Here is a 144,179-nt window from a genome sequence, read left to right as displayed (position 1 = left end):
AGAGGATATGCAGTCATAGAATTAAAGTTTTCATTAACATGCGAATATTTCATGGGGAAGGTATTTATTATAAGAGCAGAATGGCAGAATGTCTATGAGAAAATCAAGGTAAGTAGTAAAATAGAATTCACTTTCACTAATAAAAATGAGTTCTCATGAGCTTCTAGGTAGACTTGACGTGCCCAAGGAAAAACAAAGATTTGGAAGATAATTCAATAAAGACATCAAAAAATGAAATAAAGGGCTGGCAGATATATTTACAATATCACTGAAACAGCATGCAGTAAACTTTGCCTTTTATTTCTAGTACCGTAAACTTATGTGATTAATCAATTAATAGTTCATAAAATACAACGTAGTTAAAATAGCAAGAAAAATTGCACACATATATAATGTTTTAAATATCAAATATAAAGACAGTTATTAAGATCCTTAATCCACTTGAATTGATTATATTATAATCTCTAAAACTTATATAAAATTTAAAAATAAATTAAATAGGCATAGCTTGACTCTCTTGTTCTCAGATCTTCTATTCTACTCCATTTGTCTACATATTTATTTTTATGTCTGTACCATGGCATCTTTATCATCATATCTCTTTAAAATAATTTTAGTTGGATAGTGTAACACCTACAACATTGTTCTTACTCATGAGGACTCTTTTTGTTATTTGTGACCCTCTGTGGTTGCATAAATTAGATATATTCCTAAATACCTATTTGGGGGGGATTTTTTTGAATGGAATAATTTTCTAATTTCTGTCATGGTGAGTAGTGTCTCCTGCAATTTTGTTTGTTTATATTGTATTCTGCAACTTTATTGTAAGTGTTATTTTCAAGAGTTTTCTGGGAGACACTCTTAAAACACTGAAACTTTACAAGGAAACACAGGGAATGCTGTTCAAAATAAGATCATAGAGCCAGTCACAGTGGCTCACACCTGTAATCCCCACTTAGGGAGGCAGAGACAGAGGGTCTCTATGATTTCATGACAGCCTGGTCTACAAAGCGAGTCCAGGACAGCCAAGGCTACAAAGAGAAACCCTGTTCCAGGATATGTAATGAATAAACTGTGAAAAAAATTAAACAAACAAACAAATATAATTATAGGCATGATCCTTGATGCTTGAAAAGATAGAAAAGACCCGGAGTGAGTTGGAAGAAATATGATTAAAATATATCGTTAAAAAGCAAACAAACAAACAAACAAACAAACAAAAACAAACGAGGATCTTATAATAATAAAAAAAGATATTAAGGTAGTCAAGAAATTTTAAATAGGACAGCAATAGCACAAGTGCTAACGTAAGTATCAACAGATGGGACTACATGAAAAGAAAATCTTCTGTACAGCCAAGGAAACAATCAGTAAGTGAATACAGCCCACATAATAGAGAAAATCTTTTCCAGTTCACTTTAGAAAGGAGCTAATATCCTCAAATTACAAATTACAAAGACATTTAGAAATTAAATACCAAGGAAATAAAACTGACAATCAATAAGTGAGTACATCAACTGAATAGACAGTTTAAAAAATATGTGACAAATAATTAGACAAACGGGAAGGACATTGGAAGAAGGAGAAAACAGGACACAGGACAGGAGCCTATCACAAGGGGGCCTCTGAAAGGCTCTAGCAGGATATCAAAGCAGATGTGGAGGCTCATAGCCAAACATTGGGCAGGGTCCAGGGAATCTTATGAAAGAAGGGGGAGATAGAAAGACCTGGAAGAAACAGGAGCTGCATAAGGACAGCAACAGAACCAAGAAATGTGGGCCCAGGGGTCTTTTCTGAGACTTATACTGTAACCAAAGACCATGCATGGAGATGGCCTGGAACCCCTGCACAAAGGTAGCCCATGGCAGTTCAGTGTCCAAGTGGGTATCCTGACAAGGGGAACAGGGACTGTCTCTGAGATGAACTCAGTGGCTGGCTCTTTGCTCACATTCCCCTTAGTGGGGAGCAGCCTTAAGGCCAAAGAGGAAGACAATGCAGCCAGTTCTGATGAGACCTGATAGGCTAGTGTCAGATAGAAGGGTAGGAGGACCTCCCCTATCAGTGGACTTGGAGAGGAGCATGGGAGAGGAGGGGACTAGAGCTGGGATACAAAGTGACTAAACTGCAATTAATGTAAAAATTTAAAAAAATATATGTTTTTTGAATTTTCTACCCATCAAGAAGTGATAATCAAAGCCTTTTAAATTTTTCTAAGTTTTTAATTTTCAGATTATAATATAATTATATATTCCACACTTTTTTCTTATTTTCAAGCACTCCTATCTTTCTCTCTGCTTTCAAATTCCTCTTTTCATTAATTGTTTTTATATGAATATATATACATGTATATTCATATGTATTCCTAAATATACCCTCTTTGGTTGGTATGATGTTTCTTTTATGAATGGTTTTAGGGATGACCATTTGTATCGTTTAACTAACTGATGTGTGCTTACTGACAATGACTTTTTCTGGTTGCCAAAGATACAAACTCACCCCAGTCTTATGGCTATTATCAATCAATATGATGTGGAAAGAATTTGTACCCTCCACTGTTGATAGGGGTAGCAACTAAGATATCCATTTTAGAAATCAGTTTCAGTGGACTAAGGGAGGGGTATAGGGGAATAAGAGGGAGGGAAGGAGGAAAGGTGGGATTGAGAGGAGATGAGGGGGTGGGACACAGATGGGATACAATTTTAATAAATTGTAATAAATGATAATAATAAAACCTTTAATTAATTGTCTACCATATGACCTACCATTTTACTACTAGGCATAAACCTAGAAGATTATATAACTTACCATAGAAATATTTGCACCCTATATTGCTGACTTATTTACCATTACCATAACAAGGAATTGGAATAAACCTAGATTTCCATCTAAAGAAGAGATTTGGAAATTACAGGAAATTGATGATTTTTTTTTCTATCCAGGTATCTTATAATACAATTTCTAAATTTAGAAAAAATGAAAAGGCATTTATTGAAGATGCAAGGGATATGCACTGCCAAAACTGAAAGTGAATTAAACACCCCTCAAAAAAACTTTGGTCAGTTAGTTATGATTTTGAAAATTTCTTCGAGTGATGTGGTTTTCTACCATTTGATGAGAACTTGCTGGCAGATGTTCATATTTATTGCATTAAAATGATCTATTTATTACTGTTTTTTCTATATCCCAGTTTATATATGCATATATATTCAGTCTGATAAGTTTATAAAAAAGGAAATAATTTTAAATAATAGGGAAAACAAAACATAAGTATAAAAACTCTTACTCATGTTGAAATTATAAAAGCCATGTAGTAAGAAATAATTTTAAGGGCAAATATGAGTGTAAAAATTTAGTATATATAGAACAAATATCATAGAACCAATGTGAATGTACAAGGATATTTTTAAAACTGAAAAATAAATAGTTTGATTTTCACCAGTAGTTTAAACATCATAAAATAATATATATAGTGAAATTTGAAATAAGGCAATAATACCAAATTTACAGTGAGAATATAAATCATCATTGTATTGAGAAAGGAATAGAAAAACATTTATTTCTGGGTTTTTGACACACATCTTTGAGCTCAGCACTCAGGAGACAAAGGCAGGCAGAATTATTTGAGTTCAAGGTCACCCTTGGTTACAGACTCTCTTAAGACTCTTAAGAAAAAAAAAAGCTGGAAGAAGAAAAAAGAAAGGAACATATTAAGTAACTCTATCATGAAAATTTTTACATGCATCTAAAGCCACACGCTGATGACTGTGGTTGATATTGTTGGCTGATTTTTTTTTTTCAGTTTTTTCCCAAATTATTGCTAGCATGCAAAATCTAGTATCCTTTGATATTTGTGATTAAGGCTGATTTTAAATTCCACCAGTGAAATACATTTTTGTCGGTTTTGATCTGCCACTGAAATATTCCGAGATAAGAGCATTTAAGAAGGAATTCATTTTCTGGTATTGATTGTAGAGACATCAGCACAGCTCTGATCTCTGTAATGGATGCTTCCTAATTCTGAATTCAAGATTGTAGTGGAGGCAGTTCTTACAGTCCTGGTTTCTATTTCAGAGTGGCTAAGGTGGCTTTTAAATACAAAGTAGATATATGTAAGCCTTCTCAATAATTCTGAGATCTCTCTTTCTCTCTGACACACACACACACACACACATACACACATACACACATCTTTTTCGTTAATGACTGTGTGTAAATAACAACATTGTTATATGTTTGTTTGAATATAATTAAGAACAATGGCTATTGAAATATTTTAAACTTTAAACACTAAACATTTAAAAACAAGATTGGGATTGGGTTCCAGTTTTAGTTATGCAGGCAATGTGGATCCAGTTTAATTATAAGTCCTGTTAAGCCATGACATTTCATACTGAATCAGTGGATACAGATGTAATTAACAATTGTCACAAGAAATTAAGTAGTATTGAGGTATGGTTCACTTATCTGTCACTGGAAAAATGAAAGTATAAAATCAGGACCCTGAAAAACATTATATTGAGATTCTGCTTGTCAGCTTTTATTTATTGGGTGGAAAAGCAATAAGCAATGATTTAAAATACATCTATCATAGACTTATAAGAGATCAAGGAGAAAACCCGACAGCTGATGTTACTGAAATAATAAGCAACTGTAAGTTTGTTATTTAAAGAATTATAACTCAGGTATCACATACAGTTTCACACATCTTTTGCTTGTTGATTTCTGTGTAGCAGATATTTAATTAGGAGAGAACAATCAACCAAGATCCTGTTGATATTTGACAGAAAAGAAACATCCTAGTACCGCAATCTCCAACACCTTGTAAGCTCTGACAATGGGAACTTACCTTACAAGGGAATGCTACTTCCCCTTATGCCAAAAGTCTATTTTGTCCATTTACAAGTAAAACAAAAATTAGATTCAAAAATACTTAAAACAAAACCTTATTAAAATTGTTATTAAAATTGTAGTGTTTTGGGGCTGTTGAGATCTGAGGTGGATTCTCTTTACCAGCAATGGCTGACTCCCAAACACTTGTAATTCCATCTGCAGAACATCCATCGCCTCCTGTTTGTCTTTGCGGACACTGCACTCCCATCTACATTCTTACAGGTAAAAACACACACTAATCTTTTTTAATGCAATACTTTAAGAACTATTTTGGTAAAAAATATTAAACAAATCTGGAATTGATGGTTAAAAATTATCAGAAGAAAAAACCCAATATCCTAAAAAGCTGAAATTATTTACATAGCATTATATTATATTGAACATCTGAGAGTAGTTATAAGAAAAATATTTATTTACTGAATCACTTACTCGTGGAAAAGACCACCTGAATACCAGAAAAATCATGCTATCATACAGATTAAAGATATCAATATTATAGAAATGTAGGCATGGAGTGTTAAAATTGCATTTGTCTATCTATCTAGATATACAAATATATTCCACAAAAATTAATATGTAGAATAAGACATTGAGTTTAGATTAAGGTACTAGTGAATTTTTGAAGTTGTGTAGTGGTTATGAACAACTGTATGCTCACAGATGTTGAAATCAGTGGCCAATGTTGACATAACTGTAAGATGTGAGTCAACAAAAAGCCAACAACTCACCATGATAATAACTGAATCCACACCTTTCACTCATTTATTAGTTATTTTTCGGAACATGTCAAATTCAGACTCTGAGATCCTTTAGACACCTCATATATTCTTGAGCAAAGACCTAATTTTACAATTATAGCATTAAACGTGTTCCCAAACAGACCCAAAGAGACACATGTCCATATGTAAGGATAACATAGTGTACTAAAAAAGATGAATCATAGAATTCATGGATAATTATGATCTGGGTGCTCTCTACCATTAAGCATTGGGCAGCCCAATTGCAATGAGTCAGGTAACTTTGACGGCACTCAGTGCATTATAATATTACTCTGCCTATCCAATAGCTAACTAATGGTTCACTATAAATCCTAAGGTTACTTCATAAGCTTCAGAATTTGTTAACTGGTAGTATCAATGTTAATATTGTATCCTTTTACTAGCACACTCATGCATGGAATATAAAAAACACTCCCAAAAGTTGGGTTTACCTTTATAATTTATTAATAAAAGGTCAAATGAATTATTATAAGATAAAGACTGTATCACCACACAACCCTTGAAAACCTGTAGGACTATTGATTTATGGGCATACTAGATCAACAATTTTTTCAGCCTTTATTGAAAACCTGAAAGTTTTATGGCCCATTGGATGTTTGTTTTAAGATTAATAAAGAGAAATAGAGACATATGTTAGTAACAAATTCACCCTCCATTTTGATAATTTGATATTTTGATATGTATGTAGTTATGATTTTCTTATTAAAAATAAACAAAAAAATCACATAGTACAATTTGCTTTCATATCACATCAATAGTTATTTTCATTAATGCATCATAATTTATGGGTTTCATCAGTTTTGCTTTCTTTAAAAAAACTATCAAATTTACCTATGGTTCTGTGTTATACGCTTTCCTAACCATGAATCAAATGTTTTTCTTGGAGAATAAAAGGAAGGTAAGAACTTTCAGGAAATGTTTCTGAAGTGATTACCTGTTTTCTTTAAATAGAAGAAATGTAATCCGAGGCATGGGAAATATCCATTGACTTTGTAAGCCTTGAACTGACAGGAACTTTAAAAGTAGTTTTTGAGGAACTTTTTACAGGGAATAATTTGATAGAGCTTTTGAAATGTACCTCATATCTGAATGCTTCCTAACACAACCATTCATAACACAGTAAAAATATAAGCTGCTTTGTAATGAGTACATATGTTCTACAGAGCACGCCAGTGGTTCCTGTAGGACTTTCTGAGTGAGGTGTCTGTGGTGGCAAAAATGGAAGCTTTTTATGTTCTTAGATGCTTAATGTTTCACTGACTTGGAATGGAATACTCACAGATCTGGAGATCAAAACTTCCTCTCTATAAGCAGAACATTCAAAGGCAATGGGCTACTAAATCTGTCCTTTCCCTCTTTTTTTTAAATCTGCGATTTGGTCTGTGGTCCTTCTCAGCGGCGTCTAGTTGAAGTAATCTGTTCTCTGTGCATTTACTGCAATAAATAAGAGTAGTAGCAGGTAGAATAAGAGAATTTACCAGGATATATCATTTCCCTGCATGTGAATAATTGTTGATTCTGGGTTTATGAGATGTGATTTAATATTACTAGTTTCCTATTAATAATATCGATAATTAAATGGCAGAAGCATTTCAATATCAATAGTTAATTTAAGTACTTTTTAAAATTACTTTCCTAAAACTATTAAGAGTATTCACAAAACAGTAAAAAAAAAAATAAGGTCCAGTCATAGAGCTTCACCAAATCTTCATTTTGTTATGTCTGCCAAGAACATGACATTTTTAGTGTAGGCAAAAGAAGATCAACATATAGATAGGTAAGCATTTATTTTCTCTTATTTATTCAAAAATTTGGATACCAATGACTTTGAAGACTAAGACTAAACAGTAGAAAACTGTATCTTTTATATTTATTTTGTGATACGTTAAATAATTACATTTGCAAATCTCTTTTTATATTTAATATTTTTATCAGTCTCAATCCATACATTTATTCACAGATTTCAATTGCTAGAGTATGCAATTTATGCAAATAAGATATTATTATATTTAAGTGCATCTATTTGTATATTCATTGCTACATAAATAAAGTTGTTTTCTAATAATTATATATTCAAATATGCAAATGCACACATTTAAAAATTATGCCTACATATATTTATACACTGCGGTTTTGGGAAACATTTACATATCAGATATTTCAACTATTACAATATTCTTTTATAATAATTTTTATTTTTATAATAATTTTATAATAATTTCAATAATAATTTTATAATAATAATTTAAAAAATATTTTATAATTTTTAAAAATAATTTTATTGATATATAATCACAGGTTATTTACTTTGTATCACAGCCGTAGCCCCCTCTTTCATTCCCTCCTAGTCTTACTCTCCCTTCCTCATCTCCTCCCTACCCCTTTCCAAGACCACTGATAGGGGAGGTCCTCCTGCCCTTCCATTTGACCCTAGCTTATCAAGTATCTTTAGGACTGGCTGAAATGTTCTCCTCTGTGGCCTAGCAAGGCTGCTCCTCCCTCAGAGTGGGAGGCAGTCAAAGAGCCTACCATTGAGTTCATATCAGAAATAATCCCTGTTCCCCTTACTAGGATACCCACTTGGATACTGAGCTGCCATGGGCATCTGAGCAGGGGTTCTAGGTTATATCCATACATGGTCCTTGGTTGGAGAAAAAATCTCATAAAAATAACCTCGTGCACTGATATATTTGGTACTTGTGGAGCTCTGTCCTCTCCAGGTCATACTACAAAGTGAAAATGGCCATTCTGCCAAAAGCAATCCACAGATTCCATGCAATTCCCATCAAAATACCAACACAATTCTTTACAGACCTTGAAAGAAAATTTCACAACTTCATATGGAGAAACAAAAAACCCAGAATCTCCAAAACGATCCTGTATAACAATAGAGCATCTGGATGTATCTCTAGCCCTGATCTCAATCTGTATTACAGAGCAATAGTAGTAAACTGCATGGTATTGGCATAAAAGCATAAAGGTGGATCAATGCAACAGAATAGAAGACCCAGAAATAAACCGACAAACCTATGAACACTTGATTTTTGACAAAGAAGCCAAAATCTTTCAGTGGGAAAAAGACAGCATCTTCAACAAATGCTGCTGATCTAACTGGATGTCTACATGCAGAAAAATGAAAACAGATCCATAATTATCATCCTGCATAAAACTAAAGTCCAAGTGGATCAAAGACCTCAACATAAAACCAGATACTCTAAATCGGTTAGAAGAAAAAGTGGTGAAGAGCCTAGAACTCATTGGCACATGAGACAACTTCCTAAACAGAACACCAACAGCACAGGCTCTAAGAGCAACAATCAATAAATGGGACCTCATGAGACTGAAAAGCTTCTGTAAAGCAAAAGACATTGTCATCAGAAGGAAACGACAGCCTACAGACTGGGAAAGGATCTTCATCAACCTTATATCTGACAGAGGGCTGATATCCAAAATATATAAAGAACTAAAGAAGTTAAAAGGCAATAAATCAAGCAATCCAATTTAAAAATGGGGCACAGAGCTAAAGAGAGTATTCTCTGTAGAGGAATATAGAATGGCAGAGAAACACTTAAAGAAATGCTCAATGTCCTTAGCCATCAGAGAAATGCAAATCAAAACGACCTTGAGATTTCACCTTATACCCATGAGAATGGCTGAGATAAAAAACCGAAGTGACAACACATGCTGGAGAGGTTGTAGAGAAAGGGGAATTCTCCTCTATTGCTAGAAGGAATGTAAACTTGTACAGCCACTTTGGAAATCAATCTAGTGCTTTCTTAGACAATTGGGAATAGCGTTCCTTCAAGATCCAGCTATACCACTCCTAGAAATATATCCAAAATATGCTCAAGTATAAAAAGGGCATTTGTTCAACCATGCTTGTAGTAGCTTTATTCTTACTAGTCAAAACCTGGAAACAACTATTATGTCCAACAACGGAGGAATGGATACAGAAATTGTGGAACTTTTACACAGTGGAATACTACTCAGCAATTAAAAACAAGGTAATCATGAAATATGCAGGCAAATGGTGGGATCTAAAAAAGGTCATCCTGAGTGATGCAGGAGCAGAAAGACACACGATATATAAACTCACTTATTAGTGGGTACTAGACCTATAAGATAGGATAAACATACTAAAATCTGTACACCTAAAGAAGATAAACAAGAAAGAGGACCCAGGGCAAGATGATCAATCCTCACTTAGAAAGACAAACGGGATGGGCATCAGACATAGGAGAAAACAAGTAACAGGACAGGAGCCTATCACTGGCAGCCTCTGAAAGACTCTACCTAGCATTGTATCAAATCAGATGCTGAGACTCATAACCAAACCTTTGGCAGAGTGCACGGAATCATGTGAATGAAAGGGGAGTTAGTATTACAATATTCTTGTTGAGAAACATTTTATTCTTCTCTTGATATATGCACATACTATTCAATATTATGTCTTCAAGAATGAAATTGTTAAATCTCAAAATTCACTATGTTACACCATGTATAAACATAGATTTTCAAGTATAGATTGTTAAAGTCATAAAATATAGTTTGTAATGATTTATAAAGGCTAAATATTCTGATAGTCATCCTTCTCCATACTAAATATGTAAACATAGTTCTTATATAATTTTCAGTTTTACTTTTTACTGTAAAATAGCTTTCTTACATTTGATATACATTTGTCAGCTTCTTAAAAGTCAAGATAACCCACAAAATCAATGTCATACTTACATATTCATTATAAACCCAGACAATGATTAACACACTAAATTTAGGATAACCTACATGCTATCTAAAATTAATATATATGCATAGTAGTACTCATACTAATTTCAAAGTTACCATTTATTTAATATTTTATTGTTATCCATTTTTAATATTGGTAAGACTGTTACAATAGTAAGTTACTGATATTTATAGTCAATGTTTTAATTTTTTCCAAACAGTGTTTCTCTGTGCAGCATTGGCTGTTCCAAAACTCACTCTAGACCAGGCTGGCCTTGAACTCAGAGATATCTGCCTGCCTCTGCCTTCTTAATGCTGGGATTAAAGGTGTGTACCACTATAGCCTACTAACTAGACCTACACTAGTTTTGTCATGGAGGAAGTCATGGTCCTAACAGATGCCTAGGCATGGATAATGACACTGACAACAACAATACATGATTTGCTCACTCTATGTTCCTGAGCCGATTGAGACACTTCGCTGGGCTACACATTATTAGATTGGAACTTCCATCAACAAGATGGAACAGACACTCTACTGAGACTTAAAGTAATCCTGTGGATCCTGACAAAAAATTAAAACTAAATCTATACTTGATGCAATGATGAATGAAGAGGAAAATAAAGAAAGGAATATTTTATATTCTAATTTTGGAAGATTGTTAATTTGAAACAAAGATGTTCTTTTTACTTACTATATGTCTATAAAATTATAAATATCATGGTGCACTATGGTGATGATGAGCTGTCCATTATTAAAGGAATCTTGGAATCTAATAGTCATATATGCTTGTCAAAACTACTTTGGTTTTCATCTTCATGAAAATAGTGTACTTGAATCTCTTCACCAAAGACAGAATAATTGATCATATTAACTTAGTATTTTTTAACTTTTTTGATTGTGAACTATACTCCTTTTAATATATAATTATTTGGTCAGTATTGTCTGACCCGTCCTGGAGGCTAGTCCAACTTCGTCCACCTGAAAGAAGGAGTGGAAATGGGGAGACAGAGATGCGAAGAATGGAGACCAAGACAGGCTTTCTGATCAAGGTCTTAGTTTACTGAATGTGAAAACAACACTTATAAAGCAAAGGGTACAAACAAAAAAAAATTTTTTTTTCAGGGTAGCAACGCATCTGTGCCACCTGGCAAGGCATCCAAGAATTCACTCCAGGTTGCACAAAGTTTGCTATCTGGTTCCCAGGCTCAGAACACCTGGCTTGCAGAGACCGCCAAGGACAGTCTCTGAGAAATGGCTTAGATAAGACCTGTATCTGCCAAGGCCAGGAGGCAGAATTCCAATTACCAGACTCCTTCAATTGTCTGATCTAACAGTTGTCCATAACTTCTTTTGTTAGTTGGTATCTCTCTTAAACACTTTTAACATTATATTAAAAATATTTACTACTTTTGTATTTGCGCTTCTGGTGTTAGGGTTTGTGCACATCTATGCAGCTTGACCACAATTTTCTTGTTAAGAGCTGACACATGTGGCTCTACCTAAAGTCAAAAAGTAGAAACCACAACCTGATTTTCCCTCCACTTTGAAAAATTTAGAACATCTACACATAGGTTAAATTATTTTGTAGTCTAGTCTTCCTGAATTGGGAACACAGGTAGAGCATGGCCCTTCCTCTGGGGGAGGGTAAGGTAGCTAACACAAAAACAAGAGGGCTATTCTGAGGGAGACATCTGGAAATTTACATAGTTCCTACAAATTTTTAGGCCCATAGTTCCTCTTCCCTACATTGTACCCTAAAATCTTAGTTTAGTTCTGAGAATATGAACACTAGAGGCTTTCTTTTTTTTTTTTTTAGATCTCCAGAAACTTGAAACATCATTGAAACATCTCATATAAGCCGCTTAATGGATAATAAAAAGAATTGAGCTACTTACATCACAGTGTAAAGTGTAGGAAAGAAATGTGACATAAATCATTACAGATAGAACTTGCATAGAGCTACATTAAAATGAAATGAATATGAGTGTTTTCAACAGGATGCCTATTATCATTACTGTGTGAAACATATCTAAGAAGAAATATTATTTAGAAGGTAAGTTTTATTTCAATTAGCTCAGTAGTTGCTTTATGTCCCAAACAATAAATTCCAATGTTCCATTCAAATCAATCAAAACATCATTTGTGTACTGGTGAAGCCAAACATTTTTGAAACATTTGCTTAATGCAAAGGAGCATGCTATCTATAGAGTAATACAGTATGATCATTTTCGTAGAAATAACTGACATATGCACTATTTAATTAAAATTAAAATAAACAAGAAATAAATAGTTCTAACATGGCAAACATCTACAACTCTGTCTTTTAGATCTCTAGATCAGCCCTTCTTTCAGCACAGGGTTGTGGGGCTCTGTGAAAATTTGGAGGAACATTTAACTAAGTGAATCTCATCAGGAAGCACTTCAAAGAAGTGCTTTTAAATGTTCAAATATAAATGTACTTTGATGACCCTTCTTTTATCTAGCTCACTATTAAAATGGTTCCCTAATACCTCCTTTCCCCCAAGCCAAGTCTGGTTAATCATATGATCTTATTGAATAAACTTTGATCCTTTGTACTGATTAAAACCAGATTTTTAAAAGTATACAATACTTTGAGGCAAAGTTTGACCTTGGGAAAATTGTAAACTGCACAAAGACATAAGTAACTCCTTCTCAAAATTTCATGTTTGTTTTGACATATTGATTTTGATGTTATTTTTTCTTTTCCTCATCTCATGTTTATACAAGGCCTTTGAATGCACTACAAAGGTTGCTGATCTCAGACACTATGAAATATTATAAGACACATTTTTTTTTCACATCAAACAGGTAACTTATTACCTGTTTCTTTTCTAATTATTTGTTTTTTGAGTTTTAATCCATTGATATGAACAGTTTAATGAATATCTAACCTACAACTTTGATGTATTTAGATATTTATCATGTATTTTCCTCTGTGTACAATAGTCTATGCATTGTATATGAGGTTTTATGTAATGACTCTTTTAATGGAATACCTAATGGCTCCTATCAGTAAGGAATTTCTGCTAGCACTTCCCTTTAAATATCTACAAATAATTGTTTGGATAGCATGTAGTCTAAAGAATCTTCTAGTTGTTTTAACTGACTTTCATTACAAAGGGACCATTTAAGAAGCATTTTCTAAAGTAAAAGAACAAATTTAAAATTAAATTAATAACTAAGGCAATATTTTGCCCAGTATTTTTTCCACATTCACTGTATATTCTTAATAGAAAGAATTCTGAAAATAATTATCCTTTCTAATGGAAAGGTAGTTCAGTAAGTAAACTGTCTGTCATGTACATGAGAACCCAAATTTGTATCTGCCAAACATATGCACAAAGTTGAAATTGAGGTTCTGGTAACACCATCGTTGAGGTACCCAGAATCAGGCAGACCAAGAAGCTCACTGATTAGTCAGATAGTGCAGCTGAACCCATGAAATTTCAGTAACTTGGCTTTGTAAGATAAGACCAGCATACAGAATATCAATACCAGCTGACTTTTCCACAGGGATGCCACCCTAGATTAAGACCTAGAGGCAGTTAATAAATCTACTTAGGCAAGGAGAAGTCCATTTTTGTTTCTGTTTTTGTTTTGTTTTTCCGGAGAGAAGCTTATGAGACCTCACCCAATCCCAAGTGAATGTCTACAGACAAATGTGCAGACAAGGAGCACCTGATGCTCAGCAGGTTTATATTCCTACCAATACATGGACAATACATGAATATAATGGCTTCAGGTGAAAGCGTGACTAAGGTGAGAGGGATGGAGTGGAAACAGAAGGACTTGGAGTGAGGAGAGGGAAGAGTTGAAAAGACATCATTTTACAGTAATGATGTAAAAATCCTTAAAATAGTTCAACTAACAACAATATTATTAAAATTTACCATCAATAAAGCAAGAATAGCAGAATTTTTTTGACAGAAAAAATAAAGCAGCTATATAATATAAAGAGAAATATTTATTGAAGGATATTGAACTATTCAGAAAGCTCAAGAATCCTGTATGGCCTGATAGAGAAGACCAAGAAACCAGAAATGGGCTCTGTTGTCACAATTGTTTGGTTATATAATAAGGGTGGGACTATAAACAGTGTGATTGTTTTTTGTCTGGTAATTTCAGGATGAATATGATAGAGTTTATATCCAATAATTATTGTTTATTAAATAGATTATAATATCTGTCAGCAAATCACTAGTATTACTTCAGAATTTTAGTTTCTTGTTACTACAACAATATCCTGAAGGCTGGGGAGTTATATTAAAAAAAAGTAGAGGGTTGTTTGCTAAGCTCATGCTTTGGGAGGCTGGAATTTAAAGCAGCATGGTTCCTGAAGGCTGGTGAAGACAGGAGTGATCACACCACAAAAGAGGCAGCCAGGAAAATGCGAATGCCCTTGGTTCTAATTGCTTCTGTGGACAGAGCTCCTGGTAACGTTATTCTAATCTCTACTAGGAGCTAACTCTAAGGACTAGCATTACCACATCTTTATCAGAATTTGAATGTAAAAACAATAAAGGATAAACCACTCCAATATAGACAATTTTTATTAACCCCTCTCTAATTATTTATTTTTCCTTTTGAGACAGGATTTTGCCTGTATCCTGGGCTGGCTTAGAATTTACTAGGTAGTCATAACTGGTTTGTAACATGCAACAATTCTATAGTGTGCGCCTTTGATGTTTACAGGTGAAAGCTACTGTAACTGATTTTTTTAAACAACCTTTTTTGATCTTGCCATTTATACCACATTATGTTTTCATAAAAAAATGCTTACATATATAAAGTAATTCACTTAAGAGTAATCCAATCCAACTGAAGCATGCTAATCTCTAAGTTTTCTCAAGTAGATAAAAAAAGTGATAAAAAAATACCACATCATTTTATAGTTAGTCAAACGATACTAATTGTTTTGTTTCATGTATCTGTTTGCAAAAGTTTACGTTAAGTTTTATGAATTAGATGAAGACATGCAAAGTATATTTCATTCACTGGATATGAACTACTTCTCTAGAGACATCAAGTAATAATTTATTTCATATATTTTTTGCAACAAATACAAGAAAAATGTTTTCCATATTTGTTTTGCAAATATAACATCTTTTTAATTAGTTTATATTTTTTAAATATTAGTCACAGGTTATTAACTTTGTATCCCAGATGTATCCCCCTCCATCATTCCCTCCCAATCCCACCTCCCTCTCTTATCTCCTCCTTGTCCCTTTCCAAGTCCACTGCTAGCTTATTAGGTATCTATAGGACTGGCTGCAATGTCCTCCTCTGTGGCCAACAAGGCTGTCCCTCTGTCGGGGGGAGGGGAGGAGGTAAAGGAGACAGTGATTGAGTTCATGTCAGAAATAGTCCCTGTTTCCCTTGCTAGGGAACCTACTTGGATACTGAGCTACCATGGGCTACATCTGAGCAGGGGTTCTAGGTTATATCCATACGTGGTCCTTGTTTGGAGAAACAGTCTCATAGAGGACCCCCATGCCCTGATATATTTTGTCATTGTGGAGTTCCTCTCCTCTCCTGGTCATAATAATTCCCCCTTTTATCATATGATTCCCTGCACGCTACCAAAGGTTTGGTTATGAGTCTCAGCATCTGCTTTGATAAGCTGCTAGGTAGAGTCTTTCAGAGGTCCTCTACAGAAGGCTTCTGTCCTGTTTCTTGTTTTCTCCTACTTCCCATGTCCATCCCATTTGTCTTTCTAAGTGAGGATTGATCATCTTACCCCAGTTCCTCTTTTTTGTTTATCCTCTTTAGGTGCACATATTTTAGTATGTTTATCCTATCTTATAGGACTATATAAGTGAGTATATACTATGTGTGTCTTTCTGCTCCTGGGATACACACTCAGGATGATCTTTTTCAGATCCCACTATTTGCGTACAAATTTCATGATTTCCTTGTTTTTAATTGCTGAGTAGTGTTCCATTGTGTAAAAGTACCACAATTTCTGTATCCATTTCTGTGTTGATGGACATCTGGGTTGTTTCCAGGTTCTGAGTATTACAAATAAAGCCGCTACAAACATGGTTGAGCAAATGTCCTTGTTGTGTACTTGAGCATCTTTTGGATATATGCCTAGGAGTGGTATAGCTGGGTCTTGAGGAAGCACTATTCCTAATTGTCTGAGAAAGCATCAGATTGATTTCCAAAGTGGTTGTACATGTTTACATTCCTACCAGCAAAGGAGGAGGTTCCCCTTTCTCCACAACCTCTCCAGCATGTGTTGTCACTTAAGTTTTTAACCATTGCCATTCTGATGGGTGTAAGGTGAAATCTCAGGGTCGTTTTGATTTGCATCTCTCTGATGGCTAAGGACATTGAGCATCTCTTTAAGTGTTTCTCTGCCATTCTATATTCCTCTACAGAGAATTCTCTGTTTAGCTCTGTACCCCATTTTTTAATTGGACTGCTTGATTTGTTGCTTTTTAATTTCCTTAGTTCTTTATATATTCTAGATATCAGCCCTCTGTCAGATATAGGGTTGGTGAAGATCCTTTCCCAGTCTGTAGGCTGTCATTTCGTTCTGATGACAATGTCTTTTGCCTTACAGAAGCTTTTCAGTTTCATGAGGCCCTATTTATCAATTGTTGTTCCACAACATCTTTTTATAGTTAGAAAAAATATAATAATGGTTTTTGTTCTTGTATCTGTTTTTTGCAAAAGATTACCATAAGTTGTACAACTTAGATGTAGACAGGCAAAGCATATTTCATTCATTGGTCATGAATTATTTCTCCAGAGACAACAATAATGATGTCTTTCATATATTTGGAACAAGTACCAGGAAAATATTTTTCATATTTGTTTTGCAAAAGCTATGCTACTTTACTTTAGAAAGCAGTTAAAATATGGAAGAAAAGTAAAAATAAAAACCAGGGCTAAAAATTAATGAAGTAAAAATGAAGAAAATAATACCAAAAATCAAAAAATCAAAATCTTGGTCTTTCAGAAACATTGACAATATGGAGAAAACTTGTTGACAGCATAGAGTAAACCAAGCAAAAGAAATAGAGTGAAAACTCACATTAAATGAATTGGAGATGAACATGGCAACAATACAACAGCTACAGAAAAATATACAAAGAAAAACCAGTAACATTAAATTCTACACTTGCAGATGTACTGATGGCTTGAGATAAAGGTCACTGTTTCTTTTTCCAGAGAAACCAGGTTTAATTAATAGTATATGGAGAAGATGGCTCACAATTGTCTGAAACTCCAGTTACAGGGGATAGAAGCCACATTTTAGTCTCTCTGGCATCAAGCAAGTTCATGATGCATACAAAACACCTAAATGATTTTTTTTATTTTTCTTGAAAATAATTGATCAATTTGACTTTGAAAACTCCATTGACGCCTTCTCTTTTTTAATTTTTAATTTTATTTTTATTAATAACAATTTATTCACTTTGTATCCCAGTTCTATCCTCCTCCCCATCCCTTCCCAACCCCACCCTCTCTCCGTCATCTCCTCCCATGTCCCTCTCCAAGTCCACTGATAGGAGAAGTTCTCCTCCCCTTCCATCTGACCCTAGCTTATCAGGTCTCATCAGGACTGGCTGCATTGTCTTCCTCTGTGGACTGATAAGGCTTCTCCCTCCTTAGGTAGAGGTGATTCAAGAGCCAGCCCACCAGTTCATGTCAGAGACAGTCCCTGTTCCTATTATTGGGGAACCCTCTTGGACACTGAACTGCTATGGGCTATAGAGAAAACTACATTCCACCAAATTAGAAATAATAAAAGAGAAACTGATAAAACAGGAAGGATGTTACCTACAAAAATACAAAGTAAGTAAATAGGTTCATAACAACCAAGGGGATAAAAGCAGTAATTACAAATAAAGCAACTAAAAATCCCAGACCCATATGGATACATCACAGAGTACTGCCAGTCCTCCAAAGAAAAGTTAATTGCAGTGGTCCTCAAATTCTTCCATGGAATAGAAAAGGAAAAAAAATGCTTTCATATTCTTTTATTAATTCAGTATTATCTTCATGCCAAAATCAAGCAACGTTTCAGCAACCAAGGCAAACAAACCACAAAATATATCTGATAAATATCTCTAAAAATATATGGATGTACTCTCATCCTGAGAAGGCCTGCTGAGCACTGGAGGAAGTCTCACCTCAGAGAACTTTCTGCGTGTTCCCTATCAGCCTGGCTGTCCGTGAAACAAAAGAGACAGTGAACACAGTGGAGGTGAGTTCGGCTCAGGCCCAAAGCCTCATTGTCCCTCATCCAGAAGATTCCTGTGGGGCACCCAAGCAGCTCTCAGCTTGGATGTCTATCTGCCTGCTCCCGGATGCCTTGCTCACCTTGGACATAGCCAGTGAACCCAGTGTAGGGATGACCAAGCCAGTGGACACCAGGGCCAACACAAGCAATAAAACGCAGGGCCTTGTGTCACCACCAGAAACCAGCAATCCTACCATGCCAAGCCCTGGAGATGCTAACATACCCAAAGCCCAAGGAAAAGATATTAAATCTGAGTTTATGAAAATGATAGAGGCATTAAAGGAAGACACTAAAGCTGTCAAAGTAACAAAGGAAAATACATTCAAATAGACAAAAAAATTTGAACAAATTTCTTAAAGAAATTAAAGAAATACAGGAAACTACAATCAAACAGGTAAAGGAAATGAATAAAACTATTCAAGACCTAAAAGTGCAGCTAAAAGCAATAAAGAAAACACAATCTGAGAAACTCATGAATATGAAAAACCTAGGGAAGAAGACAAGAACTACAGATACAAGCATCACCAACAGTATACAAGACATGGAAGAGAGAATCTCAGGAGTAGCAGATACAATTGAAGAAATCAATACATTGATCTAAAAAGTTTCTGACACAGAACATCCAAGAAACCCAGGACAATATGGAAAGACCAAACATAAGAATAATAAGAATAGAAGAAGACTCCCAGTTCAAAGGCTCAAAAAATATTTTCAACAAAATCAGAGAAGAAAACTTCCCCAACCTAAAGAAAGAAATGCCTAAAGAACCTAAAGAAAGAAGCTTACAGAATGCCAAATATATTGGATGAAAACAGAAAATCACAATGCCACATCATAATCAAAATATTAAATGTGCAGAACAAAAAGAAAACATTAAAAGCTTCAAGGGAAAAGAGCCAAGTCACATATAAAGGCAAACCTATTAGAATTACATCTGACGTCTCATCAGAAACTCTAAAGGCCTGAAGGGCCTGGATAGATAACTTACAGTCTCTAAAAGATCACAGATGTAAGCCCCTACTACTATACCCAGAAATATGTTTAATCACTGTAGAGGGAGAAAACAAGATAAATTAAACAGTATCTATCCACAAATCCAACTCTACAGAAAATATTAGAAGGAAAACTCCAACCCAAAGAGGCCAACTACACCCAAAAAAAGACAAGAAGTAAATAATTCCACATCAGCACTCCCCCCCTCCCCCCCCAAAAAAAAAGGAAATCACACACTGGGAGTGACAGGAGCTACACAAGAAAAACAACAGAGCCAACTAAAAAGGACACAGAGGAATTTGCAGAGACTGAAACATCAACCAAGAACCATGCATGAATTAGACATAGGATTCCCTACAAAAATGTAGCAGATGGGCAGCTTAGGCCTCAAACAGATACTCTAGTAAGGGAAGTGGGGACTGCACTGGACATGGATTCACTTGGTAACTTTTACATCATTTTCCCCTGGTGGGCCTGCCTTGACAGCCACAGTGGAAGAGGATAAATTCAGTCCTGATGCAACTTGATGAGCTAGGGTGGATGGGAAAGGGAGTTCCCCTTTTCTGAGGAAAAGGCAAGGGAGAAATTTGAGAGGGTGGAACTGGGAGGCAAGGGGCTACAAGGATGCAAAGTGAATAAAATAAATAAATGCGAAAAAATTTAAAATATATAGACATAAAAATTCTTAATAAATTAATTGAGAAACAAATTTAAGAACTGATCAAATTGACTTTCTACTGTGAATAAATGACTTTTATACCAGAGGTGCAGTGATGGCTCAGTACAGTCCATTAAATGTTACACAACACATAAACAGAATTAAGAACCAAAACCACAGGATTGCCTCATTAGATAAAAAAAAAAAGCTTTTGACAAAATAAATGTATTTCCATGAGAAATGACTTCAAGAATCAAGCAGTAATTCCACAGAGGATACCTCAGACACAGAAAGAAAAACAGAAGCGTGTTTTCTTTTATGTGGGCATGTAATCTTTGGGTCTTCAGACGTATGTGTTTTAGAGTATTCATAGACGTTGGGCATTCAGTACAGGCTGCGAGTATTGGGTTCACAAGTATAAAGGTATATAAGGGAGGGGTGATGGAAAAAGATATTTAAATAGGTTGGGAGATGAAAAGCAACATGGGTGAGAGACTCTGTGAGGAAAAATTAATACTAGCAACATAATATTGCAGAAGCTTCCTGAAATATATAACACACATATACAGTGTGACATTGAATGGAGTCACCCTACAACAGTTTATGTCTGAAGGCAATGGAAAACATTCCAGAGAAAAAAAGAAAGGTATCCTGTATAATAATGCATGAACCTCAGAAATAAATCATACATCATATATAATTTTCCAATAATAAAAAAAGTTTAAAAAAGAAAATACAAAAAAAAAAAACCCATAGGGGCATTACAAAATGTCTTATAACTTTCTCTTTTTCTTTAGTTTTTCTTAAGGCTATATTTCAAGCTGCCTTGAAACTCACTATGTATCTCAGGCTGGCTTTAAACTACAATATTCATCCCCTAGACTTCTGGGATTATAGGCATGAAATATTTCTCTACAAAATGTATTTAATGCGTGTGAACCTGCTTGCATATGAGTTAGTGCTTCTAATTACACATATGTATTTGTTAGTACTATTAATTGGAGCAAAGCAACTCTGAGAAATTCATTGAAATACCTGAGAAATTCAGAACGATTTAAGTTTTAAAAACTGGAGGATTGTACATGTAAATTACACAAATTAATGTATTAATAAATGTCTTTATTCATAATATAATAAAAGCTTTTCAGATAAGATATATCAAAGGTATTGATAGAAAATGAATTATATTCAGCATAAATGTCTTATCTTTCAAAAATCAAAATATCTGTACAAGTAAATACATTCTTTTTTAAGTTTATTTTTATTTTTATTAATTACAGTTTATTTACTTTGTGTCCCTCCAGTACCTCCCTCCCATCTCCCCTCCCAAATCTACCCTCCCTCCCTATTCCCCACCTGTGCCCCTCCCCCAGTCCACTAATAGAGGAGGTCCTCCTCCTCTTCCCTCTGATCCTAGTCTATCAGATCTCAAAGGGAGTGGCTGCATTGTCTTCCTCTGTGGCCTGGTAAGGTTGATCAAAGAGCAGGCCAATCAGATAGTGTCAGAGACAGTCACTTTCCCCATTATTATGGAACTCACTTGGATACTAAACTGCCATGGGCTACCTCTGTGCAGTGGTTCCAGGCCATCTCCATGAGTGGTTTTTGGCTAGAGTATCAGTCTCAGAAAATACACCTGTGCCCAGACATTTTGGAACTGTTGCTCTCCTTGTGGAGCTCTTGTCCTCTCTAGGTCTTACTATCTTCACTTCTTCTTTCATAAGATTCCCTGCACTCTGCCCAAAGTTTGGCTCTAAGTCTCAGCATCTGCTAAGATAGCCTAGGGTAAAGGGTCAGAGGCCCTCTGTGGTAGGCTCCTGTCCTGTTCCCTGCTATCTCCCTCCTCCTATGTCCACCCTCTTTGCCTTTCTGAATGGGGATTGAGCATCTTAGCCAGAGTCCTCCTTTTTGATTAACTTCTTTAGGTGTACAGATTTTAGTCTGTTTATCCTACATTATATGTCTAATATCCACTTATGAGTGAGTATATACCCTGTTTGTCTTTCTGCTTCTGGGGTACCTCTCAGGATGATCTTTTCAAGTTCCCATCATTTGCCTGCAAATTTCATGTCCTTAGTCACCAGGGAAATGCAAATCAAAACGACCCTGAGATTTCACCTTACACCCTATCAAAATGCCTAAGATAAAAAACTCAAGTGACAACACATGCTGGAGAGGATGTGGAGAAAGGGGAACCCTCCTCCACTGCTGGTGGGAATGTAAACTTATACAACCACTTTGGAAATCAGTCTGGTGCTTTCTCAATTAAGAATAATGATTCCTCAAGATCCAGCTATACCACTCCTAGGCATATATCCAAAAGACGCTCAAGTATACAGTAAGGACATTTGTTCAAACATGTTTGTAGCAGCTTTACTTGTAATAGCCAGAAGCTGGAAACAACCCAGATGTCCCTCAGTTGAGTAATGGATACAGAAATTGTGGTACATCTACACAATGGAATATTACTCAGCAACAAAAAACAAGTAAATACATTCTTTAAAGGCATTAAAATGTTAAGGCTGCTACACATTATTCTTCTTATGATAATTAAAACTAATGATTTAAACAATAAGTGCTGTCTCAAGGAATTATTTGATTAAACATTTATTCTTTAGTGTTCTTTCTAATTTCTTAAGGTTTCTATTTATTATACAATTTTTACACCTGGATGAATTGCAGCATGCATAACATCGGTATTTGAGGATGCAACAAACGAAGAAATCAGACATAACGTTTTGCTGTTTGGAGTTGTGGCTTACTGCTAGAGAAAATGGCAGGCCTCATAAGTAATGTGATTCACTTTAAAAATATTTCTGTCTTTTTCTGCACAAACTAGGGATAAGTAGAGGCTAGCATGCTATTCATTTGTACAGAGTCAAGTAAAAATTGATCAGAAATATTTATGCAATATATCCCAATACTTTCTTATACCCTGCAAATTTGATTTGAATTATGTCTATATATTTCACTCTATAATTATAGCACAAATTCTCTACTGCTCCTTATGAAGCTTTAGATGGAAATTGAATGTAAACAGTGGATCATTTAATGCTGATTAGCTTCATTTCAAAAATTTAATCCATCTCATGAAAAAGGATATTTTAAAAATAATTAAAATTTCCTTGTTACCCAAGCAGTTCTAATAGAGACAACTTTACAAAAAGTAACATTTATTTCACAATAAAACATTACAACCATAAAGCCTTGAAAAGATATACAATATTCAGAAAATTATGTCCATATGGCAAGTTGGTTGGTGACTCACAGCCCATAATATCACTCATTTTGCATGGCTAAGCAACTAGCCAAATGTGCAAATATAATTAGCTACAAGCTTCATCTGTGAAGGGGTGTCTCTAAAACGAATCTAGTTCATGGAGAATAGCAGGTTCATTAACTCATTGGGACCCTTTGGGTACCATTTAAAAGGCATTTGCTCTCCCTAATATAACTTTCCATCCTACTCTAGTGGCTGCTCTCAGGCACTAATTTACCTACAAGACACCTATGCAGTAGGTGGAAAACAAAGGAAGGATTCTTTCATAACATGCATCTATTCGTCATTCTGAGGCATCTCTCATAAATCATTTTTCTCTTTCTTTTTTGGCTTAGAAACATCTGCACATAGCATGTGGATACATTAATGAATAGCTATTAAATGCATTGGGAATATTTTGTGCATTCTTATAGTTAAGGTAAGACAGATTTGTCTTGTCAGTAAAGATCTAAGGTATCTAAAAAGATTATTTCCTATTTATTATTTGCAAAACAAATACATATGCTTTGGATCTTCACATTTTATTTCAAAACTCTCTTGAACTCAAACAGGAAACATATGCTATTACTAAATAACTATTCTGAATAAATAATACTAAATAAAAAGTATTCTCCAGAAACTACAATGGCAGTATTAGAGCTGCCTTGGCCAGCCTGATTTAAAGTTTTTGCTACTTAAAAAAAAAAAAGAGAGAGAAAGAAAAAGAAGAGATAATATAGAAGCTGTCTAGATGCTTGCCATGGAGTCTATCTTTTTCCTTTAATCTGAAGAAAAAATAATTAATAGAAAAATGATGAGATAAATTGTATTTTAAAATTTTAATTTGTTTCTCAAATATGCAAAAGGAAATTACATTTTATTTGCTGAGCAAATGAAGAAACATCATATATTGTTTACATTTATTTGAACAAGTGGTCACTTGTATTTTACAATTTTTTTTTATTATTATGTGTTTAGGCATGTGCCTGTGAGAACGTGCATGATTGGAAGAGCCAGCACAACCCAGAGAACTGTATCAGAATCCAGGTTGCTGGAGTTACTATTATTTGGAGTCCAACAGCCATGGGTTCTGGGAACCAAAATCAGGTTCCATGTCATGACAGTACAAGTTCTTAACATTTGAGTCATCTTTTTGACCCTTCCACTTGAAATTAAAATTTGTGGTTTGTGATTTCTATGTAATATAATGTTTTTAACTATAATACATGATTAATATTTTTATAGCATTTATTTTGTCTTACATTGGCCTCACCCATGCATGACAAGCACTTTATTGAGATGAATCATGCTATTATATTTTTACATTCTTTAAGTTTCATATGTTTTATTTTATGTGTATGAGTGTTTTGCTTGTGTGTGTGTACTTTGAATGAGTACTGCAGATGTGTGGTGTCTGCAGGGGTCAGAAGAGAGCAAAATAATTATTAGGTACTATGCTTGGAATGTAACTTGAGTCCTCTGGGAGAGAAGCAACTGTTCTTTTTTTTTAATTAATTAATTTTTAATTCATTACCATCATTCACTTTGTATCCCAACTGTAGCTTCCTCTCTCATTCCCTCCCAATCCCACCCTCCCTCTCCATTCTCCTTCCATGCCCCTCCCCCTTTCCATTGATAGAGGAAGTCCTCCTCTGCTTTCCTCTGACCCTAGCCTTTCAGGTGTCATCAGGACTGGCTGCATTGTCTCCTTCTTCGGCCTGGTAAGGCTGCCTCCCACCCCTCCACTCAGGGGGAGGTGATCAAAGAGCCAGCCACTGAGTTCATGTCAGAGACAGTCCCTGTTTTCCTTACTAGGGAACTCACTTGTACACTGAGTTGCCCTGGGCTACACTATGCAGGGGTTCTAGATTATCTCCATGCATGGTCTTTATTTGAAATATCAGTCTCAGAAAAGACTCCATGGCCCATATATTTTTGTTCTGTTGCTTTCCTTGTGGAGCTCCTGTCCCCTCCAAGTCTTTCCATCTCTACCTCTTTTCTTAAGATTCCCTGCACTCTGCCCATAGTTTGGCCGAGTCTCAGCTGGGTAGAGACTTTCAGTGGCCCTCTGTGCTGGGTTCCTGTCCTGTTCCCTGTTTTCTCTCTTGTCTGATATCTGCCTTTCTGAATTAGGAATAAGCATCTTACCTAGGGTCCTCTTTCTGCTTAGCTTCTTTAGCTGTACAGATTTTAGTATGCTTATGCTATATTATATATCTAATATCCACTTATAAGTGAGTATATACCATGTATGTCTTTCTGTTTTTTGGAAATCAATCTGCCACTTTCTCAGACAATTAGGAATAGTACTAACTCAAGACCCAGCTATACCACTCCTGGGCATATATCCAAAATATATTCAAGTACACAACAAAGACATTTGCTCAACCATGTTTGTAGCAGCTTTATTCATAATAACCAGAATCTGGAAACAACAGAGATGTTCCTCAACTGAGGTATGGATACAGAAATTATGATATATTTACACAATGGAATACTACTCAGCTATTAAGAAGAAGGAACTCATGAAACTTGCAGGCAAATGCTGGGAACTAGAAAAGATCATCCTCAATGAGGTATTGCAGCAACTTTTCTTGACTGTGAATACATTTTGTAGCCCTTTAGTTTTCATCACACATGTATTTTCCTACTTTTCTCAGTGTCCTTTTCTCGTAAAGAAAACATGAATTACTGATTTTATATTTTTCAATTCCTTGTTTTTCTTTTCTTTTGTGTTTTAGAAAAACCTCTCCAGCTAAGGATGTCTTTGGAGTTTTATGTACCACAATGAATCAAAGTTGTAAATTTAATTTTACTCTTTTGTGTTAGTGTCTAATCACAAACATCTTATAAATACATTTCAGCTTGTATATGGCTTTGCACGGAATGTCTGAATTACCAAATATTGACAGAAATATTATTGAAAATAAAACAACAGCAGCAATATTAATAAAATAAAGCATGTACCAGAGTCTACTCTTATTCTATTGCTAGTTTGAAACTGAAAATTCAACAACCAAGACCTGATTGGTTAAAATACTTGAACATTGTTAAATTGTAATTACAATATAAGTAGAGAGACCGGCCCTAAATTTCATACCTTTTTTTCTTAAATCTTTCTTATGAATATGCTATTTCTGAAATTCTTCCAATAATACTCCTTTATCAGTTGTGTGTGTGTGTTGGGGGGCGTGTGTACATAAACAAGCATAGGCATATGTTGGAATTTGCACTCAGTTCCCTTAATTATAACACAGTTATTCTCTGGATTCTTGAGGCTAGAGCAAAATGGAAAACTGGTGATTGTGTATTGAAAGATGTACTTACTCGTTGCAGTCCATTGCTTACTCAGCAATCCATTTCTATTTGTCTCTGATACTTGTGTTGTCCTTCTGAGAGACGTGGTTTGTTTACAGCCTTGTAACCATACGGCAGGTTATATGTATTGACTTCATTCGATGTTGATCTGTCAGCAAATATAATCCTGCTCACAGGTCATTTTCTTGATAGTTTCTTTATTTCCTTTCTTCAGAAACTTTTATATTTCCTCCATAGCCTCTTTATGTTTACTGTTATACTAAATTTTTGTTCCATCAGAGTTGAATCTTTGATTCTTTTCTTTTCACTAAAAAATGTAACTGACATGTAAATATAGGTCTAAGGAGAGTATATTTTAGTAACTCTTTAACTATTTTATTTTAAATATAATACTGGCTAAAACACACACACACACACACACACACAATTGATTTCCAGAAAGATGAGTTTATTCTATAAACTGTTTCTTTAAATTATTCTACATTACAGAGAAGTTTTTTGACAGTAATAGAAAATATAAGCTACTTAAAATCAGTTTTATTTAGGGCTGTAGAGATGGCCCAGAAGTTACTATTATTTGCTCTAGTGGACTGCAGTTCAGGTCCCAGCACCCAAGTAAAGTGCAACTGTGTCCTCCACAGAAACACACCAACCTCAGATCCTAGATGAACCCTGCATGGGAATCGCTGACTGCTGGCTTTTCAGCAAGAACACCCCAGTTTCAGGTTCCAGGAGAGAGCTCTACCTCAACATTTTAGACAAAGTGTTAAAGAAGGGAGCCCATGACTCTCCACTTACTTCCAAAATATGGTAAGTTTTGCATAGAAATACACATACATTCACACACAGAGGCACATATACACACAATAAATTAATAAATAATCAAACAAATGAACAAACACATACATAAAACAATATAAAGAGGTAAGCATTGTTATCTTAATTTTATCTAAAATGTAATATGCTAGGAAAATGAAGGAGAAAAAACCTCTTTATTATGACTATTCAAAATAGTTTGGTAAACTTAAATCATGATCTGCAATTTATTCTTCTGTTGATTAATAATATTGCTATATTTAAAAATATTGAGAAGCATAGGATATCCACATGGCAGATTTGGACCACGTTTTATGTGAAATGATGAACTGATCCCAGGATTTCCAGGATTACTGTAAACAGCAGAGACAGCTGTTAGCTTTGGGGAGAGATTTTTTTATTAATAAATAGCAGATAATATTTTAATATTCTACAATGTATGCATTTCTTTCCATTTCATCCTGTGACATCTAGTTAGATAAACCAGCCTTTCCCAATGTTCCTGCCTCTGCTTCCCAATTACTCTGTCCTTCCTGCTTCCCCTTTTCTACCTCCTCTCTCCCTTTTCCTTTTTTCTTTGTTATTTTTTTAACAAATTATTTTATTGTTGTAGTTTCATTAGAGGTCCTGATTTGGACTGTGTTTAAATTGCCATAAATTTTATAATTAAACCACACTCATGTTTATGTGACATTTAGAAATCACCTGATTCTAATGTCATTTTTAAAAACATCAGTTTGTGGTAAGATCTTTTACAAACTTAATAGTAAGATAAAGATTAGAAGTTTTTCTGATAATGCCCATATTTTTAATTCTAAATGTTGTTACACTTTTTTATATTTGGACAGATAAATGATAGAAATATAGATAGATAGATAGATAGATAGATAGATAGATAGATAGATAGAAAGATTTATTGATAGATGATAGATAGGCATGCTATGAACAAATATATTTTATTTCACTTATTAAAAATAATGATCAGTAGAAACATAATCAGAAAAATGCAAATAAAACCCACAATGTGAATCACTTCTGCCCACTTACATTGCCTAAAGATGGAGCTAGTTTTCGCCTTCCACCTTCCCGATGGTGAGTGCTCTCTGTCACAAACAACTCCACATTTGGCTAAGGCTGAGGATCTGGCTTGCTTCCATGTATGTGGACCTATCTGCATTGCCCACGTGGCACGCTGGGGTTGGCTACCCAGAGGCTATTTAAGCTGTGGGCTGGCTTTCCCCAGGGTCCGATGATTGTTCAAGGTTCCTGAATAAACTGCATTGAAAAAAAAAATTATGAACCAAAGAAAGATTTGACAGAAAGAGTCAGAAAGGATATGCCCAGCTCTTACCAAAAGAAACAGGAAAAAGGAACTAGAAGAGCAGTACAGCAGAGTTGAGACAGTAGAGTAGGGTACAATAGACAGAGAGCAGAGAAGACAATGTAGCAGAATACAGGAGGGAGATCAGTAGAGAAAACAGTGCAGCAGAACTGAATTCAGGACAGTGTAGTTCAGGCAGTTTGGTGTATTTCAGCTAAGTGCAGCTGAATTTAGCTGAGTTTCTGTAGTTCCATGCAGTTAGTTTGTGGAGTTCAGAAGAAGAGAAATTAAAAAATCAAGAGAGAAACCAGATGGAATTGGTCAGCTTGGAGAGGAGTTTGAGCCAGTAAAACTGAGTGGAACCAGCCAACCGCCAACCAGAATTTAGAAAGAGATAGAAAGTGTGAGCTTATTCAGCAGTAGGTCTCTGAGATGACAAATATGAATGTTACATTACAGTTTAATGAGATAAAATAAAATTTAAATAAATGTTACATTTATAAAAGAAATACAAACAGAGGGAAGGATTGGGAGGGAATGATAGAGGGGGCTATAGTTGGGAAACAAAATAAATAAACTGAAATTAATATAAAAAATAAAATTATAAAAAATGTAACTAATAGTGAAAAGCCTATAGAGGAAAGGGGAACCACTAAACACCTTAGTGACGATGTAAATGAATGAACCTGTAAGGAAATGCACTCTGTAAGGAAATAAAGAAGTTCTTGAAAAATTAACACCAATATACCATATCATCCAACAATTTACTGATCAGTACATTCTGAAAAGAAATAAAATTAGACTGTCACAAAGACAACTGTAATTGCAAATTTATTGTAGCTTTAATCCTGGTAGCCATACCATAAAACCAAAGTCTTCTTCAATATGTGCATGAATTTCAAGATTTGTTTTAAATAAGCAGAGTGTCCTGGTTATTAGGCATGAATCAGAATCCAGACCCCACCCACTAAGATTTCTAGGTTCTGTGACTCAGAATAATGAATTGGAACAGAGACACACAGTGATAGAAATAGTTTATTGAGACAGGATGTTATTCATTTCAGGGTGGAAGCTTGGAAGACAGATGCTCAAGAGCCCAGGGTCACAAGAGTTCTGGTGTTTTATAGGCTCTTTTCACAGCACCTGCCTTCTGGTTGTGTGTTGGTGGCTTTACTGCTTGATACTCTGTAATTGTATAGTGTAGGAAGAAAGGGTTTCTATGTATGCCAGTTGACTTTTTCATATGTTACTCTCACTACTTCTCTGTCCATATGCCCATTTTCCTGTCATATTGGAAGCATCTTAGCCTGTGTATGAGATAAAGTTTCTCAGAGGAGATCATCTTGCCCCTACTACCTATAGAACTAATATATAGAGTGCTGTTCTCAACTTAGGCTGGTATTAATTTTTTCTCCAATATTTGGAAGGTGCAGGTTATGACTGCCATCTTGTGTTGTGCATGACTTTGTAAAACTTAGGAATCTTGGTCCTAGGGGTGGCTATGGCATCTTAATGTTTATCCATCATGTTTAAAGATATAAATATACAAAAAAGGACACTATGCAGATATAACAATGAAGGGAATTATCTCACCTATTAAGAGAATCAGAGACTGGATCAACTGTTGAAAGCCGCGTGATCGTCTCGCCAGCAAGAATGCACGCAGACACTAGGATCCTTCTGCAACAGGCTTTTTATTACAGTCAAGCGATGAAAGGAGGAGAGTGCCGCGGGACCGGCCCCACGACGCTCCGGGCGGCAGCACGGCCACGGCACGGGCCGGCCACCTCGCGGGCGCGGGCAGCGCTCGCATCAGCTGACGGGCGCCGTGGCATTCTGCGGGCCGTGGCCGGGGCGGGCAATCCCCAGGCGGGAGAGATGGAGGAGAGCGGGAGGGCCCCGTTTATATAAGCCCTGGTCGCACCTAAGTGACGTGTCATACCCTGATTGGCTGCTCACTCTTTACCCCTTCTGACGGCTCGGGCTTGGCGTGCTTAGCGTGCTTATGCAACCCGCACATGCGTTCTGGAGGTTCTTTACAGTTTTGAGGGTGGATGTCAGCACCAGTAGATGGCGTCTGAGTCTCAGCTCTCCACAATCAACGACTTATGAACCCACTCATATATAAAGTCAGAAAACTTGATCTTGTTGAAGTACATGGAACTCTGGTGGGTGGCAAAAATGGGAAGCCAAAGTACAAACTGGTTTTGTTAGTTTTTGTAGAAACCATTAGATATGGAGAATAACTTTTGCTCTTCTATCATACAATATCACAGTGATAATTAACAATAATATACATTAAAAAGAAGAAGAAATTTGAATGTAATGATAATAAAGTGCTTGTCATGCATGGGTGAGGCCAATATAGCAAAAAAAAAATAAATGTTATAAAATATTAATCAGGTATCGTAGTTAAAAACATTAAATCATATAGAAATAAAAAATCATGATTTTTAATTGCTGAGTAGTATTCCATTGTATAAATGTACAATAATTTCTGTATCCGTTTTTTATTTGAAGGACATTTAGGTTATTTCCAGATTCTTGTTGTTATGAATAAATCTGCTATGAACATGTTTGTGCAAATGTTGTTGTTGGGTACTTTAGCATATTTTGGATATACCCCTAAGAGTGGTATAGCTGGATCTTGAGGTATCAGTATTCCTAATTTTATGATAAAGTTCCAGAATTATTTCCAAAGTGGTTGTACAAGTTTGCATTCCCATCAGCAATGTGGAGAAAGGTTCCCCTTTCTCTACAACCACTCCAGCAACATGGTATATACTCACTTATAAGTGGATACTTGACATATAACATAGGACAAAAATACTAAAATTTGTACACCTAAAGAAACTAAACAAGAAGAGGTTCTGGGGTAAGATGATCAATCCTCATTTAGAAAGACAAATGGGATGGACATTGGTAGTAGGAGAAAACAAGAAACAGGACAGGAGCCTACCATAGAGGACCTCTGAAAGACTCTATCTAGCAGCTTATCAAAGCAGATGCTGAGACTCATAACCAAACCTTGGACAGAGTGCAGGGAATCATATGAAAGACGGGGAAGATAGTAAGACCTGGAGAGGATGGGGAAGCCACAAAGACCAGATATATCTGGGCACAGGTGTCTTTTCTGAGACTGATGCTCTAACGAAGGACCATGCATGTATATAAACTAGAACCACTATTTAAACATAAACCATGGCAGCTCAGCATCCAAGTGGGTACCCCAGTAAGGGGAACAGGGACTGTCTCTGACATGAACTCAGTGACTGGCTCTTTGACCTCTCCCCCTTCCCCTCCTGGCAAGGAGCAGCCTTGGTAGGCCACAGAGGAGGACATTGTAGCCAGTCCTTATGAGACCTGATGAACTAGGATCAGATGGAAGGGGAGGAGACTGTCCCTTATCAGGAGACTTAGAGAGGGGCAGAGAGGAGATGAGAGAGGGAGGGATTGGGAGGGAATGAGGGAGGGGCTATAGCTGGGATACAAAGTAAATAAACTATAATTAATATAAAAATAAAATTATAAAAAATATAAATGTAAGTGAGTTATCCCAGAAGCAAAAAGACACACACAGTATATACTCACTCATATAGACATACAACATAGGACAAACCCACTAAAATCTGTGCATCTAAAGAAACTAAGCAAGAGAGAGGACCCTAACTAAAATGTCCAATCCCCATCTTGAAAGGCAAAGAGGATGGACATCAGAAAAAGAAGAAGACAGGAAACAACCTAGGAACCTGCTACAGAGGGCTTCTGAAAGCCAGAAGAAAACAGGAAACAAACTAGAAACCTACCACAGAGGGCCTCTGAAAGCCTCTGCCCTACAGACTATCAAAGCAGATGCTGAGCTGGATGGCCAACTCTCAGGCAGAGTGAATGGAATTTTATGTAAGAAGTGGGAAATAGTAAGAGCTGGAAAGGACAGGGTCTCCACAAGGAGAACAACAGACAAGAAAATTTGAACACAGGGAACTTCCTAGAGACTCATACTCCAACCAAGGACTATTCATGGAGATAACCTAGAACCCCTGCACAGATGTAGCCCATGGCAGATCAGTTTCCAAGTGGGTTACATAGTAATGGGAAGAGGGACTGCCTCTGACATAATCTGATTGGCCTGCTCTTTGATCACCTCCCCCTGGGGAGGAGCAGCCTTACCAGGCCACAGAAGAGATCAATGCAGCCACTTTTGACGAGAACTGATAGACTAAGATCAGAAAGGAGAGGAGAACCTCCCCTATCAGTGGACTTGGGGAGGGGCATGCAAGCAGAGGGAGGAGGGAGGGTAGAATCGGGAGGGGAGAAGGGAGGGGCTTATGGGGGGATACAAAATGAATAAAGTGTAATTAATAAAAAATTTTAAAAAATGTTAAAAATACAAAAATATATAAATGTATAATTGTCTACTGTAGCTAAAATATGTAGTGTTCCTCTCAAAATACTCATGGGTTCCCAAGGAGGGCCTATTGAAAGGTGGTTGGATATTGAAAACCTAATGTGTTATTAGGAGGTTTAGTTGCTGGCATGTCACAATCACACAAAATACATGCCTTTTTAGGGTAAAGCTTGTCCCCTTTTATTGTACAGGATTGTTTTAACTATTCTGGGTTTTTGGTTTTGCTGAATGAAGTTAAAAATTATTCTTTCAAGCTCTGTAAAGGTCTGTGTTGGTATTCTGGCAGAAATGCATTAAATTTGTAGATTGCTTTTGGTAAGGTGGCCGTTTTTACTAAGTTAATCCAACCAGTCCATGAGCATGGGAGCTCCTTCCATCTTCTGATATTTTCTTCAATTTATTTCTTCAGAAACTTGAAGCTCTTGTCACACTTGTTTGGTTAGAGTGACACCAAGATATTTTATTTTATTTTATTTTGTACTATATGATGCTATTGTGTTGCTTCCCTAATTTCTTTTTTTATTTTTTTTATTTTATTATTATTTTTTTTTATCAGTTACATTTTATTAACTCTGTATCCCAGCCGTGTCCCGATCCCTCATTCCCTCCCAGTCCCTCCCTCCCTCCCTCATCTCCACCATGCCCCTTTCCAAGTCCACTGATGGGGGGACCTCCTCCCCATTCATCTGATCCTGTTTTATCAGGTATCTTCAGGACTGGCTGCAAAGCCCTCCTCTGTGGCCTAACAGGACTGCTCCTCCCTTCGGGGGTGGGGAGACCAAAGAGCCAGTCATTCAGTTCCTGTTAGAAATAGTCCTTGTTCCCCTCACTTTGGGAAACCAATTGGTTACTGAGCTACCACAGGCTACATCTGAGTGGAGGTTCTAGGTTATATCCATACATGGTCCTTGGTTGAATGTCAGTCTCAGAAAAGACCCTGTGCCCAGATATATTTGGTCCTTGTGGAGCTCCTATCCTTTCCCCATCAGACTAACTCCCCTTCTTTCTTATGATTCCCTGTACTCTGCCAAAGGTTTGGTCATGAGTCTTTGCTTTGAAAACACTGCTAGTTAGAGTCTTTCAGATGCGCTCAGTAGACTCCTGTCATACGTTCAATGCACATGCCATTTGTCTTTCTAAACGAGGATTGATCATCTTACCCCATGTCCGCTCAATTGATTATCTTTTTTTAGGTGTATAGATTTCATTATGTTTATCATATGTTATAGGTCTATATAAGTGAGTATATACCGTGTTGGTCTTTCTCCTCCTGGGATATTTCACTCAGAATGATCTTTTCTAGATCCCACCATTTGCCTGCAAATTTCATGATTTCCTCCTTTTTGATTGCTGAGTAGTATTCCATTGTGTAAAAATACCACAATTTCTGTACCCATTCCCCCGTTGATGGACATCTTGGTTGTTTCCAGGTTCTGGCTATTACAAATAAAGCTGCTATAAACATGGTTGAGCAAGTATCCCTTTTGTGTACTTGAACGAACTTTGGGTATATACCTAGCAGTGGTATAGCTGGGTCTTGAGCAATCACTATTCTTAATTGTCTTAAAAAGCGCCAGATAGCTTTCCAGAGTGGTTGTACCAGTTGACATTCCCACCAGCAGTGGAGGAGGGTTCCCATTTCTCCACAACCTCTCCAGCATGTGTTATTGCTTGAGTTTTTCATCCTGGCCATTCTGATGGGTGTAAGGTGATATCTCAGGGTCGTTTTGATTTGCATTTCCCTGATGGCTAATGAGGATGAGCATTTCTTTAAGTGTTTTTCTGCCATTCGATATTCCTCTGTCGAGAATTCTCTGTTTAGCTCTGTTCCCCATTTTTTAATTGGATTACTTGGTTTGCTGCTTTTCAGCTTCTTTAGTTCTTTGTATATACTGGATATTAGTCCTCTGTCAGATAAAGGGTTAGTGAAGATTCTTTCCCAATCTGTAGGAAGTCATTTTGTTTTGATGACGGTATCCTTTGCTTTACAGAAACTTTTCAGTTTCATGAGGTCCCATTTATTGATTGTTGCTCTTAGAGCCTGTGCTGTTGGTTTTCTGTTTAGGAAGTTGTCTCCTGTGCCAATGAGTTCTAGACTGTTCCCCACTTTTTTTTCCAATTGATTTAGGGTATCTGGTTTTATGTTGAGGTCCTTGATCCACTTTGACTTTAGTTTTGTGCAGGGTGATAAATATGGATCTATTTTCATTTTTCTGCATGTAGACATCCAGTTGGTCCAGCACCATTTGTTGAAGATGCTGTCTTTTTTCTATTGAATGGATTTGGCTTCTTTGTCAAATATCGAGTATTCATAGGTGTGTGAGTTTATTTCTGGGTCTTCTATGCGGTTCCATTGATCCTCCTTTCTGTTTCTATGCCAGTACCATGCAGTTTTTATTACTGTTGCCCTGTAGTACAGCTTGAGATCAGGGATGGAGATACCTCCAGATGATCTGTTGTTGTACAGGATTGTTTTGGAGATTCTGGGTTTTTTGTTTCTCCATATGAAGCTGAGAATCTTTTTTTCAAGGTCTGTAAAGAATTGAGTTGGTATTTTGATGGGAATTGCATTGAATCTGTAGATTGCTTTTGGCAGGATGGCCATTTTCACAATGTTAATCCTAGCAATCCATGAGCACGGGAGATCTTTCCATTTTCTGATATCTTCTTTGATTTCTTTCTTCAGAGACTTGAAGTTTTTCTCAAACAGGTCTTTCACTTGCTTGGTTAGAGTCACCCCAAGGTACTTTATGTTATTAGTGGCTAATGTGAAGGGTGTTGTTTCCCTAATTTCTTTCTCAGCCTTTTTGTCTTTGGCATATAGGAGGGCTTCTGATTTTTTGAGTTGATTTTGTATCCTGCCACTTTGCTGAAGGTGTTTATCAGCTGAAGGAGTTCTCTGGTTGAATTTTTGGGGTCGCTCATGTATACTATCATATCATCTGCAAATAGTGACACTTTGACCTCTTCCTTTCCGATTTGTACCCCTTGATCTCCTTTAGTTGTCTTATTGCTCTGGCTAGGACTTCAAGTACTATGTTGAAGAGATATGGGGACAATGGACAGCCTTGTCTTGTCCCTGATTTCAGTGGGATTCCCTAATTTCTTTCTCAGCCCATTTTTCATTCGTATACAGGAAAGCTACTGTATTATTATTTTTAGTTAATTTTTTATCCAGCCACTTTGCTGAAGGAGTTTATCAGCTATAGGAGTTCCCTGGTAGAATTTTGGGGATCGTATATGAAGAGGCCTTAGGTCCCCTCCTCAAACATAACTGTTAGGCAGCTCATTCTCCATGTGGGTCTCCTTGTAAGGGGTGCAGAGACTTTCTCTGACATAGACTCTGTGCCTGCTCCTAGAATACTTTTCACTGGTAGGAAAACCTTGCCAGGACACAGAGAAAGAAGATGCAGCCATTTCTGCTGAGACTTGATAGACTGAGGTCAGTTTTAGGGAAGCAGGGTTCTCCCTTTCTGAGAATGAGGAGAAGGGGATAGGGAGGGAAAAGAAAAGGAGGGGGAGACCAGGATGAGACAAGAGAGTGGGCTCTCATCAGAATGTAAGTGTGTAAGTTAAAAAAAATAAATTTAAAATTTGAAGATTTATATTTATTCACACACTAAAAAATCTTGTCCCCTTATTTTTCCCCTCCATTGCTTCCCAGATGATCTGAAGTAAGCTGCATTTTCTAACCTAAAACTTCCTTAGTAAAGAAAAACATTTTATTTTCTAGGAGTAAAAATCATCTTAACTTTGATCTTAAGAGAAAAGACTAATAGTAGGCTTTAGTGTCATATCAATTTGGTCTGCATTTTAATTACACAAAACTGTAATCATTATTTGAGAAATATAAGTCATGATTCATATCTTATTTCAATAAATATGAAAATACTTTTTTATAATTCTGTAAATAAAATTTGTGTAACTGAAATCTAATGAGCATCCTAACAAAATTTGGAATCTATGTAAAGGTAATGCCACATTTTGTTTTTAATATGAGAATTTTTTTAGCGCTCTCCAAAATTGCATGCAACATATAATTTGGCAAGTCAATCATGAGTTTCTTACTAATTAAATAGAAAAATACAAAAGTTGACTCAGAGGAAATTATAGCAGCATACAGAAGTGACTCAGATAAAATTACAAAAGCTTTAGTCAGTGAGAAGTTTATATACGAAAATTTCTTTTTCAAAACCGTTTCTCTCTGACAGTCTTTGAAGTTGCAATTTTTAGTCTTAATGAAACACAGATAATGTTCTGAAGAAGATAAAACAAAGGGAATAAATCTAGTATGACAGAAAGATTATAACTAGAATCAGCCAAAAACTGTAAGAATGAGAAGCAGAGAAGAGAAATTTGTACACATTTAATAAAGCTCAAATGATCTATCTGAATAAGATACTTAATATTAGACATCTCTAATCTTTAGCTCACGGTAAATTCGAGAGAATAAAGCTGTTATTAAACTGCTGTACTGGATTAATTTATTCATACTTCACATATATTATGAACTCAATGTTTATTGTGCCCTCCTCTGTTTATATACTTGGACACTTAAGTAAAATGTAATGGCATTAGAAGGTATTAATTTGGATATAAGTTAGATCAAAAGTTTAGAATGGTTATGGTTTTAATTATTCCTTTTATAAAAGAACACTCAGACAATTACGAATAGTGATTCCGCAAGATCCAACTATACCAGTCCTAGACATATATCCAAAATATGCTAAAGTACACAGCAAGGACATTTGCACAAACATGTTCATAGCAGATTTATTCATAATAACAATAATCTGGAAAGAACCTAAATGTCCCTCAAATGAAAAAATGGATACAGAAATTGTGATACATTTACACAATGGAATACTACTAAGCAATTAAAAACAAGGAAATCACGAAATTTGCAGGCAAATAGTGGAAACTAAAAAAGATCAACCTGAATGAGGTATCCCAGAAGCAGAGAGACACACATGATATATACTCACTTATAAGTGAATATTAAACACATAATTTAGGGTAAACATACTGAAATCTGTACTCCTAAAGAAGCTAAGCAAGAAGGAGGACCCTAGGCAAGATGATCAATCCTCACTAAGAAAGAAAAATGAGGGGCTGGAGAGATGGCTCAGTGGTTAAGAGCACTGTCTGCTCTTCCAATGGTCATGAGTTCAATTCCCAGCAACCACATGGTGGCTCACAACCATCTATAATGTGAACTGATTCCTTCTTCTGGCAGATGTAAATGCAGATAGAACACTCATATACATAAAAAAATAAATAAATCTTTAAAAAAAAAAGGCTTGTTCTTTAAAAAAAAAAAAATGAGACAGACATAGGAAGAGGGAGAAAACAGTGAACAGGACAGGAGCTCACCACAGAAGGCATCTGAAGGACTACCCAGCAGGGTATCAAAGAAGATGCTGAAGCTCATATCCAAACTTTGGGCAGAGTACAAGGAATATTATAAAAGAAGGGGAAGATAAAAAGATCTGGAGGTGACAGAAGCTCCACAAGGAGACCAACAGAGGCAAAAAGATCTGGGCACAGAGGTCTTTTCTGAGACTGATACTCCAACCAAGGACCATGCATGGAAATAACTGAAAATCCCTGCACAGATGCAGCCCATGGCAGCTCAGTATCCAAGTGGGTTCCCTAGTAAGGGGAACAGGGACTGTCTCTGACATGAACTCAGTGGCTAGTTCTTTGATCACCTCCACCTGAAGGGGGAACAGCCTTACCAGGCCACAGAGGAAGAATATGCAGCCTGTCATGATGAGATCTGATAGGCTAGGGTCAGAGGGAAGCGGAGGAGGACCTATCAGTGTACATGGAGAGAGGCATGGGAGGAGATGAGGGAGGCAGTGTGAGATTGGGAGTGGATTAGGGAGAGGGCTACAGCTAGGATATAAAGTAATTAACCTGTAATTAATAAAAAAACTAAATTTTAAAAATGTTTATACACAAGTTAGTAGTTTTAGCAATAACTTAATGACTACATAAATAAAAATAAATTAGCTGGAAAAAAAAAAAGAACACTCAGTAAGTTATTCAGTGAGATAGTATCTGTCTGCAGTATGGAAGAGGGTTCTCCCCAGAGGCTAGCCATGATGGATCTAAGAATTTTGAGAAATAAATATGTATTTAATTAAAAATATCCCATCTACAATGTTTTGTTACAAATCATCCAGTGTTTTAATATAAACCATATTATCTATAGTGTTTTGTTAAGTCATACCATCTGCAATATTTTGATACATACAATTCTATCTATATTGTTTGATATTATGTACCCTCTCTATAGTGTTAGTTAAGAAACTCTATTTACAGTTTTCTTATGAGCAACACCAGCATCGATGTTTTATGATCTGATTTACAGTATTAGTTATAATCCATCCCATGTCTGGTGTTTTCTGATAACCTCTAGAACTATGAAAACCAGTTCATAACAACACCACATTTTATACAACTATTTATACATACATATGCATATATATATATATATATATATACACATATATATATACCACTATGTATAAGAAAACATCAAGAGAGTAAAAAGCACTGTGAAAATTAACAAAGTTATATTTGAGTCTTAGCAGAATTGATGTACATAAGGGGAAAACTCAGTGCAGGAGTATTAATATAAATTCTCTTTATTCCTGGGAGCATATTGTGGCAAAATTTGAAGTAATCTCAGAATTAAAAGTTAATATTTTTGATAAAATTATCACCTGTAATAAGTTAGGTAAGAGATTATAACTTAGAACTTAGGACCAAAAGGTCCAATAGATAAATTTGATAGAGATGTTAATATTTGTTGATTTCATTTTGAAGAGTTTGTCAAGAAATGGATAGATTAAGGAGATAAACAGCATTTGAAGGAACTACTGATGGAGAATACAGCTTAAAAACCCTGCAATATTAACTTATAAATCATTATCCATTTGAAGTCTTAAGGAGTATCATGCTGAAACTTGATAAGTTAAAGGAGGCTGATTAAAATATTTAAAGAATGTATCCAGTATTCTTATGTCAAGTTTTTTTAAATTATAATTTTCAGTATACTCAACATTGGTTGGAATATACTTTCAAGTCTGCTAAAGGTGGCAAAGAGGAGAAAATAAAATTACGCTCCTCTTTGCTCCTCTTTGAGGCTTGTTTTGAGCATGAATATAAAGACCGTGGCATGAAAACCAGAATAACGTGTTATTTCTAATTTACTAGAAATTAACATGGTAAGAGGGATGATGAGATGAACGTGGGTGTACTTACTAGCATGTAGAGATAAAAAGTAGCATATTGAGCTTGAGGTAGGGCACTTAACACAAGTTTAAGTGTGAGAGCCTGCATTCAAATTCTCAACATCCACATAAAAACCAGAATCATAGCAGGAACCAGTAAGAGTGGAGATGTGAAAGTGTGACAAAAAGATCCTGTGAGCTAGGAAGCCAGACTTAAACAGAGCGTTTCTAGTTCAGTAAGCGACTCCTGAATAATGCATGGAGTGATATAAATGTCCACCTGATGTCCTCTTTTAGGAACCACGTGCATGGACTGGCATGTGTACACCACAGTCTCACCTCCACTTTCAACACCAACAAATATATAAGAAATTATGCTACAGAAAGTGCAGTCAAAATGCGTAATTTGATATATTAACAAAATATTAGAATTATAGAACAGCAGAGATTTTAATAATCAGTACAAACAAGTGTATTTTGGGCACATGTATTTTAATGGAATAGAGGAGATTCTAAATAATGTTCATGACCTCAGATATAGTGAATTAACTGAAAGATACTTCAACCATACATAAAAGGTCATGAGATAAGAGCATGGTAGTACAAACTGAATGTTAGTTTTATGTCATATACTAGAGTAATCAACAAAAACTCTATAGCAAATAGAGCTATGTATATGCTACAGAACAAAGGCTGTTATGCCAGGGATCATTCTGTCCACTCTTCCCATAGATGGGCAGCATTGGTGAATAGATAAAAAAAATAGTTCCACAAGATTTTTATATCAAAACTCTACATTTAAATATGATGTAATATGTTGTAAAAACTTCATCCTACAACATGGTATAGCTATAAAGATTAAAAATTGTATCAAAAAGCATTAAAAAATGTAGTCTTTTGGCTTGAGATGAGAATGGTACACTTTGTACTTATACTGATGTCATGATTCAAGTCTCTGAAAGGAAATTCTGTCTGTTTTAAGAGCAATAAAGGGATGAGGTAGGTTTTAATGGTCAATAGTATGTAACCAAGTGGTGCATGCTATTATTCCCAGCACTCAGAAGGCAGAAGCATGTAGATCTTTTTGAGTGTGTGTGTGTGTGTGTGAGTGTGTCTGTGTGTTTGTGCATGTGTGCATGTGTGTTCGTTCAGGTGCCATAGGAGACCACAAGTCTCTGATAGCATAGAACTAGAATTGCAGAGGGATGTGGGCCATCCAATTTTAACACTGGAAACCAAATTTAACTATTCTGGAGGAGTAGCAAATGCTCTTAATCACTTATTCAACACTCCAGGCCTGCTTGTAGTAATTTTATTATCCCATTTGTTCTCTTTGTATGGAATCCAGATGGGCATTATTTGTTTAAGACAATGAAATACAGAAAAAATATCTCACATTAAGAAATATATGAAGTAAAGATTGATTTGCCTGGTTTTCTTAAGTTCTCCATGATGTAGTTCAGCCGAAATGGATTTTGAACATTATCGTTGTGAGAATGTGAAATATTTATATATGGTATATATTTTGATATCTGAAGTTTGAATTTTTCCCCAGTGTCATGGATCTGTGGTGTGATTCACCCATAATACAGTGCAAAGCTAATAAGTTTCAGACCCCAGTTAGCTATGTGATCACCAATAGGAACTGATAATGCTCCACATGTCCTGTGATAAAAGAAATGATCTTTCATTTCATTAAATAGGTTAAATAAATTTTCCACTAATGATTGATTTTTCATGATGGAATCATGTCTTAAGATCAGTGATACCTTTAGATATCATGTTTCGGAATACGTGTTTCCCCTTGTCTTTAGGAAGTAGTTAGGAAATACCTTGTAGAATATGCAACAACTACATAATAACCCAACCCACTAGAAACATATAATTTTTCATTTTGATATGTGCCACAGTGCATGGGTGGAGGTGAGAGCATGGCTTGTGGATGTTGCTCCTTTGCTGTTAGTATGTTGGAGCAGTAGCTGAACTCAGGAGTTTGGCCTGCAAGTGCACTCACCCACTGTGCATTTCTCTGTTCCACCTAGCCATCTCCTTGCCCAAGTTTCCTGTAAGTCTGTAAATGAGCCAATGCTCAAGACAAATTTGACTCTGTGGTAGTCAATTTATTTTATATATGTGGAGAGTGTAGAATGGATGCCAAGTAAAGTCTTACAAATGTTGCCGAATTTGTAGTAGATGTTGTTGAGTCTTGAAAATGATTCCTTATTTTTTCAATTTTGTTCTAATAATCTCCTAAGCAGCAGCAGCAGCAGCAGCAGCAGAGAAACTATTCTAGGACTTTCTTATAAGTACTCTGCCTTGTGCCTCATGAATTATTAAGTTATCTTTTTAGTTAGTGACAACAGGCAGCACTTGTGACTCCTTGTAAGTTCCAGTTTGTTCATAAAAGTCTGGAGTTATTTCTAAAATCCTGAATATATTTTGCTCATGCATACACTAATCAATATTTAATTGAATCTTTGATAGAATTATAAGACGAAATCTATGGTTCCCTACCGGAGCAGTGGTATTTCATCTAATCTCTCTCTCTGCAAATTCTGATCACTTTATTCTGCCTGGATTTTTATCTCTGTGTTCTCATGTAAGGAATACTTTCTCGCTCTACTTGAGTACCTGTTGACTGAATTCCAAGTCATACCCCAGAAATACATCATGCATTAGACTGGATAAATAATAGGATTTAATTTCGTTGCCATTTCTCAGTGCCACTATCTTTCAAGGCTGACGTACATTGCCCTAAGATCAATTCATTCATATATTTTCATTAGTGCTTAGGTCCTTCAGACAAGAAAATAAATCTTTCCCCTGATAATAAATATTAGCCAGCATTAAAAGTCATGCCTGGGTTGTTCTTTTTGTTTTAGATCTCTTTGTTTTATAGGATTGTTTACTTTTATAGTTTTAGAGACAAGAACTTATACATGGATCCCATGCTGCCCTGGTACTTTCCATGCAGCCAGATTGGCCTTAAACTAAGGACCAATGACATTTTTTCCTTCAGTATCATAAAATCATTTAAATATAAATATATTTATATATTCATATATAACAGCACACACACACACACACACACATATATCACATACTATTTACAACATTATTTAATTTTCTTAACTGCTAAAGGACATTTTATAAAGACATAGATAGTACTCACAGTGTTTGCTGGTTTTGCTGAAGACCTAAGTTTGGTCCCAAAAATGATGTCTGGATTCTCACAACCAACTACAAGGCCAGCTCTAGAAGTGCCAACCTCCCCTCTGTAGCCTCTACAGTCAACCCCACACAGGTACAGACACAGACATGACCGATAAGAATATACAACATTGTATAAATAAATTTTTCAACTTAATGAATGTGCTAAAAATTTGGTTCACTTAGTTCCTCTAGGGAACTCTCAAAAATATATTTATATAATTGTATGTCTATGTTTGAGTATTACGAACATATGCATACATGTTAAGTAACAGCAGAAAAACAACAATAACCAAAAATAAATTGATATACTTCTAAGAAAGAAATACTAAATAGATGTTAAAACAATTTCTGGTACCTAGTGAGCTTAAACTCATGTGCCTGACACAGAGATTTTATTTTAACCTAGTGTTCTCACAGCTATGAACAAAAAAACCAGTCAATACTCCACTCATCAGAGTTTAGTTACTGCCTTTTTAACAGTGCATAGAAGGTTACAATTCTCATGAAACCTAAGGCTATATATATATATATATATATATATATATATATATTCATATATTCAATATATATTGTGGAATTCAATTTCTACAAATTCTAAGTTTTGTCATAACTTCTTTATCTATCTATAGCACAGTACTTCAAAAATCTGAGATTTCCTTGGTTATAAATGTGGCACTGATTTTCATGGAGAAATCAAACTTTAAGCATAACTGCACAGAATATGTTTAGTGGAGTCATACAAATATAAGATAAAAGAAAGGCTGCTTGCATTATTACACATTACTATCTTGCTATCACTTCAGCAATAATCTTACACTATATTAATTCTCTCCATTTTTGGTTCAAATTCTACAACAAAATGCTATCAATAGGAAATTATCATAAAGAACATCATGATAGATTTTTCTTTTCCTATATGGCAATGTGAGAAGTAGCCATAATATAACATTGGGAAATAATCATGGAGAATAAAACAATAGATAAGAATACAGATGTATTTAAAAAGAAGGGTGAGTATACTATGCCTTAGTAATTCCTATTTGCATGGCTGTGGCTGATGTTTATAATATTTGCAGGCTAAGTCTTCCATGCCACCTTCTTACTCAGCCACCAGTTTAGAAGCTTTGTTACTTAGGATCCTGAGTCATTTGTGATGTCTGAATTTTCTTCTACTATGTCTGTAAGACCCACATGTTGTAAAATCACTCAGTTTCCTACTTTTTAAATTATATTTACTAACATTCAAGAATTAAGTAACATCTACATGTTAGAAAGGAAATGCTGAAGCATCTTGAACATTTCTGTGAGAATATGCATTGATGAAACCTTCATTTTCATTGTCAGCATTGGTAAACTATCCTTGATATGTCCATGGACATGGGTGTCTTTGATCCACTGAATGATAAAATGAAGTCAAAAGGGAAAAGAAAGGTGACTGTTTTCTGCTCTTGAGCCAAATATCCATTTTCTTGTGCTTTTACTGTTACTCTCCTTATCATGGGGACTTTAGGGTTTGTTAGAATTATACCATCAATATTGCTGTTTTTTCCTGCTCATAATAGAAATGTCATAGCTTATATGACCATGGAAACTGTGAGCCAATAATAACATGAAAGTATTGTTTCTGTTTCTGTGCAGACAAATGTTCTTTTTTAATTTTTATTTTTATATTAATTACATTTTATTCACATTGTATCCCAGCTATAGCCTCCTCCTTCCTCCCTTTCCAATCCCACCCTCCCTCCATCTTATTCTCCTATGCCCTTCTCCAAGTCCATGGATAGGTGAGGTCCTCCACCCCTCTCATCTGACCCTAGTTTATCCTGTCTCATCAGGACTGGCTGCATTGTCCTCCTCTGTGGTCTAGCAAAGCTGCTCTCCCATCCAGGGGAGGCAGTCAAAGAGTTAGCCACTGAGGCATGTCACAAATAATTAATAATCTCAATAATAAAGATTAGGTATATCACAAAGTACAGTAAACACCATATACTTTTGGTTGGTAGTATAAAGATCCAAAATGCCACTGTTGTTATATAAAGTCAGTGATTGTTCTCAGACTGAAGTATATCTCTATATATAATACAACCAAATGATATTTACTAGAAAACAAAATATTCTACATAAATCATGAGCATAAGAATTTTTTATTTTTTAATCCCTGTATATGTTGTAGGCAGGGTAAATTTTGGGTCAAGTTTTTGTGAGTGGGTTTGTGTACCCCTCTGTCTATTAGGAAACTTGTCTAGTTAGAGGGTTTCCGCTTCAGTCTCTATGGTCTCTGTTACTAAGAGTCTCTTCTTGAGTTCCCTCATATCCTCCCAGGAACCTACCATGACTTTATATGTACACAAAACTTATTTTGAAATAAATACAATTTTCTTATTTACTGACAGATTACTAAACTCTGTGGTCTTATAGTGACCTAACCACTGCCAAAATGCTACTGAAAAATCAGAGTTGCAAAAAGAAAAAGTCATATATTGAAACTTACAAAATTCAGTTTATTGTTAAGGCAGGAGTTGAAATTCTGACAAGAGGAAGAATATAATCTCTTTTGGAATGTATGCACAGGTAGCCTTCCAAATTTCTTAATTACTTCTGAAAATTTTCACTACTAGCACTTAAAAGTTGAATTTAAACATGCATATTATACAGTTGAAACTTAAGCTAGAGTGATTAAGATTTGAATTTAGAGGTTAAATAATCAAAAGATTACAAATGTCAAAGCAAGAAATTGCTATGAAAACCCACAAAATCATTGTAAAGTCAAAGTTTCACAAATTGTGGTATAATAGTGAAAACACTCATAAAGGTTATTAACAAAAGCTAAAGAATGATTAATATATATTTTGAAAAGAACTGTTAAAATTAATGATGTTAACAGAGCAAACAAGTATAAATGAGGAAATGAAAATAGTCAAGAAATGTGTTTTAGACTCTTTATGAATACCCTATAGTAGTCAGGGTGATATGAAAGTCTGTCAATATCAACATTTAGACATATGGGAAGCTCATATATTTGCTACTTGTGTTAAATTACAGAGCTAAATTAGTTAATTAATTTGTTTATTTTGAACACAAGTTGGTAACTTGAGCTAAATTTATTCACATACTATAAAACAACCTAGAAATCTATTCCTCCCAGTTGTAAATCTTCCAAAAGAGATGAGAGAGGTGCACGTAGATGCAAGAATTATGCAAATATCATACCTTAGTGTTGCCAATAATTAGACTATCCTATATATCTATAAAACTAGAATGAATGGAGTGGGACATAATAAAAACAGAATACTGATGGTGCTAAATTCTGATGAAACCTAATCCAAGAAACATAAGCAGAGAAGAATGAGAGAGGGAAAAAAGAGAGGAAGCAAATACAAGCAATAAGAATGAAGTTTGAAAGCTGAGATGTTAACAAATAAATATAAAACTTCCTTTTAACTCCTAGGGAATCTTTCTTTGTTATTTCCTTTCTATCACTCTACTGAAAACAGTAATTCTCAAATACTGTATTAGGTTATGAATATGACGTACTCGTTGTTATGAAATTCTGTGAGCAAGCCTATTTGGGCCATATTTAAGTTTTACAAAAGTAGGTCATGAAAGGTTGTGTTAAGCCAATTATTTGGTAAATTGCTTAACTAGGATAAGGAGGAAATACAGATCTTAATATCCTGGTGAGTAGATGCTTACCTCTAATAATGCTGCTAAGAAGGGAATGATTAAAATCAAATGCTTTACCTTCCTTCTCATATTTTTTCTTTCAAATCAAAGTGAGAAAAGTCATTTACAAGATGAACTCCTAAACGATAAGGCTTTGTGAGGTTATTACAAATGTTAATAGGATGCCTTCCTTCATCCCATTTCCAAGAGAATAAATCCACATGAAGCTGTTGCAGAGGCAGAAGTTGATATGTTTTAACTCATTAGCCTACATTATGTGTCTGTGGTGCATACAATCAGGACTGAGAAAGTAGCCTTTGGCTCACAGGCTGCACTTCAGTTTATGGGGAGGCCTACTGAGAGGAGGCGTTCCTGCGGGAATATCCGAGGCAGGGAGAACGCAATGTACTGTGAGGAAATAAGTGGGGGAGTGGAAGCCATTACGCTAATGTAGACTGTAATCTTTCTGACTTTATCTTTTCCTGACAGTGCCTCTTCTGTTATCCATGTCCCATTTCATGTACATGAACCCATCTCATGTATCTGGTGAGAAGGATGTTTTTAGGGTCTTGGTTTTGCCTTTCTAGTTTTTGGACACACTTTCTTTTTGTTTTCAAAACAATTACTTGAAAGTTCTATACTTCCTGGGCTTATCAACTCTCAGTTTCATCTTCAACCTTTTTCATAAAATACTGTTTATGGTTAATACATGACATACTTCTGCTTCTGCGGACTCTGATAAATGTGGCCACTGACTGATTTTTCGGGATTGAGACTCACAGGCCATATAAAGTATAAACATAGTTGGTTTTGCTTCACCCTTCTTCTCCTTTCTCCACCAATTCTGTATATTCCCGGCCACATAGAGTATTACCCCTTCAATGCTTATATTGCATGTATTTTATTATCTTCTACAGCTTTATCTCACCCCTTCTCTCATGTGCCCATTTCTCACTTCCTAGCCACCACTGATGCTCACTTGCACCAAAATACCAATATATAAAAATCAAAAGCTAGTATTCACATGTTAACAGAGAAGATGGTATGTTCTGCGATAACAAGGTTGATTCAGTTTTCCTAGTATTTCGAATATCACTGACCTGAAGATGTTATCTTTATGTTTCTCTGAAGTAGCATTCAGAATGTTATGGGTGTCTTATGTGAGTGCTACAGTTTGCTCTCATGTCATCTCCATTTTTACCTCTCTTCAGAAGCATGTTTGTACTGCGCTATAGAGAGGCAGCACACACAAGTTGTTTGTCTTCTTAGCGATTGTAACTATAAATAGGATAAGATGAAAGTGAAGAATTTTACACAAATTTAGACATTTGGATATTAGGTAAAGACAGTGGAGAATTGAAACACGGTAAAAGAAACATAAAATAACATGAGGTATAAAGGCTAGTGGTGAGTCCAGCTCAGATATATTGAATCACTAAAAAGGCTTCATTGCTAAATACCATGGGGGTTTTCATAACATCTTGTTAAGGCACCACACCAAACTAAGAGGAGGGAAAATGGGGTGTATGAATATGGGGAAAGAATGTAGGTACCCAAATAATCAACAAAGAGACTATATTAAATTTATTCAACAACTTTAAGCTCTATAACTGAGGAGATATTCATCAATTTTAAGAGAATTACACTAGTCTGGCTGCTACCAGCCTCATGCCCTTTTGCTTTCAATCTCAGTCCTGCATTGGCCTTCTGTTGTAACTCTCTGTCCCCATGGCAGTTCCTGCTGGTTCTCCTCATGGTGACTTCTTCCTCTCTCCTAACCTTCCTTCTCTATATCTATCCCTTCCTTTTTCCTCACTTTTTTAAAATTTGTTTTGTTTTAAATTATTTTATTTTATTTTTATTAATTACAGTTTATTCACTTTGTATCCCAGCTGTAGCCCCCTCCCCCAATCCCTCCTAATCGCACCCTTCTTCCCTCTTTCCCTCTATGTCCTTACCCAAGTCCATTGATAGGGGAGGTCCTCCTCCTCCTCTTCTCTCTGACCCTAGGCTATCAGGTCTCCTCAAGACTGGCTGCATTGTCTTCCTCTGTGGCCTGACAAGATTGCTCCCCGGCTGGGGAGGTGGTGATCAGAGAGCCTGCCACTGAATTCATGCTATAAACAACCTCTGCTCCTCTTACTAGGGAACCCACTGGGAGACTGAGTCTATGGGCTACATTTGTGAAGTAATTTTAGGTCCTCTCCGTGTACAGTCCTTGGTTGGGGTATCAGTCTCTGCAGAACTCCCGGGGTCTAGCTTTTTTGACTTTGTTGGTCTCCCTTTGAAGCTCCTGTCTCCTCCAGGTCTTTATATCTCCCATTCTTTCATAAAATTTTATGCCCTCTGCCCAAGGTTTGGCTATTTTTCTCAGCCTCTGCTTTGATACCTGGATCAGTAGAGTCTTTCAGAGGCCCTCTGTGGTAGGCTCCTGACCTGTTCCCTGTCTAGTACTACATCAATATTCAGCTACACAACTCCTAGGAATATATCTGAAATGTGCTCAACTATACAACAAAAACATTTGCTCAACCATGTTCATAGTAGTTCTATTCATAATACCCAGAATCTGGAAACAACCCAGATGTCCATCAATGGAGGAATGGATACAGAAATTGTAGTACATTTACACAATGGAATACAGCTCAGCAATTAAAACAAGGAAATTGTGAAATTTGCAGACAAATGGTGGGAACAAGAAAAGATCATCTTGAGTAGGTAACCCAGAAGCAGAAAGACACACATGGTATATATTCACTCATAAGTGGTTATTAGACATATAATACAGGACAAGCATAGTAAAATCTATATTTCTAAAGAAGCTAAACAACAAGGAAGACCCTAGGGAATATGCTCAATCCTCATTCAGAAGGGCAAATGTAGTAGATCGGAAGCAGAAGAAGACAGGGAACAGGACAGCTTATTTTATTAATGAATATTTAAAAATCTTGTATAATGTATATAAATTCCCCTAAAGAACTTCCATGGTACTCCAGGTTTTTGTTGTTGGTTCTTTTTGCTTTAAAAAAAAAAAAAAACACTTTAATTCAGTCATAAGGAACCTGAATAACTAATTAATTGACTTTTAATCAATGCATTTAAAAAGGGTACAAATAATGAAAAACAAAATCCTATACCGAAGAAAATCCCATTAGGTCACTAACTGGCCAGAATTAGCCAAGTATCTGTATCTCCAAAGAGACTATTTTAAATTTAGGCTAAAATGTATGACAGATATTTCTACAGCAAATAGTTTTACTTTGTTGAACAACTTGAATCTATTCTCAAACACATCTAAACCAAGCTGCATCAATATACCATTTTGTGAGTCCTCTGTGTAACTGATAAGTCTCTCCAGGAACATGAACCCAGATTTTGATGATTGTAAATATTCCCATGCAACACGGTTAGCAATCAGCACTAATACGTACACTAATTGTAAAGCCAGTGGGAGGTACCTCTAGAAGCAGAAGTTACAAAACAGTAGGACGAAATAGCAGAGACAACTGAAGATTTTCGTTTTTTAAAAAGCATTTTTATTATTATTTGCTATTATTTATTACATTTTGTATCCCAGCTGTAGCCCCCTCCCTATCTCCTCCAAGTCCCACTCTCTCTCCATCTTCCCCCTGTATGCCCTTCCCTAGTCCACTGAGACAGGTGAGATCTTCCTCCCCTATTATCTCATCCTAGTCAATCAGGTCCATTAGAACTTTCTGGAACCTCTTTCCCTGTGGCCTAGTGTGGCCTCTCGCCAAGGGGAGCTGATCGAAGAGCAGGCAACCAAGTTCATGGCAGTAACCGCCACTGCTCCTTTTAAGAGAGATCTTACACGTTGACTGAGCTGCCCATGGGCTACATCTAAACAAGTCCTCTCCTTGAATGTTGCTTCGTTGATTCATCCATCTCAGTAAAACCCTCCGAGCCCCTGAGTCTGTTCGTCTACTTGTGGAGCTGCTTTCCCCTCCAGGTCTTTCTATCTCCCCTTCTTCCATAAGATTCCCTGCACTCTGCTCAAAGAATGGTTATCAGTCTTAGCATTTGCTTCGATACAACTGAAGATTTGAATGTATTAATTATTTTGGGGAGGAAAGAGGATGCTGATAAATTATCTAAAGTCAGTTATGCACATGCTAGAGTCCCTTTGCATACCAAAGTGTAATACTGTTCAGCAACAGAAATAGGAGCATTTTTCATAGAAATATATTAATTAATTATGTTAGTCACAGACATGTACATGCTTATGTGATTTAACTTTGCAATTTTACTATCTTGTTAAAAGAAATAAGAGAATAAAGTTCCTCATGATGCAAATGTTTGCAGTTGCATCATTATTGAAGTCAGTCATGCTGGCAACCGCATATAATTGTTTAGTTGAACTCAGAATGGCTTATATTAATGTATACAAGCAGGTGTTCTACACCAAGCTGAGCAAGACAAAATGATAGAGAGAAAAAGTAAAATAGGGTCCAGGAAATGAAACTCCAAGTTAAAAATTTTGACTTGTATTGTGTCCAATGGCATTTCTAATTTTAATAATTTGGTAGCTCAGAAGTACTGTCTGTCCGTGGGTCTTGTATTCTAAACCTGATAACATGGGTGGAATAACAGCTCATGTACTTACGATACTGATGATGATTATGCAGCCTAAGATAAGAGAATCTAGAAATATTTGTTTTTCTATTTCGATTTTAAAATTGCATATTTAGTTTGTTTATTGCTCTGATATCAGTACCTAAAACAAGTTTCCTTTTCAAAAGCTCTCCTTAGCTATATCTAAGATTTTCTTTTCTACATACAGGTTTTCTATAAGTTCTGTAAATTTTTCTTATGAATTTTTCTATTGACACCAGAGTTTTATGTCATTAATACATTTTTTCACTTGTATTTCCTGAGGGAAAAATATCTCATTATCTTCTCTTTCCACACAAATTCACCTTCATACTGGTTCCCTTTCTTCTACTATGAAACAAAAATATAGATGATAATATCTATAACTTTATATTTAAATTTTTTTCCTTCTAGCTTATTACATGACAACTTTTAAAGACATATCCACAATTCTCCCCTTTGGTAGTACTGGCAGTTTCACCTAAGGTCATACCTATATTAGGCAAGCAATTTGCCAGTGAGCTGATGTCTATCCTCTTCCACTGCTAACTAGAAAACTGTTAACACAGATATCTGGAAGATATGTTAGTATTTTAAAGTCATTCTATATTAAATTAATATTCTCTGGCTAAATTTTATCTTCTTGTATTTCAATACTAGAGTGTGTTTGTATTAGCAATCTTTTTTTCTTCTCCCATTCTAAAGAAATATTCTCTTAGAGTTGTGAGTTTAATTTTGATGCAATATGATGTGAGATTTATTTAGTATATATGTGTCTAAATCACATTAATAATTACTTACGTAAATATATTTGGTTAAACTGTCATAATTTTAATGTTGTATTAACGATGTTTTAATAAGTATCTACTAACAGTAGCTTCTTTTCTCCTATGTGTGACAGAATATCTGACAAACACAACCTATGAATGACAGGTTAATGCTTGAAGATATAATTCATCATGGAAGAGGAAGTATGATCGATGGTTATAACGTAACTGACACCATTGCACTTACAGCCAGGAAGTCAAAACAGAGGAAAGCTCATACCTGACTAGATCATTGTTTTATATTCAGTCTTTGACTATATGATGCAGCCCACAATCAAGTCTGGTTTTCCCACACGAGCTGAAATTCTTTATCTTAATAGCCCTCACTGATATAGCCATGTGTGTATTTCCTGGGTGCTTTAAAACCTAGTTATGTTGGTAAGGATAATTAAGCATCACAAATACATCCCTGGTTAACAAAACAGATCATTTACAAATATTTTATCTCTGGTTCCTCTAGGCAACTGACCAAACACATCACAGTGCCAAATGCATTCATTTCAGTTCTCCATGGAATGATCTCTCCCCACTTTTCTCTCTCTCCCTCTCACTCTGTCCCAAGAATATATTAATTCTTTAGCACTGTTTGTTTTGTTTAATTGTGTTTTAGTAACAAGGTCTTACTATGCACTCAAGCTATCTTGATTCTAGAGCCTCTTGTTTCAGCTCGTATGTGCTGGGTATGTAACTTTGCACTATCACGGCCTACTAGTATTATCTTAGCATGGAACTGCCTGATATTACTTATAATGCTGTAATCTTTCCCTCCTTTCTTAATATGTTTTAAGATACATTCATTGTTAGAATTTTACCAGACAAGAAAAAAAATACTGTGTTCAGAGATGAGCATACTTTTAAAGAATTAGTCATTCTATCACAGACAGTATACATAAGTGTGTACACAACTTTATGGAACTTATTTAAGGTGTATAACATGACAATTTGTTACATAGAGCACAGTAAAAATGTGCATGTGATGAAGTTAAATCTTAAGATATTGAAGTTACTAAAAATGATCTGGTTAGGCTTAATATAACCATAAACATTATTATAAAAGTAAACAAGGCAATCTGATGAACAAAAGAGTAATTGGTGTCCTACTGTCTCAAGAAAAATACCATTATAATACAGTAATAACAATAAATGGCTTATTTTCTGGAGTACCCTATCATGAAATCAGTCCTGCTAAAAATTTAATTCTCCCCAGAGAAACTGGTTTTAAATATTTTCTATCTAGAACTGGTAGAGATTGAACCTACCATGTCTTATAGCAATGTTAGAGAAGTAATGTATCACCTTTAATGGAATACAAATTCCAGCAGATTGTTTTGGTAGATTTATGAACTAAGAATCACAAGTATGATGCAATTATAATATAGTTCATTGAGTATTGAAATTACCAATTTCTTTTTTATATTTAATAATTTCTGTTATTAGAACTTTCACTTACATTCTTGATTAAGCCTAGATATTGTTACTATACATCTTGCCAGTAAGTTCTTGATAGCTGGATTATTATTATGATGATGCAAAACTCCTATCCATAATAAAGAATAACATTTGTGCAGAGAAAAGTTGAGCCTCCATATGAATTACAAGTACATAAAAGTACATTTGAAGACATCAAAGAACAATGAGCAATGTACCTGGGCCCCTAGGGACATGGTTACAGTAGATATTGAGAGTCACCAAAACATATGGAAAGGTGTTTTTCCAGATATAATATTGAAGACTTAGGAAAGCTAGACTGGAGACAAGCTATTAGAATTTTCTTAAACATCTCTTCTTAACAGGCAGACCAATAAATGTGGCACGACAAAAACAAAACAAAACAAAAAAAACATAGAAAGGTTTTGTTCAACAGATCTCTAACCCTTTCCTGCCAGTTATTTAAAGATGTGTACGTTAAAGTCCTTCAATGTTAAGGTTGGGTGCCATATTTCAGAGAGGCCTTTAATATTCATCACAACTCTCCTCAAACAAAGAGTGAAAAATGGGATAGTGTTTCTGTGCATTGTTTAACTTCCCATTGTTCCTAGATTAAAATGATGAATTATTTCTTAACTACCACTTTTAGTAATTGTGGATAATCACGCCATATATATGTTAAGAACCATGAGGGCTGGACTAGACTGCATTTAGAGTGGACGAGATGAGAAAGTCTGAGCAAGCTCTACATGCATTTTTTTTCTTCTCACTCAGTGCACTGATTTTATTACAAACAGCAATATACTTTAGGTGGGCATGTAGCTCAGTTGGTAGAGCGCTTTTCAAACATGCCCAGAACTGCTTCTTCCTTCCCAGCCCTGCCTAAATTAGGTACGGTGGTCTGTAATCTCAGCACTCAGAGGTTGAACCAGGGAGATTGCAAATTCAAAGCCATCCTCACTGCGTAATGACTTTGAATTCAGCATGAGATATATGAAGTTGAGTTTCAAAATGAGTAAAGATAAGAAAGAATAAATACATAAATGTGTTAAATCTACATACTACGTTTGGTGAGTAAATTAAATCAAAATGCTTTTCTTTTTAAATACCCATTTATTTTACTGAAATGCAGCATATGGTGTGTTAAATATGAGGTTTTATTTTAGCAGCCCTGCTTTAACTTTTCTAACATGTGGTGATGCATTTTAATTTTTACGTGCCAGTTTACAACTCTGTCAGCATCTGCTTTGTGTAAACACTGAGATCAGCATTAGGTAAGCGTGTTTCCCGAAAGGAAATGGGAGGGTGCGCTGCTGCTTCATAGAAAAGGTGTATGGCTATTTTCGTTTCCGTTATTTCCAATCTGAGCTATCAGCAATTCTAAAACATGATGCCAGAGGGATAAAATATTTTATTTCAACAGAAAAGAGAAACAAAACCAATTAAATTAGAATCTAACATTTCTTAATACAAAACAATGAATGTAGAGAACATCAGCAATTGTAGCGATTTTTTTATTCAATGGATTTGGCTGTTTGTGATATGTCTGTTTCCTTGGGACTTTAGGAATTAAAGGGATTTCCTGAGGTCATCATATCCATTTTGGTGACTTTGATAAGGTCTGAGGTAACAAAAACAAACCAATTAATCACACAGCTAGACTCTCCTCTCACAATACAGGTGAATTAGCCTTGGAAGTGATTGCTACAAAGCCTCTCAAGAAAAGCATCCTGCTGGACAGAATACCTAGGAGGCCTGCATTTCTTTTGCCAACATTACAACTGCTTGCCAGCTCTGACATCTTTTCACACTCTGTTTGTTAGTATTTCATTTTAATGGTATCACTCACAAGTTTGAGAACTAGTGCTATCATGCACATGCTTGTAGGTAGTGTTGTAATCACTGAGCACTGAAAAACAAAAACAAAAACAAACAAACAAAAAACCTCCATGCTTGTGCTGCTGGAAGGGAAAGCTAGTGGTTTTGATGGCAGTGGGCCAAAGACTGTGCATGGTGATGTGTGGAACCTACTTTCTTGCCAGTAAATAAATAAAGGAAGGAAGGAAGAAGAAAAGAAACAAAGGAAGGAAGGGGAGAAAGAAAGAAAGAAAGAAAGAAAGAAAGAAAGAAAGAAAGAAAGAAAGAAAGAAGAAAGAAAGAAAGAAAGAAAGAAAGAAAGAAAGAAAGAAAGAAAGAAAGAAAGAAAGAAACAAGGTAGTTGTCAAACTCTGGACAAATAGCAAAACTGCCTATTGCACATATCAAAGTAGAGCAAGGAAAATGAAAAAAACAAATAAATAAAAGGAAAAGACATGACCACTCTTAGGTATGGAGAAGCAGAATGCTTATTGTAGCAGGTACATCTGGAATAATTCAGAATGAGCATGACCCTGAACTGGGCATTGTAGGAGCAGGGAGGACAGAGGGGAGAGCCAGACCAAGAGGCCAGGAGGGAAAAGAAAGGGTAAACCAAACAGTTACAAGGCATGATAACCAAAATATGCTGATTATATATGGAAAGGAAGGTGGAGGAAGAGCAGCCCAGTCCTTACTTAAAGAAGGGTAGTAGACAGGGTATGCCAGCCATAGCCCGATAGGACTAGGGGGTGCTGGAAGAACCTGGTGTCCAGGTCCACTTTGGTATACTTTAGGTGGGGATGTAGCTCAGTTGGTATGCACCTCAGTTAGCCATTTGTCCTAAATTTAAGACCTAACAGTAATAAAGTGATAAGAAAATATGATCTTATACTCTACTGCAATTAAATTGAATTAAATGTGCTTTCACACCAAAAGTTAAAGGTTAAAGAATGATAAATTTTGAATAGTTTAAAATATTAGGATTTCTGTCCCCTGAAAACGTGCAGTTGAACTTGATGACCTGGCATTTATACCCCAACAAGAAGAGACTCCACAAGCATTCTACTTTTCTGAAATTCAGTCACTCTGGAATTCAAGTATCTCCACAGCTTAATGTTCAAAGACAATGAAGAAGAAACAGTATGGAGAACTGGGGATTTTCTTACAGATAACAATAATCTTTCCTTCCATTCCTTGTCAGCTAGTGCCTGGGGCAAGCCTGAAGTTAAAATAGCCCATATTTTATATTCAATCCAAAGATTTTTTTTTCTCCATGTTTTGTCCTATCAGTAATTAACTTTTCCTCATCTTCCTCAAATATTTTCTTCTTTTGGTTTAAACATCTTTGCATATTTCTAGCCAATTTTCTACAATTTCTGCAAAATAAATAAGATCAAGCAAGTAAAACACTTCAGATGAAAGCTAATAATATTATGACAATAAGATTCTTTTAAATGGTAAAATCTGACCTTCATAAAACACACTGTACATGTGTCTCAAATACAAGAGTTATTAAAACAATGCTCAGAAGAACTAAGTAGGAGCTAATTTCTTGGGGGTATCTGAGTAAGAAATTCATCACAAAGAAAGTTGACATTCGTTGACCTCTATTCTCATCAGCCCTTTCTCATTTCTCCTGAATAAAATCTTTGAATTTTAAGCAGAGACAAGGTTCCCTAGGTAATGGACACTAACAAACACACCAGAATAATCATGTGATTCCCATCCTGATATAGTAGGAGTCATTATTTTCACAGCTACAAAACTGTTTCTTGCTTCTCATTTAAACCACTGTAACAGAGTAACTTCATTAACACACACACACAAAAAATGACAGCATGAGAAAAGGCTATCTTTTCATAAAATGTTTCATTGTTGCCCTTTTAGTTTCTATTAGAGAAACATAAGCATCTATGTTTGTATATCTGTGCGTTTATGTTTAAATATGTCTATATACTGTATTTACATGTGGAACACAATACGCAATGACCATGAATTAAATAATGTAGAAGAAAGCAGTAGCACTAACATAAAAGTGTTGTAAGCTATATTCATTTTTGACAGTTAGAGCTTGATGAGAGTGAAAAATTATAAACACACACAACTGCATAAATAAAATCTGCGCGTTAAAGTCAAAACATTTGCATAAATTGAAAACAGTTCCTAAGATTGAAAAAAAAAATACTTGAAATTGTATGTGACTTCTATCAGGAAAATGCATTGCACATTGAGGATTTATCATATTCTCTAAGTTCATGTGTTAAAATCTTACATTTTAGCAAATACAAATATTTTGAGTTAAGAAGCTAAAGAAGAATTGGGTATTGGTTTAATGAAGCCATTGTTGAAGCTCCTAATCCGCTGGAGACCTTATACTAAACAGCACAGAAGCAGCCAAAGAGACTATGGTAAGACATGTGAACATGGCAGCATTCTTTGGGCAATGTTAGGGGTACGGAGAAGACTGCAGGTCTGCCTGCATTTTGATCTCAGAGTTAGAAACATACGGAAATAAATGTTTAATGCTTAATCCATCCATCCTGTAGAACTTTATTATGGTGAATATAACAAATTCTATCTGAGATAGTAAGTGAAAAGGGATTGCCATTATGCTCTAGAATGGAGAACATTTCATGTTAGCATTCACAAAGGAAATGGCTTAAACTTTCCTCTGGTAATACTAATCTATTCTGAAGAGTCATTTGATTCTCATGTCCTAAATTTAGGGGAATAATAATAGTAGTTACAAGGCCTAGCCCTGGGGCCCATGACCTTGGGATAAGATTGATCAAAATATATTATAAAATATCTATAATATAAATAAATGAAAAAATAACTTTTTCTAAAATATTAAGCATATGAATATCAAGTTGCATTTAAACACCCATTTTGACTTAACTTTAATCTTTTTTTATTAATTTTTTACATTAATTACATTTTATTTGCTTTGTAGCCCAGCTGTAACCCCTTCCCTCATTCTTTTACATCTCACCCTTCCACCCTCTTCTTTTCCCATGATCCAAATCCATTGATAGGGGAGGTCCTCCTCCCCTTCCATCTGACCCTAGCCTATCAGGTCTCATCAGGACTGGCTGCATTGTCCTCCTCTGTGGCCTGGCAAGGCTGCTCCTTTCTCTGGGGAAGGTAGTTTAAGAGCCAGCCACTGAGTTCATGTCAGAGACAGTCCCTGTTCCCTTAACTAGGGTACCCACTTGGATACTGAGCTACCATGGGCTACATCTGAGCAGGAGTTCTAGATTATATCCATGATTGGACCTTGGTCCTTGGTTGGATTATCAGTCTCAGAAAATAACCCTGTGCCCAGATATTTTGGTTCTGTTGCTCTCTTTGTGGAGGTCCTGTCCTCTCCTGGTCTTACTAACTTTCCCTTTTTTCATATGATTGCCCAAAGTTTGGTTATGAGTCTCAGCACCTGCTTTGATACACTGACGGGTATAGTCTTTCAGAAGCCCTCTGTTTACTTTTAATTCTTAAAAAATTCATAAAGCAACACATTATGATTGTGTTGTTTGTTTTCTACTTTGAAAGAAAAGTAATTATATCTGTAGCATTATTATTGGTATTAAGTCTCAGAAGAGTAAACCAAAGTTCAGAGTAAAGGAAGTATGTATACAGTCTGTCTAAATGGCTCTTCATTATTTTAATTATTTTGCTCATACAAACCACCCTCTCTTAGGCATTCTCATCAGAGTTTTCATGGGCTGCCTTTATTTACCCTCATTTTTTTTCTATAAGTTTAAGTTACCAGAAAGACAAATAGATCACACTTTGGCAACTATTCATGCATGTATATTTTCCAAACAACATATGTATGTAAGTATGTATGTATTTATTTAGTATGATTTATTTAGTATGCATACACATATACACCCATAACCAAAGAGACAGACTTGTCTTATTACCTTGTTTGATCAGTAGTAGAAGCTCACTGGGTGCTGTTGTTGCTTGCTTTATTGAGCTAAAAGGATTTATCAGTCAAACTCTGTTTGTACTATGGTGAAATAAGTATCAAAATTCTTGCCTCCTACAAATACATTTAGATCGAGAAACTTTCTACTGTATTCCCTTGTAGTCCTGAAAACTCTGAGTCATGGGAATTTGTTTTTTGAGAATGCAAGCTTGCCTGCTGTGTGAGAACATCTGTTCACTCCAGATAAGTTACCAACAACAGATCAAAGAAATGACTCCATCCAGAATACCTTGGTGAACCAGTGAGCACTGCAAAAGGCACCCTTGAACACTTACATGTGTGGATGTGCTTGGAGGCAGCTGCCTCACTGGTAAGCTCACCTCAGCATAGACTGTGACTCACACATTGCACCCCTAAGCTCTCTGTCCAACTGGCATCACTGGGAGTCCTTGCTCCCAGTAATTTTTTCTTTACTGCTTTTGTATCTTTGGAATGACTTTGTGTGGGGAGGGGAGAAGAGTTGTATTGTTATTGTTGTTCTTATTATTATTATCATCAATTTTGATTTTTTTCTACTTCTGAGCTTAGTAAATTTCATGATTTCCTTAAGCTTCTGAAAATTTTTCTTTCCACATAGAGATGCTTTAATTCAGTAGAAGAAACTATATACCACTACCTATCTTCACTATTGCCTGTAAAAAAACTGTTGTATGTCTCCTACAAAATTGGAGAAAGTAAACCAAATATAAGGATGTGCCAAAAATGCCATTAACTCATAAATAGTGAACACTGTTCAATTTAATTAAAATTATAAACTGAAATCACAATTAAAAGCAAATTGTTCGAAAATAACTATTAACATAATAACAGTTAGCGTACTATTATCATCTAATTCATGTATTATAGTGAAACATGGTATTAATATATTCTGATTTCCAGTACACAAAGAATCATTTTCCTAAAAATCATTTCTATTCATTTATTTTCCAGGACTTCCCATTGGTTACATTTGCAATATACCTTAGAAAAGTCAGTCTAGCAACTGCGTACTTAAAAATTTATGCTGAGTCCTAACTCCATGCTTCAATTTGCACTGGAAAAGTTACTTTCCTCATACCTGGACCTTCCAAATGCTTATAATAGGGCAGAAAAACCTCCCATTTCAACAGATGAAACAATATACTCAAGTAGAGGCTGTGGGGGAAAGGGAATAAATCAAAGTTTCTCAAAGCTCCATGCTGTTTGCTGAACAAATTTCAGCAGAATAATTATATATACCCACACATCATTGCCTGGGGCCATACTCTGCATGGCATTTTTCAGTGAGAGGGTTCAAATGTTTCAAAGACACCTAATACTTCTAAAATAAGGGTGACAAATGCATGCAATTGTTCTCCAGACATTTTGTGCACAGAAGTGTAACATTTGGGGTAATCAAATCAGGAAACACAGCCTTAAAGCAATTTCCTCAATTTTATGGTCATAGTGAAAACAATATATTCTCAAATTCATGTGTTTGTGTGTGCATGTGTGCACATATGGTTGTGTGTGTATGTAAACCTGTATTTTTTGCAGGCTTCTGCAGATTTGGCTGAATTTTGCTTATTATCTTGTGCTCAGAGAGCGAAGAAAAGACTGGCATTTCCCTGCAAAGAAGCATTCTGAACAATGGAAACTGAAACTGTAAAATATATCACAAAAGATAAATTTTTTTCCTAAATCACAATGTCAGAATATATATAAAACTAAGTCTCGGTCTTCTCACCAACTGTATTTGAAGTGTTTCTAAATAGACAAGATGTAAAAAGAAAACATTTTATTTACATTTTATGCATGACGTGTGCAGTACATGTAGTTACAAAAGAAATGTTTTAGAAAGACCTCATTTTGCAGGTGTTTAGGCTGTTCACCGGGGTTGGCTAAAGAATCAGAATGGGGAGTTAAAAAACAGTTTTTCAATGATGTCAGTATAATGGAACCCCAGATGCAGCACTTTCGGCAGATAAGTTCCCTCACGAAGCCGCTACCTTGTTTTCTTGCCAAACCAAAGGTGTTTATGCTCTGAATAACTCCAAATGTGCCTGGAATTCAGAAGTGTATGGTTTTCTGCACTGCATTCAAAGAGACTGATACAGCAGAATTTCAATTCTATTTTCACAGCATTCAGATTTGCCTTGAATTATAAAATTTAACCAGTAGACTGTATTGAAAAAATCTGTTCACATTTGCGTTTTTCTAAATTTGTATTTCTAACTCCATGTCTTTATTTAAACAAATGAAAGGCAAGACTTAAGAAAAAGAAAAAGGGTGGATTATTTTAAAGTTAGTTAGGAGATCTCAATGTTTTAGATCAAAGGATTATGGGCCACATCTAACCCGAGCAGTTATCTCTGAATTGTTTTATTTGGATTCAAGTTAGCTAGACAATCTAATTCCTTGCACAGTTTCAATTCAGTCTCTCTGAAAATTGAAATGTTTGCCATGCTTCTGTTTACCCAGAGCTGGTGTTATTCTCTCTCTATACACACTCTTACATGGTGCTGTACCTGTAACCATTGCAGCACAATTAAACAAGTTGCTTTTCTATTTCCACAATCTCACTTCAGGGAACCCTATTGTCTTCCTTATGTGATATTTCTACTGTTACTCAATCAGATCTGAAAGGAGTATAGCGTCACCTGCAACACAGGACAATGTAACCCAGGTCGGGTTTACCAAAAATTGGAGTAGAAAGTGCATATATGGCGCGCGCTCTCTCTCTCTTTTTAAAACATTTATTTATTTATTTATTTATTTATTTATTTATTTATTTATTATTACAATTTATTCACTTTATAACCTGGGTGCAGTCCCTCCTCTCTCCTCCCAGTCCCACCCACCATCCCACTCTCCCTCCCTTTCCTCCCCGCCCTTTCCCCAGTCCCCTGATAGGGGAGATCCTCTTTCCCTTCTCTCTGACCCTAGCCTACCAGGTCTCATCAGGGTTAGCTACATCATCTTCTTCTGTGGCCTGACAAGGCTGTATCCCCTAGGGGGAGATGATCAAAGAGCCTGCCATTGAGTTCATGGCAGAGACAGCCCCTGCTCCTCTTACTAGGAAACCCACTTGGAGACTGAGTTGCCTATGGGCTACATCTGAGCAAGGGGTCCAGGTCCTCTCCATGCATGGTCCTTGGTTGAAATGTCTGTCTCTGTAAGACACCCTGGTCCCAAAATTTTTGACTCTGTTGCTCTCCTTGTGGAGCTCCAGGTCTTGCTATATTCTCCCAACTTCCATACCCACTATTTGGCTATGAGCCTTAGCATCTGCTTTGATACCCTGCTTAGTAGAGTCTTTCAGAGGCCCTCTGTGGTAGGCTCCTGTCCTGTTCCATGTCTTTTCCTACTTCGAATGTCTATCCCTTTTGCCCTTCTCAGTGAGGATTCAGCATCTTCTCTAGGTTACTCTTTGTTCTTTAGCTTCTTGAGGTGTACAGATTTTAGTATGTTTATCCTATATTATATGGCTAATAACCACTTATAAGTGAGTATATTTCAGGTGTGTGAATTTATAAACATTATATAAGATTTTTAAATATTCATTAATAAAATAAACAGTCCTGTTCCCTGTCTTCTCCTGCTTCTGACGTCTACCACTTTTGCCCTTCTGAATGAGGATTGAGCATCTTCCCTGGGGTCTTCCTTGTTTAGCTTCTTTAGAAATATAGATTTTACTATGCTTATCCTGTATTATATGTCTAATAACCACTTATGAGTGAGTATATACCATGTGTGTCTTTCTGCTTCTGGGTTACCTCACTCAGCATGATCTTTCTAGCTCCATCCATTTGCCTGCAAATTTCATGATTTTCTTGTTTTTAATTGTTGAGTAGTATTCCATTCTGTAAATGTACCACAATTTCTATTTCCTTTCCATGGTTAAAGGATATCAAGGTTGTTTCCCGATTCTGGCTATTACGAATAAAGCTGCTGTGAACATAGTTGAGCAAATGGCCTTGTCTAGTTGAGCATTTTTCAAATATGTGTCCAATAGTGGTATAGCTGGATCTTGAGGTAGCACGATTCCTAATTTTCTTAGAAAGTGCCAGATTGCTTTCCAAAGTGGTTGTAATGGAGGAGGGTTCCCCTTTCTCCACAACCTCTCCAGTATGTCTCATCCCTTGAGTTTTTGATCTCAGCCATTCTGATGGGTGTGAGGTGGAATCTCGGGGTCATTTTGATTTGCGTTTCCAGGATGACTAAGGACTTTCAGCATTTCTTTAAGTGTTTCTCTTCCATTCTACATAAAATTCTTGTTCCCCCCCTTAAGTTCTCCCTTTCAAAGATTCCTTCAGTTTGTGCTTTTTTTATATTTCTATATTCATCTTCATGTCTTGAACCATTTTGTGATTTCCCTCACCTGTTTCTATTTGTGTGTGTGTGTTTCAGTATATGATTTGTCCAATTCCTTCATTTTCTGTTGAACTTTCCTGTATTTCCTTCAGGAATGTAATTATTTCTTCTCTAAAGGATTCAACCTGTTTGAGTATTTTTGTATTTCTTCACACATTAGTTCATTTCCTCTGTTATCTTCATAAGCATAGATTTAAGGTCCTTTTCTTGTGTTTCAGTTGTGTTAAGGAATTCAGGGATGCTTACCTTCAGATAACGGGGTTCTGGGAATGTCATATTACTTTGGCTTTTGTTGATTGTGTTTTTATGCTGACCTTTAGCCGTCTGGTTGTCTCTGGCATTAGATGTTAGATCCTGTTGTCTATAGGAGTTCTCAGGGATGTGGTAAAAGCCCTGGGCATGAAGCTGGAAGTTTCTGTAGTTGTTCTTTTCAGACTGGGAATTAACTCAGTGTGGCAGGTGGCTCTTAGGGAATTGTCTGTGGGTCTCCTCAGGTGTTTAATCCTGGGGAAAACATGGATTCCTTAGGAGCTCAGGGATCCTTTCACAGAGGGAAGTCCTGGAGTCAGATGCCTTGCCACAGGTTTTCTTGGTCTGAGGTTAGTGAGCCCAGGCACAAGGCTCAAGCACTATGTTTTCTGAGTGCAGACTTCTTAGAGAACCTGTCAGCTCAGATGTCCCGTTGGTCTCTTTAGGGAGACAGATCGAGCCTTGGAGCAGGGTCTGGGGGTTGCTTCCTTGGGTCCCAAGAGTCAGGGTCCTGTGGTGGAGCCTGCTTGCCCACCCAAAATAGTGAGAGTGGGTGGCACCTTTCTGTAACCTAGAGCCACTGGCATCGGAAGGTGTCTGCAAGACATAAGACAAACTATGTATTGATGACTTAGGTAAATGTGAAAATCCTGTTTAAATCATACCCACTTGTTGGGATAAAACTAAAAGTGTTACTAGGAAAAAAAAAGACTCAAACCAATTGACATTTTAGGACAAAATATTTATAAGAGAAAACTACTGCTACTGAATTTCATTTCCATTAAGCTTCAGCAACTTGTTTTTTGTTTAAAAATTATCTTATATGTCTATATGAGTGAGTATATACCGTGTCTGTAAGAAAAGAAAAAAAAGAGAGAAAATAATTATGGTTTTTTTTTATGTTTTGTTTTTAAAGATCTTAACATGAAAAAATGTAAATGATCTGCTTATAACGCTAACCATTGCTAAATACTTGTTCTCCATTACAAAGTTGTAGTCTGAGAAGAGTTGTGTTATGTCAGCATGCTTGTGGATGCAGACATTTAGACCAAGGAAAAACTGAATTTTGTTTATGGAGAAATGAAGGAATAATAAAAACAATCACCTCTTAAATTAAAATAGAAAACAGAGAGAAAATTGATTTGACTCAGTATTCAGTCTTTCTTTGTTGACAATTAAAACCTATTATTATTCAGTAGATTTATAAGACCATTTTCTTTTTTTAATTAAAAAATTTAAAATATTTGTTACAGTTTATTAACTTTGTATCCCACTCCCACATCCCCTCCCAATCCCACCCTTCCTTCCTCATCTTCTCCCAATCCTACCCTTCCTCCCTCATCTTCTCCCTGCCTCTTTCCAAGTCCACTGATAGGGAAGACATCCTCCCCTTTCATCTGACCCTGTTTTATCAGGTATCTTCAGGCCTGGCTGCAAAGTTCTCCTCCATGGCCTAGCAGGGCTGCTCCTCCCTCAGGTGTGGGGGGGGGAGGAGAGGTCAAAGAGCCAGCCATTGAGTTTATGTCAGAAATAGTCCCTGTTCCCCTTGATAATAATGTATAGGAAGATTTTCAAGAGAGAAAAAATACATGCAAAACAAATGTGGTATAATAAAGGTCATGTATTTTATAAGCCACTCTGGTTGTTTCCATGGTAATTTTGCAGAGAGAAAAAAGATGTGCAATTTAGTATACCTTGTTACATATAATGACACAATCCTTTAATAAATCTATTTAAAGGAGTTCATACTTACATTGTGTTTTGTTTCATTTATATTGAGTGTTATTTTTATAGCAGATTCACAACTAACATATTTTTGAATGGCTCTAAAATACTATTCTTTGGCTTTTCATAATTTATGAATTCCTCAGTGGTTTTAAAAGTACAAAAATTATATTTATTGTATCCATGCCACTGACACTGTATTTGAGATTCCTTTTGACTAGAATAATATCTAAATTGTAGATGTTTAACAAATATGTGCACACTGTTTTAAATCTGTTTGCATTTATCTAATTATTATTTAATGGATTTTCCATACTTAAAGCAGAAGTATACCTGAAGTAAGATATATTTTGGGTGACCACAAGGCTGCATTTTTTTTACACCCTTCCCATTTTTTTTTCTTAGAAGTTCTTTGAGAATTTTTAAAAATTAATTTATTTATTCACTTTACATCTCAACCATAGGTCCCACCTCCCTCTCCTCTTGGTCCCACCCTCTCTCCCTCTTCCCACCTTCTCCTCCTGTGTTTTGATCATATTTGCCATTCATCTCCCAAAGTCTCTTAAACCAATTACTTTCCCTACCCACCAACTTGTTTCTTTCTCTTTTTAAATCCATCAAGTCAAATTTGTAATAGTAATGTAATCTTAAATCTATTGATATCCATTAGAGCATCATTTACTTACTAGGAGTTACACTTTTTAATTTTTTTTATATTGCAATTTATTCACTTTGTATCCCAGCTGTAGCCTCCTCCCTTGTCCCCTCCCTCATTTCTTCCATGCCCCTCTCCAAATCCACTGATAGGGGAGGTCCTCTTCCCCTTCCATCTGTCTCTAGCCTATCAGGTCTCATCAGTAGAGTCTGCATTGTCTTCCTCTGTGGCCTGGCAAGGCTGTACCCGCCTCAGGGGGAGGTGATCAAAGAGCCAGCCATTGAGTTCATGTCAGAGGCAGTCCCTGTTCCCCTTACTAGGAAGCCCATTTGGAGACTGAGCTGCCATAGGCTACATCTGTGCAGGGGAAAAGTGAGCTAACAATTGCTTCTTAGCTAGTGCTGGGATTTTATGGTCTATCCAGTTCTCTTTAACTGGAATTTTGTCTAGAGTAAGAGTGCTCAGATTTGGTGCATATTGTTGTAACCACTGTGAATTAATATGTGCCGCTTCCCTGCTGTGTCACAAAGACAGTGATTCCTTGTAAGCTTCACCACCTCTAAATGCCCTTTAATAATGATCCTTAAGACTTTGGAGGAGTGAGTTATGATGTAGATTTCCCATTTAAGGCTGAGCATTCAGAAGTCTCCAGTTTTCTGCTCCTTGGCCTCTTGTGAGTGTCTGTATTAATCACCTTCTACTGAAACTAGAAAGTTTAGTGATGAGGGTTGAGAACTGCATTAATCATGAGTAGTCAGTTTAATATTATGACCATTTATAGTTTTAGGCTCTACCCTAAGGGTCAGGTCCTACTGAGCCGTAGTATCTTGGCCTGATGATGGTACTAGGAATGAGTTTTATATTGTGGAATAGGACTGAAGCCCAACCTGTTGGTTACTTTCATGGTATTCATGTATGATTATACCAGGGAACCTACATTCTCATACTAGACATTATTCTAGCTTGCATGGATTATAGATGAATAATATTGTTCCTTTCATCCTTTGTTAGTACATTTAGTGATTTTAGCATTGTAAAAACTACCCAATATAAATAAAACATCCATGTCAACATAAGATTGATTTCTCTGCTCTCTATAAATCAAGTATGTAGTATCTTCAGCAATAGAGTTTTATCATTAAAGTTATTCTGGATAGTAAACAAGAACCATGCTAATAGTCCGTATTGTTTGTGGGTCTTTAGGACCTCACTGTCCAATAATGTCAAATGGGGCAACAGATTCCTGTCACTAAGCTTTAATTTGTTAACCTGTAGTGTCTGGTAGGGACATTGCTGTGTTGTCCCATTATAGAGTAATTCCATTTTAAACTCTTTATTTATACACATACATACACACACATGGACTTTTCTATTGTAGTATGTTTTTATGTGACACTTTTAAAGAGTCTTTAGTAGAACTTATCCCTATCAGTATTCCCTCTTTTACCCTACCCTCCCATCCCTCACTCAAATTAAATCCTTCATATTTCAGCATTTTCATTAATTATTTCAGCACTGCATTTTCTCTACCCTTAATTGAAATTTCCTTCCCAGAGTCCTTTACTAATTTCCTAATCTCTAAAAGCATTCAGAATTAAACATACATATCTGCTATTCAAAGCTAACACTCCGTGAGAGAAGACCTGTGATTTTTTTCTATTCTAGGTCTGGATTGCCCCACTCTGAATGAATTTTTCCAGTTCCATCTGTTTGCAAATTTTCATATTTGTTTCTGAATGGGTGGACTGTATTCATTGGGGGAATAGTTCACATCTTTTCTTATACATTCATTAGTTAATGAGTGTCTAGGCTGTATTTAGTAGCTGTTAGCACATCCACAATCCAAACATTATATTTTGAAGAAAAGATAAATCCTCTTATTATATTCACTGCAACTGTTATTCAGGCTCTGTGTAACATCTATTAAGAGGTTAAAATAGAAGGTATAATAATTATTGCTACTTATTCACATATTATGGATTTACTTTTATGTTTTTATTTTAAATTACACAACCCTGAAAGGTAATTATGATTAGTGGTAAACAGACTCACAGTGAAGAATGTAATCTATTTCTTATATCAATCAGTTTATAGTGATTAAGGTATAGATGTGGATACTATAATATATAGAGCAACTGATATTTATCAGTTCAGTTAATGGATCCCATGTATCCTAGATAATACAAATCAAAGAGCAATTGAAGTACAGTGAATAACTAATGGCACTGAGGAGAGAAAGATGTGATGTGTTACAGAACATCTGGTACAATTTTATGAAATGAATGAGGGAACATGGAGGTAAGAAGGAGTGACAGAGACACAGAGTGGCATCATGAAAGTTTGTGTGGGTAACCAAAAAAGTAGGACCATTTCATTTCATTAATGATGAGTTTTCTTCTGTTGTTTTAATTGTGATGCATATAGAAAGGAATAAAGACAGCAAAACCCAAACAAAATAGATCCAAAATTGAAAGAGTCTATAATGGTGGAAATAGTTAGAACATTATACATATGATGTGCTAATGTCTCAACATTCTTTAGGTGATAAATGAGCAGCTTCATAACAGACAGAATACAATAAACAAAAAAGAAATTACTCACTTCTTTTTCTTCACTGGCACAAACTCTTGAAGAATAAGTGTCATTTATATCCCACAATGTGTTAATGTCTCAGAAAGTCTGTACAGGTACAGTTGCTTGCCCACTCTTTTAGACATCCCTGTGGCTAAACTTTTAGTGCATATCTATCCCACCAATAACTAGTATAAGTCTTGTGAGCAAAAGATTTTAAGAGTAATGAGTAGCAAATCTTCAATAACAATTTTAAAATGTGAAGTCAAGAGCTGCCTCAGTGGTTAAGAGCACTGGTTACTCCTTCAGAGGCCTGGGATTTAATTTCCATCACACATACAGTAGCTTGGAACCATCTGTGACCCCAGTTCCATTAGCTGCAATGTGCATGTTGCAAGCATGTGATACACAGATACACATGTGGGAAAATGCCTATGTATATAAAATAAATTTTAAAATAAGTATTTAAAAATTTAGAAGCCTTATAGAAACAATATTCACAAATTAGCATTCACAGAAATCAAGAACAAATGCTATTAAACATCTAAAAATGAACTGTAAAAATGAAAACATTGATTGCTTTGGTTATTATTCCCCATTTATAAATAATGATTACATTAAATCAAAGCAGTGATTGAAATTCTCAATGGATTCTTTCTTTTAATTTTCTTTATTGTACTCTTGACTTGTGTGCCAAAGCAGTAAACATTAGTCTATACTAACCAGGTCATTTGGAAATGAGTGATATGCCTGATAGCTACACTGTAAAATTGTGCATATTTCAATCAATCTTGCATCCATAATTGAAAGAGTCATCTACTTATGAAGGCTTTATTTAATCACTGCAAACTTATTTTAAGTAAAATCACAGTGCAGAACTCATTACTATTCCAAATAACACAAGGTGCCTATAATCAAACAACTGTCTAAGAATTTTATAGATGTATTCATGAGTTTTTACCTATTTTCAAAATGATTGTGTGTGCATGTTTTGTATGAATGTACTGTATGCATGTATGAACAAGTTATGCCACTTGTAATTAGGCATGTGAATGTCAGAATAAAATTTTGGATGTATTTCTTAGTTATTTTCTGCCTCATTTTCTTGAGAGCAATGAACCTGAATCTCAATAATTTTATACTTTAGCTTCTAGAATAAGCCTATCTTTGCTGTCTAACACTGGGATTACAAGAATGGATAGCTCTTGTAGAAAATAAAATTGTTGACAATGTTTATTATTAAAAGCCTATGATTACTACAAAGATTATTATTAACCTCTTATGATATCAATAAATAACACTGACATCTGTTGCATTTAAATAAGCCTTGTTCTTGCTAGGCCACAGATAAGGACATTGCAGCCAGTCTTAAAGATACCTGATAGGTTAGGGTCAGATGGAAGGGGAGGAGGTCCCCCCCTATCAGTGGACTTGGAAAGGGGCAGGAAGAAGATGAGGGAGGGGGGGTGGGATTGGGAGAAGACAAGAGAGGAAGGTGGGATCAGGGGAGGAAGGTGGGATCAGGAGGGAAAGAAGGAGGGGGCTACAGCTGGGATACAAGTGAATGACCTGTATATATATATATATATATATATATATATATATATATATATATATATGCAGCAGAAGAAAAGAGGAAACAACCTAGGAACCTGCCACAGATGGCCTCTGAAAGGCTCTGCCCTGCAGACTATCAAAACAGATGCTGAGACTTATGATCAATTGTTGGACAGAGTGCATGGAATCTTATGTAAGAAGTGGGAAATAGTAAGATCTGGAGAGGACAGGAATCCCACAAGGAGAGCAACAGATCCAGAAAATTTGAACACAGGGGTCTTTCCAGAGACTCATACTCCAACCAAGTACCAGGCATGGAGATAACCTAGAACCCCTGCACAGATGTAGCCCATGGCAGTTTAATGTCCAAGTGGGTTACATAGTAATGGGAAGAGGGACTGCCTCTGACATAATCTGATTGGCCTACTCTTTGATCACCTCCCCCTGAGGGGGGAGCAGCCTTACCAGGCTGCAGAAGATGACAATGAAGATACTCCTGACGTGATCTGATAGACTAAGGTCAGAAGGAAGGAGAGGAGGACTTCCCCTATCAGTGGACTTGGGGAGGGGCATGCGTGAAGAAGGGGGAGAGGGAATGAAGTGTAATTAATAAAATTAAATTAAAAAAAAAAGATAGGGACGCACAAGGGAAGGCCGCACGTGGCAGGCAGGCCAGGGAGTGAGGTGGGGGGAGGTAGGGGACTGGAGAAGGTTGGGACCGGGAACCCACCGCCACCCTTCCGGAGTTTCAAAGGTCTAGTCCATTATCATCATGGCAGAAAGCATGGCAGCACACAGGCAAACATGGTGCTGGGGATGTAGCTGAGAGTACTGCTTCAGGATCCACAAACATCTGGAAGAGAGAGGGAGCCTCTGGGCCAGGGTTGGGCTTTTAAAATCTCAAAGCCCAGCCTGCAGTGACACAGTTGCTCCAACAGGGCCATACCTCTTAATCCTGTCAAATATTGCCACTCCCTATTGGCCAAGCATTCAAATCTAAGAGCCTAGGGGGACCATTCTCTTTGAAACCACCACACTGTTCTTCCAGAGCAGTGGAGCTTAGGTCCCAACACCCATGATGGAGTTGCACATAATCCTAGCTGCAGAGGATCCCACACCATCTTCTGACCTCTGTGGGCACCCATTTACATGTGCATGTATACTCATCAATTAAAAATCTTCAATATTTAAGATAGATAGATAGATAGATAGATAGATAGATAGATAGATAGATAGATAGATAGATAGGTAAGCCTTGTTTCACCTGGGGCTGGGCAGATATTAACCCTTAATGTGTCTCTTTGCTTCTTAGACCAACATTCCATGCCTCTTGTTTAATCATTCCTATCTGAGCTACATCTGTCCTACATCCCCATAAAAGCACATGCTTTCCACCCGTGCTGCTTCTTCCCATGCCGTTTCTCCTGCCGGCCCACTAGGTCCTTCGCTATCGCATGGCGACTCTTCCTTCTTTCTCCTCTCCCTGTCTCTCTCCTCCCATGATCCTTCCCTCCTCAAAGCCTGTGAACTTTGACCATCGTATCTATCTAATATTTTTGCACTGTCCAGATGTGAAGGCATCTATTCAACCAACAAAGAATAATTTTTAGGAAAGTATTACAAACGTCATTTTGTGGTGAGTGAGTGTCTGCTCATAAGAGGCAGCAACAAACCTCAGGGAGCAAAATAATTAGCACTCAAAAACAAAGCACTAGACCATGCTGCTGTGTATAGCTACGGAAGACTTTTGCTTTGGTTGTAATAATGAATTACAGAAACTAAAAATTACATGCACTATGCTAACTAGTTAATTTGAAATATTTAACTTTTTTTTTTCCCAAGAAAGTGTTCTTACTGTCAATAATTCACCATTCCTCCTCTCTGGTGTCTGATTAGCAGCTTGTAGGAGGTCATCCTGAGTGTTGGCATGGTGAGTTATTACCAGTTATTACCATTTCATCTCTTCTGTTTTAGATTTAGACTTAAAATAAAACATAAATATTGATAATACAGATGAAATTGCACTGTGTTCTGTGCTGTGTTTATCTAGCTGTAGATACGAATTTTGACAAAAAAATGTATTGAAATTTTAACTTTTAACTGAGCCAGCAGAGGAGGTAAGAAATGATGAATGAAAAAAAAATAGCATACACCTTAGTTGTCTAAATGTTTTCATGCTTGTTAATATTTGCAAAAATATTAATCAAATTTCATTCTAGAATTTTATTTAACTTATGTTTAAACACATGTAGCTTTTAACATCCCAATGCCTGCAAATGTCTTTTTGTACACAAGGATGATAGTTTCCCAAACAAAAGGAACTGGAAATTTTATTATCTCCAATCACTCTCCTAAGTGGTTGCAGTAGTACAAATTTTATTAACATGGCACATTAGTCATCCTTCTTTATACACACTCATATTCTATTCTTCTCATATATACTAACTTGCTAGTGCAGCGTGTTAAATAAAATGCACTGTTTAATCATCTTATTGTGCTCCTATTACTCAGCTAAATTCTGACAATTCATGTTTTACATATATATTTATGTCTATCTCTTTCTTTTAATTGTATCAAGTGTATACACTGTGCTTATGTTTAGCTTAAATTTATATGCTATATAAATTATCCATTGAAATACTTTTCTCTAACCACACATAATATTTTAACCTGTGTCCTAGTAATGCTTCCTGTATTTCTTATATTTTATATTGCTGTTGAATAAAAATTCCTTGAGAGTCTATTTCTGTTTACTCAGATAATAATAATTAGAGGATAATGATAGAAAAAGAAAGTGGTTTCACTGAAGTTTACTCTATTAATGAGTTTAATGAGGCTTTCTTAAAGGAACATGGGCAAAGCATTGTTTACAAGCATATAGGTAACAACTGGGGAACTACAGAAGCAAAGAGTCTCCTTCTCTGCATCCCCAGTATAATTTTGCCATACATATATTTTAAGGAAGGTTGGGTTGGTATACCTCCCAAGCCTTTCACACTTATACAGGGGAATGTTCATGATTCTAATCTTGTAATGTTTGAGAGGGATAATCACAGCTGCTCTGTTGTTGAGACAGGGATGATGGTCTGGAGGACAAAGTTCAACAACTGATATTGTCTTCTTTATTCTATGAAATAAAAATTAAATTTCTTTTATTTTGAGTTATTATGATATATATGTGAGCTAAGGAAAATAGGGATTTTTAGGTGTCTTAAATAGAAATACGATTGCTGAGATGAAACAGTGTGACCAAAAGCAAACTGGGAGGAAATGCTTTATTTAGTTATCACTTCCACGGTGCGGTCCGCCAAACTGGGAGGAAATGCTTTATTTAGTCATCACTTCCACAGTGCAGTCCACCACTGAAGGGAGTCAGAGTGAGAATTCAGACAGGAGGCAATAAATAAATTAGTTAATTTTAAAAGAAGAAAAAAACCCATGATTTCCTGGTTTTTAATTGCTGAATAGTATTCCATTGTGTAAATGTACCACAGTTTCTATATTCATTCCTCAGTTGAGGGACATCTGGGTTGTTTCTAGATTCTGGCTATTGTGAGTAAAGCTGCTATGAACGTGGTTGAGCAAATAACCTTGTTGTGTACTTGAGCATATTCTGGATATATGCCTAGGAGTGCTATAGCTGGATCTTGAGGAAGCACTATTCCTAATTGTCTGAGAAAGCACCAGATTGATTTCCAGAGTGGTTTTACAAGTTTGATGTAGAGATGGGAAACTGTTCTAAGTATTGGCAAGGAGAGACTATGAGTGCTCGTTCATAAGTGGGCTACCTGTATTAACCTGACCACACCACAAGAATCATTGAACATTGCAGAAGAACTGACAAAAGAACATAAATGCCAGAGGACTGAAAGAAATCAATATAAACCCACAGAACCTCTGGCTGGCTGAACAAGACCTGAAAAAGATGAAAACAGTAAAAATTTGCAGCATAAGCAGGGGAGAGCCTAATGAGTCCATAATCTTAGCTGAGAAACTACTGGTAATTGATGGCTACCGAGGAAGGAACCTGAACTTCAGTGGATGATCCCATATCTATGAATTTATGGGAACTATAGACTGGACACGGTGGCTTAATTTTTTAACAAACTTAAAAAATATATGGCATGAAGTTGAGAAGGATATATATCATGGCTTCCTGAGTATAATTTGGAAAATGGAGTAAGGGCTAGATATTATCAAGATATACTGTATTCATAAATGCAATTTTCAAATTTTATAAAAACAGTATAAATATAAACATCAATGAAATGTGTATTAAAGGAAATGCTAAAACAGACACAATGTGAGTTATTGATATGTGTGTGTGTTATGTTTGCAGACTGCTATTTTTCAGAAAGCTGTCTTCTGTGTTCTGTTGTTGTTCATGTGGAAATAGAAATATTTTGCTGTCAGTAAAAGTTAGTTCAAAAAATTTAAAGCCAGTTTCAAATACAGAAAAATATATAGCAGTGATTGTCATGTATGTCTATTTTCAATATTTTGGGTTTCATTGATAACCCTTCTGAATTATTTAACTTGTACCATTATCATTATATCATTACAAAAGTTCCTATACTTAATCAAATTCATTGTACTGAATCATTTAGTGTGGTAATTATAGACTAAATAACTTTTAATGATCTTTACTACTTAATGTTCAAGGTGTATTTGATTAATGCAACTTTTTGATTTAGTGATTAATCAAATACAGCAATTTTAGAATATGCAAATATATCTGTTAAGTATTAAATGACAAATTGCAATACTTACTGCATTTAATTAATTTACTAAATGAGGTTTATTTAATCAACAATATTTCTAAAAGAAAAATAGAATGTTTATTCCTAACTAAATTTATTGTGATACCTTGTGATGTTTGGTGCTTGTATCCATTGTTTAGTATGTGAATTAATATATTTGTATTGTATATTTTTCACTTCTCTATGCTGAGACTCTTCAACAACATTCTAGGGTTTTGAGATAAACATTAAATTATTTTTAAACACACTTTCTCTACTGTGCAATCAAGTGTAACTTTTTAATCATTAAATAAATCTTGCTATTTTTACCAACTTTTAACCATAGGTGAACCCTGGTCATCACTCAACTCTGCTCTACTGAAACCAAACTTTTTAGGTTTTATTTATGGATGAAATCCTTTTTTATTCATAAAATTGCTTTGTAGTAATCATTAACAAACCTACATAAAATGAAATACAAGAATAAAGTTAAAATTCACTTAGAATTATCACTTTATATAAAGCACTCAGGCATGTTTATTTTATTCACAATGTTCCACACAATGTTTATCAAGTTTTAAGATATTTTACATAGGTATCTATTTACCTGAAACAAACAGCATTTTTATAATAATATTTCAGAAATACATTAACAAAATTAAAAGTTTTATACATAATTCTGAATCAACATATTCAAAATTAATAATGGCTCTCTATTGATTAGCATAGCATTTTGATTAATATGATAATTTATTTAAACTTCAATGAGGAAACTAATTATAGAAAATCAGTCTAAGGATTCATGTTTCATTATTTTTATTTTTTTTTTTTACATTTTTTTTACGTTTCATTATTAATACAACTTATACATGACGTAAAATAATACTTAGAATTCAGTGTTAGCTAAAAGTAATAACAATGTTCAAATATTAATTTATTACATCAAATCCTAATTACTTTGATCTCCAATAGTAAAGGATTTTTATATTAAGGTCTTTTATAATCCTTGGGATAACAACATATAGTGTATCTATATTGAAGGCTTGTGAATGTGTATCTGTGTGTGCATGCATGCATGTGCATGTATTTGAAGAATGGAGACAACCTACAAGAACATGTGGGTCTAGAGGATCCAATTGTCATCAAGTTTTGCAGTATTACATGCTAAGTCATTTTGCTGCCATCTCTGTATTTTCAAGGCTACTGCGATGAGGAGCTGCTTTTCTTATAAATATTTATTTCTGTGTTTTGGTTTAAATTTTATGAAAGAGAAACTTAAAGTTTAAAATTTAAAATACAGAACAAACATTTGAGGACTGAGAGATAATGATTTTTTTGTAGCTAGAACAAAGAAGAAATAGAAATCATGTTGGCAAATAAGGTTTGATTGCTCATAAATTTCCTTGAGTTATTTTATTTTATGTTTAGTATTGAGGATAAAGTCATACTAAACCTTTGCTATTTTATATGGTTGTTTTCTTTTGTCATTGTTATATTTGTTTTGATAGAAAGGAGATGGAAAAGAGAAAAAAACTATCCCAGGCTCATATTGTTAAGACATGAGCTCACTGTGGAGAGTAAAAGTTAATGAACTCAAGGCCACTAGCACCCATGCAGACTTGATCTCAAGAGGCACTCTGGGGTTGGCTACCCAGAGGCTATTTTAAGCTGTGGGCTGCCTTTCCCCAGGGTCAGAAGATTGTTCAAGGTTCCTGAATAAACTGCATTGAGAAGAAGAAAAAAAAAAGATCAGAAAGAAGGAGAGGAGGACCTCCCCTATCAGTGGACTTGGGGAGAGGCATGCATGCAGAAAGGGGGGGGGAGAGTGGGACCGGGAGGAAAGGAGGGAGGGGCTTATGGGGGGATACAAAAGGAATAAAGTATAATTAATAAAAGTTAAATAAAAAATTAAAAAAAGAAACACACACACACACAAAAAAAAGAATTGAAGACTGGAGAAATGGTTTAGAAGTTAAGAGCAAGTATTGAGTTTTCAGATGACTCTAGTATGTGTTGGAGGTTGGTCTAATTTTAATTACTGGCACTCAAGATCTGGTTACTGCATGCTGGATACACCCATACTTGTTTTTGCAAACCTGCCTAAAACATTATACCTGATTGGTTCATTAAATGGCCTATTACTGGGCAGGGTAGAATGGGTTAGGTGTGACTAGGTACCCCGGGTTTTGAGGACAGAAGAATCAGGAGAATCAGGGAACAGATAGACTGGAAGACAGGAGGAAGGTGGATACTATGATGGGTTAGGTGGAGAACCACGAGGGTAAGGAGAAAAGACTCCAACAACGGTGTAAAAAAGTCCCAGATGAAGAAAATAAACAAATATTATGGGATTATGGATAGAGGATAGTTTAGATGAGGATGGTTAAGGATGATGGCATTGGATGGGGCCTGGAAGATGGATGGTGAGGATATTGAGACAGTATAAGTGAAATATCTATATGGCCCAAGATAAATAAGACAATTATAAATCTAACAGGTGTCTGTGTCTTATTATTTGTGATAGCAGGTTAAGTAATACCACCCCAATAATCTTAGGGCTAATAATAAACACTATATAGCCCAACACTCTTTTTTTATTTACAAGTTTAGTTCCCAGTACCCACACAGGAGGTTACCAATGTCTATAACTTTGTTTGGAGGGGATCTGATGTTACTGGTTTCTACAGATACCTTTGCTCAAACGCATGTACAAAATTAATCCACACACAGATACACATAATTGAAAATTAAAACTTTGGGCTGGAGAGGTAACTGGTTGCTCTTGAAGAGGACCCATGTTTGGATATTGTTGCCAACATATCTCATAACTCTCTGTCATTCCAGTAACAGGGGATCTGACACACTTTTCTAGCACCCATAGACACAATGCATACACACAGCAAATATACATATATGCAAAATGAAGCCCATACACAAAAATAAAAGTAATCAAATCCTGTTTATATATTGGAATTGAAATTCTAAACAACGCATGCAATTCAAAGATGAACTGAATTAGAAGCCTACTTGTGCAGGGCATAAAGGTCTGTGGTAGTTGAGTTAGACTGTCACTCATAGGGTCATATATATGAATGATTGATTCCTGGTGATGGACTATTTAGGAATATTAGTAGATTTGGCCTTGTCGGGCAAAGTATGACACTGAGAGTGGAGTTTGAGGTTACAAAAGCCTGAGCAAACCCAATCTCAATCTCTTCTGCTACATACACAGGGCTGTGGATCAGATGTGAGCTCTGAGCTACTTCCTAGCACTACATTGACTGCCCATTGCCTCACTCCAAATACGATGATCATGGACCAATTTCTGAAATTGTGACCAAGGTCCCAACTAAATGCTTTCTTTTATAATCTGCCATGATCATGGTGTCCCCTTACAGAAATGGAAGAGTAACTAAAATAAATTTTTACTAGATCATCACCTGGGTTTTAAAATTATTAAAATTTCAGGAACCTGAAACTGCATGTCACATAACATTGTTTTGCTTGTGGAGCAAATATGAGGATGAACAAAATTAAAGGTAACTCTAGAAAAGTTTTATGTAAATAGTTGAAAATATCTAGGAATCTGAAATGTTAATTAGTAGATAATAAATACATGAATAATTAATCTATATTTACACATATTACATCTCCCAGGAATATTAATGGTGCATATTGCATTAGTCAAAAAAACTGAAGAAGTTTTTGATTTATTATAACAAACCAAGTGCCTTTTAGGTAAAGCTATGCAACTGTTGATTCATTTTTCATCAATAGGCAATCAAGCAAAAAATAAAACTTATTTGACCGAATATATTTTGTTCAGGCAAACTTGCTTCATATCACAACAAAATTCATCTTCACTAACACAGAAAAACCTATTTGTCCAATTAGTAAGCTAAATGACTCAAATTCCTTGATACTCAATTTTTATGGTGGCCAGAGTTCCTATGACTTAAAAAAGTTTAAATGTCAATTGACTCGTCATTATTAATAAATTAACATTGTTTTATTTGTTGTGGTAGTACAAATAAAATTATGAAATAATGGTATGTCTCTTTTAGAAAATGTTTTTATCATTTAATAACATGACTCAATTTTCAAAGAAGATTCATATAAATTTTCTTTCTTTAAGAACTAATTACAATCACAATATGCTATGCTAAAAATCCATGTTTTAGTTTTGGCGTTTCTATAAGCATTTGAAAACCAAAATTAAAAAAAGGAGAGAAAATATCATATTCCCCAAGAAAGATATTGGCACCATGCATTTTGCTTGCACCATTGCTGAAACAAAATCTGACTCTCTAAGAGGTGACTTTAAGAAGAAAGATTTATTCTTGTTGACACTTTTAGAAGATGTATTCTACAATATTGGGAAGTCATGTTGGCAAGAGTGGGAAAGGTCACATTGCATCTAATGTTAGTGACAAAGTGTCAAAGAATGATGAGTAACTATTCTCAGTTTGTTCTCTTTCTCTCTCTTCCTTTTACTCCTTCTCTCTCCCTGTCTTTTCAATGTAAGACCTATTGAACAATGGTTCTGGACAAATCATATCTTTCCATCTCACTCAACCTTATCTACCTAATCCTTCACAGGCTACCTCAGAGATTTATTTCAAAGACAATTCTAAATATCATCAAGTTGGCAAGTAGTTTAAATATCACATCAGGTAATACTTTTCCATTCAGAAATATGTAAACAAAAAGATGTCATAAAAAGGGAAACAAGAGAAAATTTTTGATAAAAGGCATATTAAGAACAAAACCCATGAAAAGATGACAAGTAATTGACAAACACACTTTTCAAAAAACACAGGAAGATTTTTCCACTTCTTGCTCTTTAAATACATAACAATGTTCTTATTAATATAATTCTATGAAAAGAGGTTTTTTTCTACTTTTTGAGATATGTTACACATTTTTACATACCTAACAAAAATTCATTTCCTTGTTAATTCTACTTATTTTATGTTTGTATGAAATAGGTACAGATTTCCATCTCTTCAGAAATCTCTAGACAGAAATAACATATCACAGCCTTATAGGTATTGCTGATTGCCTGAAAATTAACACCTAAAATATAACAACTACAAAAAGCAGATAAAGAAAAGATATTCCATACCATACGACATCAGAGAAACCAAAATGGCAGTGAGTTACTATTGCATGCCTGTTAGAAGTAGCAAATCTACAACACTGGCATTCAAAAGTGCAAGAAGAACTCAAGTTCTGGCAGTCATGTTAAATGCTGCAGCTACCTGGAACAGTTTGGTAGCTCTCAAGAAAACTGAACAAATTTTTATCTTGTAATCTCTAAAGTAAACTATATTAGTGTATCCAAAAAGTTTTTGTTTGTTCACAAGAAAACTTGAATACATAAATTAATAGTAAATTCATTTATAATGTTTGAAGTTTATAAGTAACCAGTATAGCTTTTATTACAGGACTAGGTATATAAATTGAGATTCAACAAAACAGCTATATTTGTCGCTAAAGAAAATAAGCTAGCAGTGTGTGACAAAACTCATGAATTTTAATATTCTTAAGAGTTAAAACTGTTAATTTTATTAAACATAAAATCCTGTTTTGTACACATTTTAATAATTAGAATATTAATAATTTTATGGCAAAATATTGTCACAGTTTGTAAATTATTTATTTTATGTGTATGTTTTTAAGCATGTATATATCTGATTTGCATTTGTACCGGGAGTATCACCATTTTAGGGATAAATTGTCTTTATATGATTATTATTTGTATACATTTAATCTTCTATGTAGTGATAAATGAGACTTCTATTAATATTACTCCTATTACAAATAGCTTCTTGGTGAATGGTGGGATCCCATGTCCATTTATCACTCTCATCAGAATTTAATATGCCTTGGTCTCTGCAGGTCTAATGCTTGCAGACACAATCTCTGTGAGCACTTATGTGCATCAGTCCTCTTGTGACTAAAGGACACAGCAATCTTGGAGTCATTCATCACCTCTGGCTCTTGATCTTCTTTCTCTCCCTCATTAATCACTGAATGTTGAGGAGAGTGGTTGGTTCAAAACATCCAAATAGGACTGAGTGCTCCACAGTCTCTTGTTCTTTAAACATTGTCCAACTGTGGTTCTCTTTGTTACATACCATCTACTACAGGCAGAAACTTCTCCAATGAAAGTTGAGATATGTACTGATCTATGACTATGTCATTAGGAGTCAACTCATTCTACTGCTACATTTTTATTAATATTGAATTATAGACATGAACTCAGTGGCTGACTCTTTGATCACCTCCTCCTGGGATGGGGGTAGCCTTACTGGGCCACAGAGGAAGAAAATGTAAACAGTCTTGATGAGACCTGATAGGCTATGATCAGATGAAAAGGAAGGAGGATCTCCTCTATCAGTGGACTGGGGAAGAGACATGGAGGAGAAGTGGGAGGGAGGATGATTTTGAAAAGGGAAGAGGGAGGGGCCTACAGCTGGGATACAAAGTGAATAAATTGTAATAAATTTAAAAAAATTAAATAAAAAATAGTGTATTATAGTACATTTTTTGTAGATTCACAGTAGAATGTCTCCTGCTTTACTCTATTTTTCTAAAATAATTTTGAATGTTCTCTCTCTCTCTCCCTCTTTCTCTGTGTGTGTGTGTGTGTGTGCGTTTGAGATTCTGCACAAACCTTTCAGTTGTTTTTTGTTGTTGCTTTTTGTGGTTTTTCTTGATAATTGTAAAAATGTTGTTGGTATATTGATAAGGGTGCAATCAATCTTTTAGATCACTCTGAATAATTTGGTATGTTTCACTATTTTTTCCAACCTGTAAAAACATCTACAATTTAATCTAGCACAATAGTATAACTATTTATGTAACTTTATTTATTGTTTTATAAATTACACTTTATTCACTTTGTATCCCAGCTGTAGCTCTTCCTCATTCCCTCCCTCCCTCATCTCCTCCCATGCCCCTCCCCAAGTCCACTGATAGGGGAGATCCTTCTCTCCTTCCATATGACTTTAGCCTATCAGGTCTCATCAGGACTGCTTGCAATGTCCTTCTCTGTTCCCTGGCAAGGCTGATCCTCTCTCTGGGGAAGGTGGTCAAAGAGCCAGCCACTGAGTTCATGTCAGAGACAGTCTCTGTTCCCCTTACTAAGGTACCCACTTGGATACTGAGCTACCATGGCTACATCTGAGCAGGGGTTCTAGATTATATACATGAATGGACCTTGGTCCTTGGTTGGAGTATGAATCTCAGAAAACACCCCTGTGCCCAGATATTTTGGTTCTGTTGCTCTCCTTGTGAAGCTCCTGTCCCCTCCATGTCTTTGTATCTCTCCCTTCTTTCATAAGATTCCCTGAACTCTGCCCAAAGTTTGGCTATGAGTCTCAACATGTGCTTTGATACCCTGCTGGGAAGAGTCTTTCAAGGACCTCTGTGGTAGGCGCCTGTCCTATTTCCTATTCCCTGTTTTCTTCCTCTTCCGATGTCTGTACTGTTTGCCTTTCTGAGTGAGGATTGATCATATTACCCAGGATCCTCCTTCTTGCTCAGCTTCTTTAGGTGTACAGATTTTAGTATGTTTATTCTATATTATATGTCTAATATCTACTTTTAAGTGAGTGAGGTATCCCGGAAGCAGAAAGACTCACATGGTGTATACTCACTTATGAATGTAACTTTTAAAGATTGTTCTGGTATATCCCATCTCACACATCCAGGAATGTCATGAGGTGACAGATCTGGCAATGCACTCCTTTAAAGTTTATTTACTCAGGTGTTAGCTGAGGTTTGCAGATGTGGGCATGAAGTTAATACACAGCATCTAGTCTTTGCTGTGATATGAGCAGCTGAACAAGCAAAGAGGTATTAAAACATAGAAACTGAGAAATGCTTTATAGGTTAAAAAGCAATTGTACAAAAATGTACCTGCCTTCAGAAGAAAATCATGTATTTGGTTAGCAGATTTTCTGGAACTCACCATGACTTTTAGAAATGAGTAGCAAATCCCTATTAATTGTTCCATTATAAAGTCAATAAGTAAGATTACTATCAAGACAAAGTAGAACTCTCCACTCTTCACCTTATAATCTCAGTGTAGTATGATTGGCTCAGTGGAAGAATAAGTGAAATACGCCTCAAAATATAAGGAATGATAGTGACTTTGGATTATACTTGGAGAATTCAGTATAAAACGTTTGTTTAAGGACCCCAGGATGTAGTTTAAAAACAAAGTTGGAGGTAAATGCAGGCTTTTTTTTAGGAAAAGTGATCATGGCAAATGATGAAGTTAAACTGGAGGTGGCCATTTTAGAGTACACAAATTAACCTGAATATTCAGGATTTTTTTTTTTTTTTACAGTAGAGCCCATAAGAAAGTATCCTTATGTGAGGGTGGACACCATCACAGTGGCCTATGTCAGTGGTGTCCTTCCACTGTGACTACACTAAAATCAGAGGATGCTCACAGCTAGCTCATGAGCCAAGGTAGCACCAAGCAGGGTATTAGGTTAGTATTGCTACAGTTTAAATCTGGAATGTAGCCTGTCAACTTCAGTACTAAAGCACTGTCCCTCAAAAATGAACTCTTGGGGGTGAAACTCTCAAGAGGTAGGGGTTCAAGTGAGCATTGTGGGAAGCCTCTTTTTTATCCTGTCTTGAGCCTTGAGCCTACCTATCTGTAGTGACCATTGTGTTCCACTGTGGTGGTTTAACTTGCCTTATGCACAATAGTATGGTACCACTTAACTAACTGCCATGTAACTGAAACTTAGGAAATCACAAGCCAAAACTGGTTTCTTTACAAGTTATGAACCTTAGGTATTTTGTCATGGCAATCAAAAGCTTAACAAAGTAAAAAATGTAGTATAAATGATAATAAAATCTTTATGCATGTCCTCATGAAAAAATTCAGGTTTTTCCATCTTCTAATCCTAAAGCCTAAATTAGTTAAAAAGCATAACTATTAGAAAGATGATTCTGTGTCTATGTTTGTGTTCATGTGACTGTGCATGTGTGCACATTAATGCATGTGCCTCTCTCTCTCTCTCTCTACCTCACTTAAGAGGATTGATGGCTGAACATTGACAAAAAGCTAACTTCCCAAGTGAAGTCTGAAAGCTAGAGAGATGGCTCCAGATTAAAAGCTAATTTTCCAGAGGATTACAAGTTGTTTCTCAGCAACCACTTACTGAGTTTCGCTACCACCTGCACCTTCAGCATCAGGAGATCCCATGTCCTCTTCTGCCCTCTGCAGGCACCCACACACATACGGCTAAACACAATGACACATACTTTTACGCTTAAATAAAACCTAATAAAAAATTTAAACCTTTACTATTTTTAATAAAGTATATTTGATAATAAACATTTATTATGATTAAAATAATGTAAATCCACAGAAAGAATAAACCGTAGCCAAATAGCATATTTGAGGCAAAGTGAAATGCAGATATTTCTATTAAGGAGACAATCTATCAAGCATATTGTTGTTGTATTTATCAAGAAAAAAAGTGAGGAATCTCTCAATAATTTGCAAAAAAAAAAAAAAAAAAGAGAAGCTTCATATGTGCTAGTAAGGATCTGTGGAGAAGAATGAGTTGTAGCATATTTGACCACCAAGAGAGATTTGTAATAACCGCCATAAATCCAAGGTGAATGATGTATTTAAAAGCAAAATCTATTCAAACTTCCACACTTGATTAATGAAAATAAAATGTTCGTAATGTTATATATTTACTTTATTGTCCTTTTCAGTTCATTGTGCAGCATGCATAAATATCTGATGATTATTTTCTCTTGGATAATACTCCTTAAGTTGCTTGGTTTAAATTGTCCTCCTTTCTGTATCTGCTGACTACACTTTGAAATGTTATGTTTCTAAATAGCTTTCACTACAAACTAGATCATATTTATACTTTTGTTTACATCCATATGAAGGGCATCATCAATTATGTTGCTTGTAGATATTATTAAAATTGTAATAAATAAACATTTACAGTGTACATATATAATCACTTCATGCTAACATTCAATTTTTTTTATATATTATGTTTTAAAAAAGTATGTCCAAAGTAAAGGACATTATGAATGACAACTCATACCAGAGTTTTCAGAGTTTTCATTGGCCCATGTAATTGTTGTCTACATCTTAAGACATTGGCCAAATTTATCTTTATTCTGCTTAGTATATATCTGTTACAAATTGTTCTTCCTTTAAAGAATTTTTCTTAAGTTTAGCTACTAAATCATCACTTGTTTCTACAACAATAAAGTGTCCTTTCACTGAATATTTATTATAGCAAATTAAAAAAAAAAGGCAGAAAGGACGTCAGTAAGAATATAAAGTGTTTTTTTTTTTTTTTTAAAAATTGTTCTTGTATTCGGTTTTTTGTTGAGTATTTTTGCATCAATGTTCATAAGGGAGATTGGCCTGAAGTTCTCTTTTTTTGTTGGGTCTTGGTGAGGTTTAGGTACCAAGGTGACTGTGGCTTCATAGAATGTGTTTGATAATATTCCTATTGTTTCAATTTTGTGGAATAGTTTGAAGAGAAATGGAGTTAGCTCTTTTTTGAATGTCTGGTAGAATTCTGCGCTGAAACCATCAGGTCCTGTGCTTTTTTTTTTTGATGGGAGACTTTCGATGATTGCTTCTATTTCCTTCGGGGATATAGGACTATTTAATTGATTTACCTGGTCCTGATTTAGCTTTGGTAAGTGGAATCGATCAAGAAAATCGCTGAAGCTGAAAAGCAGCAAACCAAATAATCCACTTAAAAAAAGGGAACAGAGCTAAACAGAGAATTCTCTGGAGAGGAATATCGAATGGCAGAGAAGCACTTAAAGAAATGCTCAACTTCATTAGCCATTAGGGAAATGCAAATCAAAACAACCCTGAGATTTTACCTTACACCCATCAGAATGGCCAAGATCAAAAACACAAGTGAAAACAAATGCTGGAGAGGTTGTGGAGAAAGAGGAACCCTTCTCCACTGCTGGTGGGAATGTAAACTTGTACAACCTCTCTGGAAATCAATCTGGTGCTTTCTCAGACAACTAGGAATTGCGCTTCCCCAAGATCCAGCCATACCATTCCTGGGCATATATACAAAAGAGGCTCAAGTACACAGAAAGAACATCTGCTCAACCATGTTTGTAGCAGCTTTATTTGTAATAGCCAGAAGCTGGAAACAGCCCAGATGCCCCTCAACTGAAGAATGGATGCAGAAACTGTGGTACATCTATGCAATGGAGTATTACTCAGCAATGAAAAATAAGGAAATCATGAAATTTGCAGGTAAATGGTGGTTCCTGGAAAGAATCATCCTGAGTGAGTTGTCCCAGAAGCAAAAAGACACACATGGTATATACTCACTCATACAGACATACAACATAGGATAAACCCAGTAAAATCTGTGCATCTAAAGAAACTAAGCAAGCTAGAGGACCCTAACTAAAACGGTCAATCCCCATCCTTAAAGGCAAAGAGGATGGACATCAGAAGAAGAAGAAAACAGAAAACAACCTAGGAACCTTCTACAGAGGGCTTCTGAAAGCCAGAAGAAGAAAACAGGAAACAAACTAGGAACCTACCACAGAGGGCCTCTGAAAGCCTCTGCCCTACAGACTATCAAAGCAGATGCTGAGCCTGATGGGCAACTGTTGGGCAGAGTGAATGGAATTTTATGTAAGAAGTGGGAAATAGTAAGAGCTGGAGAGAACAGGAACTCCACAAGGAGAGCAACAGAACAAGAAAATTTGAGCACAGGGAACTTCCCAGAGACTCATACTCCAACCAAGGACTATTCATGGAGAAAACCTAGAAGCCCTGCACAGATGTAGCCCATGGAAGTTCAGTGTCCAAGTGGGTTACATAGTAATGGGAAGAGGGACTGCCTCTGACATAATCTGATTGGCCTGCTCTTTGATCACCTCCCCCGAGGGGGGAGCAGCCTTACCAGGCCACAGTGGAGGACAATGCAGCCACTTCTGATGAGAACTGATAGTATAAGATCAGAAAGGAGAGGAGAACCTCCCCTATCAGCGGACTTGGGGAGTGGCATGCATGCAGAAAGGGGAGGGAGGGTGGGATTGGGAGGGGAGGAGGGAGGGGCTTATGGGGGGATACAAATTGAATAAAGTGTAATTAATAAAATAAAAAAATTAAAAAAATAAAAAAATAAAAAAAACAAATTGTATAAGACTTTTTATTTCATTAAAATAAATATTTTTCTCTGGAGTTGTTTTAAATATCTGACAAATTAATGTTAGAATCTATTTGATGTTTTTTGTGACAGTGTTTTTAATTGAAACCTTAAAGATTGATGGAATAAAAGCAACAGATAAAATTGTACTATTAATCAAATCATGCAATACATTAATCTATGAAAAATGTCAAGACAACATATTATTTTAGCTATTTTAAAGTTTTTATTTTATTTTATTTTATTAATTACACTTTATTCACTTTGTATCTCCCCATAAAACCCTCCCTCCTGCCTTCCAGGCTCATCCTCCCTCCTCCTTCACACATGCCCCTCCCCAAGTCCACTGATAAGGGAGGTCCTCCTCTCCTTCCTTCTGATCTTAGTCAATCAGATCACATAAGGAGTGGCTGCATTGTCATCTTCTGTGGCCTTCTGCTCCCACCTCAGGGAAAGGTGATCAAACAGCAGGCCATTCAGATTATATCAGAGGCAGTCCCTCTCCCCATTACTATGTAACCCACTTGGACACTGAACTGCCATGGGCTATATCTATGCAGGGGTTCTAGGTTATCTCCATGCCTGGTATTTGGTTGGAGTATGAGTCTTTGGGAAGACCCCTGTGTTCAAATTGTCTAGTTATGTTGCTCTGCTTGTGAAGTTTCTGTCCTCTCCAGAAATTATTATTTCCCACTTCTTACATAATATTCCATGCACTCTGTCCAACAGTTGGTCATAAGTCTCAGCATCTGCTTTGATAGTCTGCAGGGCAGATCTTTCAGAGGCTCTATGTGGCAGGTTTCTAGGCTGTTTCCTGTTTTCTTCTTCTGATTTCCATCCTCTTTGCCTTTTGGGATGGGGACTGAGCATTTTAGTCAGGGTCTTCTCTCTTAATTAGTTTCTTTAGATGTACAGATTTTAGTAGGTTTATATTATGTTATATGTCTATATGAGTGAGAATACACCATGTGTCTTTCTGCTTCTGGGTCATCTCACTCAGGATGATTCTTTCCAGGTCCCACCATTTACCTGCAAATTTTATGATTTCCTTATTTTTTCATTGCAGAGTAATACTCCATCATATAGATGTACCACAATTTCTGCATCCATTGTTCAGTTGAGGGGCATTTGGGCTGTTTCCAGCTTCTGGCTATTACAAATGAAGGTCCTACAAACATGGATGAGCAAATGTCCTTATTGTGTACTTGAGCCTCTTTTGGATATATGCCTAGAAGTGGTAGGGCTTGCATCTTGCGGAAGCGCTATTCCTAGTTGTCTGAGAAAGTGCCAGATTGCTTTCCAGAGTGGTTGCACAAGTTACTTTCCCACCAGCAGTGGAGGAGGGTTCCCCTTTCTCCACAACCTTTCCAGAATGTGTTGTCACTTGAGTTTTTCATCTTGGCCATTCTGATGGGTGTAAGGTGAAATATCAGGGTCGTTTTGCATTTCCCTAATGGCTAAGGACATTGAGCATTTCTTTAAGTGTTTCTCTGCCATTAGATATTCCTCTACAGAGAGTTCAATGTTTACATCTGTTCCCCATTTTTAAGTGGATTACTTGGTTTCCTGATTTCCAGCTTCTTCAATTCTTTATATATATACTGGATATTAGGTCTCTGTTAGATAAAGGATTGGTGAAGATTCTTTCCCAATCTGTAGGCAGTCGATTTGTTTTGATGATGGTGTCCTTTGCTTTACAGAAGCTTTTCAGTTTCATGAGCTCCCATTTATTGATTGTTGTTCTTAGAGCCTGTGCTGTTTGTGTTCTGTTCAGGAAGTTGTCTCCTATACCTATGAGTTCTAGGGTTTTCCCCACTTTTTCTTCTAACCGGTTTAATGTGTTTTATGTTGAGGTCTTTGATCCAATTGGACTTTAGTTTTGTGCAGGGTGAGAAGTGTAGATTTATTTGCATTTTTCTACATGTAGACATCCAGTTAGATCAGCACCATTTGTTGAAGATGCTGTCCTTTTTTCATTGTATGGTTTTAGCATCTTTGTCAAAGATCAGGTGTCCATAAGTGTATGGGTTTATTTCTGGGTCTTCTGCTCAGTTTCATTGATCCACCATTCTGTTTCTATGCCAGTACCATGCAGTTTTTATAACTGTTGCTCTATATTACAGCTTAAGATCAGGTATGTAGATACCTCCTGAAGATCTTTTATTGTTGAGGATTGTTTTGGCAATTCTGGGTTTTTTGTTATTCCATATGAAGTTGAGAATTTTTCTTTCCAGATCTGTAAAGAATTGTGTTGTTAATTTTATGGGAATTGCATTGAATCTGTAGATTGCTTTTGGTAAGATGGCCATTTTTACTATGTTAATCTTGCCAAGCCATGAGCATGGGAGATCTTTCCATCTTCTCCTATTTTCTAATTCTTTCTTCAGAGACTTGATTTTTTTTTCATACAAGTCTTTGACTTGCTTGGTTAAGGTTACACCAAGGACTTTATGTCATTTGTGGCTATTGTGAAGGGTGTTGTTTCCCTAATTTCTTTCTTAGCCCCTTTATCTCTTGTATACAGGAGGGCTACATAGTGATAATTTGACATCTTCATTTCCAATTTGTATCTCCTTGATGTCCTTCATCTGTCTTATTGCTCTAGCAAGGACTTCCAGAACAATGTTGAAGAGATATGGAGAGAGTGGGCAGCCATGTCTTGTCCCTGATTTCAGTGGGATTGCTTTAAGTTTCTCTCTGTTCAGTTTGATGTTGGCTATAGGCTTGCTGTATATCACCTTTACTATGTTTAGATATGTGCCTTGTATCCCTGATCTCTCCAATATTTTAAACATGAATGGATGTTGGATTTTATCAAATGTTTTTTCAGCATCTAGGGAGATTATCATGTGTTTTTTTTTTCTTTCAGTTTGTTAATATGGTGGATCACATTGATGGATTTCCATATATTGAATCCCTGCATACCTGGGATGAAGCCTACTTGGTCATAGTGGATGATATCTTTGATATGTTCTTGTATTCGGTTTGCAAGTATTTTGTTGTGTATTTTTGCATCAATATTCATAAGGGAGATTGGCCTGAAATTTTCTTTCTTTGTTGGGTCTTTGTGAGTTGTAGGTACCAATGTGAATGTGGCTTCATAGAATGAGTTTGGTAATGTTCCTTCTGTTTCTATTTTGTGGAATAGTTTGAAGTGAATTGGAGTTAGCTCTTCTTTGAAGGTCTGGTAGAATTCTGCACTGAAACCATCTGCTCTTGAGATTTTTTTTGATGGAAGACTTTTGATGACTGCTTCTATTTCCTTGGGGGATATAGGACTATTTCATTGATTTACCTGGCCTTGATTCAGCTTTGGTAAGTCAAATCTATCAAGACAATTGTCCATTTCATTTAGATTTTCAAATTTTGTGGCATACAGACTTTCCATGTAAGTCCTAATGATTGTTTAGATTTTCTTATTGTCTGTAGTTATGTGCTGCTTTTCATTTCTGATTTTGTTGATTTGGATGGTGTCTCTCTGCCTTTTAACTAGCTTGGCCAAGGGTTTGTCGATCTTGTTGATTTTCTCAAAGAATGAGCTCTTGGTTTCTTTGATTCTTTGAATTGTTTTGTTTCTAATTTATTTATTTCAGCCCTGAGTTTAATTATTTCTAGCTGTCTACTCCTTTTTGGTGTGTCTGCTTCTTTTTTTTCTAGTGTTTTTAAGTGAGGCATTAAGTTGTTTGAATGAGCTGTCTCAAATTTCTTCTTGAAGGCACTTAGTGCAATGAACTTTCCTCTTAGCACTGCTTTCATCATGTCCCACAAGTTTGGGTATGTTGTGCCTTCATTTTCATTGAATTCTGGGAAGACTTTAATTTCTTTCTTTATTTCTTCCCTGACCCAGCTGTCATTTAGTATCCAGTTGTTCAGTTTCCATGTGTGTGTAGGCATTTTGCTATTTTTGTCACTGAGGTCCAGCTTTAGTCCATGGTGATCAGATAGGATAGAAGGGATTATTTCAGTCTTCTTGTATCTGTTGGAAAGGTTCCATGAGGTGCTGAGCAGAAGGTAAATTCTTTTGTGTTTGGGTGTAAAGTTCTGAAAATGTCTGTTAGGTCCATTTGATTCATGACCTCTGTTAGAAACATTGTTTCTTTGTTTAATTTCTGTTTTGTTGACCTTTCCTTTGTTGAGAGTTGGGGGTTGAAGTCTCCCACTATTAATGTGTGGGAATCTATGTGGGGTGTGGTTTATTTTTTTTCAATATTTCTTTTACAAATGTGGGTGCCCTTATATATAGGGCATAGGTGTTCAGGATTGTGATGCCTTCCTGGTAGAATTTTCCCTTGATGTGTATGAAGTGTCCTTCCCCATCTCTTTTTATTAATTTTAGTTGAAAGTCTATTTTATCAGATATTAGAATGGCTACTCCAGCTTTCTTACTGGGTCCATTTGCTTGGAAAGCCGTCTTCCAACCTTTTACCCTCAGGTAATGTCTATCTTTATGGCTTAAGTGTGTTTCTTGTATGCAACAGATTGCTGGGTTTAGTTTATGTATCCATTCTGTTAATCTGTGTCTTTTTATTAGAGAGTTGAGACCATTGATGTTGAGAGAGATTAATGACCAGTGGCTGTTAGAGCCTTTGATTTTGATGTTGGGTGTGGTCATCAGGTTGTGTTCTTGGTTGTTTTTTGTTTTACTGTAGTGAGTTTAATTATTTCCTGTGTTTTCTTGAAAGTAGCTAGTTTTCTTGGGTTGTATTTTCCCTTCTAGTGCCTTCTGTAATGCTGTTTTTGTGTGTAGGTATTGTTGAAATTTGTTTTTGTCATTGAATATCTTGTTTTCTCCATTTATGAGGACTGAGAGTTTTGCTGGTTATAGTAGGCTGGGCTGACATCTGTGTTCTCTTAGGGTCTGCCTGATAACCATCCAGGCCCTTCTGGCTTTCATAGTCTCTGTTGAAAAGTCAAGTAGGATTCTAATGGGCTTGCCATTATATGTTACTTGGCCTTTTTCCCTTGCAGCTTTTAGTTATTTTTTTTCTTTGTTCTGTATACTTACTGTTTTGATTATGTGGCGGGAGTATTTTCTTTTCTGGTCTAATTTATTAGGTGTTCTGTATGCCTCTTCTATTCTTATTGACCTCTCCATTAAGTTGGGGAAATTTTCTTCAATGAGTTTGTTGAAGATATTTTCTGGGCCTTGGAGGAGGGAATCTTCTTTTTCCTCTACTCCTATTATTCTTAGGTTTTGTCTTGAATTTCTTGGACGGTCTGTGGCAGGAATTGTTTAGATTTAACATTTTCTTTGACAGATACATCTATTTCTTCCATTGTATCTTCCACACCTGAGATTCTTTCTTCCATCTCTTGTAGTCTATTGGTTATGCTAACCTCTGTAGTTCCTGTTTTCTTCCCTAAATTCTTTCTCTCCACCATTTCCTCCATTTGTGTTTTCTTTAAGTTTTCCAATACTATCTTCAGATCTTGAGCCGTTTTGTTGATTTCCTTCACCTGTCTGAATGTATTTTCTTGTTTTTCCTTCAATTTCTTCAGCTGTTTGTTTGAACAATCCTCTGTTTCTTTTATTTCTTTTAGTGATTTAAGCATTTCTTCTCTAAAGGCCACAAACTGTTTGGCTGCATCTTCCTCTATTTCTTTAAGGATGACCATAATCTGTTTGAGTTTATCTTCCTCTAGTTCTTTATGCATTTTGTTTCCTCTGTTATTCTCTTCAAGAACATAGATGTTAGGTCATCTTCTCGAATTTCAATTATGCTGGGATGTCCAGGGCTACTTGTCCCTCGATAACTGGGTTCTGGAGATGCCACATTGCTCTGTCTTTTGTTGGTTGAGCTTTTACACTGGCCTCTACCCATTGGACTATCTTAGGTGTTTGGAGTTAGTATCTGGTGGTTCCTGGGATCTTGTGGTAGAGAGAATCCCCTTGGCAGGAAGATGGTTTTTCTGAAGGAAGCCTTCTTACCTTTTTGTGTATAGTCACTGGATGGCTGGTGTTTTTCAGGAGTTGTTGCTGCTCACCTCAGGCATAAAGAGCTGAGTGGTAACTGTGGTCCTTATTAGTCCAGAGGGCTCTCCTCTCACTGGGCGAAGTCCTGAAGACAGCTGCCCTGCTTCTGGGTTTCTTGCTGTAAATTTAGTGAGCTGCTGCTGTAACCAGTATGTCCTGTGGTTTGGTCAGTTTTGTTAGGGGTAACTGGTTGCCCCTTGGAGCAGTATCTGGAGGTTGATCTCGGGGATTCCGGGCTCCTGTAGGTCTGAGGTTGGGGCTCTGTGCCCCAGTACCCAAGCGGTAATCTGTGGTGGGTGGGTACTGTTCTCCTGGTAACAGCAGGTTATCTGGCGCACAGCGGGTCCCTGGTTTGTGCAGGTCTGCAGGCCTTTTTCCAGGGATATCCTGGGTGGCTAAAATCTGTCCCCTTTGCTTACTTCCCTGTGAGGATTTCTCCTGACAGTGACTCCCAGTCTCTGGTGCCCTGGGTTACACAGCTCAGCCTGTGCCAGATAGCTGGCATGTAGTACCTGTCTGTGCTCTTGGCTGGAGCCTAGTTCAGTGATGGTGGCTAGTACCCACTGGTCTGTGAAACTTTTTCCAGGGAAAGACAAGGTGACCCAAGTCAATACCTTCCTTCCTTCCCTGTGGGGATTTCTCCAGACAGGGACTCCCAGTCTCTATTGCCCTGGGGCGCACAGCTCTGACTGTGCTGCAAAGCTGGCAGGCAGCAACTGTTTGGGTCTGCAGGTGGAGCCCAGTTCAGTGATGGCAGCTCATACCTGCTAGTTTGCAAGACTTTTTCCAGGGAAAGACTGGGTGACCCAAGTCTGTACGGTTTCCTTCCTTCCCTGTGGGGTTTTCTTGCAACTGGAACAACCAGTCTCTGGTGTTTTTTGTTTGTTTGTTTGTTTGTTTGTTTTGTTTTGTTTTTTTGTGCCTACCAATTAGCCCGGGAAGGTGATCAGGACACGCAGGCATGTGGCTCTGGTCTGGCGACCTAGTACCTGTGCGACCCGGGATCTCTTTCGGGTTCTGGCTGGGGGACCTGAGAGTGGATCCAGTTGATTTCTATGCTATGGGGGTTTCCTTTCACCTGGGAAACAGGATTGCTGGTTTTTAGGGCCCAGAGTTAAGTCTCTTGGTCGCTCTACAGAAAATGTTGTCCTGTTCCTCAGATGCAGTGTTCTCCTGGCGCTGCCATCTTGTCTCTCCAAGTTTTTTGTTTTTTTTAATAAAATCCCAGTAATTTAAGGTTCTTCATGAATTTTTCTTCTCTTCTTTTTATCTTCATTAATGTCCATCTTGCTTTGCATTCACATTCATTACCTTCTTTAATTTATTTCTTTCCTATATCAAATGGTATAATATTATGGTGTAATTCTGACCATGAGTATGGATGCTTGCAGAGGCTGTGATATTGTTTCCATATTATTGAGAACTTATTTGAGAGACAAGTGCTTACAAGAGAGGGGTATATGCTGCAATTGTTTCTATATGCTTCACGACAGACTCTAGGTAAGAGTGTCATGGAGATGATGTATTTCCTTCTAATCACAGGAACAATTCACAACAATCTGCTGATGACCTAGTTCGTTAGATTTGCCTATTTTTTTTAATACAAAACTGTGGTTTTTATACTGTTAGAGTATTTTTATAAAATTTTCAAGTTTGAGATATTAGAATTTACAAAGGATCTGTCCTTTGTAAATATATAATTTACTACAGTGCAGGTGTAGTCTTATCAAAAGATGTCAAATTTCTGTGATATTTTCTTTTTTATTTAAGCAAATATGATAGGACATAATACAAACCAAAGTAGATAACCTAATAATATATAAATGTACAATAATTTGCATGTCTACATAATTAAGGCTCTGGATATCTTACGATATGCATTATACAATCTTCAAATACCCTTTCATATAAACAAATAAATATAACAAATATGAGAACAATGACAAAAGGGTACACATGAGGACCTTAATAGTCTCCACATATTGATTTTAAACTTTAATTCAAATGGATACTTTAGTTCTCACTGAGACAGTGAGAGTACAGAAGTCTTTCATTAAAAATAATAGTTTTTTAACTTTCAATAGAAATATTCTTTGACCTCAAATAGATAATATTGAAACCATTGGATATCTAGTCACTGGAAATTACCTTCAGATGGAACAAAAAATCATACAAGAAAATATAATGGCAGATTTTGCAGGGGTTAAAAATGTGCAGCTCAAAGCATATTAAAGAAAGAACTCTGTCATTTTTCCTCCATATTCAGTTTAATGCGAAGAGATGCCTTTTGATCAAATAAGAAAGTACTAATATAGTTTAAGACTTATCATGAAAGCCCAGAGGCATGCCTACCACAGTTAACCTCGTTCTGTTTAGATCACCATAAGCACTAACCCTTGTCCAATCATGTTGGCATGAGTCACGGGAGAAATATTACTTAGTCGGGAAAAATATTACCTCAGGCATTTCTCTTACATCTTTAGACAGCAGAGGGCTCAGTCAAAACCTGCACCAGATAAAAGTCTTTCAGCTCAGTGCTATATCTTCAACAGAAGACTAAACACTAAGCAGAGATGAATGAATCCATACCCAAGCTGACTGGATTTTGGCTTCCATAATTATTACCTTTGGAGTGGGCTTTTGATTTCTTACATTCCAGACTGCCCAGGTCCTTACATTTTAAGACTAAGGTCTACTCCCCAAGTCCACTAATAGGGGAGGTTCTCCTCTCCTTTCTGATCTTAGTCTGTCAGTTCACATCAAAAGTGGCTGTATTGTCCTCTACTGTGGCCTGGTAAGGCTGCTCCCCCCCCCCAGAGGGAGGTGATCAAAGAGCAGGCCAATCAGATTATGTCAGAGGCAGTCCCTCTTCACATTACTATGTAACCCAATTGGACTCTGAACTGCCCTGGGCTACATCTGTGCAGGGGTTCTAGGTTTTCTCCATGAATAGTCCTTGGTTGGAGTATGAGTCTCTGGGAAGTTCCCTATGTTCAAATTTTCTTGTTCTGTTGCTCTCCTTGTGGAGACCCTGTCCGCTCCAGCTCTTACTATTTCCCAGTTTTTACCTAAAATTCCGTTCACTCTGCCCAACAGTTGCCCATCAGGCTCAGCGTCTGCTTTGATAGTCTGAAGGGCAGAGGCTTTCAGAGGCCCTCTGTGGTAGGTTCCTAGGTTGTTTCCTGTTTTCTTCTTCTTCTGATGTCCATCCTCTTTGCCTTTCTGGATGGGGATTGGACGTTTTAGTTAGGGTCCTCTCTCTTGCTTAGTTTCTTTAGATGCACAGGTTTTAGTGGGTTTGTCCTATGTTGTATGTCTATATGAGTGAGTATAGAGGGAGGAGGGAGGGTGGGATTGGGATGGGAGGAGGGAGGGGGTTATGGGGGGATGCAGAATGAATAAAGTGTAATTGATGAAAAATTTAAGAAAAAAGGGAAAAAATAATTTAAGAACCTTAAATGACTTTCAAAATTGGAGGAAAACATGGAGTTAGTCAATTGGCATGGAGCACGTCTCGCCCCTGGGGGCAATGGTCTCCTGAACCTACTCAGACCTCGGACACCACCACTGCTAGTTCTAGAACTGACGCAGGATGTTCCAACGAGGGGTTAAGGCTTCTCATAATATTTCCTATAAGCCCACACCTGTTTGTCTATATCCCCCATTTTTATTCATTATTAACCAGATAGAGCCAAGTAATTGTGGTAATGATACTTGCTTTTTTGCCCAATGCTGGAATGCTAGTAAAGTTAGGTATGCCCTGGTTACTTGCATGCCTCACTGGGTGCCTATGCCCATTGATGCCCCTCACGCTATGACTCTCTTCAGACAGAAAAGGGATCTTGGAACTACAGCCACCATTGTTACTACCATCTCATTGACGGCTGTTGGAGCTACCACCAGGGCATTAGCCATGAGTCATACTGGGCAGACTGCTCAGACTCTGAATAATCATTTAGCCAATGTAGCTCATGCCTTAGTTGTACATAAAGGAATTAATGCTCAACTAAAAGGAAGCTTGATGGTGTTCAATCAGAGGATTGACCTCTTGCAGGAGCAAATTGATACCCTATGGCAAATCGCTCAACCTGGCTGTCAATGAAAGTATGCTGGACTTTGTGTCACTAGCATACAACATGAGAATTTTTCCTGTGCTGCAAATCTGTCTAAACAATTGTCGAGCTATATTTTAGGTAATTGGACTGGAGAATTCGATACTACGATGGAGCAGCTGAGAGTGGCCATTGTCACAGTAAATTCTACCGGAGTGGACGCAGGACTAGCCACAGGATTATCAACATGGATTGCTGCAGCCATGAATCATCTGAAGGAATGGGTGGGCATGGGAGTGTTAGCAGGCCTTCTGGTGTTGGTCTCCTTGGTTTGCCTGTGGTATATATGCAAGATTAGAGTCTCACAACAGTGTGATGCAGCCATGATCATTCAGGCCTTTACAGCCATTGAAGCAGGACATTCTCCCCAAGCATGGTTGGATACCATAAAAAGCTAAAATGATACGCTCAGGATGCGAGGCTAAGCACTGCACTCAGGGTCAGCCGCTTTGGACCCAGAGAAGAGCATGTCTGATTGCATGCGGGTTGATGCCCCAGGTCCCGCCTCTGAGAAAAAGGTATCGGACGGTCTGATGCTCTTTGGGTGGATGACACCTAAATGAACATCTGTACAAAGTCCCAATTTATTTCTAATATCAGAGATCAGACCTCTACTCTTGCCTGATGCGTCTAAAACAAAAAGGGGGAACTGTAGAGAGCTGCGGAATGCTATGCCTTAAAGATGGAGCTGGTTTCTGCCTTCCACCTTCCCGATGGTGAGTGCTCTCTGTCACGAACAACTCCACATTTGGCTAAGGCCGAGGATCTGGCTTGCTTCCATGTATGTGGACCTATCTGCATTGCCCCCGTGGCACGCCTGGGTTGGCTACCCAGAGGCTATTTAAGCTGTGGGCTGGCTTTCCCCGGGGTCCGAGGATTGTTCAATGTTCCTGAATAAACTGCATTGGAAAAAAAAAAAAAAAGAAAAAAAAAAAAAAAAGACTAAGGTCTAAATCACCACAGTGTTTTTACCAATAGAATATCTTCTCTATCATTGTCCAACCTTAAGTTGAGTAGCTGTTGTCAGGTCAGTGCTCACAAAGCCTCTCAGCCACTCTGGCACTAGGCAGAATCTTGTACCTCAGATAGATGGATGCATATATTAGTTTGTATTAACTCAAGATACAGAGTCATCTTCAGCCTACAAGTGAGACAAGACTGTCCTCATGTATGTGAAATTCGGGCGTACCACACCCTAATATTACATTTGGTGGCTACAATATAGGTATGAAGACACTTCCAGATAATAGGCTATGTAAAGTGAAAAAAAAAAGTCTATTTTTTGAGGACAACACTGGATAGCTAACAAATATCTTCGCTTTGAAATTCAGGAGTTTCCGGATGAAACCAGGCTTGGATAGATAACACTATCTCTATTTACTCAAGAGAGTATCTGCACACATAATCTCTGAATCCCACATACTAGACAGTCTTACTGAGTGATAGAATTTCATTTGGGTCAGCATCATCTGGTAGTTTTCAAAGTGGTCATGATACCTGAGTTGTCCTCAGCTAAATGTAGGTTTTACTCTTATTTATTCTGCTACTGAATAAATATTCTCCATCTTAAAGGAGTTTGAACTTGGTGTGACCATTTAGTTAAAATGTCAGCACAAAGATTCTTTTGAAACTCATTAAAAAAAATCTTTCTTTTCTTATCAGTCCTTTCTTAACTTCTTTTTATTTTCACAAAAGGGAAAATCATCCTTAGGTTTTTAGGTAACTAGATCCAGAAAAATAAGATCCATTGCAGTACCCTGACAGAGGAGAAAAAAGGAAGGTATACCTCTGGATACAGGACAAAATCATCACTTCCTGCCTGTTGCATTTCTTGAACATTTTTGTTTTCACATAAAATATCACTATGTCCTGACTGATCCTAACAGAGAGAATTGATATACATAACCTTCTCCATAGTCTCAAGGGCCAGCTTTGCGTAAGCCTTACTTATACTAAAAATTGGTCTCTGGTGTTGTATTCTGTAATATGAAGAACACTACTGAACTCAGATTTTGGTAGTCCTATAGCCACATGTATAACATGGAATTATGAAGCTTGATCTTATGTGTTATACTTCCTAGAGCCTCACAAAGCCCACTCATACAGCATGATGTAGCTCTAACTGCTTCAGTGAGGCTCAGGGCATAGACTAGCAATTTTAGGTAGTTTGTACAGATGTCTAACCGACCTGGACTGGGGTCACATTCCAATGCTACAACAGTGACAGCACACAAATGGCAAATTCACAGCAGATCTTTACTTAGGTTATTACCTAGTTCTGAAATAGGAATAACAACAACCACCACATTTCTCATAACTTCTCAAGGACAGAAACAAACAGAACCATGTTCTAAAGCCTTGAATAAATACCTTGCCTTTCATATTTCAGATTAGGATGTATAAAAACACAACAGGAGTAGGGGCTATCTCTGACTCTTTTGCTTGCTGATGAGTTTCTTTCCCCTAGCTTGGTGCCTTGTCACTCCTTGGTGGGAAAGGATGTGCTTAGTCCTGCTGTGACTTGGCATGGAAGAGTGTATTGGTGACACTTGGGGGGCTCCACTTCTCTGGAAGGAGAGAGAGGAGGAATAAAAAAAAGAGGGAGTGTAAGGGTAGGAGTGGGAGAAGAAGAGGGAGGGAGCTTGAGCCAGGCTGTAAAGTGATTAAATAGACAAATAAATGGAAAAACAAACACACACACAAAGAAACCCCAGGAAACTACCAACTCACCAGTTAAAGTGTGATATAAGAAGCATACCAGAGCGTAACCTGTGAGGAAGCTCACAGATGAAGAATTTTAAACAGCTATCCTAAAGAAAGGTAATGAACTTTGAGGAAATACTGATAAATGATTCAATACTCTAACAGAGAAATTTAATGGAAAAGTAGAAGCAATTAAAAAAGCCAAACAGAAGTCTGTGAGCTGTAAAATACACCAAGTGAAATTAAACTGTGATAGATGGGACTGGGAGCACAACGGACGTAGTGAAATGCAGAAAAGGGGAGAACAAATACAGTCGATTTGAAAATGCACAGTTGAGATAGATAAAATAAGCAAGAATGAAACAAAAGGAGGAAAGTATACAGGAGTATTTAATAAGAACAAATATTCAGGTATTAGGATTCATGAGGAAATTATACAACCAAAGGTATAAAAACCCTATTCAAAGAGATAATAACAAAAGGATATGTAAACCTAGAGTGAGATACAATAAACAATTATGAGAAAGTCAGGGATCATTAGGAAAGCTCAACTCAGCTCCATCCATATTAAAATAATCACATTTAACCTTTCCAATAATAATCATAAAAGATTGTCAAGACAGCAAGAGCAAAGAAAGATACAGCAAGGAAGCATGATTCAATTCGTGTGCAGCTGCCTTCTCAGCAGAATGTTTACACACTAAGATAGATTGGCAAAAATTTCCATAGTATGGAATGGGGAGAAGTTTTCCAAAAGAGCATATCATATTAAGATAAATATATTTAATAAGTGAAGGAGAAAAGATGATCACCCAAGAGAAAACAAAGGGGTAGTATATATCCACTAGATCTGTCTTATAAAAACATGCTAAGGAAAGTCATCAAGTTGAGTGAAAAAGATATTTCTAATAAGAGAGAATTGCCTTGGCAAGTTGGTATAAAAAGTAGGGAGTTTGAAACAATAGTACAATGTATAATAAAGATGATAGTGGATCACAGGTAATATGATAGAAGAAGGAAAGAAATTCTGGGAGGTAAAGATAAGCAGAGGTGGGGTGAGAGGTTAAGTTGAAGTAGAGCTAGCATGTGATTAACAAAACTAACGTGTGTATGATAAAGACGCATGAAACCTCACTAGTACATAAGCTATTTGGGAAGCTGAAGTATGCCATTCTGGGGCACATAATAATAACCTAAGTCAGTAAGCATTTCTAGATCTACAACTCATGAACTAGCAAAACAAATAGTAATGTCAAAAACACAAAAAATAAAATATTTATATTTATCTTTCAGTTTTCTTCATAGAGAGAATAAAATTAGGTAGGTAAATGGTGAGGATCTGGGAGGAGCTTAGAGAGGGAAAACATGATCCAAATGAATTGTATGAAAAAGAATTAATTTTAAAAAGGTCATCGGCCCACATACATGGAAGCAAGCCAGATCCTCAGCCAAATGTGGAGTTGTTCGTGACAGAGAGCACTCACCATCAGGAAGGTGGAAGGTGGAAGCCAGCTCCATCTTTAAGGCGCTGGTGTTGGCTACCCAGAGGCTATTTAAGCTGTGGGCTGGCTTTCCCCAGGGTCAGATGATTGTTCAAGGTTCCTGAATAAACTGCATTGAAAAATAAATAAATAAATAAAAAAGGTCATCGTCATCGGCCATATGATAGCTTGACAAACTCTGAATGATCACACTAACTCAATCAAACTTCTAGAAGCAGAGAATAGAATAATGACTGTTAGTTGAACTAGAAATTTGATAAAAGTGCAAAATGTTCCATATTGCAGATATGTTGAATATGTTCTCAAGATCCACCATGCAATTTAAAAGTAAAAACTACTGTGCTTTGTACATTAGAAGTTGGTAAGAGTTTCCACTGTAGTCTAAGTCATATGATTGTAAAAGTGATGAGTTTGGGTAGTAGGAAGAATGTTGGCGCTGGATTTATTTGTTATCTGGTTGGGATATGGTTTCAAGGTTACATGCATAGTCCAAATTACTGGACACATGAACAAGTCACAATGATGAAATATGTGTATGGCTTATGTCAACTATTTCTCAATAGATTGATAAATAAATCATTTTAAAATTAGTAAAAATATTACCGCTATGATTTTAAAGTAACATTAAAATTGTCATCTTTGAGGATAACCTATTGGAAAAATATAAGTAATAAGTACAAAGATACAATACTTAAAAATAATGTGTTGTACTTACTATTTGAACTAGTGTTCAAATAAAAAGGATAATCAAAATAAATGAATAACATTCATAAAGATAACTTAGAGCAACAGAACCAAAAAAATCTGGCCATAAGGGTCTTCTCTAAGGCTGATACTCCAACCATGGACCATGCATGGAGATCACCTAGAACCCTTGCACAGATGTAGCCCATGGCAGCTCAGTCTCGAAGCAGATTCCCTAATAATGGGAACAAGGACTGTCTCTGACATATCAGTGGCTGGCCTTTTGATGACCTCCCCATAAAGGGGGAGAAGCCTTAAGAGACTACAGAGGAAGACAATGCACCCAATCCTCTTGAGACCTGATAGGCTAGGGTCAGATGGAAGGGGAGGAGGACCACTACTATCAGTGGATTTGGGGAGGGGCATGGGAAACGATGAGGAAGGAAGAGGGGGAAGAGATAAGGGAGGGAGCTACAGCTGGCATACAAAGTAAATGAACTGTAATTAATAAAAAATAAATTTAAAAATGACGATTTAGAGATAACTTTTTCTTTGGTGGAAAAAAGTTATTTTTTCAATTTTTATTTTTTATATTAATTACAGGTTATTTATTTTGTATCCCAGCTGGATCCTCTCCCCCATTTCCTTGCAATCCCAAACCCACACTCCCTCCCTCATCTCCCTGCCCCTCTCTAAATCCACTGATAAGGGTGGTCCTCCTCCCCTTCTATCTGACCCTAGCTTATCAGATTTCATCGGGACTGGCTGCAATGTCCTCCTTTGTGGACTAGGAAGGCTGCTTCTCAGTCAGAGGTGGAGAAGGTCAAAGAGCCAGTCACTGAGTTCATGTCAGAGACAGTCCCTGTTCCATAGAAACCACTTGGATACTGAGCTGCCATTCTACATCTGAGCAGGGGTTCTAGGTTATATCCATGCATGGTCCTTGGTTGGAGAATCAGTCTCAGAAAAGACCTCTGTGCTCAGATATATTTTGTCCTTGTGGAGCTCCTGTCCTCTCCAGGTCATACTAACTCCCCCTTCTTTCATGTGATTCCCTGCACTCTGCCCAAGGTTTGGTTATCGGTCTCAGCATCTGCTTTGATACACTGCTAGAGAGAGTCTTTCAGAGGCCCTTTAGCCTTTTCAGATGTTCCTGTCCTGTTTTTATTTTTAATCTAAATTTTATAGGACATTTTAGACTCACAGAAATATTAGGTAAGTGTCATAACTTGTCCACATTCTAATGCATACATGCATAGATTAAGTGTGTACACATTACATGCACGTATTATACATACACCCATATTTTCTGTATATGTATTCTGTATACAATTTCATTATTTCCTGATGATTGATTTTTCTAACAACTTAGTGTGACGTGCACAGATACATCATTGTGTTGATATTCATATATTTTACTCAAAAGATTATTTAATACACTTTGATTTATGTTACTGTGTGTATTTAGTATGGCTTTTTATGAGCTCAAACTGTTTATATAGTGATACATTTATGAAAATACTTTTACAATCAAAGGAACTGAAACTTTTGCTGTAACTAAGAGCTGAGTTAACAGTTTACCTTGAGGTCACTTGACTTGCTGTTACCTCATTGTGTGCCCAGCCTATTTGTTTAACCTGCTTTTAAGACAACAACATATTAACCAACTTTTCTTGCCTTGAATTGACCATATAATCTGCTCTAACAGTCTAAACCAATGCATACCCATAATCTTAAGTCAAGTATTCTTCTCTGTCCCTGACCTAGAAAACAATGCATGTGTGTATGTATATATGTATGATAATATTATTCTGAAATAGAAAATAAGTCAAGGTGAACTTATACTACAAACATCTGAAATAAATAATGGAAACAGCACACTGGTGCTGCCTGACAAGCAGCGTGTTTGCAGTACTCTTTCTTATCTTTGTCAGTTGAGTATAAGTTAGTGAAAGCCTTGAACACCATTAGCAATTTCTGTTAAAATAGCCCTCATTTCTTCACCTTGTGATGCTTTGTGTTCTATTAAATAACTAAGGAGCAAGCCCCTTAGCCAGGGGCAGACAGTTAGATGTTAAAGAAGCATAAATAGATACAACCAGACTATTGAAAATACAGAAACCTTAAGCTAAGCACAGATGAAAATAGAGATGGAGAAGTAGATAATTAAATATTGAGCTCACTCTTGATCAGAACAATCCCAGGAAAATGGTATGTGTTCTTTAATTAACATGGCATTGATACATTTGGTGCCTCTAGAGCTATCATTAATATGTATAAGTGACACATGTATGGTCTTTTGTTGTGTTTGCTTTTATCATTTTACTCATGTAATCAAATTCTTTTGCTTTGAAGGTATTATAAACATTATTATTTTAAAATATTTTAAAATTTGAATATATTTTGATCATATCCCCCAAGTACTTCCAGATCTTTCTTTCATCCATACTCATCCACTTAAGTTCCTCCTTAAAAAACAAATAAACCCAATTCAACAAAAACTCCCCAAGCCAAGAAAAAAAAAATATCCCAAAAGAGGAAACTAAATGAACACCGCACTGTAACTAAATAAAAGTACAAAAGATGGTGGAGTCCATTATATGTTCTGCAACTTCTCCTTATCGTACAGCCTGTCCAGTGTCACTTTAGTGCAGCAAACTGATATTCCCTCTCTCAGTAGGTAAAAGTGACAGTTCTATTGTTAATCTTTACCCTAGTGGCTAGGTATTCATCCATTAATTCATTCATTCATTCAGCAAAATAAAAATGACCACTTCAGATTTTGATAAGAGAAACCAACAGAAGGAAAGTAGCCCAAAGCACAAGAATAAGAGACCCGCTTGTTCATAAGCTCAGAAATCCCACCCAAACACTAAACTGGAAACCATTGTTACGAAAAATGATCATATTCTTGATGCCAGAATATAGATTATTTCAACTAAATGAACTAAGATGAGGCAGCTACTGAGCCCCCTTTTAAATCCATCTTTCACCCTGATTAAAATAAACAAATAATTAACTATAAATTTATTATTTAACTCAGTGAACTGGAAGTTATGAAAGAGTTTTCACAGTATAGTTTAAAACTTAGGTGCGGAATAAACTACTACTAGATTTTACATAATAAACATAAAGGTTATAATAATAAAGAATACAATCTTAAAAAGTTCTAGGTAGTAAATCATATGAATAAACTCAGACAACTAGATGTTAATTTTATACATTTGTTACTTTTGTTTGTTCAGTGTTCAAGTCTGCAGCTTATTTTATTAAAAATGAATTACTTAGTATCTAAAAGTAGAGCCAAGTGTTTCCTCTTAAATATAAAGAATTTGGTTTTAAAATATTTTATTCTAGGTCTCTGAAAATTACTTTGTAGGCATATTTACCAGAGTACATTAAATGGGAGAAAAATCCTTAGGAAAACATATATAGTCTTAAATTGATTATGTGGCAATCTAGGCAGTAATGCTCTCATTAATATTCCACATTAGGAACACAGAACATTCTTCTGTAGAACTTAGAGACAAATTAATTATCCTTTGTGAATGCCTCGGATAAAGGCTCATTATGATCTAAGGTACTGGGAACTGCATTAGCACTACTGCTGAGTAATATAAACAAAGGAGATGTCCAGGACCATGAATTTTGAAGTAGTCTCCAAACCAGGAAACTTTAAAGTAAGAATGAGTGTTCAGATAGCAACTGAAGTCATGTGGGCAGAAAGGAAGAAATTTACTCTAACAGTGATAAAGGAAGCTCTTATCTATTTACGCTCCAAAATGAAGACACCTGACAATCCAGATCAAACTGATTGCTTGATCCTGCTGGTTTGCAAATTGCAATGTCACTTGCACTTTACATCCTGCTAGGTATCCTATGTGAAAATAGGACATCTGTAGGATAAGACTGTAACCTTCCAGAACTGAATTGCTTTAGAGAGATGAACAACTAGATGGAAAGCTATGGAACTGATGATAATGCTTGTCATGGCAGTGTTATGGAAAGAGTTCAGAACATCAGGTGGCATGTGCTTTCACACCTTGTTTGGTATTGTTATAATTTGTTAGTCCTTAAAATATAGATGTAAGATAAGACAAAGTTCACTCATGAGAGCAAAGGAGTCTAGAAGTAATGTAATCTTTTTACATAATAAAACAAAGTACAATATTAAATATTTAAAGACTTTTATTTGATGGTAGTGGATTTTAATTTTTGTATTTATGTATTCAACCACAAATAATATAAAATATCTTGTGTAACTCTAACCAAGTGGGTGATATATCTGATGATAAGAAGTTCAAATCCCTGAAGAAATAAACTGAAGAAGATATCAGAATATGGAAAGATCCCCAATGCTCATGTATCAGTAAGATTAAACTAGTAAAAATAGCCACGTTATCAAAAATAATCTACAGATTCAGTTCAATTCCCATCAAAATACCAACACAGTGTTTTACAGACATTGAAAGAAAAAGTCTCAACTTCCTACTGTGTGTGGGGGGGGACGGACAAAAAAAAACAGAATAGCTAAAACAATCCTGTATAATAAAAGATCATCTGGAGAGATATCCATTGCTGATCTCAAGCTGCACTATAGATCAACAGTAATAACTGCTTGGTACTGGCATACAAACAGACTAGTGGATCAATGGAATTGAATTGAAGACCCAGAAATAAACCCACACACCTATGGACACTTAATTTTTGACAAAGATGCCAAAACCATGCGATGGAAAAGAATGAAAGCATCTTTGACAAATGATGCTAATCCAACTGCATGTCTACAAGTATGAAAATTTAAATAGACCCATATTTATCACCATGCACAAAACTCAAGTTCAAATGGATCAAAGACCTCCACATAAAACCAGATACACCAAATGTATTAGAAGAGAAAGTGGGGATTTAGCCTTGAACTCATTGGCAAAGGAGTCAACTTCCTGAACAAAACACCAACAGCTCAGGCTCTAAGATCAATGATTAATAAATACATCCCATGAAACTGGCAAACTTCTATGGGGTAAAGGACACTGTGAACTGAACAAAACCTCAGCCTACAGACTGAGAAGAGATCTTCACTAACCCTACATCTGACAAAAGGCTAATATCCAAAAAATATAAAGAATTCAACAAAGTAAACACCAACAGGACAAATAATCCAATTAAAAATTGCTTATAGAGCTAACCAGAGAAGGGCAGGGAGGAGACCAGGGAGGGAGGGTGGCATTGGAAGGGTATGAGGGAGGGGCTACAGCTGGGATACAAAGTAAATAAACTGCATTTAATATAAAAAATAAAAATAATAAAAAAATTGGGTACAGAGCTAAACAGATAATTCTGTTCAGAGGAATATTGAACGGTGGAGAAGCACTTAAAGAAATGATAAAGGACCTTAGTCATTGGGGAAATGCAAATTCAATCAACTTTGAGATTCTAGCTTCCACCAGTCAGAATGGCAAAAAAAAAAAAAAAAAAAAAAAAACTCAAGTGAAAGCACATGCTGGAGAAGATGTGGAGAAAGGGGAACTCTCCTCCACTGCTGGTGGGAGTGCAAACTTGTACAAGCACCTTGGAAATCAATATGGCATTTTCTCAGAAAATTAGGAATAGTGCTACCTCAAGATCCAGCTCTACTGCTCTGCTCCTGGGTATATATCCAGAAGATGCTCAATCATACAACAAGGACTTTTGCTCAACTATGTTAATAGCAGCTTTATTTGTAATAGCCAGATGGAGAACTAAAACAGAGAGTGGTAATAGGGAGTGGACAAAGATAGGTAACTGAATAGGAGGGAGTGTGTGGGGAAGTTGGAGGAGAGGGTAAGGTCTTGGGAGATTGGGAGGGCATAGGCTAGGAGAAGGCTTGGAGACAAAAGGGAAACTGAGGGTGGCATCATCTTTGAGACAAGCTGGAGACCTGCAACAGGGTAGACTCTAGAGAAGATATGGCGATGACTCTAGCTAAGCATCCTAGCAGTGGGGAACATGGAGACTGAAGAGAGCACTTTCTAGCCAAGCAGGATTTATTATGTTGGAATGGGAACACCAATCCACCTACAAAACCTTTGACCCAAAATTTACTTTGCCTACAAGATGTGCAAAGATAAAGAGTGAGGTAAAGAAAAACTGAGAAAAGTGAGATAAAGAAAGACTGAGGGAACAGCTAACCAATCCCTGGCCCAACATGAGATCCACCCCATGGGACATACCCAACCCCTGCACCATTAGCAATATTCTGCTATGTTTACGGACAGAAGTCTGGTGTAACCATACACTGAGAGGTCCCACCCAGCAGCATATAGAATCAGAAACTGAGGCTTACAGCCAAGCATTAGACAGAACTGGAGGATTGCTGTGGAAGAGTAGGGGAAAAGGATAGAAGGACCCAGAGGGGACATGAACACCACAAGAAGACCAACAAAGTAGGCCCAAGGGGCCTTACAAAGATGAAAGCATCAACCAAACTACATGCATGTACTGGACTTAGGCCCCCTACACATATGTAACCAATGGGCAGAGTTATCTTCATTGTGTCCCCTGGTAAATTGAATGGGTGCTATCACTGGCATATACACTGTTGGCTGCTTTTCAGTCACTTCCCGCTAACAGGGAGGGCTGCCTTGCCTGGCCTCAGTAGATGAGGATGAGCTCAATCCTGATGCAACCTGATGTGCTGGGGTGGGTCTTGGGGGTGGGGAAGTTTCTTTTTTCTGAGGTGAAAGGAAAGCAAAAAGGAAGAAGAACGTAGAGGGTGGGACTGGGAATCTCAAAAGAGTTATAATTTGCATTTCCATGGTGACTAAGGGTGTTGAACATTTCTTTGTTTCTCTGCCATTTGAAACGCCTCTGTTCAGAATTTTTTCTTTAAATCCATACTTTTTTTTGTAATTGCATTATTTGGTTTGTTGATGTATAGCTTCTTCAGTTATTTATTTATTTATTTAAAATTTTATTTTTCTTTTCAGTTACATTTTATTAAATCTGTATCCCAGCTGTATCCCGCTCTCTCACTCCCTCCCAATCCCACCCTCCCTACCTCATCTCCACCTTGACCATTTCCAAGTACACTGATAGGGGGGACCTCCTCCGCATCAATCTGATCCTGATTTATCAGGTATCTTCAGGACTGGCTGCAAAGCACTCCTCTGTGGCCTAACAGGACTGCTCCTTCCTTGGGGAGTGGGGAAGTCAAAGAGCCATCCATTGAGTTCCTGTTAGAAATAGTCCTTGTTCCCTTTACTATGGGAAATCAATTGGTTACTGAGCTACCACAGGCTACATCCTAGCAGAGGTTCTAGGTTATATCCATACATGGTCCTTGGTTGAATGTTAGTCTCAGAAAAGACCCTGTGCCCAGATATATTTGATCTTTTTGGAGCTCCTATCCCTTCCCCATCAAACTAACTCGACTTCTTTCATATGATTCCCTGTACTCTGCCAAAGGTTTATTCATGAGTCTTTGTATCTGCTTTGAAAACACTGCTAGTTAGAGTCTTTCAGATGCACTCAGTAGACTCGTCATACATTCAAAGCACATCCCATCTGTCTTTCTAAACTAGGATTGATCATCTTACCCCATGTCCGCTCTCTTGATTATCTTTTTTAGGTGTACAGATTTCATTATATTTATCATATCTTATAGGTCTATATAAGTGAGAATATACCATGTTTGTCTTTCTCCTTCTGGGATATTTCACTCAGAATGAGCTTTTCTAGATCCCACCATTTGCCTGCAAATTTCATGATTTCCTCCTTTTTGATTGCTGAGTAGTATTGCATTGTGTAGAAATACCACAATTTCTGTACCCATTCCTCCGTTGATGGACATCTGGGTTGTTTCCAGGTTCTGGCTATTACAAATAAACCTGCTATAAACATGGTTGAGTAAGTATCCCTTTTGTGTACTTGAGCAAACTTTGGGTATATACCTAGCAGTGGTATAGCTGGGTCTTGAAGAAGCACTATTCCTAATTGTCTTAGAAAGTGTTCTTGGATTCAGTTTGCAAGTATTTTATTGAGTATTTTTGCGTCAATGTTCATAAGAGAGATAGGCCTGAAGTTCTCTTTTTTTGTTGGGTCTTTGTGTGGTTTAGGTATTAAGGTGACTGTGGCTTCATAGAATGAGTTTGGTAGTGTTCCTTCTGTTTCTATTTTGTGGAATAGCTTGAGGAGAATTGGAGTTAGCACTTCTTTGAAGGTCTTGTAGAATTCTGCGCTGAAGCCATCTGGTCCAGGGCTTTTTTTGGAGGGGAGACTGTTAATGACTGCTTTGATTTCCTTGGGAGATATAGGGCTATTCAGTCTTTCTACCTGATCTTGACTTAGTTTTGGTAGATGGAATCTTTCAAGAAAATTATCCATTTCATTTAGATTTTCAAATTTTGTGGCATATAGGCTTTTGTGGTATGACCTAATAATTGTTTGGATTTCCTCAGTGTCTGTGGTTATGTCCCCATTTTCATTTCTGATTTTGCTGATCTGGATAGTTTCTCTCTGCTTTTTAGTTAGTTTGGCTAAGGGTTTGTCTATCTTGTTGATTTTCTCAAAGAACCAGCTTTTTGTTTCATTGATTCTTTGGATAGTTTTATTTGTTTCTAGTTGATTGATTTCATCCCTTAGTTTGATTATTTCCAGCCGTCTGCTCCTCTTGGGTGTATCTGCTTCTTTTTTTTTCTAGGGTTTTCAGTTGGGCCATTAAGTTGTTTGTATGTGATGCTACGAATTTCTTCTTGCAGGCACTTAGTGCTATAAATTTTCCTCTGAGCACTGCTTTCAATGTGTCCTATAAATTTGGGTATGTTGTGCCTTCCTTTTCATTGAATTCTAGGAAGTCTTTAATTTCTTTCTTTATTTCTTCCTTAACCCAGCTGTCATTGAGTAGTAAGTTGTTCAGTTTCCATGTGCGTGTCCGCTTTTTGTTGTTTCTGTTGTTGTTGATGTGTAGCTTTAGTCCATGGTGGTCAGATAGTATACAAGGGATTATTTCAATCCTTTTGTATCTGTTGAGGCTTGCTTTGTGGCCCACTATATGGTCTATTTTGGAAAAGGTTCCATGCGGTGCTGAAAAAAAGGTGTACTACTCTTTTGAGTTTGGGTGAAATGATCTGTAGATGTCTATTAGGTCCATTTGATTTAGGGATTCTGTGAGTGCTTTTATTTCCCTATTTGGTGTCTGTCTAGTTGATCTGTCCCTTGGTGAGAGTGGAGTGTTGAAGTCTCTCACTATTAAGGTATTAGGATCAATGTATGATTTAAGCTTTAATATTGTTTCACTTATGAATGTAGGTGCTCTTGTATTTGGGGCATAGATATTCAAAATTGTGATGTGCTCTTGGTGGATTTTTCCATTGATGAGAATATAGTGGCCCTCCTTATCTTTTTTGATTAACTTGGGTTGAAAGTCCATTTTATTAGATATTAGGATGGCTACTTCAGCTTGTTTTCTGGAACCATTTGCTTGAAAAACATTTTCCAGCCCTTTACTCTGAGGTAGTGTTTATCTTTGTTGCATAGGTGTGTTTCTTGGATGCAACAGAATGTTGGATACTGTTTCTGCTACCATTCTGTTAGTCTGTGTCTTTTTATTGGGGAGTTGAGTCGTTGATTTTGATAGATACTAGTGACCAACAATTGTTACTTATTTTTGATGTGGGGTTGGTGGTGTCACTGAGTTTCATTGCTTGTATTTCTTTTTTTTGGGGGGGTTGTTGTGTAGTTATCTATTTCCTCTTTTTCCTTAGATGTAGTTGTTTTCTTTGGTTTGGAGTTTCCCTTCTAGTAACTTCTATAGAGCTGGGTTACTATGTAGATTTTGTTTAAATTTGGTTTTGTCATGAAATATTTTGAATTCTCCGTCTATGTTGATTGAAAGTTTTGCTGGTCATAGTAGTCTGGGTTGGAATCTGTGGTCCCTTAAGGACTGTATGATTTCTGTCCAGGCCCTTCTGTCTTTCATAGTTTCTGTTGAGAAATCTGGTGTGATTCTGATAGGTCTACCTTTATATGTTACTTGGCCTTTTTCCCTTGCTGCTTTTAGAAGTTTTTCTTTGTTCTGTAGGTTCAGTGTTTTGACTATGATGTGACATGAAGAATTTCTTTTTTAGTTTAGTCTACTTGGTGTTCTGTAGGCCTCTTGTATGTTTATGGCCATCTCCTTCTTTAAGTTGGGAAAGTTTTCTTGTATAATTTTCTTGAAAATATTTCCCGGACCTTTGAGCCAGATGTCTTCTTTTTCTTCTACTCCTATTATTCTTAGGTTTTGTCTTTTCATGGTGTCCTTGATTTCTTGGATGTTTTGTGTTTGGAACTTTTCTGATTTTATTTTTTCTTTGGGAAACATGTCAATTTCCTCAAGTGTATCTTCAGCTCCTGAGATTCTTTCTTCCATCTCCTGTATTCTGTTGGTGATGCTTACCTTTGAAGTTCCCGATCTTTTCTCTATGTTCTCCAGCTCCTGGTTTTTCTCTATTTGTGTTTTCTTTATTGATTCTAATTCTGTTTTCATGTCTTGCACCACTTCCTTCATCTGTTTGAATGTGGAGTCCTGCTTTTCTTTTTTTTTTTTCTTTATTTATTTTTTATTTATTTATTTTTTTCAATGCTGTTTATTCAGGAACCTTGAACAATCATCTGACCCTGGGGAAAGCCAGCACACAGCTTAAATAGCCTCTGGGTAGCCAACCCCAGCGTGCCACGTGGGCAATGCAGATAGGTCCACATACATGGAAGCAAGCCAGATCCTCAGCCTTAGCCAAATGTGGAGTTGTTTGTGACAGAGAGTACTCACCATTGGGAAGGTGGAAGGCGGAAACCAGCTCCATCTTTAAGGCGCGGCATTACGCAGCTCTCTACAGTTCCCCCTTTTTGTTTTAGACGCATCAGGCAAGAGTAGAGGTCTGATCTCTGATATTAGAAATAAATTGGGACTTTGTACCGATGTTCATTTAGGTGTCATCCACCCAAAGAGCATCAGACCCGTCTGATACCTTTTTCTCAGAGGCGGGACCTGGGGCATCAACCCGCATGCAATCAGACATGCTCTTCTCTGGGTTGAAAGCGGCTGACCCTGAGTGCAGTGCTTAGCCTCGCATCCTGAGCATCACATTTTAACTCATATAGACATACAACATAGGACAAACCCACTAAAACCTGTGGATCTAAAGAAACTAAGGAAGAGAGAGGACCCTAACTAAAGCGTCCAATCCCCATCCGGAAAGGCAAAGAGGATGGACATCAGAAGAAGAAGAAAACAGGAAACAACCGAGGAACCTACCACAGAGGGCCTCTGAAAGCCTCTGCCCTACAGACTATCAAAGCAGATGCTGAGCCTGATGGGCAACTGTTGGGCAGAGTGAATGGAATTTTAGGTAAGAACTGGGAAATAGTAAGAGCTGGAGAGGACAGGGTCTCCACAAGGAGAGCAACAGAACAAGAAAATTTGAACACAGGGAACTTCCCAGAAACTCATACTCCAACCAAGGACTATTCATGGAGAAAACCTAGAAGCCCTGCACAGATGTAGCCCATGGAAGTTCAGAGTCCAATTGGGTTACATAGTAATGTGAAGAGGGACTGCCTCTGACATAATCTGATTGGCCTGCTCTTTGATCACCTCCCCCTGGGGAGAAGCAACCTTACCAGGCCATAGTAGAGGACAATGCAGCCACTTTTGATGTGAGTCCTGCTTTTCAATGAGAGCTTTTATTTTTTTGTCCGTTTCCTCTATATATATCATTAATTGTGCCTCTACTTCTTTGGCTATATTTGCCTGTATTTTTATGAGAGCTTTGTTTATTTTTTTCTTTGTTTGCCTTCCTTTGTGTGGACATTTCTTTGAGAGCTTTGTTCATTTCTTCTTTGTTTGCCTCAATTTTCGTGGTCATTTCTCTGAGAGCTTGATTTGTTTCCTCTTGGTTTGTCTTGATTTCTTTGGCTATTTCTCTGCGGGCTTTGTTCATTTCATCTTTATGTGCCTCTAATAGCTCAAGAAACATAGTTTTGAGGTCGTTTTCTTGAATATCTAGTGAATTGAAGTGTTCATTGGTTTGTGGGGTTGCTGGTGATGTCATTATGTCCTGATTTTTGTTGGGTGTGTTCTTACGTCTGCCTCTAGCCATCTGGTTATTTATAACCCTCACTGTTCCTCGAGTTTGTAGTTCGGGCTATGATCGTCTCTTTCTGTTTTCTGGAGTGGTTTTTTTTTTTTATTTTTCAGGAAGATGAGAGAGGTTCACTGGTTTGGGAGTGTGCACTGTGGTTTCAGTTTTGCCTAAGTAAGGAATGTGATGCTGGTGCTATTCGCTTGCGCTTTTAGAGGGTGTAGTGTGCATGCACGGATTCTTTGACTATTGCAGTGGCCTGAAGGCCACTGTTATGCAGTTCTGTCTGAGATCCAGGGATTGTTTGCCTGGATTACACTTGTGGACCCACAAGGCAGAGGTTTCAATGTTGGGGTCGCTATCCCAATAATCCCTATGTTGCCCACACTAGGGTTGTGGGTGACAGGGATCTTGTCTGGTTGTTTCTGTGGAGAGGCCCTGGGTCTGGGGCAAACTCTCCCTAGAAGGCTCACTCACTCTATTGCAGGACCAGTTGGAATAAACATGGGTTCCCCTTGCTCTCTACTCTCTGATTTGGTCCTGCTGTGGAAAATGCACAGGTAGGCTAACAGTCAGCTCTGTGACACTGTGGCCGCAGGACTCGGTGTCCACCTTTCCTGTGTGCTGCCTCTCTGTCCTTTCCCTCTGCCAGGTGGGGTTATGTTGACTGGTCCCGGGGTAGTTCGGGAAAGAGTTAGGTTGAGTGTTCTCAATCCCAGATCCCGGGCCCAGATCTCTCTGCCAGAAGCAGCCTGGCAGTAGAACCTATGTTTGCTGATCCGGAGAGAGTACCAGGTATGGTTGAATGTCCTCGGATCCAGAGCTTGGGTTTCTCTGCCAGGGGCCGCTGGGTGAGCTGGAGAGGGGGTGCTGTGTCCTGTGGCAGGCTGCCTCTCTATCCTTCCCCTCTGACCTTCCCCTCCACTAGGGCAAGCTTATGGCGGTGCTCTCAGGGGAGTGCCAGAAGGGGTTGGGACTTCTCAGTCTGATCTTGAGTCGGGGTTTCTCTGCCAGGGGTCGGGGGCCACTGGTGGTAGGACTTGGTGCTAGACCTTATTGCGCTGGCCCCGGGAGAGTCTCAGGACATGTTGAATGACCACAGTCCCAGGTCCTGAGCTGAAGTTTGTTTGCTAGGAGCAGCCTGCAGCCCTGGGGTCCCTGCACTGTGAAGCCGCTGTGCGCCTCTTTATCCTTCCACTCAGCCGTGGCAGGGTTATGCCGGCGTTTGGGTGAGTGCCCGAAAGGATTGGGTTTTCTCAGCCCCGATCTCGGGTTGGGGTACAGACAATGTGGTCTGTGGCAGATTCTGCTGGATGCTTCCTGCCTCCTCCCAAGAGGAAGTAGGGATTTTGAGCCGGGCGTGAGGCCGCTCTCCACGCGTGGCGCAGCTTAGTTGTGATGGCGGCGGGTACCGTGGTCAGCAAGACCTTCCAGGGAAAGACTGGGTGACCCGTGAACAGTCTCGCAACTTTGCTTCCCAGTGAGGTTTTCTTGCGACTGGGACTCCTAGTCTCTGGAACCGTTGTGTCCACCAATCAGCTTGGGAAAGTGCAGGCTTACGGCACCAGCCTGGAGACCCAAAGCCGGCATTAGCCGGGTTCTCTTCTGGGTTCTGGCTGTGTGGCCCGAGAGTGGACCCGATGGATTCCCTCGCCGTGGGAGCCTCCCCTCACCTGGGAAACACGATCGCTGTAGTTTTAGGGCCCAGAGTTCAGTCTCCTGGTCACTGCATGGAGAGTGTTGTCCCGCTTCTCAGACACAGTGTTCTCCCGGTGCTTCCATCTTGGTCCCTGCTGAAGTTTGTTCTCAGTTATTTATATATCATGTATATTAACCCTCTGTAACATGTGGAATTGGTGAAAATCCCTTTCCATTTTGTAGTCTGCCATTTTGTCCTGTTCATAGTCTTAAAGAAGCTCTACAAATTCATTCGATCCCCTTTATTGGATGTTGGTCTTACAGTCTGCACTATTTGAGGTTCTATTCAGGAAAATGTCTCCTGTGCAATGAACTCAAAGCTATTCTCAATTTGCCTTCCATTAGGTTCAGTGCATTTGTTTCTATGTTGAAGTTTTTGATCCATTTGAATTTGAGTTTTGTGCAGAATGATAGAATTTAATCTATTTGTCATTTTCTACATCTTGACACCTAGTTAGACCAACACCATTTGCTGAAGACGTTTTCTTTTTTCCATTGTGTATTTCTGGCTTTTTAAATTTTTTATTTTATTTTTATAATTAAATTTTTATTTTTTTACATTAATTACATGTTATTCACTTTGTATCCCAGCTGTAGCCCCCCTCCTTCATTCCCTCCCAATCCCACCATCCCTCCCTCATCTCTTCCCATGCCCCTTTCAAGTCCACGTATAGGGGAGGTCCATCTCCTCTTCCATTCGACCCTAGCTTATCAGGTCTCATCAGGACTGGCTGCAATGTCCTTCTCTATTGCCTGGCAAGGCTGCTCCTCCCTCGGGGGTGGGGGAGTGGTCAGAGAGCCAGCCATGGAGTTCATGTCAGAGACAGTCTCTCTTCCCCTTACTAAGGAATCCACAGGGATACTGAGCTGCCATGTGCTACATCTGAGCAGGGTTTCTAGGTTATATCCATGAATGTATCTTAGATGGAATATCACTCTCAGAAAATATCCCTGAGCCCAGATATTTTGGTTCTGTTGCTCTCATTGTGGAGCTCCTGTACTCTCCAGGTCTTACTAACTACCTCTTCTTTCATGTGATTCCCTGCACTCTACCAAAAGTTTGGTTATGAGTCTCAGAATCTGCTTTGATACACTGCTGGGTAGAGTATTTCAGAGGCCCTCTACTACAGAGCGCCTCTGGCTTTTTTTTTTTTTAAATCAAAAATCAGTGTACATAGGTGTGTGTACACATACATCTGGCTTTTCAAATCAATTTCATTTATCAATGTGTCTACATTTTGCAATACCATTTAATTTTTATCTATTTATGTATTTATTTATTTACTTTAAACTATAGTTCTGTAGCACATCTTGAAATCAGGACTGCTAACACTATAGGAAATTCTTTCCCAGTCTTCCAGCCCTACTGGATTGTTCCTTGATTTTGTTTTTTGTTTGTTTGTTTGTTTGTTTTTGCTATCCTGGGTTTTTGTTTTCCAATTGAAGTTGAGAATTTTCCTTTGAAGGTATGTGAATAATTGTGAGGGATATTGATTGGGATTGCTTCGAACCTGATTATTGTTTTTGGTAAGATAACCTTTTATTATTTTGTTATTACTGATCCATGACCATGAGAAATCTTTATATTTTCTTAAATTTCTTCTAGTTTGTTCTTCAGAGACCTGATGATCTTGTGATACACTTCTTCCACTTGCTTGGTTAGTTATGTCAAAATATTTTATATTTTTTGTAGCTATTGGGAAGGGTGTTATTTCCCTGATATTTTCCTCAGGCTGTTAGTCATTTGCCCACAGGAGGATTGCTGATTTTATTTTTATTTTTCTTTAGTTTATCTTGTATCCAGCCACTTTGCTGAAGGTGTTTGTCATCCGTAGGAGTTCCCTGGTAGTTTTTTTGAGGTTGTTTATGTATACTATCATATCATCTGCAAATAGAGACACTGACTTCTTTTCTAATTTGTTTCCCCTTGCTCTATTTCAATTATCTTATTGCTCTAGCTAGCACTTCAAGTTCTATAATGGATAGATTTAGAGAGGATAAACAGCCTTTTCTTTTTCCCATTTCAGTGGAATTGTTTTGAGTTTCTCTCCATTTAATTTCATGTTTGCTATTGGCTTGCTGTATTGCCTTTATAATGCTTAGGTGTGTTGTGTACCTTATACGACTCATATGTTCAAGACTTTAATCATGAAGTAGTGTTAGGTTTTTGTAAAAGGCTTTTTATTTAGCATCTAATGTGATGATTTTTTTTTCAGTTAGTTTAAATGATGAATTGCAGTGGCAGATTTACATTATGTTGAACTGTCCTTGTATCTCTGCAATGAAGCCTCCTTGGTCTTGGTGGATGACCTTTTTGATGTGGTCTTGAATTCTGTTTTCAAGTATTTTATTGAACATTTTTGTATTGATGTTCATGAGAGAAATTGGCTTGTATTTTATCTTTCATTGTTGAATCTTTGTGTGGTTGAGGTATCAGGGTGACTGAACTCATAACATGAAATTGGCAATGTTTCTTCTTTTTCTATTTTGCAGAATAATTTGAGGAGTACAAGTATTACCTCTGCTTTGAAAGTCTGGCAGTATTCTGCTCCAAAAACCAGTTGGCCCTGGGCTGCTTTTAGTTGGAAGATTTCTAATGACTGTTTCTATTTCCTAACAGGTTATTGGTCTATTTAAATTGTTTATCTGATTTGAATTAACTTTGATAAGTGTATCTGTCAAGAAAATTGTCCCTTTCTTTTAGATTTTCCAGTTTTGTGAAGTGCAGGTTTTTGAAGTATGACCTAATAAATCTTTGGATTTCCTTGGTATCTGAGGTTATGTCTACTTTTTGTTTCTGATTTGGTTAATTTTGAAGTTCTCTCCATGTGTCTTAGTTTTGATACTGGTTTGTCTGTTTTGTTTATTTTCTAAAAGAACCAACTCTTTGTTTCATTGATTTTTGTATTGTTGTCTTTGTTTTTATTTATTGATTTCAGTTTTTAGTTGTGATTATTTCATGTCCTCTGCTCCCTTGGGTGTGTTTGCTTCTTTTTTGTTCTAGAGATTCCAAGTGTGCTTTTAGGTTACTAGTATGAAATCTCTCCTCTCTATTCTTCCTTCCTTCCTTTCTTCCTTCCTTCCTTCCTTCCTTCCTTCCTTCCTTCCTTCCTTCCTTCCTTTCTTTCTTTCTTCCTTCCTTCCTTTCTCTCTCTCTTTCTCTCTCTCTCTTTCTTCCTTCCTTCCTTTCTTTCTTCCTTTCTCCTTTTCTTCTTTCTCTCTTTGTTTCTTCTTTCTCTCTTTTGTTCTTTTTTTTTCTTTCATATGACAAGAATTCTCTGTGTACTTTTGGCTGATTTGGACTGCTTCTTGAGTCTGGAAGCAAGGCATATTGTGTCCAGGCCTTACATTAGCAATTCTAGGACTCAGGCTTTAAGGCCTGGTCTCCTGCATATGAAGAGACGGCATCTGAAGTCTCCGAAGACAGACGTTGGCAATATGTCTGAGGAGCCTGCAGTGTTACCTTGGGCTGCTGAATCTAGGAGCCATTGGTCCTATACCCGGCCAAGGCGTTCAAAGGCTGCAAATGTCTGTGCCTCTTGTTCTGGTTGAGCCTCCCTGGCTGGGCACAGAAGACAAGCTTGCATGGGAATATTTTGACTTCCAGAGGCCAGTCTGCCAACAAGGAGCCATGGCTCGTTGAGGCAGCTGCAGGACCAGTGTCTCCTTCGGCTACATTTGAAACAGTCACCTGGCAGAATTGACTTTTGACTATACCCCAGGGAGATGGGGCATTGCAGACCACTTTTTTTCTGTGCAGGAATGCCAACAGCCTCAGAGCAGCAATCAAGGTTAGAGCAAGTTTTTCTGTAGATGAGCCTGTCAGAAAGGCTCCACTCTTGTTATTTTTAACAACTCCTTTATGGTGACTCAGGGACCATCCTCAGATGTTTAATTAAGTAAGTAGTGAGGCCATGGTCTGCATCTTTAGGACTATAAATATATTTTTGAGCATGTTAAAGGCCTTGATCATCTATGAGATAACTATTAACTTGCATTCATCAACCATCAAGTAGTAGGACTTTAAATTTTGTCCCTGTTAAGTTTGAGCTGTAAAAGTCATAAACATAGTCCATTAAAGTGAGAGCATAAGTTTCCTGTATTATTTAGTATATAAAAAGTTCATAGCTTATAAAAGCCTAAGGCTATACTATAGATTAATAATATTACCATTTTTAGAAAACAAGACCAAACATATTTTAACCTTTTCATAGTGAAAGTATTGCACAATGACCAAATATTAACATAAATAAATAAATGCCTCTAAAATTAATAGATCTTAATTTAGAGTATTGATAAAAACTTGTACATAGTAACCCCTGAGTTATGAGTTTTAAAACCAACAATATAGTAGAAAAATATAAGACAATTTTAAAATTACATTTGAATTCACTATATCAAACCTATTAGCCAGAAAGCTTAGTGGTGAATCAAGATCATAGGCAGCTCATGGTAGAAGAAACAGCATCTACAAATTTAGGAAACGATAAAGACATAGGAAGTTAGACTTATATTTTACATTAGCTTAATTTGAATAGACCTTTATAACTTTGAAATCTTAGCATTATATAAATTTATTTTAAACCAAGGTTGAATCACATATATTGTAAAGTGTAACATTGAATTTTTATAAAAATCCATACCAATTTAAAATTAGACTTGTTGCTGTCCTAGTCTAAAAGGAGATAAAATAAACATAAAATTAATTATGATTAAAATTGTTCATACCTCATGGTCACCTTAAGGTTTACAGTTTAATTTTAAGATTTTTTTGAGAGTATGAAAAGAAATCAGAGAGTATAGAGAAACAGACAAGACTTTGAGAAAAGAAACATGGGGATTGTTTTGTACTTCAGGGATCACTCTTAGTGTTACTGGATATTACTGGTTGTTAGACATTTGAGTAGGGCAAATATAGGTGTAGAAGCCAGAGGCTTCTCTAAGAGGACAGAATATTAAGAATCTGTTCCTAAAAATGAGAAAGGGGAAATGGAAATGGACCGTGCAGCTAGTGGTCCCTCAACCAAATAGCACAGCAGGTCATGGGCTTAGCCCCAATAAGCCCAAGAACCTCTGTACCATGGCTTTATCAGCAGTAAGACCAAGTTCTCATAGAGGGAATCTTGAAGTGGAAAAGGATAGGACAGATAGGCAGCTTTAGAATGGAGGTAGGAAGGGTCCATTAGTTTTACAGATCTGAAAGCAGTGGGACAGAAACAAAGTTTAAAGAAGCTGACAGTGGGAGAAACCACAGCATATTTTGTTTGTTTGTTTTTTGTTTGTTTTATAACCAAAATGGTTGGCAATCATGTGAAGGCCCTTGATTGACCTAAGTTAAGATGGTGGTGAAACCATGTGCTTGTCCTTATTGGAGATGGCAGTGAAGCCATGGCTCCACCCTCCTTATGCGCAGTGCATGGCCATAGTGGCATAGCTGCGTAAGGAGACCAGATGCTTGTTGGTGGGATGGCTGTTCCAGCATGGTTCAAAACTCTCCGTGTGCTCATGGCATGGCTCATCAGAAGGCTGTGCAACTGAAAATCCTCTTATGCAAGCCAGCCTCTCAAGCCATTCCATGGGAGATTTAAAATTTCACCCATGTGGCCTGAGGCAGCCTTACAATCTAAAGCCATCTTTAGATTGCGTCCCCAGCAACTGCTTACCTAACAGCAATAGTTTAGAAGCAGGCTATGTCTGTGTCTGAATCAGCAGTTTCAGAATTTGCCGTGATCCTTTTAGTTTCCCATATAAGCAGGGGTTTTAGGTCCTCTCCATACATGGTCCTTGGCAAGGGTATGAGTTTCTGCAGAGCCACCAGGGCACATATTTTTTGGCTCATTTGTCTCCTTTTGGAGCAACTGTCCCCTCCAAGGTCCTTCTATCTCCCTTTTCATTCAAAAAATCCAATGCCCTCTGCCAAAATTCTGGCTATGAGTTTCAGCCTTTGCTTCGATACCTCGATCAGTAGACTTTTTCAGAGGCCCTCTGTACTGTTTCCTGTCTGGAAATCAATCTGATACTTTCTCAGAAAGTTAGGAACATTGCTACCACAAGATCCAACTGTACCACTCTTAGACAGGTATCTGAAATATGCTCAACTATACAACAAGACCATTTCCTCATCTATGTTCCTAGAATCTCTATTCATAATAGCCAGAATCTGGAAAGATCCCAGAAGCCCCTCAATGAAGGAATAGATGCAGAAATTGTGGTACATTTACATAACGGAATACTACTCTGCTATTAAAAACAAGGAAACCATGATATTTGCAGACAAATGATGGGATCCAGAAAAGGCCATCTTGAATGAGGTAACCCAGAAGCAGACAGACACACACGGTAGATGTTCACTCATGTGCAGCCCACAGACGCAGTCTCCAAGCGGGTCCCTAGCAAAGGCAGCAGGGGCTGTCTCTGGCATGAACTCAATGGCAGGCTCTCTGAACACCACCCCCTGCAGGGGAGCAGCCTTGCCAGACCATAGAAGAAAAAAATGCAGCCAGTTCTGATGAGACCTGAAAGGCTAGGTTCAGATAGAAGGTAAGGAGGACCTCCTTTATCAGTGGACTAGGGGAGGAGCATAGGGAGAGAAGAAGGAGGGAGGGTGGAATTGGGAGGGCAGGAGGGAGGGGGCCACAGCTGGGATACAAAGTGAACAAATTGTAATAAATAATAATATATAATAAAGTGAAAAAACAATAAATTGTTTTTTAAATAATTTTAATAATAATAAAATTTATAAAGTTAAAAACCGATAATAAGCTTTTAAATCCATGTATGAAAATTTATTTCTGAATCAATTTAAGTCTGACATTCTCTCAACTTTACTTTGTCGCTCTTACAGAATAAATTTCAAACATTCTTAAAGTATTTCTAGCATTTATTAATTTTGTGCTTTCTATAAATCTAATTTTCATTTTTAGATTTTTAATTTTCAGAAATGCAATTGACTTTTATAATAAAAATAGATTTCTTTTCATAGAATATATTCTGATATTGTTTTTCCTGCCACTACTCCTCCCAGAACCTCTCCACCTTCCTTTTCTCCCATCTTCACAACCGTTCTTTCTTTTCTCAATAGACAACGAAGAGACATCAATAATAATAATAATAATAATAATAATAATATTAATAACAATATAAAATTATATAAAATAGTAAAAAACAGAATAGAAAAAAAAATCAGAAGAAAAATGGCCCAAGCAAAAACTCAATAAACACATTACAGACACAGAAATAAACAAGTTCATGGACAAAGAAATTCTATCAAACACAAACCTGGAAACCATGATATATAGGGTTTTGAAGCTGAGTTGGTGTCTGCCTTTCCCCTTTGGTATCCTACAGAGTACCTTCAATTATCCTGGTGTTAATATGCGTAAAGGCTCTAGGTAGGAACCAGTTCAAATTCTTCATGTTAAATGAGTTGTGCAGGTGTTGTCTTCAGCAGTTAGGATTCACCATCAGTTTGAGGATTGCAGACAATAGGCTTGACAGCAGCCTGGATGTTTTTGGAGTTCCCATGTGGCCCCTTGGCCAACAGCTCGCTCAATCTAGTGTCACCTCATCCCAGGATTGAAGGTTTCATTTGGGGATGAGCGATGTCTAGTGGAGGTTCTGTTTCACCTGTTATTTGGCGATTCCATTTACATCAACTTAACGTAGTATATATTTTAGAAATATAACTGTTAGAATTGCATACTATCCAATAAATGGTAAATGGAACTTCCTTTCAGTTGTTTACCCCCTTGTTCACCCCTTTATGACCATCTTTCCTCCCACTCCATCTTTATCCTCTGAACCTAATTGTATCCCATTCTTATCCATCCATAACTATCTATTCTATATCCTCATCATAAGATGATCCAGTCCACCCCTCTAGTCAGTCCCTCATGCTTTATGTAATATCTGTATCTATATGAAGTATAGTCTCCTTATGAAAGACTTAACAGCTAGCATCCAAATATAACTGAATATATACCATATTTGTCTGTTTTGAACTTGAGTTACCTCACTCAGAATGATTATTCCTAGCTGTGTCAATTTCATAATTTAACAACTGAATAATATTTGTCTAGATGTACTGCTTTATTCTTATCCATTCAACCACTGACAGGCAGCTAGTATGTTTCCAATTTCTTGTAATTTGAAAAAAGCAGAAGAGAATATACTTGAGCAAGTGTCTCTATAGTAGGATACAGAGCTTTATTCAAAACATCTTTGTGTGTGCCTGTGTGGTAAGGGAACCACGGCTATTTCCTGCTTTATCGTCTATCACATTCGGAGTATCTAGCCATATGCTGAGGATTTTATTACATTTGAGTTGAGTTTTGTGCAGGATAATTAATATGAATCAATTTGCATTTTTCTACATGTAACCATACAGTTTGAACAGGTCTATTTTTTGATGATGCTGTATTTTTCCCAGTGTGTATTTCTGGTTTCTTAATTAAAATCAGGTGTCCACAAATCTGTGGCTTTTCCCAGAGATGTCTCCCACAACATGAACAATATCATTTCTTTCCCCAGTCATTCCAACCTCCCTAACTCTTGCTCTCTGCATACCTGATCTCCACCCTTATTACACTCCCTGACCCCTCTCCCACACACATTCCTCCCTCCATCTACTTCAGATATCTTTTTATTTCCTGTTTTGAGTGAGAATCAACATCTTTCCTTGGGCCATCCTTGGTTTCTTTGGGTCTGTGGATTGTAGCATGGTTATCCTGTTCTTTATGGCTAATATCTGCTTATAAGTGAATACATACTATACATGTCTTTCTGAGTCGGGGTTACCTCACTCAGGATAATCTTTTCTAGGTCCATCATTTGTCTGCAAATTGCATGCAGTCAGCCCCACTGGGAGGGGTTGCACTTAGTACTGTTGTGACTTGAGGTGCGTAGGTTGGTTGATAACCCTTTGGAGCCACCCCTTCTCTGAGAAAAAGGACTGGGGCAAATAAGGGGTAAGGAGCCGACTGGGAGGAGTGGAGCAGAGGGCTGGCATCAGGTTGTAAAGAGATTAAATTAATAAATAAATGAAAAATAAAGTAGCTTTATTTCTGGGTCTTCAATTCAATTCAGTTGACCAATTTATCTGTTTTTGTGTCTATGCGATGCAGTTTTATTACAATGGTTTTATAATAAAAGTTAAGCTTGGGAATAGGCATGCCTTTAATATCCCTTTTATTATTCAGGACTGTTTTAGCTATTTTGGTTTTGTTTGTTTGTTTACATATGAAACTGAAATTGTTCTTTTAAATTATGTGAAGAATTGTGGTAGAGTCTTGAAGAGTATTGCATTGAATCTGTCAAATGCTCCCAGTAGGGTGGCTACTTTTACTGCATTAAATCTATTAATCTATAAGCATGAGAGATATTTTTTGATATCTTCTTCAATGTCTTTCTTCAATATCTTGTTTTTATCATATAACTTTTGAACTTGCTTGATTAAAATTAGCCCACAATTATTTTTTAGGCCATTGCAAAAGGCATTGTTTCCCTTAATTATTTCTCAGTCTATAATTTATATATAATATGCTACTAATAAATGTGAATTACTTTTGTATACAAATACTGTGGTGAGTTTATCAGCAATAGATATGTCTTGTTGGAGTTTGTATGTATTTAGAAATTTTATGTATACAATCACTTATGCGAACAGTTACATCATCTGCACATAAAGACTCCAAGTTTTTCCTGTCTTTTTAAGTTTCTTCATCTCCTTCTGCTGTCTTATTTATTATTCTAACCAAGACTTCAGGTATTATTTTGAATAAATATGGAAAGAGTAGACAGCCTTACCTTGTTCTTTATATCACAATGCAGTTCACACCCCAAAAAAAAGTTTTTATTTTGTAGACATTTAGCTTGATATTGGCTGTAGGCATGATATAAATTACCTAAATTATCTCAAGGTATGGCCTTTGTGTTTTTAGACTCATTAGGATTTTTTATAAAGAAGAGTTAGGTATTATATTCAAAGCTTTTTCTGCATCTAATGATTTGATTATGTGGTATTGTCTGTCAGTCCCTTAATATGGTGGGATGAATTCACCAACTTACATATGATTAATCATTGCTGCATTTCTGGGATGAAACTTACTTGATCATTGTTGATGATCTTTTTAATCTGATCCTAGGGTCTGTTTATAGTTGTTTTACTGAGAATTTTACATGTATGTTCATGAGGAAAATTGATCTGTAATTCTTTCTTTGTTGGGTCTTTTTGTGGTTTGGGTATCAGGATAACTATGACCTCACAAAAAGAATTAGTCCATTCATATTAAGGGGAATAATTGCGGGAGTGTTGATATTAAATTTTCTTTGGCTGTCTTGTAGAATTCTACACTAAAGCTATCTAAACTTTTATTAGTTGGAAGACTTTTAATTCCTGAGTCTATTTCACTAGGATTATACATCTGTTTTAATTGCTTATTTGATGTTGCTTTAACTTTGGTATGTGGTATGTATCCCTTGTGGTAGGATCAGATTTTCAATGTATATTCTCACCAGTCTCTAGATTTCCTCATTGTCTCTTGTTATGCCCTAATCTTTATTTCTAATCTTGTTAATTTGGATATTTTCTCTGCTTATTATTTAATTTAGATTATAGTCCATCAATCTTATTAATTTTCTCAAAAACAAAAATATCCAAAAGAGACTCTTTGTTTAATTCATTCTAATGTTTTATTTGTTTCTATTTTATTGATGTTAGCTCTCAGTTGGATTATTTATTGCTTTGTTCTCCCTTTGGATATTATTGTTTCTCTATTTCTAGATCATTCAGTTGTGCTCTACTAATAAAAGATTGCTCCAATGTTTTTAAATAGGCAATTGCTATTATGAAGTTGTCCCTTATGAACATCTTTAAATTGTTCCACAAGTTTGAATATGTTTTGTAATTTTTCTTCAATTCAAAAAGTTTTAAATCCTTTTACATTATTTAAAATTTGAATCGTTTATTATTTATTTGTGAGTTGTTCAGTGTCCATGAGTTTTTAAGGTTTCTTTTGATTCTGCTGTTGATACCCGTATTTTCTTTTTTTATGATTTGAAGACTTTCAAACTGTCAAGTCTAAGGAGTCATCATGACTGGAGTGTGAGTTGGTGAAATCTGAACTAGTTAGATAACAGACTGATGTATGTTCTCAGCTGATATTTATCTCTTTCACTGTTATTCAGTCCATGACAGTGATGTACAAAAATGATACCAACATATATTCTTTCTCAATTTAGCCTTGTTTAAATGTCTACATAGACATGTCCTTGAATTGTTTAATAATGTCATAGTTGTTTCTATTTTTTTGAAAATTGTATACATGTATAGAATGGAATATGACATATCCTACCCGTATTTCTGTCTTCCCTGCTCTCTATATTTCCCTCACATATTCCCAATAAACTTCAAAACAACTTAATTTATTAAATAAAGAAATTGAAATTAACATTTATTTATAATTATTCACTTGGTGTCAACTCTTTTCAAGCCACTTAATACTTAACGTAGTTTATTTTGAATTACTGATAAAGTCAGTCCTACAATATTTGAGAACTCATGAATTTTCAACTTTACAGTGTTTTGTTAAACAACTTTCACTTTGTGATATCATAAGGATTAAAACTTCAAACTTTCTTTTATACATGTGGATGAATATTGTCAATTATCCCCCTCACTTGACTGTTCAGAAGTTGAACATTGTCAGGATGACCTTCTCCATGTGATTGGATGTAGTTCTTTTGCCATATGTTCTTTCTTATATTTTTAAGGCTATTTGTTTTTTCCCAGATGAAATCTACAACAGATTTTAGATTGTGGGAGAATCTTTCACATGTAGAATGCAGTGCAGAATCAAATCGGTCTTTTGTCTGTCTCCTCTTAAGATTCTGTTATGAGTCATGACAAATACGGATAATTCTTTTCTGATACCTTCAGTATTATTGATGATTATTTTCTCCACAATATAAATAACACTGATCACATAAGTGTTTTCAAGTTTCTAAGTTCAAGGAAATTTTCGAGTCTCCTTTATATAATTTGTGTTCTGATATTTTTTGATTAATACTTGTTTTATTTTCTAAATTAATTCATTTTTTAATTAATTACAGTTTATTCACTTGTATCCCAGCTAGTATCCCCCTCCATCAGCCCCTCCCAATGCTCCCTTAACTTCTCCTATGTCCCTACCCAAGTGTACTGATAGGGGAGGTCCTGTTTCCCTTCCATCTGACCCTAACCTATCAGAACTGATCAGGACTGCCTGCATTGTCTTCCTTTGTGGCCTGGTAAGAGTATTCCCCTCTGGGGGAAGTGATCAAAGAGCCAGCCACTGAGTTCATGTCAGAGACATTCCCTGTTCCCATTACTAGGGAAGACACTTGGAGACTTGAGTTGCCATGGGCTTCGTCTGTGCAAGGGTTCAAGATTATCTCTATGCATGGTCCTCGGTTGGAGTGTCAGTCTTAGAGAAAAACAAACAAACAAACAAACAAACAAACAAACAGACAGCTCTGTTCCCAGATTTTTTTTTTTGTTCTTTTTGCTCCCTTTGTGGAGCTCCTGCCTTCTGCAAGTCTTTCTATCTCCCCCATCTTTCATAAGATTCCCTGAACTCTGCCCATAGTTTGGCTATGAGTCTCAGCATCTAATTGAAACTCTGCTGGGTAGAGTCTTTCAGAGGCCCTCTGTGGTAAGCACCTGTTCTGTTCCCTATTTTCTCCATGTTCTGATATTTTAAAGCCATGGTTTTTAGATTTTTAAAAATTTTATTTTTTTAATAAATTACTTTATTTACTTTTTATCCCACTTGTAGCTACCTCCCTAAGACCTTCCCATTCCCACTCTCCCTCCCTCATCTTTTCCCATTCCCCAACCCAAGTCCTCTGACAGAGAAGATCCTCCTCCCTTTCCATTTCACTCTAGCCTATCAGGTCTCATTAGGACTAGCTGTATTGTCTTCCTCTGTGGCCTGGTAAGGCTGCTACCCCCTCAGGGGGAGGTGATCAAAGAGCCAGTCACTGAATTTATGTCAGAGACAACCCCTGTTCCCTTTATTAGCAAACCGACTTGGAGACTGAGCTACCCTGAGCTACATCTATGCAAGGGTTCTAGGTTATCTCCATGCATGGTCCTTGGTTGGAGTATCAGTCTCAGAAAAGACCCCTGGGCCCAGTTGTCTTTTGTTTGTTTGTTTGTGATGCTTTCCATGTGGATCTCCTTTCTCCTGCAAGTCTTTCTATCTCTTCATTCTTTCATAAGATTCTGTGCACTCTGTCCAAAGTTTTCCCGAGTCTCAGCATTTGCTTTGATACTCTGCTGGGTAAAGTCATTCAGAGGCTCTCTGTGGTAGGTTCCTGTTCTGTTCCCTGTTTTCGCCTTCTTTTGATGTCTATTTAACTTTCTGAGTGAGGATTGATCATTTTACCCAGAGCTCTCCATCTTGATTACCTTTTTTAGGTGTACAGATTTTAATATGTTTATCCTATGTTACAGGTTTAGTATCCACTTAAAAGTGGTTATTATCATGTGTCTCTTTCTGCTTCTGGGATACCTCACTCAGGATGATCTTTTCTAGATCCCACCATTTGCCTGCAAATTCTATGATTTCCTTGTTTTTAATTACTGAATAGTATTCCATTGTGTAAATGTACCACAGTTTCTGTATCTATTCCTCTGTTGAGGGACATCCTGGTTGGTTCCAGATTCTTTCTATTACAAATAAAGCTGCTATGAACATGGTTGAACAAATGTTCTTGTTGTATACTTGAGCATTTTTTTTGGATATACCCCTAGGAGTGGTATAGCTGGATCTTGAGGAAGCACTATTCCTAATTGTCTGAGAAAGTGCCAGATTGATTTCTAACATGGCTGTACAAGTTTATATTCCCACCAGCTGCATTTGTAAATGAAAAATTATTAAAGCTCCAATCACACATTGATCCCTTAATAGTGTGAGACTTCAACACTAAACTCTCACCAAGGGACGGATCATCTAGACAGAAGCTAAATAGGAAAATAATGGCACTTACTGAGGTCCAAAATCAAATGAACCTAATAGATGTCTACAGAACTTTACACCCAAACTCAAAAGAGTATACCTTCTTTTCATCACCTCATGGTACCTTCTCAAAAATTGACCATAGAGTCAGGCACAAAGCAAGCTTGAACAGATGCAAGAAGATCGAAATTATCCCTTGTATCTTATCAGACCATCTTGGCCTAAAACTAGACCTTAACAGCAATAAAAAATAACAAAAAGCCTACATGCACATGGAAACTAAACAACTCTCTACTCAGTGACAGCTTGGTCAGGAAGGAAATAAAAAACGAAATTAGAGACTTCCTAAAATTCAAGGAATATGAAGGCACAACTTACCCAGACTTATGGGACACAATGAAAGCAATGCTAAGAAGACAGTTCATAGTTCTAAGTATCTCCAGAATGAAATTTGAGGTGTCTCATACAAGCAACTTAACAGCACACCTAAAAGCCCAGGGGCCAGGGGAGAAGAAACAGACACACCCAAGAGGAATAGACAACTGGAAATAATCAAACTCAGAGCTGAAATCAATGAATTACAAACAAAGAAAACAATTCAAAGGATCAATGAGATCAAAATCTGGTTCTTTGAGAAAATCAACATGATAGACAAACCCTTAGTCAAAATAACTTAAAGGCAGAGAGACACCATCCAAATCAGCAAAATCAGAAATGAAACGGGTGAAAAAAACAACAGACACTGAGGAAACCCAAGCACTCATTGGATCTTACTACAAAAGCCTAAATATCAGATAATTTGAAAACCTAAATGAAATGGTTTTTAGATTTTACACTGTATTTTTATGTCTCATGACCCACTGTATATTATTTCAAATGAATTATATATTTAAGAATGCAACCCCAAAGGAGGGGCAAGATGGTGGCGCCTGGAGGACTCTCATTCTGAGCAGCAGCAGCAGGTTCAGCACAGTGACCAGTAATCAGAACTCGCGGCCATAAAACACAGTCATTGTGTTTCTCAGGTGAGAGGATACCCCACAGTGGGGGATTCAATCAGCTTTTAACTCACCCGGCTAAACCGCGGAAGAGATCACGGTTCCGCCAGACGATTGGCTGCCGGCTGCCAGCCCCAGCCCCAGCCCAGAGCCACAAGCCAGTGTCTCTGGTCATGGTCCCAGACGGAACCATGCGCACCACACTATCAGAGACTGGAATTTTCAGTCAAGAGATAACCCCAGGGTACAGGAAACGATAGGGACCAGCCTTAGGTCACACAGACATCCCCTGGAAAAGACTCGGGTTCCAAGGGCACCCCAGGAGCCAGCCCGGAGCCAGAGCCGGGGACCCAGGTTCCAGCACAGAGGCCTGCCTGCCTGAACGCCTGATTCGCCACCTGAGATAGAACTGTGGGCACCAGGGCACCAGCGAATGAGTTTCACTGTCTGGTGCAAACACACAGGGAGGGAAATGGCTGGTCTGATCTCAGAGCACTCAGCCGACACCCCCAGCCTGAAAAGGTCCCCGGAAAATTATCCAGCTTAGGGGGGCACCCAGGCTCCCAAAGGCCGCAAAGGCAGACACAGGCAGTTTCTGCGCACCAGACAGCTGGCAGAGACTGAGCCGCCATCACTCAGCTGTGCTCCAGGCACAGGCAGTTTCTGCGGCCAGCCAGCTGGCGGACACTGAGCAGTGTGCACCAGGGCAAAAAAAGACACTGGGAGTCCGTGTCTCCAGAGAATCCACAGGGAAGGAAGGAAACTGTACTAACTTAAATCACCCAATCCTTCCCTAGAAAAAGTCTAGCAGACCAGTGGGGCCAAGGCGCCAGCACTCAGCTGTGCTCCAGATGCAGGCACAAACAGTTGCTGCGCGCCTGATGTCCAACTGGGTCACAGCAGCTGATCATTAAATTTACAACAAGAAACCCAGAAACAGGGCAGCTGCCCTCAGGACTTCCCTGGGTCAGAGGAGTACCCTCTCGACTAACAAAGACCACAGTTACCACTCAGGTCTATATCCCTGAGGTGAGCAACTCCTGAAAAAACAGCAGCCATCCAGGGACTATACCCAAAAAGCTGAGAAGACATCCTTCAGGAAAAACCAGCTCTCTGCAAAGGGGATTCTCTCCACCACAGGATCCCCAGGAACCACCAGAAAATAACGCCAAACACCTGAGATAGCACAATGGGTAGAGGCCAGTGTAAAAGCTCAAGCACAAAAGACAGAGCAATATGGCATCTCCAGAACCCAGTTACCCAGGGGCAAGTAGCCCTGGACACCCCAGCATAACTGAAATACAAGAAGATGATCTAACAACTATGCTCATGAAGATGATAACAGAGGAAACAAATAAGATACGTAAAGACATAGAGGAAGATAAACTCAAACAGAATATTACCATCCGTAAAGAAATAGAGGAAGCTGCAACCAAACAGTTTATGGTCTTTAGAAAGGAAATGCTTAAAGCACTGAATGAAATAAAAGAAACAGAGTTGAAGGAACTAAAAGAAAAACAGGAAAGTACAATCAGACAGGTGAAGGAAGTAAACAAAACAACTCAAGACCTGAAGATAGAATTGGAAAAATTAAAGAAAACACAAATGGAAGAAATAATGGAAAGGAAGAATCTAGGGAAGAAAACAGGAACTACAGAGGTAAGCATAACTAACAGACTACAAGAGATGGAAGAAAGAATCTCAGGTGTAAAAGATACAATGGAAGAAATCGATGTATCTGTCAAAGAAAATGTTAAATCCGAAAAATTCCTGACACAGACCATCCAAGAAATGCAAGACAATATGAAAAGACAAAACCTAAGAATAATAGGTATAGAGGAAAAAGAAGACTCCCTTCTCCAAGGCCCAGAAAATATTTTCAACAAAATCATTGAAGAAAATTTCCTCAAGCTAAAGGAGAGGCCACTTAGAATACATGAGGCCTACAGAACACCCAACAAATTTGACCAGAAAAGAAAATCCTCCTGCCACATAATAATCAAAACAGTAAGTATACAGAACAAAGAAAAAATACTAAAAGCTGCAAGGGAAAAAGGCCAAGTAACATATAATGGCAAACCCATTAGAATCACACCTGACTTTTCAACAGAGACTATGAAAGCCAGAAGGGCCTGGACGGATATCATACAGACCCTAAGAGAACACAGATGTCAGCCCAGGCTACTATACCCTGCAAAACTCTCAGTCCTCATAGATGGAGAAAACAAGATATTCAATGACAAAAACAAATTTCAACAATACCTACAAACAAATCCAGCATTACAGAAGACACTAGAAGGGAAAATACAACCCAGGAAAACTAGCCACATTCAAGAAAACACAGGAAATAAATAATCTCACTTCAGGAAAACAAAAAGCAACCAAGCACACAACCTGATGACCACAGCCAACATCAAAATCAAGGGATCTAACAGCCTCTGGTCATTACTCTCTCTCAACATCAATGGTCTCAACTCTCCAATAAAAAGACACAGATTAACAGAATGGATGCGTAAACTAAACCCAGCAATCTGTTGCATACAAGAAACACACCTAAGACACAAAGATAGACATTACCTGAGGGTAAAGGGTTGGAAGACGACTTTCCAAGCAAATGGACCCAAGAAGCAAGCAGGAGTAGCCATTCTAATATCTGATAAAATAGACTTTCAACCAAAATTAACAAAAAGAGATGGGGAAGGACACTTCATACTCATCAAGGGAAAATTCCACCAGGAAGACATCACAATCCTGAACATCTATGCCCCAAATACAAGGGCACCCACATTTGTGAAAGAAACATTGATAAAATTTAAAGCACATATAGATCCTCACACATTAATAGTGGGAGACTTCAACACCCCACTCCCAACAAAGGACAGGTCAACAAAACAGAAATTAAACAAAGAAACAATGTCTCTGACAGAGGTCATGAATCAAATGGACCTAACAGACATTTACAGAACCTTACACCCAAACACAAAAGAATTTACCTTCTTCTCAGCACCTCATGGAACCTTCTCCAAAATAGACCATATAGTGGGTCACAAAGCAATCCTCAACAGATACAAGAAGATAGAAATAATCCCTTGTATCTTGTCTGATCACCATGGAATAAAGCTGGACCTCAACAATAACAGAAATAGCAAAAAGCATACACACACATGGAAACTGAACAACTTGTTACTAAATGACAGCTGGGTCAGGGAAGAAATAAAGAAAGAAGTTAAAGTCTTTCTAGAAATCAATGAAAATGAAGACACAACATACCCAAACTTGTGGGACACAATGAAAGCAGTGCTAAGAGGAAAGTTCATAGCACTAAGTGCCTTCAAGAAGAAATTCGAGACAGCTCATTCAAGCACCTTAATGGCTCACGTAAAAACCCTAGAAAAACAAGAAGCAGACACACCAAGAAGGAGTAGACGGCTGGAAATAATCAAACTCAGGGCTGAAATCAATCAATTGGAAACAAATAAAACAATTCAAAGAATCAATGAAACCAAGAGCTGGTTCTTTGAGAAAATCAACAAGATAGACAAACCCTTAGCCAGGCTAACTAAAAGGCAGAGAGACACCACCCAAATCAACAAAATCAGAAATGAAAAGGGGGATATAACTACAGACACTGAGGAAATCCAAGCAATCATTAGGACTTACTTCAAAAGTCTATATGCCACAAAATTTGAAAATCTAAATGAAATGGACAATTTTCTTGATCGGTTTGACTTACCAAAACTGAATCAGGACCAGGTAAATCAACTAAATAGTCCTATATCCCCCAAAGAAATAGAAGCGGTCATCAAAAGTCTCCCATCCAAAAAAAGCCCAGGACCAGATGGCTTCAGCGCAGAATTCTACCAGACCTTCAAAGAAGAGTTAACACCAATTCTCTTCAAATTATTCCACAAAATATAAACAGAAGGAACATTAGCAAACTCATTCTATGAAGTCACAGTCACCTTGGTACCTAAACCTCACAAAGACTCAACAAAGAAAGAGAATTTCAGGCCAATCTCCCTTATGAACATTGATGCAAAAATACTTAATAAAGTACTTGCAACCGAATCCAAGAACACATCAAAGATATTATCCACTATGACCAACCTTCATCCCAGGTATGCAGGGGTGGTTCAATATATGGAAATCCATCAATGTGATCCACCATATTAACAAACTGAAAGAAACAAAAACACATGATAATCTCCCTAGATGCTGAAAAAGCATTTGACAAAATCCAACATCCATTCATGTTTAAAGAATTGGGGAGATCAGGGATACAAGGCACATATCTAAACATAGTAAAGGCGATATACAGCAAGCCTATAGCCAACATCAAACTGAACGGAGAGAAACTTAAAGCAATCCCACTAAAATCAGGGACAAGACAAGGCTGCCCACTCTCTCCATATCTCTTCAACATAGTGCTGGAAGTCCTTGCTAGAGCAATAAGACAGTTGAAGGAGATCAAGGGGATACAAATTGGAAAGGAAGAACTCAAATTATCACTATTTGCAGATATGATAGTATACATGAGTGACCCCAAAAACTCTACCAGGGAACTCCTACAGCTGATAAACATCTTCAGCAAAGTAGCCGGATACAAAATTAACTCAAAAAAATCAGTAGCCCTCCTGTATACAAAAGACAAAAGGGCTGAGAAAGAAATTAGGGAAACAACACCCTTCACACTAGCCACAAATGACATAAGGTACCTCGGAGTAACCCTAACCAAGGAAGTCAAAGACTTGTATGAAAAAAAATTTCAAATCTCTGAAGAAAGAATTAGAAGAAGATATGAGAAGATGGAAAGATCTCCCATGCTCATGGCTTGGCAAGATTAACATAGTAAAAATGGCCATCTTACCAAAAGCAATCTACAGATTCAATACAATGCCCATCAAATTACCAACACAATTCTTTACAGACTTGGAAAGAAAAATTCTCGACTTCATATGGAATAACAAGAAACCCAGAATTGCTAAAACAATCCTCTACAATAAAAGATCTTCTGGAGGTATCTCCATCCCTAATCTTAAGTTGTACTATAGAGCAACAGTTTTAAAAACTGCATGGTACTGGCATAGAAACAGAATGGTGGATCAATGGAATTGAATAGAGGACCCAGAAATAAACCCACACACTTACAGACACCTGATCTTTGACAAAGATGCCAAAACCATTCAATGGAAAAAAGATAGCATCTTCAACAAATGGTGCTGGTCCATCTGGATGTCTACATGTAGAAAAATAATAATAGATCCATACTTATCACCCTGCACAAAACTGAAGTCCAAGTGGATCAAAGACCTCAACATAAAACCAGACACATTAAATCGGCTTGAAAAAAAAGTGGGGAATACCCTAGAACTCATTGGTACAGGAGAAAACTTCCTGAACAGAACACCAACAGCACAGGCTCTAAGAGCAACAATCAATAAATGGGACCTCATGAAACTGAAAAGCTTCTGCAAAGCAAAGGACACCATCATCAAAACAAAGCGACCGCCTACAGATTGGGAAAGAATCTTCACCAACCCTTTATCTGACAAAGGACTCATATCCAGTATATATAAAGAACTAAAGAAGCTGAAAAGCAGCAAACCAAGTAATCCACTTAAAAAATGGGGAACAGAGCTAAACAGAATTCTCTGTAGAGGAATACTGAATGGCAGAGAAGCACTTAAAGAAATGCTCAACCTCACTAGCCATTAGGGAAATGCAAATCCAAACAACCCTGAGATTTCACCTTATACCCATGAGAATGGCCAAGATCAAAAACTCAAGTGACAACACATGCTGGAGAGGTTGTGGAGAAAGAGGGACCCTCCTCCACTGCTGGTGGGAATGTAAACTTGTACAACCTCTCTGGAAAGCAATTTGCCGCTTTCACCGACAACTAGGAATAGCGCTTCCTCAAGATCCAGCCATACCACTCCTGGGCATATATCCAAAAGTGTCTCAAGTACACAATAAGGACATTTGCTCAACCATGTTTGTAGCAGCTTTATTTGTAATAGCCAGAAGCTGGAAACAGCCCAGATGACCCTCAACTGATGAATGGATGCAGAAATTGTGGTACATCTACACAACGGAATATTACTCAGCAATGAAAAATAAGGAAATCATGAAATTTGCAGGTAAATGGTGGGATCTGGAAAGGATCATCCTGAGTGAGTTGTCCCAGAAGCAAAAAGACACACATGGTATATACTCACTCATATAGACATACAACAAAGGACAAACCCACTAAAACCTGTGCATCCAAAGAAACTAAGCAAGAGAGGGGACCCTAACTAAAATGTCCAATACCCATCAGGAAAAGGCAAAGAGGATGGACATCAGAAGAAGAAGAAAACAGGAAACAACCTAGGAACCTACCACAGAGGGCCTCTGAAAGCCTCTGCCCTACAGACTATCAAAGCAGATGCTGAGCCTGATGGGCAACTGTTGGGCAGAGTGAATGGAATTTTAGGTAAGAACTGGGAAATAGTAAGAGCTGGAAAGGACAGGGTCTCCACAAGGAGAGCAACAGAACAAGAAAATTTGAACACAGGGAACTTCCCAGAGACTCATACTCCAACCAAGGACTATTCATAGAGATAACCCAGAACCCCTGCACAGATGTAGCCCAGGGCAGTTCAGAGTCCAATTGGGTTACATAGTAATGTGAAGAGGGACTGCCTCTGACATAATCTGATTGGCCTGCTCTTTGATCACCTCCCCCTGGGGGGTAGCAGCCTCACCAGGCCATAGTAGAGGACAATGCAGCCACTTTTGATGTGAACTGACAGACTAAGATCAGAAAGGAGAGGAGAACCTCCCCTATCAGTGGACTTGGGGAGTGGCATGCATGCAGAGGGAGGAGGGAGGGTGGGATTGGCAGGGGAGGAGGGAGGGGCTTATGGGGGGGATGCAGAATGAATAAAGTGTAACTGATGAGAAAAAAAAGAATGCAACCCCAATACTAATGAGGAACTGATACTCATTGGCTGCCTTTACTGTATCAAGTGTTAGATGAAACACTCATTTATTTCATTTCATCTAGAAAAACAAATCTGAAACAAGTGTTAGTGACCGTAGTATTAAAGAAATAACTAAAGATGAGAATAATTTAAATATGTGCTGGTTATCAGGTCAACTATGTGAAACGTTGTTTCTGATGTGATTCCTAGAAAAATTGCAGGTATAGAGCTGAAAGAGATAAAGGCCTTAATTAGCTGATAATTGTGCAAAAAATTCTATTCTTTCTGTTGGCAAAAGAATCACCTGGGTCTAAGCTGATTGATCCATTCTTTCATATGTGTCTAAAATTCTATCTATTTTTTTTTGTCATGCCTCAACACTTATAGCCGAAAGGCGCTTACAAAATGAGTATCCAATAAACATATAATATATAATATTCTCAAAAAGATAGAAAAATTAAAATAAGGATATTATACAGATATATTCATTATAACGTTTGACTTTGCTACATATGTACACATGTGCATATATAAAAATGAAATAGATGTAACAATGAATGGCAAAAAAAATAATTGTGAAAGAGAAAGCTTAAGTATGAAAACCAATTTTTAACTTTTGTAAGAATGCACAAACATAAGTTAAATATATTCTAAAGTGAAAGGCGAAAAGTTTCTAATGATATATTTCAAATATATAAATGTAAAATCACAAGCTACTACTAAAATATTCAGAATTTTTTTTTCTGAAGAATGCTTGCCAATAGTTTTGAGAAAAGATGGCATAGAAAACTGGTATTTGAAAATTACAACCCTTTTGTAATTATGTCTTTATAAACTCTGAACATTTATAACTTTTTTTTAAAATGAGAATTAAATGAAGGGAGAGTGTGGGAGGCAGAGTAGAACATAGAGAAAATCTTTGCATTTTAGAAATGTAATTAGCTACTCAAAATAATACCTTGGTGCCTAGCAACATCTGAGTTTGACATGAAGAGGTTTCCTTATTTGTTTCCTTTATAGAGGACTATTGTAAACCTATGGATTTCAGCATTTGCATGGGATTTTGTCTACTACAATCATCAACATTTCATATTTTTATCTTCACAATTCAACATTAATTTAAATAGTGTTTAAAAACAATATTTAATGATATCTTATATAAAAATAAATTATTATCCTCTACTAAGAAATATAGTGTGACAAAAATATTAGTATCAATGTATACTTGACATTTTCAAGATGAAAAGATAATACAAATTTAGCATGGATATTAAAACTATGTACAATATGTATCAAAACAGAAGTTTAAAAGATTTAAAAACTATAATCAAGGACGAGCCTAGGGGAAGAGGCTTAATCCTCATTCAGAGGGCAAACAGGATAGACAACAGATGTAGAAGACATGGACCAGGACAGGAACCTTCCACAAGAGGCTTCTGAAAGACTCTACACAGGAGGGTTTTGAAGCAGATGCTGAGACTCAGAATCTAACTTTGGACAGAGTGCATGGAATCTTAAGGAAAAATGAAGAGACGGAAAGACCTGGAGGGGACAGCTGCTCCACAAGGAGACAAAAAAGCCAAGATTCTGGGCTCAGGTCTTTTGCAGAGACTGATGGATCAACCAAGGACCATGCATGGAGAGGACCTAGACCCCCTGCTCAGATGTAGCCATGGACAGCTCAGTCTCCATGTAGGTGCTCTAGTAAGGTGAGCAGGGGCTGTCACTGTCATAGACTCAGTGGATGGCTCTTTGATCAACTCTCCTTGGCAACATGTCCTTACAAGGCCAGAGAAAGGTGATCCAGACAGTCCTGATAAAACCTGATAGGCTAGGGTCAGATAGTAGGGAAGGAGAACCTCCCATATCAGTGTACTAGGGGAGGGCCGTAGGGGGGATGAAGAAAGGAGGTGTGACTGGGAAAGGCTGAGGGAGGGGTCTATAGCCAGGATACAAAGTGAATAAATTTTTATAAATAATGATAAAAAATTAAAATTAAAATATAATTGTAGGGTAGATAAGTGTCTTAGGCAGTTAAGTGTTTAAGGAATGGGATTTATATTTGCAGAACCATTGTAAAAACATGACCTACCAGGTTAGTCTGCAATCCCATTGTTGGAGGGAGACAGATAGGTAGTTGGAGAATAAGGACCAAGCATTTTAGCCAATCAGTGACTTCTATGTTCCTTGAAAGATACACTAGAGGCTAAAGGGACAGACATTGGAAGAGGAAGTAAACGGGAAAGAAGAGAGGAGCCTACCACAGAAGGCTTCTGAAAAACTCTACCCAGCAGTGTATCAAAGCAGATTCTGAAGCTCATAGCCAAACTTTGGGCAGAGTGCAAGGAATGTTATGAAAGAAGAGGGAGATAGAAAGACCCGGAGGGGTCAGGAGCTCTACAAATAGAGCAACAGAACCAAGAAATCTGGGCCCAGGGGTATTTTCTGAGATTGGTACTTCATCCAAGGACCATGCATGGATATAACCTAGAACCTAGAACCCCTGCATAGCCCATGGCAGTTCAGTGTCCAAGTGGGTTCCATAGTAATAGGAACAGGGATTGTCTCTGACATGAACTCAGTGGCTGGCTATTTGATTACCTCTCCCTGATGGGGGTGCAGCCTTACCAGGCCACAGAGGTAGACAATGCAGTCAGTCCTGATGAGACTGGATAAGATAGGGTCAGAGGGAAGGGGAAGAGGACCTCCACTATCAGTGGACTAGGGGAGGGATATTGGAAGAGAAGAGGGAAAGAGGGCAGATTGGGAAGGTATGAAGGAGAGATGAGGGAGGGGGTTATAGCTGGGATACAAAGTGAATAAATTGTAATAAATTTAAAAATAAATTAAAACATAACTAATAGTATATGAAGTAGATCTTATAAGATACATGTTAAAAATCCTTATAAACTACACTAAAATAATTATTAAATAATATTTTTCAAATTAGGTAATAGAGTTGGTTCAGTTATTGAGAGTACTCACTGCTCTTCCAATGGACCTGTTTGATTCTAAGCACCCTGTTAGCTTGCTCATGATCTCGTGTAATTCCAAAGCCAAGAAATCTGACATCCTCTTCTGCCTTCTATGCATACTTTTACTCAAGGTTATAATTTAAATGTGTCACACTTTGAGAAAGGTAGTACTCAGGAAGAAATATAGTGATTATGAGGGATTGCAGGAGCGACAAATACCAAGACAGAACATGGTGGATTTTTAGAGTGTTGAAACTTTTAGATACTACATTGATGGGCATGTGTCTTTCCAAATATCTGAGATTACCAACAGAAAAATGGGAAACAAATAATGTAAACTATGAATAAAGGTGCTCGTGAGATGGTTCAGCTTATAAGAGAGCTTGTTTTGAGTTTCTGTCTTCAAACCTCTTTAATCCAATAAAAAGCTAGGATCAGCCATGTGCCCCTATTGCCCCAGTGTTGGGTAAAGAGGTATGGTAAACGTGGATTGTGCTAGTGCCTGCTGGCGACCATTAAAGCCAAAACCAAACATGACGTAAAAAAAGTAAACAGTGAGCTATGTGTTGTGTGAGACACTCTGCTTGAAAGTAAGAAGATGAAAATGAATGAAGTGGAAATTTATACTTTATGTACTCTGGCCTCCTCAAGTGCAATGATGTATGTGCAAACATGCAGATTTAAACAAGGATGCAACACATAGTTAAATATAAATAAACAAATCAAAATATTGACATTGATAATAAGTGAAAATTACATACATATACACTGATCAGTCATTTAAAATGTTCTCTCTACTGAGGTGCATGCCCAGTAAAGGAATTAACAGGCAGGGTCAGGCCTAGCTATTTCTCTCAATTACAATTGCTCTAAAAATGATATCGTACTAAAATGTAAAATAATATGAGGACTATAACTTTCATAATGTTCTGTTGAATCATTCAGATAGTGGTTAACAGTAAGAATGCTTAGTCTTCTGAGTAATCTGCACAGAATGTTTACTCAATCTATCTGATGCATGACGCTCTTGATGTGGATAAAAAGTACAAAGATAGAAAAGCAGTTGTTTTTTTTTTTTTTGTTTTTTAGTATCAGAGATTTATATTTTATATATGGAATTAAAATAACTCTTATGATGCTCTGTAAAATTAAAAAAAAAGATAATGCAAAATAGATCCAAATATATTTTATGGTTAAAGTATAAGTGACAGACTTAATTTAAAATTTTAAATAAATTTATCTAGGGATATGACAAGATGTTATCTCTTATCACCAGCTGTTTTCAAACTATGGCATTTACAAAGGATCTTTATACTGTATGCTCTGCCAATTTCAAATGCACTCATTCCAGAATAAAAATGAACATATGGATGTCATATTATTATGTCTGTGATTACAATTTCTACTTTAAAATGAAAATGCCTTGAGGACTGCAACTTCTTTCCATCTTTTTATTTTTCTTCTTCTTGAGAATTTCACACATACATAGGCAATTGTATTTACCCCCAGTTCCCTTCCTATTAACTCAAAACGTCCACTCCATCGTCATGTCTTTGAAAGGATTATAACACCCTGTCTTAGTTAGGGGTTCTTTCACTGTGATAAAAGATCATGACCAAAAGCACTGTGGGGAGAAACTCAGTCCCTCAGTACAGGAACTCAAGGGAGCAAACTGGACATAGGAACTGAGGCAGAAGGTATGGAAGAAAGCTCTTTTCTGGCTTGCTCTCCAAGTCTTGCTCAGGTGGCAAGTCTAGGGCTTGCCACACAGTCTAGGGCTCCTGAAAAGAAGTAATACCACTCACAGTTTGCTAAAGTCTCCCGTGTCAATCCTTAATTAAGAAAATAACCACAAGCTTGCCCATAGGCCAATCTGGTAGGGATATGTTTCCAAATAAGATTCCGTCTTTTTAAGTGTCTTTAGCTTGTGTTAAGTTGACATAAAACTATGCAGACCATTCTCAAAATCCAATTAGTGCTGTCCTTGTGTACATGGATATAGTATCATCCACTGGAGAGTAAAAATACTACCAGGGTCTGCCCACTTCAAATTTGGGGTATTTCTATTGGAAATTAAAGAACTGACCCTGTGCATGTTAGGAGAAGTGATGTATTTTGTCACTGAGCTAAGATCTTGTTTTTTTATTACTTTATTTTTTAATAAATTA

This window comes from Meriones unguiculatus, chromosome 11 (assembly GCF_030254825.1).
Source record: "Meriones unguiculatus strain TT.TT164.6M chromosome 11, Bangor_MerUng_6.1, whole genome shotgun sequence".
In the NCBI taxonomy this organism is placed as follows: Eukaryota; Metazoa; Chordata; class Mammalia; order Rodentia; family Muridae; genus Meriones; species Meriones unguiculatus.
The sequence above is the reverse complement of the archived record's forward strand: the minus strand, read 5'-3'. Positions refer to the sequence as shown.